Genomic DNA, 143,294 nt, shown 5'->3' with positions numbered 1-143,294 from the left:
GCCCACTTACACCCTCTCAGAGGCTCAGACAGGCAACACCAAAGGGCTTGTTTACTCCTTTAATCATGCAGAAGCTAGAAAAAAATGTGGAACGTATAAAGAAGGCTCAACAAAAATGAACACCGACTTACCACATGTAGAGGAGAAATGATATGTGTAACAACTGTTCTGAGATCCCCAAGACGTCAAACAGCTCAAGCAGGCTGTGGATAAAGCATATGATATGACATGGAAGAGATGGCCTAATGATTAAATTATACCAAGTGGAAATTGGAGGTAAAATGTTTAACTGGGTCATGGAGGAAATATTGAGGTGAAAGTACTCACCGAACCATCAAGCAGTGATTCTGTAGAGGAGGGAAGACCGCAGGGGAGGGTTATCAGTCCCACATAAACTACAGGAAAGGTTTGGCAGACTGAGGAGCAGGGGATGAAATGGGGTTTTAAATTTTGTTGATGATATTTACCAAAGGGAGAGTCATGGAAGGAAACGAGGTGTGGGAACAACATTGAGCATTGAGGGAAGGGATGATTTTAGATTCTGGGGCTTGCTTCGATGCAAGACGTATAAAAACAAGAACTAAAATGTTATGAGATATCACACGTGGGTCAAATGTATCACTGAAACACACACACACACACACACACACACACACACACACACACACACACACACACACACACACATATACATAGCTCTAATCCGGTCAAGGCTGATGATGGGAGTGTGTCGTAAGGGTCAGTGACGAAGTCTGTGTTGACAAGGTTGGATGGTGTCCTGGCTCATGCCCTCAAGGGTGTGCTTGGGAGCAGTGAGAGCATTAGTATGCTCTCCTGCAGTAGATAAGATCTACTTTATGAGGGAATATATTGATATATGAAAGTTAAACAACATGGTAGGGAGTTGGTTTTATGTGACTTCATGCGTATGTAGGTGATCTGAGAAATCAGAGGGCTGATAAGTTTGTCGAGAAAGCTACGCCTGAAGCAAATATTGATACCGTCATCAGGGCAAAGCTGTAGTGTGGTGGGACATGCATAAAAAGTGTGACGCTTAAAGCTGGTGTCCGGACTTTTGAAAGAATGAGAGTTTTTTTTTAATCCAGCGTCTGGAGGTTCCGCCCTCCCTCCGCTTTCATGAGCGACCAAGCCACGCCCCTCTAATTGTGCACGTCATTATCTGTCAGGTGAAAATGAGAGCCTCTGAGTCCTACAGCATCCTCCATGTTTAGCTGTTTACGGTGGATGTTCAGCAGACCATGGATATATCCGAGGTAAGTGGGGCGGCTGCTGCGTAGCTAACTCACCTCTGCCTGGGCGAGCGGCCGTGCTCTCTGGCTGCGTGCACACGTTGATTGACAGCATGACAAAGCGGAAGCTCGCAATCTATTGGCTGAAGCTGACCGGCGCTTTTTCGGATAACATGGGGGTCTATGAGACAAAGGTGGAGCTCATGAATAAATTTTTATATTGCTTTATGCTAATATTATATTATGGTATCGAACCAGACTGACACATTTAAGGTCTGTTAAAAAATGATACATACGTTGGAAACGAACGGAAACTCCGGACACGAGCTTTAAGGACTGGAGGAGACAGAGGAGACGGTATTCACTAGAACTGGGCACACCTACAAAAAACAGTTTGAAACTCATCGTGGGAAGACACCCACCAGGCTTCCATCATCTGTTCAAAAAAATCAGACCCAGAACAACATGTGAAATATTTCACAAAGCAATAACTGTAGTTTCTATGAGTGAAAGAAAGAATTTGATGGAAGGATTATGATTATACACTATATTCAACCAGGTAAAACTCTCATTTACCAACAAAGTCTCTATTTCAAGAGGAACTTTGCAGGGCAGCAGAAGGCAGTTACAATATTAAAAAAAATACAGGATATTCATGCATTAGATTAGAAGCAAAGAAACAAGCGGTTCTGGAGACAATGACTTGGGGAGCAAAACCGGCATAGCGACCAAAGCTATCCCTTTTACAGTGACTGATTCTGTTCTCACATCCACGGAGAGTTGAACTCCTATCGCTGGATTCAGAGTGCTCACCATTACACCATCGGACCACTGACAAAACAACAGTATCTTGCATTCACACACATCTATGAAATATTATCAAGTCATTTGAAAGTAAGTCACATCCCAAGGTGGGCTTGGTCCAGCAGCCACATTCACTCACCAATTTGCGCCACAGAGATAGCAACTCTGACAAGTGGGCGCCGCTTCAAAGATCAGTCAATCTGTGCTACCAGGACATTACTGCAGTTTGTCATGTCAGAAGCCTGTTGTTTCCATGTGGACCAATATTAAAACTACAGGACCATTGAGTTCTAAAGCTGAGGCAATCTCCCCACTCTCTATTGAGCTCAGTGCTGTGAATGCCAAGCAAGGTTCCACCGAGAGTTGAACTCATATCGCTGGATTCAGAGTCCAGAGTGCTCACCATTACACCACGGAACCACTGGTAATCCGACAGTATCTTGCATTCACACACATCTATGAAATAGTATCGCTTCAACTGGAAACATTGCATCATTTCATGCATTTGTATATATACACTCATTAAAAAGCTTCATATAGAGCTGAGTGGTGAAGCGGCAGTGTGCTGGATAGAGATGCGCGGATGGTTCATTTTTCCATCTGCAACCGCTTCTTAAAATCTCCATCCGCCCGCAGGAAAATTTTTTGATCAATTTTCAAAACCGAACCTGCCCGCCATCCGCAGAACAGTGTTTAGGTGTACTGAAGAAGCCTCGGCTATTGAAATGTTGCTTTTTTTTTTAATTGAGTGCTTCAACCGCAACCTGCCCGAATGGAATTAAAATCTTAATTTTTCAGCATGTCATCTGCCCGATCCGCGGTTCCACGGGCTCTGCGGGTGAAATCGCAATCCGCACAACTCTAGTGCTGGGCCCTAAACCCAGTAGCCTCGTAAACCAGACCCGCCCACTCCTCATCCACATTTGCATTTGGAGTTAAGCTTAGTCTGGATAGGAGCCCATTGAAACTTCTTGCAGGGGGTGTTGGTTACTCCTTTGACTGACAGCGCACTTCAGCCAATAAGCGCTTCAACACAAATATGTTATCAAAATGCATTCGCTTCTCTAAGGGTTAGCATTAGCTCATTAGCACGAGCTTCCTTACACGCAAAGACATGCAAAAATGTCTTTTCCTGTCAGAAACTCACCAAGCGCAGACTCTTGCTCTTGCTTGATTGTTGTAATACTTGGTATTTTGGCTGTAACTTTACTTATTGCAGCTTTCAGACAATGGTTAAAGTTAAAGTCCATCATCTCCGCTACGCACAGCAATAGCGTCATTTCCGGTTTAGCCACCGGAATTCCACAAGAAAATTTGAAAACAAAAAGCGGCAACGCTGACTGGCTCGGCCGTTTCAGACCGAGTGAAATCCACTTCTATGGGTTCCTACCCAGACTGAGCTCAACTCCAAAATCCAAACGCAGATGAGGAGTGGGCGGGGCTGGTTTACGAGGCAATAAACCCAGAGGGTGCTTGGCCAATACCATTCTCTGCGAAGGACACTGTCTGTTTTCTTATCCAACAAAGATGCAAAAGCCAAAAAATGTGATTCAATGATTCAACACATGACCAATTGAGAAGATGACTATGACATTTTAGAAACAAATTTGAACTCCCATTGGAACCCCCAGGTAGATGTCTCTGTGGCGCAATAGGTCAGCGCGTTCGGCTGTTAACCGAAAGGTTGGTGGTTCAAGCCCACCCAGGGACATTGGAGATTCTTCTTGGCAGGTTTGAAAGTCATGAATGGGAATGACTGATTAACACCTGCCTGCCTTGATGTGCCACTCTTCTCCGGTTGGAGCTTCTTCCATAATTTCAAAAGACACAATAGTCTGATCTTTCTTCAACTTCAAGTCGCTCTGACAACTACAGTCAACACCGTCCTTGGGTCACTGCCTTATTACAGTCATCATACCTGCGCTGATGATTCCAAAGTACATAAATTCCCTGCATTTAGTTCAGATCTGTCAATCTTGTCAAGCTACCACCAGAAACTAATCAATTCATTTGGAGAAAGCACAAAGTGTCTTCCAAGACAAACGACAATGACCACTTGACACAAAACAATGACATTCAACAGATTCAATGCACACCTTCAAATTTACAAGGAAATATACCAAGTGGGATTTAATTTTAACTCTTAGTTTTAACTCTCCATGAGCATGGCAGGGCCTTGCTTTCCTCAGGTCAGCTTCTATTGGAAGGACCAAGGTTCAACACAAACAGTGGGGTGACTGTTTGTTTAGCTTTTGCTTCTCCCAGACTATGTAGCAAAAAGCCCCCAACATTCGCACCACGACATATCTCTGACTTGACTCTGACAATGCAAAGCTGAAGACCCATGTGTTTAGACTGACTGATAATTCTGACCAGGGTGGTCATATTTTTCGAAGTTGCACTTGTTTTTATCAGTTGCTTTTGTTTTGTCTAGTTGTTTCAGGGAGGGTTTAATAGTCTACATAATGATGGCACTTTCCTCAGCACTACGCCACTTTCCAGAACAAAAACCTGTGTTATCTTTTTTTAAATACTGTCTTCCGGTTCTGTTTTACCACTCTTTGGTGAAGCACGTTATGTACCTTTTGGTTTTTGGAAAGGGCTGTGCAAATAAAATGTGATTGATTGATTGATTGATTGATTGATTGATTGGAGTGTGTCTTTCCCAGTGGAACTTTGAGCACCAATACTTCGTGCTCATCACGTTTATTATTTCTGAAAAAATAGGCCACACCTGCTACTGGTGGATGTCTCTGTGGCGCAATAGGTCAGTGCATTTGGCTGTTAAGTGAAAGGTTGGTGGTTCAAGCCCCCCCAGGGACGTTGGAGATTCTTCTTGGCAGGTTTGAAAGTCATGGGAATGACTGATCATCACCTGTCTGCATTGATGTGACACTTTTCTCCAGGTGGAGTTTCTTTCATCATTTCAAAAGACACAACAATCTGATCTCTCTTTAACTTCACGTCATTCGGACAACTACAGTCAACACGGTCCTTGGATCACTGCCTTATTACAGTCGTCATACCTGCGCTGATGATTCCAAAGTACATAAATTCCCCGGATATATTTAAGATCTATTAATCTTGTCAAGCTACCACCACGAACTAATCAATCCATATGGAGAAAGTACAACGTCTCTTCCAAGAGAAATAGTGATGACTACTTGACACAAAACAATGACATTCAACAGATTCAATGCACACCTTCAAATTTACAAGGAAATGTACCAAGTGGGATTTAATACACAACAAATGATTTTGACACTGACCTCAGAGTCACTGCTGACTTGTGGACCAAAGGAAATTCTTGAAGTGTCTTGTCATGTCATCATCTAAGATGGCAGATCAAAACATGGATCCTGATGACAGGCCAACTGTCAAGCGTCCACCATGGTCGACACATTGGGGTCGCTGGAACAAGAACAATGTTGGGCTTCAGTCTTCCAAATGAAGGCTTTTGACCAGTGGAGAGACTCAGGGTGCTTTCACACCTACACCATTTGGTCCGCTTGAAGCGGACTAGAGTCCCCAACTCCTGCAGGTTCGGTTCGTATGCGCTGGTGTGAAAGCAGACCAGTTAGTTTTGGTCCGGGACAAAGAACCGTACCGAGACCTCCTCGAGAAGGCGGTCTCGGTGTAGCCCGCTGCTGGTGTGAGCGTTGACCAGCCTCGGTCCTGTCCGCTCTGTTGTGGAGAAGGCTTTTTGGTCGGCGGAGGCTTCCATAGCAAGCTGCGCGGCGCATCACGTCACACATGCTGGCCAATCAGGGTTCACTTCCGTCACCCAAAACACACTATTGTGTGAACAGCGCTACCAAGGGGCAGGAGGGTCATAGTGGATAGTTCATCTGCAAAAACAAGTGGTGTGAGTGCGAACCGAACTAGTTGACAGCTGCGACGTTTATGAATAATTTATGTCCGAACCGAACCACTCTAGCGGACTAGTAGGTGTGAAAGCACCCTCACTGTCACAACACCATCATGGATGCTGCTGTGCAGAGGCTCTAAAAATCAATATGGTTGGGCTTTATTCTGCTGCTCTCTCTAGCAAAAAGACACTGGTTGGTGCGACAGGAAACTGAGTGAAACACCTCAGGAGCAGTGAAATGACCAAAGACAGGGCAATAAATGAACTCTCCAGAGTACAAGCTGATCCAGGACCTAAGCACCAGACCACCAATGCTGACTACATGGTAAAGAGACTCCTGGAAGAGTGCTATCCCATCTCCGCACTGTTAACAGATATTCAGGCAACTGAAAGTGGTCATGGCCAGTCAGATTTTAGGCCTGATTGGTTTCTTCTCCTGGAGGAGGTGTAGCAATATGAGAGAGTTCTCAGTTATCCAGCTTACAGTAGACATGGTTACTTTTCACAAGTGCATTCAGGCCAACTTTGTAAGCTGACAACAAATGTATCTGTATTACCTACAGGTAGTGAGGAGAGCTTTAACTGCTTTCTGTCTTTTGGAAGAGGGATTTGAATTGACTAAGGCCTTTTTGACCTAGACCACCTGCTCTGTTAGAAGTGAGGTCAAGTCATTTGAAAATAAGTCACATTCCAAGGTGGGCTTGGTCCAGGAGCCACATTTGCTCACCAATTTGCACCACAGAGATAGCAACTCTGACAAGTGGGCGCCGCTTCAAAGTTCAATCAATCTGTGCTAACAGGACATTACTGCAGGTTGTCATGTCAGAAGCCTGTTTTTTCCCATCTGGATTACTATGAAAACTGCAGGACCATTGGGTTCCAGAGCTGAGGTAATTTCACCACTCTCCCTTTCAGTGACTGATTCTGTTCAGTCTTTTGCTAGTAACTCACATCCACTGAGAGTTGAACTCCTATCGTTGGATTCAGAGTACAGAGCGCTCACCATTACACCATGGGACCACTGACAAAGTAACAGTATCTTGCATTCACACACATCTATGAAATATTATCAAGTCATTTCAAAGTAAGTCACATCCCAAGGTGGGTGGCTCACCAATTTGCACCACAGAGTTAGCAACTCTGACAAGTGGGCGTGGCTTCAGAGATCAGTCAATCTGTGCTACCAGGACATTACTGCAGTTTGGCATGTCAGAAGCCTGTTTTTTCCCATGTGGACTATGTGCACCAGTATGAAAGCTACAGGACCGTTGAGTTCCAGAGCAGAGGTAATCTCACCACTCTCTATTGAGCTCAGCATTGTGAATGCCAAGCCAGGTTCCACCGAGAGTTGAACTCGGATCGCTGGATTCAGAGTCCAGAGTGCTCACCATTACACCATGGAACCACTGACAACATGGCAGCATCTTGTATTCACACACATCTATGAAATATCATTGCTTCAACTGGAAACATTGCATCATTTGATGCATTTGCATTCATACACTCATTAAAAAGCTTTAAATACAGCTGAGTGGTGACGCCTCAGTGCGCTGGGCCCTTAACCCAGAGGTTGCTTGGCCAATACCATCCTCTGCTAAGGACACTGTCTGTTTTCTCATCCAACAAAGATGCAAAAGACAAATAATGCGATTCAATGATTCAACACATGACTAATTGAGAAGACGACTACGACATTTTAGAATAAATTTTAAACTCCCGTTGTTTGTTTGCCACTCCTTCCTAACAGTCTGAGATTTTAACTCTCCATGAGCATGGCAGGGCCTTGCTTTCCTCAGGTCAGCTTCTGTTGAAAGGACCAAGGTTTGACACAAACAGTGGGGTGACTGTTTGTTTAGCTTTTGCTGCTCCCAGACTATGTAGCAAAAAGCCCCCGACATTCGCACCACAACAGATATCTGACTTTTCAGTGCAAAGACCCATGTGTTTAGAATGACTGATAATTCTGACCAGGGTGGTCATGTTTTTCGAAGTTGTGCTTCTTTTTATGTATTGCTCCTGTTTTGTTTAGTTTTTTCAAGGAGGGTTTAATTGTCTATAGAATAATGGCACTTTCCTCAGCACTACGCCACTTTCCAAAACAAAAACCTGTGTTTTGTTTCTGTACTGTCTTCCTGTTGTTTTATAACTCTTTGGTGAAGCACTTTATGTACCTTTTAGTTTTTGGAAAGGGCTGTGCAAATAAAATGTGACTGATTGATTGATTGACTGATTGATTGAAAAAAATATTGGTTCAAATTGTTGCTAACTGGAGCAAGTTAGAGGAAACACATAACTCCCATCCTGGATTCCCTGAGCTGGCTGCCTGTGAATTTAGAATTTGTTTCTTTTATTTGTTTATAAATCTCTGAATGGTCTTGCCCTGCCTTACCTCTCTGAGCTGCTTCACCTCTACACTACTGCTTGGTGCCTCAGGTCAGCTGATCAGCTGCTCCTGGAGAAATAGAAGCTCAGAGGGGACAGAGCTGTTTCTGTTGCTGCTCTCAAGTTTTGGAATGCATTATTCCCATCGTTCTCCATATTAAAAAGTAATCTTAAAACCCAATTTCATTGTTTGACTTTTAAAGGTGCTGTAGGCAGGATTCGGCATCTCCGCAATTTGACCCATCTAAGATGGCGATTTGAAACCCAGCACAGCCAATCCTGTCCTGTTTTCTCTGACATCACGCCCTTACGCAAGTTAAGCCCATCCCACAAGAACGTGCGACGAACGCCCCTTGACCAATCACGGTTAGAGCCTCGGGGCCTCTTCTGATTGGTCAAAAATACCTGGAGCTGTCGAGATTCCTTTTCAGCTAAGAACAGAGACAGATGGAAATGCTGCGCCCTCGCGGTAGTGCAATTATGCTGCACTCCTAAAGGATTATCAATGGATACTCTAACATTTAATCCAAAGAAAACACAAAATTAGCATTGACTGGCAAAATCCTGCCTACAGCACCTTTAACCCAGCCTGAGACTCTGCTCCTCGTATTGTTGTTGTATGAATAAAGTTGAGTTGAGGTGAGTAAACTCTTTCAGAAGAGGAAGGTGTTTTTGTTTGCTTGCCAGAGTGACATGCTGCTGGGGAGAGGAGCCAAACCCAACACGTTTACATGGGACTTTTCATTCCTCTTTAAATCCGAATAAAGGTTAATTCCACTGAAAGATGGCCATGTAAACAGCTGAAATCTTCATACGAAATCAACTTTAAATCTTGTAAAACCAGCCGGTTTATAGTCCTTCAGGAGCAGAATTACATGTAAATTAGGCGTGGCTTTATTGCTGTCATTCTGCTCGTCCGTCGCGATGATGCCATTTTCCAACATGGCGGACAAAGTTTGACTCGCACGGAGACAATTTTTTTATCAAGAGCTTTCGAAGAAATGGATATCATGAAGAGAGCAGATGGACAACAACAAGGACATTTTTAAAGCTGTAGCATCAAATTTAATCGAGAGAGAAAAAGAGAAAAATCGCCACCAAAATGCTTTGTTTACTTCTGGGAGAAGTACCTATGTTACATTCGCCCCCTGTCCAATCAGAAAGCTCCGCATCCTCCAGTGTCAAGGAAGACTGAATCCTTAGTTTTTCCCATGTAAACATGACGCTCATAAATGGAATTTGGAATTACTAATTTCTTAATTCTGAATTAAAAACCACATGTAACCATTGTAATTGGTGTCAATGTGTGGATATCTTTCGGCTACGTTCACACTGGAGGTCTTGATGCTCAATTCCCATTTTTTACTGTGATCTGATTTTCTGATTTGAACTTTGGGTTTGATTTTTGGGGCATGAGATGGCTTTCTTGATTTAACTGAAACAGAAATTTAAATGAGTGATTTGTTTTACCAGTGTGTTTATCTCGTTCAAGGTTTACATATTGTCCAGCTTGCTCCATTGCCATCCAGGTTGCTTGGAGTTCAAGCAGACAGTAAAGGAAAAACACAAGATGAGCTCAACAAGCACACTGACTGATGATATAAGAAATGGAAAAACAAAAAGCCCTGCCCAACAGAATGCCCTGCCCTGGAGGCATTTCCAATGTGGCAAAGTACAAGACTTGGGTCAAACTGTATGTTATGTAATACATGAGTTTAAGACTAAATACACACACATTTCAGGTCAGTTAACACCTGCACACCTTCAACGTGTGCAGCAAGATGTTGGAGATGTTCTACCTGTCTGTGGTGGCCAGTGTACTATTGTTTGCTGTGGTTTGCTGGGGGAGCAGCATTGGAGCCAGCAATTCCAATAGACTCAACAAACTGATCAGGAAAGCTGGCTCCGTGATTGGCTGCAAAGTGGACATTGTCAAGGCTGTGGTGGAAAAGAGGACACTGAACAAACTGTTATCCATCAAGGATAACCCCGACCACTCTCTCCACCACACACTAGACAGACAGCAGAGCTCCTTCTCCAACAGACTGATACAGCTCTGCTGTCACAAGGACAGATACAGGAAATCATTCCTGTCACAGGCCATAAACCTCTACAACAACCCTCACCTGGCCGACAGAGGAAACTCACAACTGTGTGCTGCATAGGTTCTATTTCTCCAAGCATTCTCACTTTTCTTTACTCTGCTCTGCACAAACCTCTTTCCTTTATTCAGCACATTTCAAAGTTCATGCTTATTATATAAGTATGTATGTCTGTATATATATATATATGTGAGTATATATACGTATGTATATAATGGGTATTTGTGTTTAGGTATTTCAACATATGTATATATTAAATTTTACTGTATATAAGTTTGTGTATAGGCATGTCAATAATGTATATAATAGCTTTCACTGTATATAATTTTTTTTTGCACTAATTACATATTTTTTACTTGTGTGCACTGCTACTGATTCTGCTATTACACTTGAATTTCCCAATCTGGGATAAATAAAGTACATCTCTATCTATCTCTATCTCTATCTAAATGTGGGATGTTGGAATCTGAGGAGTTGGGGAGAGACCAGGGTCAGTGTCACAGCGGGGAAAGAAAAGGTCGTCAGCATGTCCTGCTCTGTCTGCTCCAGGACTGTGCACACATGGATCTTCTGACAATGTAATAAAAGGAAAAGTCAGTTGGTCGGATCGCAGAGATATGGACTAAATCAAACAACATGCGGATCCTGACCGGACAGACTGTCAGATGGGTCAGAAGGAGGTGAGGTCAGGTTAGTAGAGCCAGCTGATAACAGATGGACATATGAAGAAGCCATAAAACTGACGTAAAGGAAGGCGGGCCCCCACGAGAGTTCCACGTTCAGGGCTCCGGCTCCTGATGGTCCTCCGGAGATGGCAGGAGACCCCGGACTTGGAGAAGACGTCATGTGTTGACGGTGCACGCTGCTGAAAAAACGTAAACTTGAATCTTGATCTGGCGTTTGTCCTCTCTCCAAACAATCAATTCATAGTAAGAATTTAGGCTTCAGCAGCCAAATCAAAGGTGAACTTGAGGGAAAAACCAAAACCTCCTCAATTACAGTAACATGAGTATTTCATTACTTTCAAATGTACGACACAGTCAAAGCTTTACCAATGCATCAAAGAGAGACAGATAGGATATTATATGTCAAACGAAAGATTTATGGCCCCCCAATAAACCCCTCCCCTTGCCATTTGTCCACCATTTGTCCAGCGTATGTCCACTGCGCATTTGTTCCCCCCCCCCCCCCCCCCCAAACTTCCTTCCGTCTGAGGTCTTTTGAAGTTTTTACGACGGGTTAGGTGTTGACACATCTGAAGGGATGAGAAGGAGTCAGACAGTCGGTTAGAGGGGGTGAATTTAAATTGAGATGGCGGAGAAACGTGTTATGAAGAGGTTATATTACAAGCCGAGTCATCATGGTAGTTTCGGCGGGGTAGAAAGAAAGAAAGTCAGGGTGGAAGATGTGAAAGACTTTTTATCATCTCAAGACTCCTATACTCTGCATAAACCGGCTAGGATACATTTTCCAAGGAACAGAGTTTTTGTTACAAGACCTCTCAAACAGTTTCAGGCAGACCTTTGCGATAGGAAGACGGGCTCACCTTTGAGCGTGGTTGAAAGATTTAACCGAACGCTAAAGACTAGAATTTCACTGCTAAGAACACTAGACGGTACGTGGAAGTCCTACCAGACTTAGTAAAAAGCTATAACAACACTCACCACAGCAGTATAAAAATGCGCCCGGCTGATGTGACTAAGGGCCTTCAAGTGTTTCACAATTTGTACGGTACGCCTACACCACGAGACAAGAGAAAAAAATAAATAAAGACAGGATTTAAGGTCGGCGATGTTGTCAGAATATCCAAGTTGCGAGGGGTCTTTGATAAAAAAAAAAAAATACGAACAGAGTTTCACGGATGAAGTATTTACGGTGTCAGAATGCATTCTGCGTACTCCGCGTGTATAAGATTATGACGGCGAAGTGATCAAAGGTTCATTCTGTGAGCCGGAGCTGCAGAAAGGGAAAAAAATAGACTCATTAACATTTAACTCATTAACATTTCTCAATCATACAATTTTCAAACAGTCTGTTAGATATTACATTTTACTACAAACAGATATGTCCGGGTGTCTGTAGCACTTTAGATGGTTATATGACCTTTTTAAAGCTCTCCAGAGGTGAACCTAAAAATTATGATCTAAACAAGAAACTCAGGTTTCATCTTAACATGTAAAGCAAATAATCAAAAGTGTTACTATTTGTGACCTGAAGATAACCAAATCTGCTCCTAACTTGAAATTTTAAGTTACTGCTCTCAAAACTCTGAAACATGTCGTGTCCTTTGTGATAAGCATCGTGAAATTCTCTGATATTTCCCAGTTAACGTGATCACTGGAAAACCTTCACATCCACCCAAGTTCTAATATATAGATCTGAAAATACAACTCAAAAGGAGGTAAGGTTTTTAAAAAAGTGTATAAAATACAAGAAAAGGTATAAATGAATAGTAAAATCATTCAAAGACAGAGTCTCATTCTAAATATTCAAAATAAAGCCACACAAACTTAATCAGGAAGCGTAGACACGCGCTTGAATAAAAACAGAATAACTGGTTGATAATTTTCACAAACTCAAATTCAATTTTCTGTATAAGAGACAATAATGATGTTGTCGATGTACGCCAAACAAAACCGAGTCAGCAGGTCATGTCAGCTTTGAAAGCTGCTGTCTCACAGCTGCAGCGTAGACGGTTGGACTGTCTGAAAAAAACAAACAACGTTAAACTTGTAAAGCGATATTGTTGGTCACAGAAGGTGAAACTAAACAAATCCTATGTATTCCTGTGTACAGCAGAATACAAATACACAACTGTGTACCATTTCGCTCTGGCTGCTACTGATACTAAGATAGCATTAACATCTGGTACAACCGGAGTTAAAGGAATGACGCTGAAATTTATTTATTTTTCCTGTGCAAATCTGTACGTCTTTGTTCCTGGTTTCAAAAATGGGGTTTATTGGTGTGTTGTTTGGAGACAGACATGACACTCTGCGGTTCAGCAATGATTGAACCACTGGTCTGATCCCCAGTTCTTTTTCCTTTGATAAGAGATACTGTTTAACTCAAACAGGATATTTCACATCGTTAATTGTTGCTTGATAAGGCTCCACAGCCAGCAATCCTACATGATTTGCAAATACAGATTTTCTTCTCCTTTCTAACAAATCCACAGAAACATTACCAAAGAACAAAATATGACAAGCCCATGTAAGGGCAGCATTTCTATCAGAACAAAGAAAGAACAAAATAAAGTGCTTAGTTTAAGAAACAAATATAAACATCAGCTTTACATACCTTTTCCTGCAGCAATTTCTTTTCTGATCAGTCTCAACCAGCTGCACAAGAAAACAGAATATCAGCTCAATTTACATTTTGTCACTCTTTTTCTACTCTGACAGACAGTAATGCGCGCAGCTTTACACACTCTGTGCTGCAGTTTGCGCCACTGTTTTACATGATTTGCGATGACAGATTTTCTTCCCCTTTCTAACAAATCCACAGAAACATTACAAAAGAACAAAATATGACAACCCCTTGTAAGAGCAGCATTTATATAAGAACAAAGAAAGAACAAAATAAAGTGCTTAGTTTAAGAAACAAATACAATCATCAGCTTTACATACCTTCTCCTGTAGCAATTTCTTTTCTGAACAGTCTCAACCAGTTGCACAAGAAACAGAATTTCAACTCAATATACATTTTCTCACTCTTTTTGCTACTCTGACAGACAGTAATCACTCCGTGCTGCAGTTTGCACCGCTGTTTTAGGTGGTGAAAAAGATTAGTTGTGCGTCAACTCTTGCCTGTATCTTGTTTATAGCACTCCCTACATATAACGTGACTCTGTTGCTCATCTGATACTTTAAAACTGAACCATCTCTGAATTACTGAGCCACTGTTTTTTTTTTTTTTTTTTCTTTTTCTTTTACTGAATGGGGTTTTTATTGGGGTGTTGTTTGGAGACACACAATGACTCCTCGTGTCAGCAGTGATTGAACCACTGGTCTGACCCCATTTCTTTTTCCTCTGATCAGGGATACTGTTTTAACAAACAGGATATTCTGCATAGTTAATTGTTGCTTGATAAGGTTCCATACCCAGCAGTCCTACATGATCTGCGTGCTGCGTCCATAATTTAGATGGAGCAGACGCTCAAACTGACGGAGGTTGTAACTACACATCCAACTGAACTTCTGCTTTCGTTGTATTTTGCAGGATTTTAATGAACAAAAATGCAAAGTGTCCTCATCATACGACCAAACAATAACATTTTAGTTGCTATCTTCATCATCTGGTTGTCTATGGAGAAACTGGTAACAAATGTCAAGCATTTTAGTCCCAGTGATCACTTGTAACTGCACTTTGAAGTTTTTACGATGGGTTAGGTGTTAAGGAGATGAGTAGGAGCAAGACATACGGATAGAGGGGATGAATTTATATTGTACTGAGAAAAGCGTGCCATGAAGAAAGTCAGGGTGGAAGATGTGAAAGATTTTTTATCATCTCAAGACACCTGTACTCTGCATAAACCGGCCAGGGTACATTTTCCAAAGAACAGAGTTTTTGTTACAAGACCTCTCAAACAGTTTCAGGCAGACCTTTGCGATAGGAAGACGGGCTCACCTTTCCTCCTCTCCTCTCTTTCATCCTCTGGTTGTCTATGAAGAAACTGGTAACAAATGTCAAGCATTTTAGCTACTGTCCCAATGATCATTTGTAACTGCACCGATGAATGGTTCAATGTTTCCGTGCACATCTTTTAATAATAACATCAGTCCCTCTGGAGAGAGACAAACAGTATTTGTGGACTTTGTCCGAGAATGGTTTATCTACTGGTCTGCTTGATAGGACGCTAATATTCCCTCTATTGGGAACAGTCAAGTCACCACATCAACATTTAGAAAAACAGAGGCTGCTTTATGCCAAACAGTGAAATACTGTCCTACCATCTGATGTATGTTTGGAATGTTTTACTGTTACTCACTCTGGAGCACAAACGCTATATAATCTTAATTTTGATAGCATATCTTTTCCTAATATTGAAAACATTTCTAAATCACAAACACATGTTGAAATTTCCAGCCATCTCTCTCGACCGATAACAGTTTAGACAGCGGTTCTCTTGGTGGGACACCAGAAATGCTGACAGTTTGAACAGTGTCATTACTTCATGGACAGTATATCTCCTGTTGACGAATACAAGAGAGAAATGCACCTACATTTATGAGAAACTTTTTTGGTTTCCCTTTAATGTTTAAACAAGTCTTTGGTATTTTTTACCGCTGTATTTGAAACTTGTGCCTGAATAACCATCATCATTATTATTATTTGATCACCGTCAGTGTACCAGTTCTGTCGGCCTCTTCATTGTGTAGAAGTTTTTCTCCACAGAAAGGAAACTGCTCTCTGTTCTGGTGTAATGTTTGTCTTTGGTACTTGTTGAGTTTTGGCCTTGATTCAACACTTGTGGCACTCTGGTGGGTCTAGCTACTTTAGCTTCATCTCTTTTTCTTTTCCCTCTGCTCACAGTCTCTGATCATTGAGGTTTCTTCCCCCTTGCCAGTGTTTGATCATTAGTATTATGTATTATAATAACCCCGGCCCCTAAATTGTCGTTGATTTGGTCTCATCCTGTCTCGTCCTCATCCTCTGAAGCCTGGTAGTGTTGATACAAACGGTCTATACTCTCCCAGAGTTGTGTATTGTACAGCACGAATCTTAGATTTTTTTTTTTTTTTTTTGCAAACAATCCAGTTGCATCTAATTCTCTAGTCCTTTTTTAGTAATTCCACAGGACTCAATGAAAACACGTCAGGGGCTGCTAATTCTTTAAAGTATCAGCATCCTGTGTTCCCAGTCCATTAATGATCATTGACACAAAGAAAGGTTCGGCTTTATGCGACACTTTTAATTTGACCATTTCTTTCCAACATTTAAGAAATCTTTCTGCATATTCAGACACCTGTTCATCAGTCCGTTTCATCTGCTAAAGTAAGAAGCTTTTCCATAACTTTGTCATGTATCGTTCACCATAAAGTCCACTCATTTGAGAACAGGAATTCCAGAGCAGTTTCTCAGCATGATCTATTTGCACAGGGGGGGTTACTGACTCCATCGTAAGAATAAAGATTTGCTTCACTAAGGAGCAGGAAATGGCTGTAGTACAGGCCTGCAAGAATGCCCCGGAATACAACTGGCCCCCAACAAACAGCAACACGGGTCGATACTCAGATGCTTTAAAGAACATTCTGTGAGAAGACACGGAACGAGGGAATCTAATCTAACTTATTTCTTTCATCCGTTTGTCAACTTCTCTGATTGACCTGACCAGACTAAATACACATTGGGAAAAAACTCTGTGGAAAACCACAAAAGCGTCAACTGACGCAAACAAATGGCTTTAGCACCTCTGCATGGTGAGGCTGTAAGGCCTTGTTTGTACTCACTTCCAGAATCAGCACTTGTAGCGAGCTTCAAACACTCACAGCCAGACTGAGCGTCTCTACAGGCCTGATGTGCTTCTCACCTCCAGAGAATCATCGTCAGCGTCCAAGTTCCTTCAACTTCCTTAAATCAGACACAAAATACGCGTCTCTCTGCTTTTCTTCACCTAGACAGGACGCCACACTGTCAAATGACTTCCTCAGATCAGAACACACACACACACACACACACACACACACACACACACACACACACACACACACACACACACCCACCCCCATGCTGACTCAGTGGAGGTGGGGGAAAGGAGAAACAAATAAAAACGCTGAAGTCCTGTGGGCCCTCCTCTCGCCCTCCCTATAGAAGGGTCTCTATTTATACGCGTCGTTAAATACATCAAGCCCGTGTTGGATCAGTCCAATTAACAAATACAGATTTTGGAAGAAAAAAAAAATGGCTCAGGAAAGAATTCACATACCGATCATCCGGGACACACCGATCATGGTGTACGAAGAGACGCCGATCATCCCGAATGCGCCCAAGAAGCATGTGATGCATCTGCTCCGGACCCAGCTCCGTCCATCTGAATCGTTGAAGGAAGAATGGCCGCTGAAACCTTACGGGCGGCGTGGTGCATGGGGCTACGTGTTCAAATATACGACGGGGGAGCTTTGCCTCTATCAGCGAGGCGAGGGTGAAAAGCAGGGAGCTGTACCTTCTATAGCGATGCTGAACTCCAACGACTGGGGCGTACTGTATCACATGATTGTTCGACATTTTCGGGCAAACCCTGATGAAGGTGGCGCGAAGCCCGTCGATCCAACGCTGACACCAGGTCGACCTCTGAAGCGTGAGTCCGTGGAGGGTGATGCACAAACAGGGTCTCCTTCTTGGAAAAAAAAAGTGCTTTACAGCATTGCGTGGCAGTCCAGAGCGGGTGTTTCAGGCACTATGTGCTTTCGCGCCTGCATTTGTTGCTACGAAGGGAAAAAAGGCTCGGAGGAGTTTTTTTTGGAGACCTTTAATACCAGCTGCGGCGTATTCCATACACTGCTAAATGTCCCGCTGGTCGCATGGAAGGAAAGGTTTGGAGGACCAGACGATAAAATCGGCTCACTTTTTCGCAGCTGCTGCTACTGGAAAGACCTTCTAGCGGTTAAAAAAAACCTGTTTCCTTCGGCCTCCATTCAATCCTCCAGCTTTTAGTTCACCACGTCCACGATCCTACCAGTTTTTCTGCTTAACCCCGCCCCACGGACCTTCCTGCCACCCGTACACATTATAAAGACTGCGATCGATCATTCCACATCAAGAAGATATGGAGAACGTCAGGAGTATCCGTAGAACCAGCTCTCGCGTCCTCATCGATCCGCTGTGGAGCAGAACTCCGTTGGTGGAGTACCCGATCAACATGTTTGCGGATGAATCGTCGAATTTGATCTCCCCGGACCTTGACTCTCAGCCGGGTCCCTCTCGATCGCTGTACACCATTCCCGAGACCTGCGACCCGGATCCAGGGTCCCTGGGAGATGATGAGGATCGAAGCAGGGAGGTGAGCGCTGACGGCGGAGACCTTCAAGTGGATGAATCCCAAATCCCTGAGGATTTTGTGGAGCCGGAACCAGCATCGTCGCCTCCTGACACTCCAGAGGTTGAGGAATCCGAGGATGAGCTGGACGGGTGGATGCCCTCGGCCATCATCAAAACCGTCAAAACAGCGGTCATCCATCTGCTGGACATTGTGACTCACAAGTACCGGGAAGAGCTTTGCTACGGATGTCAGATCAGACATCCGAATGAGAAACAGCATCCTTGTTTACAGCAGGTGGACGAATATTTCTATCAAACTCACTTTTGCCGTCTGATGGAAAAACTGTGTACCGACCGTTTCATTCCTGCTATTCAATGTTTGTTATTCATGCGCAACATTAAAATCGACGATATGCGAGTCAAAACTGTGGCAGAGACGTTGCTGAGAGAGATGAGATCCAAAGAAAAGTTTGTGGAAACTTTTGCAGATGTGTACGACAATCTGATCGGGCTGGATGTTGTGAAAATTGGTGAGCTTGGAATTGTGAAAGAATGCTGGAATGAGAACTGAGGCAGGCCTGGAGCTGTCCTGATGTGTTCAGTATTGTTTTTTCCATCTAATCTTATCTTTAGTTTTGCATGTCATCATTTCTTTGTAGCTGGGCATACTGTTCTTAATTTTAAAGAAACTTTAAGTTGTGTGTTCCTTTTCAGTTTCATGTCCGTCATGAGACAGGTTAGTTTTACCCTACTGATGATGTGTTGTTGCAATAGTAATCCTTCTTCCCTCCTACTTGGTAGAAAAAATTGCTTTGTGCGTGTTTTTTTAAATAAAACAACAAAAAAAAAATCTGGTTTTCTCAGTGTTTCTGTAAAAACATGACTGACAAAATGGTGGTTGAAAAAAGCATTCTACCCCCCTTCATCGGCCTGCCCTCATCTGACGAACCATTTACGACCCAACCGTAAGTGTGTGTGTGTGTGTGTGTGTGTGTGTGTGTGTGTGTGTGTGTGTGTGTGTGTGTGTGTTCTGATCTGAGGAAGTCATTTGACAGTGTGGCGTCCTGTCTAGGTGAAGAAAAGCAGAGAGACGCGTATTTTGTGTCTGATTTAAGGAAGTTGAAGGAACTTGGACGCTGACGATGATTCTCTGGAGGTGAGAAGCACATCAGGCCTGTAGAGACGCTCAGTCTGGCTGTGAGTGTTTGAAGCTCGCTACAGGTGCTGATTCTGGAAGTGAGTACAAATAAGGCCTTACAGCCTCACCATGCAGAGGTGCTAAAGCCATTTGTTTGCGTCAGTTGACGCTTTTGTGGTTTTCCACAGAGTTTTTTTCCAATGTGTATTTAGTCTGGTCAGGTCAATCAGAGAAGTTGACAAACGGATGAAAGAAATAAGTTAGATTAGATTCCCTCGTTCCGTGTCTTCTCACAGAATGTTCTTTAAAGCATCTGAGTATCGACCCGTTTTGCTGTTTTTTGGGGGCCAGTTGTATTCCGGGGCATTCTTGCAGGCCTGTACTACAACCACTCCCTGCTCCTTAGTGAACCCATCTTTATTCTTACGATGGAGTCAGTCACCCCCCTGTGCAAATAGATCATGCTGAAAAACTGCTCTGGAATTCCTGTTCTCAAATGAGTGGACTTTATGGTGAACGATACATGACAAAGTTATGGAAAAGCTTCTTACTTTAGCAGATGTGATAACACGGGTACTTCACTGTAAGAAACGGACTGATGAACAGGTGTCTGAATATGCAGAAAGATTTCTTCAATGTTGGAAAGAAAAGGCAGAATTAAAAGTGTCGCATAAAGCTGAACCTTTCTTTGTGTCAATGATCGTTAATGGACTGGGAACACAGGATGCTGATACTTTAAAGAATTAGCAACCCCAGACGTGTTTTCATTGAGTCCTGTGGGATTACGGAAAAGGACTAGAGAATTAGATGCTACTGGATTGTTTGCAAAAAAAAAAAGAAAAAGCTAAGATTCATGCTGTACAATACACAACTCTGGGAGAGTATAGACCGTCTGTATCAACACAACCAGGCTTCAGCGGATGAGGACGAGACAGGATGAGACCAAATCAACGACGATTTAGGGGCTGACGTTATTATAATACGTAATACTAATGACCAAACACTGGCAAGGGTGAAGAAACCTCAATGATCAGAGACTGTGAGCAAAGGAAAAGAAAAAAAAGAGATGAAGCTAAAGTAGCTAGACCCACCGGAGTGCCACATGTGTTGAATCAAGGCCAAAACTCAACAAGTACCAAAGACAAACATTACACCAGAACAGAGAGCAGTTTCCTTTCTGTGGAGAAAAACTTCTACACAATGAAGCGGCCGACAGTATTGGGACGCTGACGGTGATCAAATAATAATAATAATGATGGTTATTCAGGCACAAGTTTCAAATACACCGGTAGAAAATACCAAAGATTTGTTTAAACATTAAAGGGAAACCAAAAAAGTTTCTCGGAAATGTAGGTGCATTTCTCTCTTGTATTCGTCAACAGGAGATATAATGTCCATGAAGTAATGACACTGTTCAAACTGTCAGCATTTCTGGTGTCCCTCCAAGAGAACCGCTGTCAGAACTGTTACCGGTCGAGAGAGATGGCTGGAAATTTCAACATGTGTTTGTGATTTAGAAATGTTTTCATTTTTAGGAAAAAGATATGCTATCAAAATTAAGATTATATAGAATTTGTGCTCCAGAGTGAGTAACAGTAAAACATTCCAAACATACATCAGATGGTAGGACAGTATTTCACTGTTTGGCAGAAAGCAGCCTCTGTTTTGCTAAATGTTGATGTGGTGACTTGACTGTTCACAATAGAGGGAATCAGAACATTAGCATTCTATCAAGCAGACCAGTAGATAAACCATTCTCGGACAGAGTAGAAAGTCCACAAATACTGTTTGTCTCTCCAGAGGGACTGATGTTATTATTAAAAGATGTGCACGGAAACATTGAACCATTCATCTGTGCAGTTACAAATGATCATTGGGACAGTAGCTAAAATGCTTGACATTTGTTAGCAGTTTCTTCATAGACAACCAGAGGATGAAAGAGAGGAGAGGAGGAAAGGTGAGCCCGTCTTCCTATCGCAAAGGTCTGCCTGAAACTGTTTGAGAGGTCTTGTAACAAAAACTCTGTTCCTTGGAAAATGTACCCTGGTTGGTTTATGCAGAGTACAGGTGTCTTGAGATGATAAAAAAATCTTTCACATCTTCCACCCTAACTTTCTTCATGGCACGCTTTTCTCAGTACAATATAAATTCACCCCCTCTATCCGTCTGTCTTGCTCCTACTCATCTCCTCAACACCTAACCCATCGTAAAAACTTCAAAGTGCAGTTACAAGTGATCACTGGGACTAAAATGCTTGACATTTGTTACCAGTTTCTTCATAGACAACCAGATGATGAAGATAGCAACTAAAATATTATTGTTTGGTCGTATGATGAGGACACTTTGCATTTTTGTTCATTAAAATCCTGCAAAATACAATGAAAGCAGAGGTTCATTCAGCTGGATGTGTTGTTACAACCTCCGTCAGTTTGAGCGTCTGTTCCATCTAAATTATGGACGCAGCACACAGATCATGTAGGACTGCTGGATATGGAACCTTATCAAGCAACAATTAACTATGCAAAATATCCTGTTTGTTAAAACAGTATCCCTGATCAAATGGAAAAAGAAATGGGGTCAGACCAGTGGTTCAATCAATGCTGACACGAGGAGTCATTGTGTGTCTCCAAACAACACCCCAATAAAAACCCATTCAGTAAAAGAAAAAAAAAAAAAACAAAAAACAGTGGCTCAGTAATTCAGAGATGGTTCAGTTTTAAAGTATCAGACGAGCAACAGAGTCACGTTACATGTAGGGAGTGCTATAAACCAGATACAGGCAAGAGTTGACGCACAACTAATCTTTACGCCACCTAAAACAGCGGCGCAAACTGCAGCACGGAGTGATTACTGTCTGTCAGAGTAGAAAAAGAGTGAGAAAATGTATATTGAGTTGAAATTCTGTTTCTTGTGCAGCTGGTTGAGACTGTTCAGAAAAGAAATTGCTACAGGAGAAGGTATGTAAAGCTGATGATTGTATTTGTTTCTTAAACTAAGCACTTTATTTTGTTCTTTCTTTGTTCTGATATAAATGCTGCTCTTACAAGGGGTTGTCATATTTTGTTCTTTTGTAATGTTTCTGTGGATTTGTTAGAAAGGGGAAGAAAATCTGTCCTCGCAAATCATGTGGGATTGCTGGCTGTGGAGCCTTATCAAGCAACAATTAACTATGCGAAATATCCTGTTCGAGTTAAACAGTATCTCTTATCAAAGGAAAAAGAACTGGGGATCAGACCAGTGGTTCAATCATTGCTGAAACGAGGAGTGTCATGTCTGTCTCCAAACAACACCCCAATAAACCCCATTTTTGAAACCAGGAACAAAGAAGTACAGATTTGCACAGAAAAAATAAATAAATTTCAGCGTCATTCCTTTAACTCCGGTTGTACCAGATGTTAATGCTATCTTAGTATCAGTAGCAGCCAGAGTGAAATGGTACACAGTTGTGTATTTGTATTCTGCTGTACACAGGAATACATAGGATTTGTTTAGTTTCACCTTCTGTGACCAACAATATCGCTTTACAAGATTAATGTTGTTTGTTTTTTTTCAGACAGTCCAACCGTCTACGCTGCAGCTGTGAGACAGCAGCTTTCAAAGCTGACATGACCTGCTGACTCGGTTTTGTTTGGCGTACATCGACAACATCATTATTGTCTCTTATACAGAAAATTGAATTTGAGTTTGTGAAAATTATCAACCAGTTATTCTGTTTTTATTCAAGCGCGTGTCTACGCTTCCTGATTAAGTTTGTGTGGCTTTATTTTGAATATTTAGAATGAGACTCTGTCTTTGAATGATTTTACTATTCATTTATACCTTTTCTTGTATTTTATACACTTTTTTAAAAACCTTACCTCCTTTTGAGTTGTATTTTCAGATCTATATATTAGAACTTGGGTGGATGTAAAGGTTTTCCAGTGATCACGTTAACTGGGAAATATCAGAGAATTTCACGATGCTTATCACAAAGGACACGACATGTTTCAGAGTTTTGAGAGCAGTAACTTAAAATTTCAAGTTAGGAGCAGATTTGGTTATCTTCAGGTCACAAATAGTAACACTTTTGATTATTTGCTTTACATGTTAAGATGAAACCTGAGTTTCTTGTTTAGATCATAATTTTTAGGTTCACCTCTGGAGAGCTTTAAAAAGGTCATATAACCACCTAAAGTGCTACAGACACCCGGACATATCTGTTTGTAGTAAAATGTAATATCTAACAGACTGTTTGAAAATTGTATGATTGAGAAATGTTAATGAGTTAAATGTTAATGAGTCTATTTTTTTCCCTTTCTGCAGCTCTGGCTCACAGAATGAACCTTCGATCACTTCGCCGTCATAATCTTATACACGCGGAGTACGCAGAATGCATTCTGACACCGTAAATACTTCATCCGTGAAACTCTGTTCGTATTTTTTTTTATCGAAGACCCCTCGCAACTTGGATATTCTGACAACATCGCCAACCTTAAATCCTGTCTTTATTTATTTTTTTCTCTTGTCTCGTGGTGTAGGCGTACCGTACAAATTGTGAAACACTTGAAGGCCCTTAGTCACATCAGCCGGGCGCATTTTTATACTGCTGTGGTGAGTGTTGTTATAGCTTTTTACTAAGTCTGGTAGGACTTCCACGTACCGTCTAGTGTTCTTAGCAGTGAAATATCTCCACATTCTGGTCTTTAACGTTCGGTTAAATCTTTCAACCACGCAGGCTTTTAGATCACTGGCTGTGGCAAAATGTATGATGTTGTGTTTCCTCATCAGAATCTTGAAACTTTTGTTGAAAAATTCTCTTCCTGCATCAGTCTGTAGTTTTCCAGGCGTCTGGCTCTCACGAAAGACGGATTCAAAGGCAGACACCACCTCAGCCGCGGTCTTCTTTCTCAAAGCTCGCACGTACGCTAATTTGGAAAACACATCGATGACCATGAGTAAATAACTATACCCATCATTTTCATCGGCTAATGCTCGCATATCGCAAAGGTCTGCCTGAAATTGTTTGAGAGGTCTTGTAACAAAAACTCTGTTTCTTGGAAAATGTATCCTAGCCGGTTTATGCAGAGTATAGGAGTCTTGAGATGATAAAAAGTCTTTCACATTTTCCACCCTAACTTTCTTTCCCGTCTCATCTTGAACCGCTTTATGAAGCCGCTCTACCCCACCGAAACTACCAGGATGACTCGGCTTGTAATATAACCTCTTCATAACACGTTTCTCCGCCATCTCCGGGTACAATATAAATTCACCCCCTCTAACCGACTGTCTGACTCCTTCTCATCCCTTCAGATGTGTCAACACCTAACCCGTCGTAAAAACTTCAAAAGACCTCAGACGGAAGGAAGTTTGGGGGGGGGGGGGACAAATGCGCAGTGGACATACGCTGGACAAATGGTGGACAAATGGCAAGGGGAGGGGTTTATTGGGGGCCATAAATCTTTCGTTTGACATATAATATCCTATCTGTCTCTCTCATCAATGACGACTCTATGTGTTTACTAAAGAAACTGTGAAGACATAATAAATGCTTTTTGGCAGGAAAACGCCTGTTTAATGAGAAGTGGAATCTGGACTCCTCATTGTTATTAACCTTATCGTTCTTCACGTGGAGCGATAAAACCTGAAACCAGAATACTATCATTGTGTAATGTGCAGTCAGCTGGAGCAATAGCTTTTGCACCACGAGAGTTTATTTAAAGGGGAACGGTCGTTTTTACAATCTGGACCTTATTTCACATTCGTCACAACAACATTTACTCACCCGTTTGACTTTCGTGTGGTTTGCAGTTGGTTCGGAGATAATTAGATGCTCCCATATCCATATAACGGCAGCGGGCGGGGCACCGACATGCAGCCGTTACAGACGCTCTTTTCTCTTATGGTTGTTGTGAGGTGGTAGATACATGTAAATTTATTAAGTCAGCATCACTTAGCGCTATTGGGAAGTCTGTAAAGCGGCTAGATTGAGCAACTCTCCGGAAGCGCTGAAGCGATGGTGTCATCACACTGCGCCGTGGCGCACATTCATTCTGTTTGTTTACATGGAAGTAGCGTCTCTGCTCTGCAGTCAGACCACGGCATCTCGATCGGCTTTTTTAGTCAGTCAGAGTTTATTTTCAGCTGGTTGTAACTTTGGTACAATGGTTCGAGTGTGCATATATCCTGGCTGTGAAAGTGAAATGACCAGCTGGACGTCACTGAGCTCACAGGCTCCCACTTCGTGACCGGGATTTATTGAAGCTATGGCGAATAACGCTCAACACGGACCCCAGCATCAAAGTTCCAACTTTACCACATTTGGATTATCGGGTGTGTAGTGCCCACTTCACATCTGAGGACTTCTTCCCAGTTCAGGAATGAAATGAAGGCCAGAAGATCCAGAGAATGAACCTCAAAAAGAATGCCATACCAGCGGCTGCAGGAGGAGGACAGGTCGAGGTAACGTGATGCTAATAATATTCATTTTTTTCTTTACTAATGTCTAGAGTTGGCTAGAATGTTATAAACTTGTTCCTACTCCTTTTGAGCAACAGTGTACAGAATATTTTACTGTTTATGTACAACTCTTGTCATTGACAGATATACTTGTATCATCCTTTGTTGTTGCTCAATTGAACTAAACAGTAAACATCCCAGCCTCTAGACATTAGTAAAGAAAAAAATGAATAGCGTTAGCGTCTTGTTACCTCGACCTGCTCTCCTCCTGCAGCCGCTGGAATGGCATTCTTTTTGAGGTTCATTCTCTGGATCTTCTGGCCTTCATTTCTTTCCTGAACTGGGAAGAAGTCCTCAGATGTGAAGTGGGCACTACACACCCGATAATCCAAATGTGGTTAAGTTGGAACTTTGATGCTGGGGTCCGTGTTGAGCGCTATTAGCCATAGCTTCAATAAATCTCGGTCACGAAGTGGGAGCCTGTGAGCTCAATGACGTCCAGCTTGTCATTTAACTTTCACAGCCAGGATATATGCACACTCGAACCATTGTACCAAAGTTACAACCAGCTGAAAATAAACTCTGACTGACTAAAAAAGCCGATCGAGATGCCGTGGTCTGACTGCAGAGCAGAGACGCTACTTCCATGTAAACAAACAGAATGAATGTGCGCCACGGCGCAGTGTGATGACATCATCGCTTCAGAGTTCCCAGAAAGTTGCTCAATCTAGCCGCTTTACAGACTTCCCAATAGCGCTAAGTGATGCTGACTTAATAAATTTACATGTATCTACCACCTCACAACAAACATAAGAGAAAAGAGCGTCTGTAACGGCTGCATGTCGGTGCCCCGCTCACTGCCGTTATATGGATATGGGAGCATCTAATTATCTCCGAACCAACTGCAAACCACACGAAAGTCAAACGGGTGAGTAAATGTTGTTGTGTCGAATGTGAAATAAGGTCCAGATTGTAAAAACGACCGTTCCCCTTTAAGCTGAGACCGGGAAACGTTCAGGCCTCCGGCTCCTGATGGTCCTCCGGAGATGACAGGAGACCCCGGACTTGGAGAAGACGTCATGTGTTGACGGTGCACGCTGCTGAATAAACGTAAACTTGAATCTTGATCTGGCGTTTGTCCTCTCTCCCAACAATGAATTTACAGTAAGAATTTAGGCTTCAGCAGCCAAATCAAAGGTGAACTTGAGGAGAAGTGAAATCAAGTAGTTCAAAAATTACTGACAATATTAGAAAATACTAAAAAAACAAAACTTCCTCAGTTACAGTAAAAGAGTAAATGTATTTCATTACTTTCAAATGTACGACACAGTCAAAGTTTTACAATGCTTCTCACGTTCAATGACGGCTCTATGTGTTTACTAAAGAAACTGTCAAGACATAATAAATGCTTTTTGGCAGGAAACTGCCTTGAGAAGTGGAATCTGGACTCCTTATCGTTCTTCACGTGGAGCGATAACACCTGAAACCAGAATACTATCATTGTGTCATGTGTCGTCACCTGGGGCAATAGCTTTTGCTGCAGTATCTCCACTGGATATTTTCCTTGTTTTATTTTCAAAAAGTTCTTTGCAGAGCTCAGTTTTTGTCCTCGAAGCGTCAGAGAAAACTTTTTTTTCCGTCAGATGGACGTGCAACTTTTATAGAGGCAGCGTCACGTGATTGATTCATTGTTTGCTTCACCCAGGAGCCTTTTCTTCCGTCACTTAGTAAGTATGACAGGAAAGTATGTTTTACTGTTACACATTCTGTTCTTCTTTTTTAAAAAAAGACATGTTAATATTCATCAAACCTCTGAAGCTAAACCTAATTTCATTGAGGTTCACGCTTGGAAAGAATAAAGATCAGCGCTCGTCTTGACTTCTTGACGCTCAGGACAAGAAATCAAGCCAAAGATCTGAGTGTAATTATGGATTCATATCTGAAATCGAGCATTGATACTAGGACCATCACAAAAATCAACTTTAATCTGGAAAATACTGCAAGAATCGAAGTTTTCTGAGCAAACAGGATTCTCCTTTTATTCTCATTGTTTTGCCATTCTTATTCACTTTGTTTCAGTGAGCGAGCCTATGCTTTGTACAGCAGCAGCCGTTTAATTTAACATTATAGAGGCATTTTTCACAGCCCATGTCCTTTAAATTCAGAGGTTTATTTGACTTAGCAAAGGATGACCATGTATGTTTTGTTATTCTCCACTGATTGAGTTAGGATTCTTAGCTGAATAAGATAAACTATCTTCAGCTTGTTTGGGATATTTTATTCTTATTTTTCAGGAAAGCGTCATGGAGCAGGAAATGGTTAAAGACAGAATAGCATTTGCCAACAGCAGCTGATGTTGGAGCAATTTATACTGTAAAGTTACTGTAATTTGTACGGGAGATTACTCAGGCATTATGTTCAAACACTGAAGCTTCCAATGACGGCCATGGGTGTAGCTCCACAGTATCACTGATGTCACCATCTATAAAGATGAAGATGCTCCCAACTTTGACTTTTTTTGAGATGAGATCTTCCTGTTGACCCTACAGGTTGGAATCGTCCCAAACTGAGGCAGCCAAGAAGATGTACAGACTGGGAAGACGTAAAAAGGCCGCTTCTACCCTGCTGACCATGATGGTGGCCTCTGTGTTTCTTCTCCATTCCTGGGACGTCTCCTTGCCACACACAAAGCTCTCGGAGTCTCGTGACTGCGCCTGCCGCAAATGTTTAACAGAAGGAGATCCCTGGTTTCAGGAGATGATCAGTTCATCTCCACATCCCTTTCTGTCAAAAGATCATAACACTTCAGAGAATGATTTCAAGTGGTGGAGGGTAAATACTGATTCACATTTATACTATTGGCAGAAAACCTGGCCGATAAAGATTTAAACCTACACTAAGGAACTTTTCAACCTTAATAAAACATTTTAATATCTTTTGTGATGATACTTCGACTTACAACTAGCTGAATGACCCTCTGTCATGGGCTGAGGGCGTCAGTATTGCTTTCACTTGGACTGAGCAGCTGTGAGGAGGGTGGTAGGAACCCTGCTCACTGAAAAGCTCCAAATGTGCGGACTGCTTTACGGCATGCTTCACATCACGATATAACATTGTTTAGCCACCATTACATTCATTTAGATTCATTACCTTGTCGCTATCCATCCTTCACACAGCCACTGGAAACAAATGAAGGCGAGTTCAGTCCGACAGCACGCCACTGGGAGCAGCAATTTACGACGCCACGCGCTTGTCCTCATGGGAACTGTAGTATTCCTGCAGGCAAAACACTACCGCTTTTGTCCACTGGCGCCGCCAAAATCAACGAAAACTGAAAGTTCCTTAGTGTTGCTTTAATTGGTCTGATCACATCATGTCACCATAATATACCTTCTGTCAGACGGTCTTTCTTTCTTTTCAGCGTTTGCAGCCGGGGAGAGGCAACTTCAAACACTACAACTCGATTCTTGACAAACTGTTTGAAGTGATCCCTCCTACTCCGGGTGTGGTCAGACCGAGCCCACGCCGCTGCAGGACTTGTGCCGTGGTGGGGAACTCTGGGAATTTGATTGGATCACATTATGGATCTTTGATAGATGGACATGATATCGTTATCAGGTAAACCTCGGTTTACCAGATTATTTATTGGAATTCTTCCTTCCATTAATGCAATATTTTTTTTTTTTCATTGTCATAGCGTTACCGTCTTGAAAATGAAACATGTGTCCCTTTGTGCTTTTTTCAGAATGAATAAAGGCCCTACTGAAGGCTTTGAAGCAGACGTTGGAAACAAAACCACTCATCGTGTCATGTATCCACATAGTGCCGTCAAACTGGACAACTCTTCCAGACTGGTGTTTTTCGCCTACAAAATAAACGATTTAATGTGGCTCCAAAAACAGTTTGATCCAAAGTGAGTAAACACGGGTCCTGTCTGTGCTTTGGTTGAAGTGGTTAAGTCTGTAATCACATTGCAAGAAGAAGGAAAACTGTGTTGTGTGTGAACGTATTAAAGTCCTTTTTGAACACTGTTTCAAGAAATGAAAACTTGCATTGTTTCCATTTTGGAATTCGTGTTTCCCAAACACTGACTTTCGGACCGGTTGCTGAGTAGAGGACTTGATCCAGTCCAGAATGTTCTAATCTGCTAGAAAGAAGCAGGCTCATTATTTCACTTGCAGCATAGTTGATGTAATCTCACATAGTGTGGAAGGAAGAGCAAAACATTCAGCACCATCAGCTTGAACACAATCTCCAGATACAGATTGTGTAAATGTAATTGCATTTACATCTGGAGTTCAAGCAAACTACTTAATGCTTGCTAATCAATCAATTCCCTGTATTTTTTCCTCTATTTTGTCACATGGGAAACAGAGCTAAGAGCACCGACCGGATAGCCAACAAAGATCTGGTGGGTATTTTTCAGTGTTGTTATAAACATAAACAGACAGTATTGCATGAGTTGATTAGTGATGATTGAAATTAACAGTTGTGTTTGAAACCAGGTCATGATCCTCAACCCGGCCTTCATAAGGTACGTCCATGAAGCCTGGCTGCAGAAGAAAGGCCATTATCCGTCCACCGGCTTCATCACCATAGCGCTCAGCTTACAGATCTGTGATGAGGTAGGTTTGGGATTTGTTTCTCTTTGACAAGTAAAGGCAGGTAAATGCTGTGATCTGGGAGGAAATGCTGCAGCAATGTCTTTCATCATGTATTATAAACTGGTCTTAAGTTGTACAGTGAGCGGGGATCAAGGAGTGTTCAGTCAACAACTCCTTGGTTTATTGTTGAAACTGGCACTTTAAAAGTGTAATCTGTGTAGACGATACTAATTTGAATCAGGACAAATGCTAATAAATCATTTGTTTTTCCAGGTTAGCATTTTTGGATTTGGAGCTGACAAACGCGGATCCTGGAACCATTACTTTGAAAAAATCAAAAAGAAACGATTCAAAACGGGACAGCATGCTGGGAATCAAGAACACACCGTCATCGAGAAGTTACACAGCAAAGAGAAAATTCAGGTCTTTGTTCCACAGTAGTTCATTTTCCAACTGCTTTGTGTCAAACAGTGTATATTGCTTATTCGTTTTCGGTGCTCATTTTATTTCATTTTCAGTTTATTGCCTGCAAATATCTGATGAATAGGTTCTGATGTTTATTTAAGTTTGATATATAAATCAGCTTTGTGCATTATAGTGTTATTTTCTTTGTTCTCACTTGTAAATATGACTTTAAAGAAATCCAATTCCATACTGTGATGGAGTTTTCTGGTTCATTTTCCATTTTCTTCTGACAGTCTAATACATGATTATGCATCACAGAGTTTCAGTTTTATATTCACTTTTATACAAAAAGTCCAGATGCTCCTAAAACAGCAGAAAACTCAGAGGGTTAATTTTCCGTTTCCTTTCGCTATTTGTCAAATTCCATTGAAGTATCTTCAGATACTATGTCAAAAGGGACTTTTTCCCATAACTTCCATCCATCCATCCATCCATTTTCTACCGCTTATCCGGGGCCGGGTCGCCCATAACTTCTCTTTTAAAAAAACATTGGAACGTGTAAATATTTTCAGATTAGTTCAACATTAACTGTTATTTTCTGAGGTTTTTTCATGTACTCTTTTGTGACACAGTAATAAGGTATGAAAATAAATGAAATTAAATTCAATATTAATTGTTTTACTGTTCTTACTTTTTCTAATTTTTCATTTGCCTAAGAAAATGTAAACAAAAACTGATATCACATCACAACATGCCTTTTTTTTCTAAATAAATCCTTTCATAAACTTCCGATTGTGTCAAAGCGACTAAACGTGAAATGTTTCCAGGATTTCCACATGTTTCAATTCTTCAAATCACTCCTCTGAATATCCTGAGGTCCTGCAATGGTGGTGCACATTCTTGTGGAATGTCCCTGTGTGGCACATTGGCGTGCTTGCGCGCACACACACAGGCACGCACACACTTACTTCTGCTCATAACTCTCACCCAGCCTTGTGTCAGGTGTAGATTTCAGTGAGATGTGTCAGGCTCAACTGGCTCAAATGAAATTGGAACAATTTTGTTCAACATAGTGGGGAAATTCTTCAATGACAACTTTGTTTTGACTTACTGGAACCCTTGAGCGTCATCTTTGGCCTTTTAATCTACATCTGTATTAGGATTACTATTGCAATAATGAAGGCTTTTGACCAGTGGAGAGACTCACTGTCATAACACCATCATGGACGCTACTGTGTGGAGGCTTTAAAAATCAATATGGGCACACTTATTCGACTACTCTCTCTAGCAAAAAGAAACTGGTTGGGGTGACAGGAAACTGAGTGAAACACCTCAGGAGCAGTGAAATGACCAAAGACAGGGCAATAAATGAACTCTCCAGAGTACAAGCTGATCCAGGACCTAAGCACAAGACCACCAATATTGACTACATGGTAAAGAGACTCCTGGAAAAGTGCTATCAAATCTCCGCACTGTTAACAGATCCTCAGGCAACTGAAAGTGGTCATGGCCAGTCAGATTTTAGGCCTGATTGGTTTCTTCTGCCCGAGAAGGTGCAGCAATATGAGAGAGTTCTCAGTTATCCAGCTTACAGTAGATATGGTTACATTTCACAAGTGCATTCAGGCCAAGTTATTTGTTAGCTGACAACAAATGCTTCAGTTGTACCTTCTGGTGGTGAGGAGAGCTTCAACCGCTTTCTGTCTTTTGGAAGAGTGATTTGAATTGATTAAGGCCTTTTTGACCAAGACCACATGCTCTGTTAGAAGTGAGGTCAAGTCATTTGAAAATAAGTGACATTCCAAGGTGGGCTTGGTCCAGCAGCCACATTCGCTCACCAATTTGTGCCACAGAGATAGCAATTCTGACAAGTGGGCGTCGCTTCAAAGTTCAATCAATCTGCGCTAACAGGACATTACTGCAGTTTGTCATGTCAGAAGCCTGTTTTTTGCCATGTGGACTATGAGCACTGATATTAAAACTACAGGACCACTGAGTTCCAGAGCAGAGGTAATATCACCACCGTATGTTGAGCTCAGCATTGTGAATGGCAAGCCAGGCCAGGCCTCGCTGGATTCAGAGTCCAGAGTGCTCACCATTACACCATGGAACTACTGGCAGCACAACAGTGTCTTGCATTCACACACATTTATGAAATATTAGCGCTTCAACTGGAAACATTGCATCATTTGATGCATTTGTATTCATACACTCATTAAAAAGCTTTACTCTGACCTTTATAGGTCTGAAGTTGACTTAGACAAGGACAAATGCAATAAATTCATACAGAGGGCAAATCTTCCAACTTTAAACCAAGAGGATAATGACGATTTGCAGAAACCCATCTCACTTGAGGAATTAAAGGAGGCCATTCAGAAAATGAAAAAAGGGAAATCACCAGGGTGGGACGGTATACCTCCAGAATTTTATCTATTTTTCTGGGAAGAGTTGGGTCAGCACATGCTCGATATGATCCTCACAGCTGTGGATAGGGGCGTATTTTGACAGAGATGCCAATTCTGCTATCCTCACTATCCTTCCTAAACCAAATAAGGATCTCTCCCTTTGTGGAAGTTACAGACTCCTGTCACTTTTAAATTCTGAAATTAAAATATACGCTAAAGTTCTCGCCTCTCAGATGGAGACACATATGACTAAATTAGTACACCACGATCAAACAGGATTTATAAAAACACGTCAAGCAGCTGATAATAAACGTAGACTTCTACATGTATTACACTTTGCTAAAGATATGGATGTGTCATGTGCTGTTCTGTCTCTGGACACAGAGAAGGCCTTTGATAGGCTTGAATGGAATTATCTTTGGTCAGGCTTGGAAGCATTTGGTCTGGGTTAGAGGTCGACCGATATGGGTTTTTTGGGGGCCGATGCCGATGCCGATGCCGATGTTTTCCAAATTTGGGCAGCCGATGCCGATATGCATAGCCGATTTTTCCAATTTGATATTTAGGCTGATTTTTTAATAAAAATATATATATTTATCACATTTTTGTGAAATGCAGCAATTTCTGGGCAACTAAAAGAAATCTATTACAACAAGTCGTGTCCAGTCCTCTGAACATTTATTCAGCTTTCAAAACAATGAAATATGTTGTCTGAGTAAACACACAATGCAACAAGCAGTAGTAAAAATCCACACTCTTCTTAAGGTGTCAAAAAAGAAATTTAAACTTTAATGTAATTTGAACAAAAGCAGTCAGAAACAAGGCTGTAAAAAAAAAAAAAGCCATACATACAAATAAAAACATAACTCCGGTCATGCAATGTGTAGAGGAATTTGCGGGTGGCTAATACATGCTTCAGAAAAAGCCCCATGATTGATTATTTACTCTTTTATTTACTCTCGCCATTTCCTCCTATTTACTTTGTTCTGTTGTTAACTACAGTAGTGGTGTGTTTTCACCAACAGGGTTGAACAGGCACAAGTAAAGTCAGCTCAGACCACGCTAATCTCTACTGCTAAAACTGATCACAAAGTAGCATTTGAAGTTAACAATATGCAGGGTTTCCGCCAGACCTTTTCAGTCCGGGCGCCCTGCCCTCGCTAAATTGTGCAGCGACCGGACAACAGAGAAAAATAAGAAAAAAATAACTCTCCGACGGTCGAACACGGCAGCATTAGCAGCGTTAGCACCGCGGCACGACGCGCTCCCCGGCCAAACTTTTTTTTCTGCAGTAAACACTGATAAGCTGCAGACTGGAGAGCCATAGAGCCACAAAAACGTTGAAACGTTCAACAAATCCATTCTTCATTGCAGATGCAACAGATGCAGGTTTTTCCCACAGCTTGGATTCCACCGGGCACGCTCCGTTCTGACGTAACTGAATGCAGCAGCGTGCCACAGGGGTCCTTTCTTGAGCGGCAGCTTTAGCTGCCCGCACATGTGCCTGATCAAAAATTGCGTCATTTTGTACAACGGATCAAAAATCGGCTTTTTAAAAGAAAATACGGCCAATGGAGAAAAATGTCCAAATATCGGCCTAATATATCGGCCGGCCGATAAATCGGTCGACCTCTAGTCTGGGTATTAACTTTATTAACATGATTAAGGCACTCTATTCCAACCCATCAGCTATGGTCTTCTCAGGGAACATTATATCATCACCTTTTCCAATATCAAGAGGATCTCGCCAGGGGTGCCCTCTTTCTCCCCTTTTATTTGCTCTCTCTCTTGAGCCCCTCGCACAGACAATTAGGCAGCATCCATCTCTTTCACCTATATCTTTCTGCAACAGCTCACATCATATATCACTATTCGCGGACGACATTTTATTATATGTAAATAACATATCAAAATCTATTCCAATAATATTAGAAGTATTTCAGAACTTCAGTTCAATCTCAGGATACAAAATAAACTGGACTAAATCGTTGCTGATGCCCCTTAACTCCCTCTCTGCAGCTGCCTTGTTGCCGGCACATATACCAAAAGTTAAGACCTTTAAATATTTAGGTATAAATATATATCCCTCCCTCTTTTCCACTTCAAGTAAAAATTTCCTTGATATAATGCAACGGGTGGAAGCCGATTTGGAAAGGTGGACGCACCTCCCAAACTCCTTACAAACGCGCGTGTCTATTATTAAAATGGACATCCTCCCAAGAGTGAACTTTTACTCTAACATGATACCCCTTTCCCCACCATGAGGCTATTGGGATAAGATACACAAATTAATATCAAAATTTATCTGGGGAGGAGGGCGTCCACGTATCAAACTAACTACTCTTCAGCGTAATAAACGGAATGGAGGTCTAGCAGTCCCTAACTTTAAATATTACTTTTGGTCGTATGTGCTGCAGCCAATTTCTAATTGGCTCGATCCCCCGACGTTAACATCATGGAGGCCTATAGAAGAACACTTAGCCCCTCCTCACCGACTTCAAGACTTAATTCATTCTGGGCTTTCCAGTAAACAATACAAACATAAGTTGGGTCCTATTATGTCATTCCTTTTGACAGTATGGCACTCAGTGGGGAAGGAGACGGGCTCAGCGCTAAAGTGGCATAAAAAAAGTCCAATATTCCACAACTATTCTCTTCTAACTGGAGGGGTACCTTTTTCTTTTCGAGAATGGAGTGACAGGGGAATTAATGTTATAGCTGATATATACAATGACATGGGTCTGAGAGCATTTGATGATCTTCGAACTACTTACAATCTCCCAGGTGCGTCCTTTTTCTTTTATTTACGTCTTCGTTCAGCGATGTGAGCCTACGGTGTGCCCTGGGGTATTCCCCTTCCCACCCATGACTTACACAAGATGTTAGATGTGGGAGTGAAATCAAGAGGCCTTGTATCTACTCTTTACACTTTCATATTAGAACCTTCATGTGGCCCTCTGGCTGTTCACCAAGTGTGGACCAGAGACCTTGGTACTCCCAGTGATGAAATAAGTTGGTCTAATGTATGGGACAACTTAGACAAAACATCAAAAAACCTCAATCATAAACTCATACACTTTAAACTCATACACAGAATGTACCTTACACCAAGGAAACACTATTACATGAAAATTGTACAGTCTCCCAATTGTGATCTGTGTTCTCTAGCTCAAGTGGGATCATTCTTACACATGTTCTGGGAGTGTCCTGATGTGGTATCCTTTTGGAAAGAAGTATCGTCTATATTGTCAGATCTGTTGCTCATAAATATACCATGTTTGCCGAAGGTACTGCTTCTCAACGACACCTCATCACTGAACCTCTCCTCTACACAAAACCGTACGTTATTAGCAGGGTTAACTGCAGCCAAAAAAATGTTGGCTTTACGCTGGAAGCCTCCTTACACACTCACACGCACCCAATGGTTGCAAACATTCCTGAGCATAATTTATATGGAGTTGTCAGTGGCAAGGATGCACGGGGCTGGCCAGAAAACAATCTGTACATGGACCTCTGCGGCCGCAGCCGTAAAGGGTTTACTGGCTTGAGGATGGATGACAGCCAATTTCCTCAACCTCAACGAGGATAAGACTGAGGTTATTGGATTTGGCAAAACCACCCCAGCATTTCACTCCAACGCCCTGGGTACTCTTGCCTTGAAGTCCAAGCCAGTTGTGAGGAATCTGGGTGTGATCTTCGACAGTTCCTTCAAGTTTGAGCAGCTGATCAGCGCAGTCATCAGAAGAAGTTTTTTCAACCTGAGGACCTTGGCCAAAATTAAAACTTACCTTCCCCAGGCGGGGTTAGAGCAGGCCATGCACGCCTTTGTCACCTCTCACCTGGATCATTGCAATAGTCTTTACACTGGTATTGATAAAACCCAACTCCACCGCCTGCAGTTCGTCCAGAACTCCACTGCTCGACTCCTCACCTCCACCAAAAAACACACTCATATCACCCTGGTTCTCGCTTCCCTTCACTGGCTCCCCATCCGCTACCGTATTGATTTCAAAATCCTTTTAACAGTTTTTAAATCACTTCACCACCTTTCCCCTCCCTACCTGGCCGATCTTCTCCGCCCCCTCAACTCTTCCAGAGCGTTACGGTCGGCTGACTAACGCCTTCTTACCATTCCCAGGTTAAAATCCAGGGGGGACAGAGCCTTTTCTGTTACTGCCCCGAGCAGGGCCGGCCCGGGCTTCAGAGGCGCCCTAGGCGAGCCCGAGACGAGCGCCCCTTGGGAGCGTGCTTTTCGAGCGGTCCGACATTTGTTGAGCGGGGGGGGGGGGGGGGGGGTGCACTGAGGAGCAATGCCGAACAATACCGATCAGTGCCGGGCAGCGCCGAGGAGCGCGGTGTGTCGGACCGCTGCACAGCGGGGCACACGGAACACAGAGCATCGTGGCGCCCCTTGTACGACCGCGGCGCCCCCCTCGGGACGTGGCGCCCTAGGCGGCCGCCTACTTCGCCTATGCCTAGAGCCGGCCCTGGCCCCGAGGCTGTGGAACTCCCTTCCCCCCCACATCCCTGTTGCTGAGTCTGTGGCAATTTTTAAATCGCTGCTGAAGACCCACCTCTTTGCCTTGGCCTTCAGCTAGGTCTTTCCTTGGTGTTGGAGTTTGAGATGTGTTTTAATGTTTGTGTATTCTTGTCTTTTCACCATTTTTGATTGCTTTTATTCTCTGCACTTGTGTGAAGCACTTTGGCACGGCTATGCCGCTTGTAAATGTGCTATATAAATAAACTTTGACTTGACTTGACTTGACTTGACTTGAGGAATCCGTACGTTTATATATATGCAAACGCTGACCCTGTCTTTTATTATTTCCTAATTTAACAACTGTTTAAACACCTTTGTTTGGGTTTAGTAAGTAATTTATTATTATGGTGTTTGAATGTATACCAACATACTTATGTGAATGCATATGTGTGTCTATATATGTATAGTCTAAGTACGTGTGCAGCGGGTATGTATACATAGACGCATACCTCTGCCATTTTCTCTTTTTTTTTTTGTTTTTGTCCTCTTTTTCTCTACTTCAATCTACTTAGCACTAATGAGACCAAGATATGGTGTGCTGTACTAGTATATTTTCTTTGAGCATGCAATGAAGAAGATCATGGGGGGGAGGGAACATCGCCAATTGTGGGGTGGGGGGGGGGGGTCATCTTAAAAGAGTGTCGGAGAAGAAATGCCTCTAATTTGTTGTATTACTGCTTTGAACAGTATTATGCTTTTCTTTTTCTAAAAAAAAAAAAAAAAAAAAAAATTGATCACAAAAAAAAAAAAAGCTTTATATAGAGCTGAGTGGTGAAGCGGCAGTGTGCTGGGCCCTTAACCCACAGGTTGCTTGGCCAATACCATCCTCTGCTGAGGACACTGTCTGTTTTCTCATCCAACAAAGATGCAAAAGCCAAAAAATGTGATTCAATGATTCAACACATGACCAATTGAGAAGACAACTACGACATTTTAGAATAAATTTAAATTCCAGTTGTTTGTTTTCATTGCCACTCATTGCCTAGCTTCTTCTAACAGTCTCAGGTTTTAACTCTCCATGAGCATGGCAGGGCCTTGCTTTCCTCAGGTCAGCTTCTCTTGGAGGGACCAAAGTTCAACACAAACAGTGGAGTGACTGTTCAGCTTTTGCTGCTCCCAGACTATGTAGCAAAAAGCCCCCGATATTCACACCATGACATATCTCTGACTTTTCAATGCAAAGCTGAAGACCCATGTGTTTAGACTGACTGATAATTCTGACCAGGGTGGTCATATTTTTCGAAGTTGCACTTGTTTTTATCAGTTGCTTTTGTTTTGTCTAGTTGTTTCAGGGAGGGTTTAATAGTCTACATAATGATGGCACTTTCCTCAGCACTACGCCACTTTCCAGAACAAAAACCTGTGTTATCTTTTTTTAAATACTGTCTTCCGGTTCTGTTTTACCACTCTTTGGTGAAGCACGTTAAGTACCTTTTGGTTTTTGGAAAGGGCTGTGCAAATAAAATGTGATTGATTGATTGATTGATTGATTGGAGTGTGTCTTTCCCAGTGGAACTTTGAGCACCAATACTTCGTGCTCATCACGTTTATTATTTCTGAAAAAATAGGCCACACCTGCTACTGGTGGATGTCTCTGTGGCGCAATAGGTCACCGCATTCGGCTGTTAAGTGAAAGGTTGGTGGTTCAAGCCCCCCCAGGGACGTTGGAGATTCTTCTTGGCAGGTTTGAAAGTCATGGGAATGACTGATCATCACCTGTCTGCATTGATGTGACACTTTTCTCCAGGTGGAGTTTCTTCCATCATTTCAAAAGACACAATCTGATCTCTCTTTAACTTCACGTCATTCTGACAACTACAGTCAACACGGTCCTTGGATCACTGCCTTATTACAGTCGTCATACCTGCGCTGATGATTCCAAAGTACATAAATTCCCCGGATATAGTTAAGATCTATTAATCTTATCAAGCTACCACCACAAACTAATCAATCCATATGGAGAAAATACAACGTCTCTTCCAAGAGAAATAGCGATGACCACTTGACACAAAATAAAGCAAAGCTGAAGACCCATGTGTTTAGACTGACTGATGATTCTGACCAGGGTGGTCATGTTTTTCTAAGTTGCACTTATTTTTATCTGTTGCTTTTGTTTTGTTTTCTTTTGTTTTTTTCCGGGAGGGTTTAACATTTTACAGAATGATGGCACTTTCCTCAGCACTACGTCACTTTCCAGAACAAAAACATGTGCTTTGTTTTTTTAAGTCTTTCCTCAACGTCACGTCACTTTGACAACTACAGTCAACACTGTCCTTGGATCACTGGCTTATTGCAGTCGTCATACTTGCGCTGACAATTTCAAAGTGCACAAATTCACCGCATTTAGTTGAGATCTGTCAATCTTGTCAAGCTGACACCACAAAGTCATGAATTCATGTGGAGAAAGTACAACGTCTCTTCCAAGAGAAATAGCCATGACCACTTGACACTCATAGACGGATTACTGCATGGGCAAAGTGGGCATGTGTCCAGGGCCCAAGAGCCAATAAGGGCCTTCGGCCAGGCTTTTAATTTTTTTTTTGGTCCAAAACAAACAAACAAAAAAAAAGTATGTACAACTTTACAACAGTTTGTTTTCAAAATGGAGAAGCGGGCACTCAGCTGTTCGGAAAAACGAAAGCTAAGGGAAAGAAAAAGAGGACAAAAATGCTGCTTTGGTGTCACAAATACCAACCATTTCAACATTTTTCTCAAGAAAACAGTGGCAAGATGATAGTAGTTCTACTCATAACAGCAGTGGTAGTTGTACTGCACCTCACTGCTCAGACGAGCAGCGGGATGCTGGCCATAGAAGCTGAACTGGTCTGAGATTTGGATTTCAATGACATTAACCAGGACTTTTCCTGGAAGGCCAGGGAAAAGCCAGCAGTTTAGATAAGTTTAGGTATATTTTATTTGAGGTGTATTTTATTGTTAGGTGGCCTGGTAAGTGCATCAGTGCTGATATATGTATTTGGATCATTGGGTCGAGTGTCGTGGATAGCGCCAGAGCTTTTTTTTTGTGGTTGTGTATTGCCCAGTGTTGTGTGTGTGACGCACACTCTGTTTGTATGGTGGCCGTGGGCCCATGACAAGTTTGTGTCCAGGGCCCTTGGTGATGATAATCCGTCTATGTTGACACTAAACAATGACATTCAACAGATCCAATGCACACCTTCAAATTCACAAGGAAATGTAACAAGTGGGATTTAATACACAAAAAATGATTTTGACACTGACCTCAGAGTCACCGCTGACTTGTGGACCAAAGGAAATTTTTGGAGTGTCTTGTCATGTCATCATCTAAGCTGACAAGTCAAATCATGGACCATGAGGACAGGCCAACTGTCAGGTGTCCGCCGTGGTCAGCACATTGCAGTCGCTGGAACAAGAACAAGGTTGGGCTTCGGTCTTCCAAATGAAGGCTTTTGACCAGTGGAGAGACTCACTGTCACAACACCATCATGGACGCTACTGTGTGGAGGCTCTAAAAATCAGTATGGGTGGACTTTATTCTACTACTCTGCCTAGCAAAAAGAAACTGGTTGGTGTGACAGGAAACTGAGTGTACCACCTCAGGAGCAGTGAAATGACCAAAGACAGGGCAATAAATAAATCTCCAGAGTACAAGCTGATCCAGGACCTAAGCATAAGACCACCAATACTACATGGTACAGAGACTCCTGGAAGGCTGCACCCATGTGTTTAGATTGACTGATCATTCAAGTTGCACTTAGTTTTATCCATTGCTTTTGTTTTGTTTAGTTTTTTTCAGGGAGGGTTTAATGTGTTACAGAATGACGGCACTTTCCTCAGCACTACGCCACTTTCCAAAAAACTGTGTTTTGTTTTGTTAAGTACTGTCTTCCTGTTCTGTTGTATAACTCTTTGGTGAAGCACTTTATGTACCTTTCGGATTTTGGAAAGGGCTGTGCAAAAAAAATTTGACTGTATATTACAATGACTCCTGGAAGGGTGCTGTCTGTACACTACGTTTTAGAATTTGTTTCTTTTATTTGTTTTTAAATATATGCCTTATCTCTCTGAGCTGCCTGTTGCTGTTCTGAAGTTTTGGAATGGTTTATTCCCAGATCTGTCCATTTTAAAAAGTAATCTTGAAACCCAATTTTACTGTTTGGTTTTTAGAGTGACATGCTGCTGGAGAGAGCAGCCAAAGTCAGTACATTTACATGTGACTTTTCATTCCTCTTTAAATTCGAATAAAAGTTAATTCCACTCTAAGTTGACCATATAAACACCTGAAATCTTTCAACGAAATTAACTTAAAATGTGAACAAACCGGCCAGTTTATAGTCCTTCAGGAGCAGAATTATTTGTAAACTAGACGTGGCTTCATTACAGTCGTTCTGCTCAAGCTCATCTGTCATGATGATGCAATTTTCCAACATAGCGGCCTGCAGCCAATGGTTTGAAATTCCAATTTCTTGCTGAGATCTGATTTTCTGATTTGAACTTTGGATGCTGGGTTTCGATTTTTGGGGAATTGGATGGCTTTCTTGATTTAACTGAAACAGAAATTTAAAGGAGTGTTTGATTTGCTTTACCAAAGCTTTTATCTTTTTTAAGGTTTACATATTGTCCAGCTTGCTCCATCGCTATCCAGGTAGCTTGGAGTTAAGCACAAGAAGCACACACAACACAGAAGAACTCAACAAGCACACTGACTGATGATATAAGAAATGGAAAAACAAAAAGCCCTGCCCAACAGAATGCCCTGCCCTGGAGGCATTTCCAATGTGGCAAAGTACAAGACTTGGGTCAAACTGTATGTTACGAAATATATAAGGTTAAGACTTATATACATATAATACATATATATAATACATATATGTATTTCAGCTAATACTTTGTTAAAATATGGGATGTTGGAATCTGAGGAGTTGGGGCGAGACCAGGGTCAATGTCACAGTGGGGAAAGAAAAGGTCGTCAGCATGTCCTGCTCTGTCTGCTCCAGGACTGTGCACACATGGATCTTCTGAGAACGTAATAGAAGGAAAAGTCAGTTGGTCGGATCGCAGAGATATGGACTAAATCAAACAACATGCGGATCCTGACCGGACAGACTGTCAGATGGGTCAGAAGGAGGTGAGGTCAGGTTGGTAGAGCCAGCTGATAACAGATGGACATATGAAGAAGCCATAAAACTGACGTAAAGGAAGGCGGGCCCCCACGAGAGTTTCACGTTCAGGGCTCCGGCTCCTGATGGTCCTCCGGAGATGGCAGGAGACCCCGGACTTGGAGAAGACGTCATGTGTTGACGGTGCACACTGCTGAATAAACGTAAACTTGAATCTTGATCTGGCGTTTGTCCTCTCTCCCAACAATGAATTTACAATAAGAATTTAGAATTCAGCAGCCAAATCAAAGGTGAACTTGAGGGAAAAACCAAAACCTTACATTACAGTAACATGAGTATTTCATTACTTTCAAATGTACGACACAGTCAAAGCTTTACCAATGCATCAATGACGACTCTATGTGTTTACTAAAGAAACTGTGAAGACATAATAAATGCTTTTTGGCAGGAAAACGCCTGTTTAATGAGAAGTGGAATCTGGACTCTTTATCGTTCTTCACGTGGAGCATTAAAACCTGAAACCAGAATACTATCATTGTGTAATGTGCAGTCAGCTGGAGCAATAGCTTTTGCTGCAGTATCTCCATTGGAAATTTTCCTTGTTTTGTTTTCAAGAAGTTCTTTGCAGAGCTCCGTTTTTGTCCTCAAAGCGTCAGAGAAAACTTTTTTTCCGTCAGATGGACGTGCAACTTTTATAGAGGCAGCGTCACATGATTGATCCTTTGTTTGCTTCACCCAGGAGCCTTTTCTTCCGTCACTTAGTATGACAGGAAAGCATGTTTTACTGCCACAGTCTTCTTTTTTTTTTTAAAAAAAGACATGTTAATATTCATCAAACCTCTGAAGCTAAACCTAATTTCATTGAGGTTCACGTTTGGAAAGAATAAAGATCAGCGCTCGTCTTGACTTCTTGACGCTCAGGACAAGAAATCAAGCCAAAGATCTGTGTGTAATTATGAATTTATATCTGAAATCAAGCATTGATACTAGGACCATCACAAAAATCAACTTCAATCTGGAAAATACTGCAAGAATCAAAGGTTTCTGAGCAAACAGGATTCTCCTTTTATTCTCATTGTTTTGCCATCCTTATTCACTTTGTTTCAGTGAGCGAGCCTATGCTTTGTACAGCAGCAGCCGTTAAATTTAACATTACAGAGGCATTTTTCACAGCCCATGTCCTTTAAATTCAGAGGTTTATTTGACTTAGCAAAGGATGACCATGTATGTTTTGTTATTCTCCACTGATTGAGTTAGGATTCTTAGCTGAATAAGATAAACTATCTTCAGTTTGTTTGGGATATTTTATTCTTATTTTTCAGGAAAACGTCATGGAGCAGCAAATGGTTAAAAACATGATTGCATTTGGCAACAGCAGCTGATCTTTGAGCACTTCATACCATAAAGTTACTGTAATTTGAACGGGTGATTACTCAGGCATTATGTTCAAACACTGAAGCTGCCAATGACGGCCATGGGTGGAGCTCCACAGTATCACTGATGTCACCATCTATACAGATAAAGATGCTCCTAATTTTGATTTTTTTGGAGATGAGATCTTCCTGTTGTCCCTACCGGTTGGAATCGTCCCAAACTGAGGCAGCCAAGAAGATGTACAGACTGGGAAGACGTCAAACGGCTCTTTCTACCCTGCTGACCATGATGGTGGCCTCTGTGTTTCTTCTCCGTTCCTGGGACGTCTCCTTGCCACACACAAAGCTCTCGAAGTCTCGTGTCTGCGCCTGCCGCAAATGTTTAACAGAAGGAGATCCCTGGTTTCGGGAGATGATCAGTTCATCTTCACATCCCTTTCTGTCAAAAGATCATAACACTTCAGAGAATGATTTCAAGTGGTGGAGGGTAAATACTGATTCACATTTATACTATTGGCAGAAAACCTGGCCGATAAAGATTTAGCTGGTCTGATCACATCATGTCACCATAATATACCTTCTGTCAGACGGTCTTTCTTTCTTTTTAGCGTTTGCAGCCGGGGAGAGGCGACTTCAAGCTCTACAACTTGACTCTCAACAAACTGTTTGAAGTGATCCCTCCTACTCCGGGTGTGGTCGGACCGAGCCCACGCCGCTGCAGGACTTGTGCCGTGGTGGGGAACTCTGGGAATTTGAATGGATCATATTATGGATCTTTGATAGATGGACATGATATCGTTATCAGGTAAACCTCCCAGGTCCTTCCCTCTTTACCATATACATGCTTCCCCTTGGTCGTGTCGTCAGCAAGCATGGAATTAACTTCCACTGCTATGCTGACGACACACAACTCTACATCAAAATTTCATCCAACAGCTCTCCTGCCCCCTCTGTCTCCCCCCTTAGCTCCTGCCTGGAGATATAGGGGCGTGGATGAGTCAAAACTTCCTGCAGCTTAATGGCTCAAAAACAGAAGCCATTCAAACCGGTACTCCTCATCAACTTCGCTCCTCTACTCTTACCTCAGTTTCATTCCTTGGTCACACCATTCCCCTCTCTCCCTCTGTTACAGACCTTGGGGTCAAGTTTGACCCCCACTTCTCTTTTGACAATCACGTTGCCTCCATTTGCAAAACCTCCTTCTTCCACCTCCGTAACATTTCCAGACTACGTTCCTCCCTCTCCCTCCCTGCTACAGAGAAGCTTGTCCACGCCTTTGTTTCCTCCAGGCTGGACTTCAGTAACGCACTCCTCGTCAGGATCTCTGGCAGGAGCCTCCAAAAGCTCCAGTATGTACTGAACAGCGCTGCCAGAGTCCTGATGAGGGTGCGGAAGCATGAGCACATCACTCCCATCCTTCACACTCTCCACTGGCTTCCCATTCAGGCCCGTATAGAGTACAAGATCCTCCTGCACACCCATCACTGTCTGCACGGTGCGGCCCCCACCTACCTCACTGAACTGCTCACACCACACACCTCTGCCTGGACCCGGTCAGGCCAACTGCACCGTCTGGTTCAGCCCAGGACACGGCTCAAAACCATGGGTGACCGGGCCTTTGAAGCCGCAGCTCCTCATCTGTGGAATGCTCTCCCAGACCACCTTCGGGCCCCACAGACGGTGGAAGCTTTCAAAAAAGGACTAAAGACTTTCCGTTTTAGAAAGGCATACCAGCGCTAATGTTGCTTTTAAAGTATGCTGTATTGTAATGTTTTTAACCCTGTGCTTGTTTTAACCTTGTGCCTATTGTAGCACTTTGAGATTTGTCTTCAAATGTAAAGTGTATTACAAATGAAACCTATTATTAGGGGGCCAAGCCACGGATGGCCAGGGAGCGCGTATGCATCGCATACGCGTTCCCAGGCCAGCCAGGCTGGGAACCCTATTGCCAGGCTGGGAACCCTATTGTATTTGATAGGATTTTTATTAGGGGGCCAAGCCACGGATGGGCCAAGCCACGGATGGCCAGGGAGCGCGTATGCATCGCATACGCGTTCCCAGGCCAGCCAGGCTGGGAACCCTATTGTAATTGAAAGGATTTTTATTTTTTTTTTTTTTTTTATTTTTCCGTATGTAAAAGTCCCGCTGCAGCCCAAACCGTACATGGGAGGGTGGTGCAATTTGGTGGCTTGGTCCCAAACCATGGTCCGACGGAATACGCAAAAAATAAAATGAGTCCGCCAGCAGGTGGCGCTATAGGCCACATAAACGCGTTTTGGTCTGTAACTCCCAGCCCGTGTGTCGCACATTCAAAAAACTTATATCCTCAGATTCTCTGAGTCAAACTAAATCACCTGGGATAGGCCACGCCCATTTCCGCCTAGAGTTTTTTTTCGGTAGATCGCAAAAACTGAAAAACATACTTTTGCGAACTCCGTATAGGGGCTTTGTCCGATCCGCGTGAAAAACAGCACATAAAGTCTTCAGAAGGGTCTGACCTTAAGTTATCAAAAGAATTTTGCTACGTTAAAATATGCGGAAACTGTTTTTGACTAAACTTTAGTAGCTAGCTAGCTAAACACAAAGTTTCACAGATCTTGGTCATAATAAATGCAAACGCCACCAAACTTGAGATCCTTGGTTGCCATGTGACTGTGAGTGGATTAACCCAATACCGCGAGCCCTGGCCACTAGGTGGCGCTGTAAAGATGGGAAATGTATATCTCCTAAACGGCATGACCGATGCTTACTAAACTTGGTAGGTATGATCCTAATTCACTCCTGAGGTAATATCTTGAAGTTAATCTTGATTGGTCAAAGTGGGCGTGGCCTATTAATGGTGTCCAACTGCAGCCCCAACCGTACATGGGAGGGCATTGCAATTGGGTGGGAAGGTTCAGAACCTTGACGCAACCCACTCCGCTAAAAATCAATTTAATCGTCCACTAGGTGGCGCTATAAGCCATGCAAACGCGAAATGCGAACACCACCAAACTTGAGATGCTTGGTTGCCATGTGACTGTGGGTCTATCAGCCCATTTTGGTGAACATTGGCCACTAGGTGGCGCTATAACCCATGAAAACGCATTTTGATCCATAATTTTTACATTTTATATCACATCTTCTTAAGCTTAACATCGACATGTGACCTTACCACAGTGGCATCATGGGACATGCTACTAAATCACTAAAAAAAGGGGAATAAACAGGCATAGTTCATGTTAGGGGGAGTAACCAAGAAAGGTGTAGTAACCAACAGTCGCCACATGGTGGAGTTTATTGTTTGTGAGCAGTGTCTGTGGTGAAAGCAGGCTTTGTCTGTGTGAATTGAGAGATTGCAAATGAACAACTTCATGAATCTTTTTGTGACAAAGAAGTATGTGATCCAATAGGCTCTATTCATAACTCAACCACTTCCTGAACTTCAGGAGGCTCCTGGTTTCCTGTCTTTCGTGACAGGATCAGTTGATTAATACAGGTGTGTCTGAAGTTGTTACAGAGGTCAGACACACCTGCATTAATCAGATTGTCCTATCATGACAGACAGGAAACAAGGAAAATCCTGAAGTTCAGGATTTGGTGAAGTTGTGTGTAAAGTTCATCACTCTGTCAGAGGAAAATCAGAGTTGCAGAAATGACTGGAAAGTCAAGAGAGGCATGACATTATATTCTTTACAAGTGCATGTAACACTCTGACCTCAACTGTATTGTGTTTACAATGTCATACTGTCTTTTTTCACTGACAGTATTAAAAACAGCCTGTGTGTCTACTCAGTGACCTGACATGACTAAAACCAAGCAGCAACTCATGGTAGGCACTTTGTGTCTGAAAGACGGACGGAAACGGCATGATCTCTGAGTAATTTACTCTTTTCAAAGCAGTTTCTGTGTGGTTAAAACATCAGAGTTCTCAACACTGAACTCGATTCACTTCTGTCTGATTCAGCCAGAGGCTGTGCGTTAACTCTGGTCAAAATTGGTGAAAAGGGAGGCGCAGCAAACAGAGACATCAAGTGACGTGAAAGTTGATCAGAGTTGCACTACGTATGGTGAGCGTGACGTGGGCCTTGCTGGTGGGGGTTAGACGTCGGCTCGTGTCCCGACGCCCGCCCCGAGCCCGGGGTCCCTCGTGGCGAGATTCTGAGGGCTCCGCTGAGTCCAGGGTCCGAGTTGCACGGGAGGCTTGGCCCCCTATGAGCACTGCTTGCAGTTCTAGTTTATTTTTTTTTTTTTTTTTTTTCCGTATGTAAAAGTCCCGCTGCAGCCCAAACCGTACATGGGAGGGTGGTGCAATTTGGTGGCTTGGTCCCAAACCATGGTCCGACGGAATACGCAAAAAATAAAATGAGTCCGCCAGCAGGTGGCGCTATAGGCCACATAAACGCGTTTTGGTCTGTAACTCCCAGCCCGTGTGTCGCACATTCAAAAAACTTATATCCTCAGATTCTCTGAGTCAAACTAAATCACCTGGGATAGGCCACGCCCATTTCCGCCTAGAGTTTTTTTTCGGTAGATCGCAAAAACTGAAAAACATACTTTTGCGAACTCCGTACAGGGGCTTTGTCCGATCCGCGTGAAAACCAGCACATAAAGTCTTCAGAAGGGTCTGACCTTAAGTTATCAAAAGAATTTTGCTACGTTAAAATATGCGGAAACTGTTTTTGACTAAACTTTAGTAGCTAGCTAGCTAAACACAAAGTTTCACAGATCTTGGTCATAATAAATGCAAACGCCACCAAACTTGAGATCCTTGGTTGCCATGTGACTGTGGGTGGATTAACCCAATACCGCGAGCACTGGCCACTAGGTGGCGCTGTAAAGATGGGAAATTTATATCTCCTAAACGGCATGACTGATGCTTACTAAACTTGGTAGGTATGATCCTAATTCACTCCTGAGGTAATGTCTTGAAGTTAATCTTGATTAGTCAAAGTGGGCGTGGCCTATTAATGGTGTCCAACTGCAGCTAGGGGCTGACATAAAGTTATCAAAAGAATTTTGCTACGTTAAAATTTGCGCAAACTGTTCTTGACTAATGTTTGCCAGCTAGCTAGCTAAAGACATGGCTTCACAGATCTTGGTCATAATAAATGCTAACACCACCAGACTTGAGATGCTTGGTTGTCATATGACTGTGGGTCTATCAGCCCATTTTGGTGAACATTGGCCACTAGGTGGCACTATAACTCATGAAAACGCATTTTGACCCGTAATTTTTACCTTTCAAATCACATCTTCTTAAACTTGATGTCGACATGTTCCATTAGCACAGTGGCATCATGAGACATAGGCCATGCCCACTTCTGCTACTAAATCACTAAAAAAAGGGGAATAAACAGGCATAGTTCATTTAGGGGTATAACCAGTAAAGGTGTAGTAACCAACAGTCGCCACATGGTGGAGTTCATTGTTTGTGAGCAGTGTCTGTGGTGAAAGCAGGCTTTCTCTGTGTGAACTGAGAGATTGCAAATGAACAACTTCATGAATCTTTTTGTGACAAAGAAGTATTTGGTCCAATAGGCTCTATTCACAACTCAACCACTTCCTGAACTTCAGGAGGCTCCTTGTTTCCTGTCTTTCGTGATAGGATGAGCTGATTAATACAGGTGTGTCTGAAGTTGTTACAGAGGTCAGACACACCTGCATTAATCAGCTTTTCCTATCATGAAAGACAGCAAACAAGGAAAATCCTGAAGTTCAGGAAGGGGTGAAGTTGTGTATAGAGTACATCACTCTATCAGAGCAAAATCAGAGTTGTAGAAATGACTGGAAAGTCAAGAGAGCCATGACATTATATTCTTTACAAGTGCATGTAACACTCTGACCTCAACTGTATTGTGTTTACAATGTCAGACTGAAAGACGAACGGAAACGGCATGATATCTGAGTAGTTTACTCTTTTCAAAGCATGTATGGTTAAAACATCAGAGTTCTCAACACTGAACTCAATTCACTTCTGTCTGAAATGTGTAAACTTTGGTCAAAATTGGTTAAAGAGGGCATAATAAACAGATATCAAGTGACATGAAAGTTCATGTCAAAGAGGGCATAATAAACAGATATCAAGTGACATGAAAGTTCATCAGAGTTGCACTACATATGGTGGGTGTGACTCGGGCCTTGTTGGTGAATGTTAAATGTCAGCTCATGTTCACCCCAAGCTTGTCGTCTTTGTGGTGAACTTCTGCTGTCCTGTTCTGTTGTGAATCTGGGGTCTGTCCACAAGCACAACCACTGATTACAAGCACGCACGTTGTTACAGAGTTGCCAATTTACTATTCTTTATTATGTTTTTGTGATGTGGACAAATCATTCAATAGTTGTAAACAAAATTTAATTATTCGCTCATGCATAACATACATACATACATAATTTGTAAGCTCTGACACATGAAATGCTTTCCTTGATTTCACCACCAGGGGTCCTTGTGGGGCTCTGAAAAGCTCAGAGTAATTAACCTATTTTCGAAACAATTTGTTGAAAGCTTTGTTGCTTCAGAAAGCTTCAGTTTGCCATCAGTATTTTATGGTGTATGTGTGTGTGTGTGTGTGTGTGTGTGTGTGTGTGTGTGTGTGTGTGTGTGTGTGTGCGCGGGCGCGCAGGCTGGACCAGGGGGTCTCATACCCCCTTAATGAGACATAAACCCCCCTGAAAACATGATTTGTGAAATTTTGGGAGGGGCCCTAAATATTGGCAAAATGCTGTTTCCCCCATGTATTTCCTTGATTGATTTTTTGTTGTTATTCTTGTATTATCATCATCATGGATCAAGTGCAGAATTTGGCCAATTTGCGCATGACTACTTCATTTAAATAAAGATGCCGTCCTGGCTGCAGTACTTGTCCTCACTATTGAAGCGTGGGGGTGCTATGACACCCTGACAGCCGCGGTATAGTTCGCACACTGTGTATGTGTGTGAGTGTGTTTTTTCCATAAAACCGCTGATATAGCTTCAGTGCGGTGTTTCAGATTAACTGATTTCCTTGTTACCTGGTGAAAGACTTCCTTTAGCACTTCCTGCTTCTGCTGCAACTGGCAATAGATGTAGAAAACAAAGTCATAAAAGGTTTGACCTGGCTTTTGGTTTGGTTTGTAACATCTACCATCAACATGGAACGTTTAAGAAACCCAGTCGCAAATTAGTAGGGAAACCAGTTATTCTAAAACACCGTCTCCTCTCCGGTTTCGAGACACTACTCTTCCGCTAGATAGCTGCTGCGTTCAGTGACTGGAGCGAGCTGCGGAAAACTGAAACCCAGTCGTTCACATGAAGGCAGCGGTGACAGCTGGACTCATAAAGCACACAGAAGACACGTGAAGGAACCGTGGATAATTTCTCATAGAAACGGCTGTCAGACAGCTGTGAACTGGCTCTTGTCATTGATTTTTAAAAAAAAAAAAAAGCCGTTCAAACGATCAACTCGTTCATTGAACGCAGCACTACTGTTTTGACTGACAGCGCATTTCAGCCAATCAGCGCTTCAAAACAAATACCTTATCGAAATGTGTTCTTTAAAGGAAAAACCATGCGAAAACGTCCTTTCCTGTTCGGAAGGCACCAAGCCAGAGCCTTGTTCTTGCTTAATTGTTCAATACTTGGTATTTTGCCAATAACTTTACTTATTTTAGCTTTCAGACGATGGTTAATGCTGACCTCCCCATGTCTGTTTTGGAAGAAGGTGCGCACAGTGAGGCGTCACTTCCGGCTTTGTCACCGGAATTGCCCCCAAAAATTTGAAAAAAACCCGCAACGCTGATCGGCTCGTCCGTTGCATTGCTCGTTCGTATTCTCTTTTTATTGCCTTATCCTCACACAAACGGATACCAGCTACCATCGGATAACGAATTTTCTGGACAAAATATTCGTTTATTCCCTTGCTTTTTGTGGCGATTTTTCCGTTTATCCTCTTCTTTTTTGACGGTTTGTTCCGGCTGGAAAGTCGTCATTCTCTGCCCCTCTCCTTTTGTCTCTCCGCCTCTTGCTATTCTTTGGGACCTTCCTTCGAGAAAGGGTGAGTAAATACCTTGATTTTTTTAAAATACGGACTCATTAAAGGAATACTCATACTCCTCAGTCCAGCTTTGATTCCTATTGACTTCCAGAAATCGAGCTAAGCTAACTAGTTGGTAACTGGTCACCTCGTGTCCAGGTGTTTCTGGAATTGTAGAAGGTCCGACATTCGTAAAGTAATGTAATGATTACGCCTTTGTGTGAGAATGTTTCTACATTTTGTGGTGCATTTCTGTGTGCTTCCGACCACGAATTTGATAAAATCAGTACTTTATTGTCAGTTATTATAATTTAAGTTGACATTATTTCAAGCATTCCGCTTTTCCCGTGTGGTTGTCATGCACAAACCAAGTAATGATTGTTTTTTTAGTAATTTTTCACTAAATGGAAAGTGTCCTGAAGGGGTGAAATAATTTATTGTTAAAGATGCAGTTAGTATTTTGAGATTGTTCCCGTTTTTAGAGATCGCTGTGAACACAACTGTTAGGTTTTTTTTTTTATTTAAACAGTCAGACCCTGCACATAACACAACCGGAAGTGACCAACGGTGTGCCAGTAATGTTACAAAATAAAATACCCTGCGCACTGCACAGCCAATAGTTGCATATTTAAATTTTTTTTCTGCGCAGCTGGGTAGCAAATGATCCATGCATTACTGGAGGGCTCAACATCTGTTTTAGTGTAATAACTAAGCGTTTGTGTTATTGGTGTTTGAGACTGGGACTGTTTTCTGGTCAGAGTAATAGTGTGTGTGTGTGTGTGTGTGTGTGTGTGAGAATGCTATCATTGTGAGCTCTCTGCTCTCTACTCTGTCACTCATAGTGTCTTCTGTTAGCACGATTTCACGTTTGCACCTTAAAAATACTACATGTCGTCTATAGTTCAATTGTCACAATAGTATATAGGTTGTAGCTGCACTGTTGGAAATATTTTTTACACGTTTTTTATTCATACTTAAAACTCTGAAAGTGCTGCTGAGGGTTAGGTGGGCCTGCTTCAGCGTTAATTGAGTGTGTAGTTGTGTCATTGTTGAGTGCTCCTAAAATGACATGAGCTTTGCATTAAAAATGTGTAGTTTGTTTTTCCCTAACACACTGTGAAGTTAAACCCCAATCATTTTGTGAATTTTGGTGAATACAGCACAAATGCAGCTGTGTAAGAGATCAGATTTTAATGCAGAAAACACAATGATTTTAGGGTGTTATAATAGCCATGTGCTGATGATATGGCGTGTTCATGTTTTATAGATTTGTACTTTATTACAACATTGTGTGTATGAGACAGTTGCACAGTAATGAATACTAGGATATTTTCTGTTTTCACAAGATTACCCTAATGTTGGATAAAGTAATAAATCATTTTCATCAGTTGTATTTGTGTGTTTTAATGTGTTTATGCTGACATTAAGTGTATTTCTGTTCTCTTCACTCTTAGATGCCCAGGGGCAAAGGTTACAGACGGTCTGAAGCTGCGAAGCTGAGGCTCACTGGGCGCCGCCAGGATCCGGAAGTGCGATTTGGCAGTACCACCTTTAAAGCACGTAAGTCATTACTTGTTAAGTTCATATTGTAAAGTGTCAGTTGCTTTGGTGTGAACTACTTTGCACTTAATTCACAATTGCTACTTTTAAAAGATAAAGCGAGTCTTATTTTAGCATTGTGTATGTTTCCTATACAGTCCGTGGTACAGGGTACCGCCATCCGGTTCTGAGCTGGCCAACTTCACCGTTCACAGACAAGAGCCATAAGTTGGTTGTACCAGCTCACTCCCCAGACAAAAAGGTAAATATCGTTGAAATATTTACTCAGTCATTATCTTTGTGATGAGTAATTGTAGATTGTTGTTCTAAAAAATGATTTCTCTGTTGTTCCAGTTCATTCTGGTTGTTGGGGACTCTCATCTACGTGCACTGGTAGATGGGTTCGTCCAGATGCCAGAGGGATGCTTGTCCTTTGGCTTCATGTCAACGCCGGGGGCCTCAGCAGCGCAGCTGAGGACTGAGGTTGAACACGCTGTTCTCCCTCAGATCCCAGAGGCAGTCTGTCTGTTGGCTCCTGGCAATGACTTGACTGCCAGCCAGACCATTGAGGAAGCTGCAAAGGAGTTCAGGAGGCTCCTGTACTCCATTTGCAAGCGCTGGCCAAATGTAAGTGTATTTTCCTGAGTTCAAAATGTGTTTTATGTCTGATAGTGACAGTGTTAATGCATCGGCTGCATGATCTGTAAAATGATAATGTACATTTGTCAGGTGTGTGTCCTGGATTTCCCCCGGCGCCTGACCATGACCATGGACCACCAGAAACTTCTGAGCCAGGAGTACCATCGTGTTGCAGCACGGATGGGTATGTATTGGCAAATATGTGTACTTTAATTGTATCAAGGAAAATGTGTAATTAAGCAGAGTAAAAAATGTTTGTAGAATTCATTGTGATTGTACACACTTCACAAAAAGTTGCAAGTTGAATCTAAACTAAATGTATAATTTTATTTATTCTCCAAGGAATCCGCTACTTGGACACTGATTCCCATTTCCCCACGTGCCACCGAGAACTGTGGTGCAGTGATGGTGTAAGTAAAATTTATTTAGTAGAAGTTTTGACATATTGACCTTTTTGTTGATATATTAAGTTAATAGCAGATCCATGTTTTCAATCAGAAAGTTGTCAACCAATCTTATCATTGTGTTCCTCAGGTTCACCTCAGTGACAGTGACGGAATGCCCATTCTGTCACAGCTGCTCTGGACGGCTGCCTACCTGCAGCTGAATGAGACAGTGCCAGAGCCAGAGGTCCCAGCAAGGTCGTCACTCCCTGTTCCTCAGCACCTCCCCCAGGTGGTTGAGACACCCTCAGAGTGGACAGTCGTTAGACCACGCAGGAAGGTAATGTGGCGTTTACTGTAATTGTGTGGTTGACAGTATTTTGAGTAATTCAAATGACTCACATAATTAATCCTTTATTTGTAATTACAGACGACGCGACCAGCTGACCTTGATGGGCCCAGTGCTGTTAAAAAGAGAGTGGTTGAGCAGGAGGTTTGTCATATTTACTACATACAGTGATTTATTGATAAAACTTTAACTGTACTTGTTTGGTAACATGTAGTCTAATCATCTCTTCTTGTCAGGGGAACGTGGTGCTGAAGGAATGTTCTGTCGTGCTAAATCCTGTGAGGTTCAGCAGAGAACTCCTGGATGTGTTGGGAGATGGAAATGTTCCTGCTCCTGTTTCCAAACCATTTCCGGCACAGCAGAAGGTAAATTGCATGTTTTGAATTTGAAACATCTGATGTTTTCTGCTTGATGATTTTACACATTTTATGATATAAATCACGAGCAATGTTATTTCATATAGTTTAAACTGAGTAATTCTCCAAAAATGTTTTCAGTATGTTTTTTTGTCTTTCTCTTATTTTAGAAAACTGTGAGACAACGTCGGCCAAGAACTGTTGCCTCCCAGAAGAGGGTGATCGAGTCAGAGGTACATCTTTGCATATCCAATATTACCTTCTTTTTTTTTTTTTTTTTTTTTTTTTTTTTGAGAAGTAGAGTAATACTTATCAGTGACTTCTTTTAATATTTCATCTGTTACTGTTGGCATATATGAGTTCTGAAAGGGGTCTACAGGTTTCATGGTGTTTTTTTTCATATATTTATTTTTCTTAGGAGGAAGGACCTGTGCTGGTGGCCAAGACTTCTCCCATCCCATCGCCTGTTCGTGTTGCTACAGTGATGGAGAAGGCCAGCAAACCTCCTTCTGATCAGTCACTGGAAAACACCAGGAAGGTAATGTGGTGTTTACTGTAATTGTGTGGTTGACAGTATTTTGAGTAATTCAAATGACTCACATAATTAATCCTTTCTTTGTAATTACAGACAACCCGACCAGCTGACCTTGATGGGCCTGGTTCTGACAATAAGAGAGTGGTTGACCACGAGGTTCATCATCTTTACTACATGCAGTAATTTATTAATAAAACTTTAACTGTTCTTGTTTAGTGACATGTTGTCTTATCAACCTGAGTTATTCTCCAAAAACGGTTTTGATATGTTGTTTTTATCTTTTTCTTGTTTTAGAAGACTGTGAGGGAATGTTGCCCAAGAGCTGTTGCCTCCCAGAAGAGGGTGATCAATCCAAAGGTATGCCTTTACATATTTGATGTTGCCTTTTTTTAATTTAGTGAGAAGTAGAGTAATACTAATCAGTGACCTCTTCTAATATTTCATCAGTTATTGTTGCCATACATGAGTTCTGAAAGGAGTCTACAGGTTTCATTTTTTTTTTTTTCTTCATGTATTTATTTCTGTTAGGAAGAGGGAACTGTGCTGGTGGCCAAGTCTTCTCCCATCCCATTGCCGATCTGTTTTGGTACAGTGACTGAGCTGGATTTACAGACGATCCGACCAGCTGACCTTGATGGGCCTGGTTCTGACAATAAGAGAGTGGTTGACCACGAGGTTCGTCATCTTTACTACATGCAGTGATTTATTAATAAAACTTTAACTGTACTTGTTTAGTGACATTTTGTCTTATCAGCCTGAGTAATTCTCCAAAAATGGTTTCAATATGTTGTTTTTGTCTTTTTCTTGTTTTAGAAGACTGTGAGGGAACGTTGCCCAAGAGCTGTTGCCTCCCAGAAGAGGGTGATCAATCCAAAGGTACGTCTTTACATATTTAATATTACCTTTTTATGTATTTATTTATTTATTTATTTATTTTTGTTTGAGAAAAAAGTAGTCGAGTAATGCTAATCAGTGACTTCTTTTAATATTTCATCAGTTACTGTTGGCATATATGAGTTCTGAAAGGTGTTTCATGGTGTGTGTTTTTTTTTTTTTTTTTTACATATATTTATTTTTCTTAGGAGGAAGGACCTGTGCTGGTGGCCAAGACTTCTCCCATCCCATCGCCTGTTCGTGTTGCTACAGTGATGGAGAAGGCCAGCAAACCTCCTTCTGATCAGTCACTGGAAAACACCAGGAAGGTAATGTGGTGTTTACTGTAATTGTGTGGTTGACAGTATTTTGAGTAATTCAAATGACTCACATAATTAATCCTTTCTTTGTAATTACAGACGACCAGACCAGCTGACCTTGATGGGCCCAGTGCTGCTAAAAAGAGGGTCGTTGAGCAGGAGGTTTGTCATCTTTACTACATGCAGTGATTTATTGATAAAACTTTAACTGGACTTGTTTGGTAACATGTTGTCTAATCATCGTCTCTTCTTGTCAGGGGAACGTGGTGCTGAAGGAATGTTCTATCATGCTAAATCCTGTGAGGTTCAGCAGAGAACTCCTGGATGTGTTGGACAATGGCGATGTTCCTGCTCCTGTTTCCAAACCAGTTCCAGCACACCAGAAGGTAAATTGCATGTTTTGAATTTGAAACATCTGATGTTTTCTGCTTGATGATTTTACACATTTTATGATATCAATCACGAGCAATGTTGTTTCATATAGTTTAAACTAGTAATTCTCCAAAAATGATTTCAATATGTTTTTTGTCTTTCTCTTATTTTAGAAGACTGTGAGGGAACGTCGCCCAAGAGCTGTTGCCTCCCAGAAGAGCCTGATTGAGCCAGAGGTACGCATTTGGAAGAATGAATTAGCATCATGATTTCACTCCAAAAAAAAATTAGTTTAAAGACAGGTGAACAGATTTCTTTGTTCCACTTGACTGATTGTGTGTGTAATATGTGATTGGGACACACCACAGGCCAGTGTTGGTCAGAACCATTCATAATTAATGCAATAAGCCGTACTGATGCAATTCCTGTCACTTTTGATTCGGGGGGGGGGGGGGGGGGGGGGGTGCTATATTGTTTAATTGTATTATTGGACTCGAAAATGTGTAAACGCCAAAAAAGTTGGCCTGAGGATTAGAAATGGATGTCGGGTTCATATAAAACAGGCGGATCTCAAAAATAAAATGACTCAAAAACGAAATGAAATAAAATTATTCCCGAAACTGAGTGTTGCGTTTCTTTTTTCCTTGCGTGTATTATCTTTAATTGAACACTGCCTTTAAATTTTTAAATTACCTACAGCATGTTAAGTGACTTGGCATAATTGTACTTTTAGGAGCGAACCATGGACCAGCAGGTCGAGGTTGTGCGGCAGGCAGAGGATGTGCAGCAGGTTTGTCTTGCTTTAGATTGAATGACATTTAAACTGTTTCTACTCAGTGGAAGCATATGTATAAATATAGCTAACCTATGTGTTGTCACACAAGCTACTTATTTTCTCCTACTGTTTGAACTTTGTAACAAACTCTTGGGTTTATATTATAATCAACATTTGACACATTTGTGTACATATTGTGATATAGTTTTTCAGCTCTTGTATAGCTACTTTAATTAATGCCTAAATGTTTGTGTGTTTTATTCATCAGGGCTGTGATGCAGACAGAACACCAGTGGACCACGTGGATGACAATGATACTCCCACTTCGTCTGATGCCGCCCATGATGTCCAGGATCACGTGAAATGTGACCATGTCAGGTCTTTTATTCGTGGGTCATTTAATCAGGGCAATCCACGTTTTGGTGAAAACAAAGGGAAGCAATGTGCCACAAATAGTATCACTGCAGTTATGACTAATGTGTTAAAGAGTGCTTGGACTTGGACAACGACTGACCTGGACAATGTTTTGGTGAATGGTAATGACTTGTACACTTACGTGAAGGACAAGCACAAGGTTAGTGTTTTAGAAGGTAAAGGTTACATTTTGGTGAAAGAGCTGCCTACAGAGTATGAGTTACTTGACAAAAAGTTTTGTTTGGAATACATGGAGTCATTAAGTGGACACATTGATGTAGAAGAGTATCACCCTGCTGTTCAGGATTATGTCATGCCTCTAGATGTTGCTTTCCAGAGGGCCATGCTTAATGCAGATGCTTGTTTGTTGAACATCAAGAAGAATATCTGTGCGGTTCTTAAGCAACGGGATCAGTTTGCCGTGTTTGATCCACACGCACGTGGTGCTGATGGTGGTTTGCAACATGATGGCACTAGCATTGTTGCATGCTATGATACACTGGATGCAGTCTACACACACATCACCAACCTTGTACACTCACTATATGTGAATGCTGCACCTGATAGTGTAAAGCCTTTTGAAGTCACTGGTGTTAAGGTTGTTGTTGTATCATCACAGACAGTGACAGAGGCAGCAGATCATGAGCAGCAGTCTGAAACAGGGACAGATGAGACTGAGCAGCAGTCTGAAGCAGGGATAGGATCAGATGAGACTGAGCAGCAGTCTGAAACACTGACAGAGGCTGATGACATTGATGAATCATCAGTTTGTTTAGTGTCTGAGACAAATGCCAGCAATGTAACATTTAAGTGTTTGACATTAGCCGACAAAAGGAGAATCTGCACCAAACTTGACATTGTGCCCAGTTTGAGTTGTGAGGATGTTGTTGCTGATTGTTTAGATATTGAACAGCCACAACCATGTACTACCATTGACATTCAGGGAGATGGTAATTGTTTCTTTCGATCTCTGTCATATGTCTTTAGTGGTCTCGAGTCACATCATAGAACTGTTCGCTTAGCTGTTGTGAAGCATGTTGAACAGAATCCTGATGTGTACCGTAATGTTGTTAGAGAACAGTTTACGTCTGTTCAGCAGTATGTTAATGATTCGCGCATGAAATATGTTGGTACTTGGGCTACGGAAGTTGAAATTCAGGCTGCTGCAAATTTGTTTAATGTTGACATTTATACATATAGTGAGCAGAAGTGGTTAAAGTACGGTTCAAGTGGTGCAGCAGCTAGAAACAAAGCGATTTATATCAAACACTGCAATGAATGTCATTATGAACCCATTGAATGTGTGAAAGATATCTCTGGTAAATGTTTTAGTTTAAGAACCTTGGGTGAAACTAACCATGGAAAGTCGAGATCTGATGTCATTTCCACTCCTAAAGCTTGTAATAAGAAGCAGAAGAGAGAAGAGAGGAAGAAATATGCTGATAACAGTGAATTTAGGCAATGTAAAATAATGAAAGTACAACAGAGATATTCAACTGACAGTACATATAGACAAAAACTACAGCAGGCTAGTGTTAATAAGTATGCTACAAATGAAGAACACAAAGTTAAGATTATAAAAGCTATTAAAGATCAATATTCTACCAATGAGCAGTTTAGAGCAAAGGTAATACAGAGGGGTGTACAGAAATACGCTTCAGATGAGCAGTTTAGAGCAAAAGTAATACAGAGGGGTGTACAGAAATACGCTTCAGATGAGCAGTTTAGAGCAAAAGTAATAAAGACAAGTGTACAAAAATACGCTTCAGATGAGCAGTTTAGAGCAAAAGTAATACAGAGGGGTGTACAAAAATATGCTTCAGATGATCATGTCAGAGCTAAATTTAAACATGGGAGCATTTCAAAATATGCCAGTTCTCCTGGGCATCGTGCTCAAGTTAAACAATATGGCGTTAAAAAGTATAAATCAAACGCAGTGTATGCCCAGTCTATAAAGAAGCGCAACCAGGAAAAAAGACTTAATGACATTCTGAAAAAACATGATATTGATTTTGTTATTGAACAATTTAGAGAAATGGTTAAACAGGGGCCAAAATATGTTTGCTGTGTCTGTCATAAATTATTGTTCCAACGTCAGGTACTTGAATGTAATAAAGAACGTTATGAAAAGAAGGGAGCTGCAGTAGCTGCAGTAGCAGATAAATGCATAACTTTAACATATCTTCATCAATGTGGTGATAAATGTACTGCAGACTGCACTGTAAAGTTGACACATGTTGGCAAACTGTGGATTTGTCATGGCTGCAACAGCAAAATAATTTGTGGAAAAGTACCTGATCAAAGTGTAATTAATAATCTGCAATTAGATCCTATTCCACAAGAACTCAATACACTAAACCCTTTAGAACAGCATTTAATAGCACCGCATATTCCCTTCATGAAGCTAGTAGCTCTACCCAAGGGAGGACAAAATGGCGTCCACGGTCCTGTGACCTGTGTTCCATCAAACACCAATGCTGTTAATGTGCTTCCTAGGTTAGAAAATCAGGATTTAATGATTCGAGTTAAATTAAAAAGGAAACTCTCCTACAAAGGACATTATGAATATCAATATGTCAACACAAGTAAAGTTCATAGTGCACTGGAAAACTTAAAACAGAATAACAAATGGTATAAAGATGTGGAAATTAATACTGATTGGACAAATCCGCTTGAAAAAGACACAAATGATGATGATAAAATGGACGACGCTGAAGATTTCGACACACAGGACGAGCACATTAATGACCAGCAGCAGCATGGCATGTACTTGGACACATGTATGCAGCCAGTAGATGTTGCACAGGAAGTACTGGATCACCATTTTGACAGTGTTCTATCAGTAGCCCCAGCAGAAGGTAACACTCCTGTACGTTTGCTTACAGATGTCAGCAATGAGGCTAAATGTTTTCCTGCTCTCTTCCCAAAGGGAACTGGTACTTTTCATGACACCAGACCGCACAAGTTGACACTGAGTCGCTATCTAAATGCTAGAATTCTTAATGCTGATGGTCGATTTGGCAGTAATGTAGAGTACATCTTTTATGCACAGTACTTATCAGAAATTAATCAAGTTGTGTCAAATGTTTCTATAGCATTAAGAAAAGGGCATCATGGAGGAGAGAGCAGTCAGATTACATCCTCAATGCTTGCTAGTACAGACTTTGTAAATAATGTGCTACGTTGTGACATGGGCTACAAATTTCTGAAACCTATACGTGGAACACCTGTCTTTTGGCAGCGAGTCCAGAAAGACTTGTTTGCTATGGTCAAGCAGCTCGGTATTCCTACCTGGTTCTGTTCCTTTTCATCAGCAGATTTACGTTGGACAGAATTGATGCAAACTTTTATGGAAGTGCAAAATGTTCAAGGCAATGTAGATGAGATGGACTGGTCCCAAAAATGTAATTTGCTCAACAATAATCCTGTCACAGCAGCAAGAATGTTTGACCATAGGTTTCGTTCTTTTCTACACGACGTGATCATGTCTCCTGCTCAGCCAATCGGTAAGATTATTGACTACTTTTATCGTGTTGAGTTTCAGCAGCGTGGATCTCCACACACACATTGCTTGTTTTGGGTGGAGAATGCACCGAAGATTGGCAGGAACACAGATCAGGAGGTCATAGACTTTATTGATAAATATGTAACATGTGACCTCCCACCTGAAAGTGATGATCTGCATGAGGTTGTGTCCAGTGTTCAAATGCACAGCAAGAAACACTCTAAAAGTTGTAAAAAGAAGGGCACACCATGCAGGTTTAATTTTCCGCGACCTCCAAGCAACAAAACATTTTTGTGTAAGGCAAAAACAGAGCAGCAGCAACAACAGCAGCAGCAAGAGCAACAGGATAACTCTAACGGAGCACAGCAGCAAACTGATGTTAAAACAACTGACCCAGCGACAGTAGCAAAAGAGATCATCAGGAAAGTTAAAGTCGCTCTTTCAAATGAAGAAGCAACCTTTGACAGTGTTGATGCTCTCTTTAGCTCCATGGGTATCGATCAGTCAGTGTTTGAAAAGGCTATGCAGTTAACTACCAAAAAAACTAGCGTCGTTCTTAAACGAAATGTCGATGACGTTTGGGTAAATCAATACAACAAAGATCTCTTGCGTTGTTGGAATGCAAATTTAGACATTCAGTTTGTATGTGATGCATATGCCTGTGTAGTATATATCATCTCCTATATATCAAAAGCAGAAAGGGAAATGGGTTTGCTACTTAAACATGCACAGAATGAGGTGAAAACAAAGGAAAATGTTGATGCAAAACAGGCCCTTAACAAGTTAGGAAGTGTTTTTTTGCATAATAGAGAAGTATCTGCCCAAGAAAGTGTATATCGTCTCACCAACATGCGATTAAAGGAGTGCTCCAGAAATGTCGTATTTGTTCCAACCGGAGACAATATAGTCAGGATGAGTCTTCCTCTCAATGTAATTCAGAAGAGAGCAGAACAAGAAGACCTTAACTCGGACAAAATCTGGATGACCAGCATTACTGATCGTTACAAAAGCAGACCTAAAACAGATGAGTTTAAAGACATGTGTCTCGCTAGTTTTGCTTCAGAATACAGAGTTGTGCCCAAAAGTGAAAAATGTCAAAAGAATGTGATTAAACTGGGTAATGACTGTGGTTTGGTAAAAAAGAGGACGAGGACAAATGCGGCTGTTGTGAGATATGCTCGCTTCTCTCAAACAGAATATCCTGAAAAGCACTATCAAAGCTTGCTTCAGCTGTTCTTGCCTCATTATACAGACCAACAGGTGAAACCCAAACAGTTTGTATCCTTTCAAGAGTTTTACAACACTGGTTCTGTCACCACCAGCAGGAATGAACTTAAATCTGTAAAAGAAGTGGTTGATTTGAACAGGTCCAAGTTTGAAAAAGAAGCTAAAGCACTGGAACTCTGTGAAGAAGCCTTAGAATGTGATGGCTTCCCAGAAGACGCTTGGGCTGATCTATGTCCTGAAGCAGAACTAGAACGATTAGAAAGTGTGGAGGAAATGACTGCTAACAAAGACTTGTTTCCTACGGAAAGAGACGTTATTCCAGATTTACAACCAGAAACAACACCTGTGTCCATAGAGTTCCCAAAACAGAAAATGAGTCATTCTGAAGCGCAAACTATCATGAGATCTCTGAATGAGCTACAGTCACAGGTGTTTTACACAATACAGAAGTGGTGCTTGGATACAGTAAACGGTCACAATCCTGCACCTTTTCATGTCTTCCTTTCGGGCGGGGCGGGCACAGGCAAATCCCACTTGATTAAAGCTTTGTACTACGAGGCCACAAGACTGTTAGCCAGACTGTCACATAATCCAGATGCCGTTCATGTTTTGCTTACTGCTCCTACAGGTGTAGCTGCTTATAACATTAATGCTACTACAATACACAACACCTTTGCTATCCCTACTAATGTGTCATTGCCGTATCAGCCACTAAAAGAGGAAAAAGTCAATACTTTAAGAGCTGCTTTGAGAGATCTCAAAATATTGATCATTGACGAAATTTCCATGGTTGATCACAAATTACTGGCATACATACATGGCAGAGTGAGGCAAATTAAACAATCTGGCGACTTTGCTCCCTTTGGTAATGTGTCTGTAATAGCTGTTGGAGATTTTTACCAGCTTCCGCCGGTAAAAGGAAAACCTCTTTACACAGACCAAGCAGGGATCGACCTATGGGGCAGTACGTTTAAACATGTAGAGCTGACAGAAATAGTGCGACAGAAAAATCAAGACTTTGCTGTGACACTAAATCGCATCAGAAAACATAAAAAAGGAGACAAACTCAACGCCCAAGATGAAAAACTGTTAAAACAATGTCAGACTGGCGTGGGTGATGACACAGAGGACCTTCACATTTTTGCAACAAACAGTGACGTAGATGCCCACAACTTTAAGATGTTACACAAGGTATGTTCAGATGTTGTCCAGATTAAAGCACAGGACTTTGAGAAAAATCCTCAAACAGGACGATTTGCCCAAAAGACAACTTCACATGCTTTCAACAAACACACACATTTAAGTGCATTGTTGAGTATCGCTCCAAACGCTCGTGTTATGCTCATTAAAAACATAGACACTTGTGATGGTCTTGTTAATGGAGTCCTTGGCACTGTTTCTCTTATCAAATGTGATGAGAAAACCAAAGTCCCAAAACTTATCTACGTGAAATTTGATGACGACAGGATTGGCAGTAAATTAAGAGCTAAATTTCCTTGTACAGTGCCTGGTCTTCAAAACGCCACACCGGTTGGGCTTGACGAAGACAAAGTCCCCTACAGAGGTGGAATTAGACGACAGTTTCCCTTGCGTCTAGCATGGGCTTGCACAATCCATAAAGTGCAAGGCTTAACGTTAGAGAAAGCAGTGGTGTCCTTTAAAAAGATTTTCTCTGCTGGCCAAGCTTACGTCGCTTTAAGCCGCGTTACATCTATAGAGAATCTTATTATTCAGGATTTTAAAGCCACTGCTATTTATGCAAAAACAGACATAGATGATTGTTTGCAGAAAATGGGAAACTACATTGAGACTCCATTAACAAGACCAGATGCCTCTCTGAAAGTCTGCTTACTTAATATCCAAGGCTTACAAGCACACATAGCAGACCTGAAACACGACCGCAGGATGTTAGATGCTGACTTGCTGTGTCTCACAGAAACATGGCTGCAACACAACACAGCACAGGGTAACATTGACATGGCAGGATGGACATTTCACTGTAAAGCGAGGTCCCAATCCTACAGTAACCAGGGAGCTTTTTCTGCTTTACAGAAGCAACAGCATGGCGGTGTTGGCTTTTATCATAAAAACCACATCATTTCCAACATTATCAATCTGCCATGCAGTGAGTTGGAAGCAATAATTTTTAACATTCAGCCTATGAACCATAATTACATAGTGCTGTACAGACCACCATCATACCAAATTAGCCTGTTTAAACAAAACCTCAGTGCTGTAGTCAGTCACTTTAATGCATTATCAGGAGGTAAAATAATAATGGGCGACTTTAATGATAATGCTGTTGTGTCAAAGTCTATGGAGAACTTCATGACACAACATGGCTACAGTCAAATCGTTACTTGTCCGACAACAGAGAACGGTACACTGATTGATCATGTTTACATTAAAGATATCGACGCTGCAACTGTCGAAATCCAACTGATGTCAACATACTACAGTTACCATGAATGCCTTTGTATTCATTTTAAGTAGGGCAAACAACATTCAGCTCTGAAGGTGGAAAGTCTGTAGTACCGCATGGGGTGGGGCTCTTTTATTGAGCTTATGAAATTTTTCATGTGTTAGCAACCCTCATCATGCACTTGAGATATCATTTCTGGGTTCAACTTCATGCAGATGCTTGTATGAATCAGTTTTATAGTGCAGGGGAACATTATAACCGGTATGTTATTTATATGTTATTATAAGTGACGACAGACGTGTCCCTAACTGTTTTACACTTCAGGACCTGTGTGAAAATGTGTGGGGTTTTTTGAGTTATATGTTTACAGGAGTGCAACAAGCAGTTGGAGCAGAATGATTGACCAACCAAGAGGCCACAGACCGACCCGATCCAGAAAAAGGCCAGAGAGTCCCAGACTGTCAATAAACCTAAAGACATGCAGAAGCAGACACGATTGATTCCCTGCTTTCAGAGGTGTGTAAAACAATGTGACTAATCACTTGTATAAAACAGATCCAATTAATGCTGATCAGCAACTGAAAACTGCTTTCTCACTCCAAAATACAGGTCCAGCGAAGAGAAACACATCATAGGGAGCTGGCAGAAAAGGAAGCTGAACTGAAAGATGACGCCCCAAGAGGAACAGCAAGCATATGGCCCACACAAGAACAAAAGGAAGAAAGACAACAGAAACAGGACAAACAGTGACTACAGACACTGAGCAGCCTCCTCTGCTCAAGGACAATGACTACAAATTGAACATTTAATAAAAAGGCACACATGTGATTTCTTGCTCTGTCCTATCTCCTTCTCTTTCTGTCCCCTCACCCCAACCGGAATAGCAGAAAGCCGCCACCTCTGAGCCTGGTTCTGCAAAGGTTTCTTCCTGTTAAAAGGGAGTTTTTCCTTTCCACAGTCGCTTATGCTTGCTCATGTGGATCTGTTGGGTCTGCTGCAATTGGCACTTTATAAATAAAGCTAAATTGAACTAAATACAATGTGTTTTTTTCTTTTTTCTTATCACTTGACAATTGTCCTATTACATTGAATTTTTTTCCCTTGTTTGGGTGTGTAATTACATGTATTTTTGCACAACTTTTAAAAACTGCTCATTTTCTAACATTTCAAGGTCTTGTGAATGTAAAATCCAAAAACAGATGTCTTATGTGTCCTATCTGTTCAGTTGTAGACTTGTTTTTATGTACATATTGCTTATGCTAGTTGAAAGAGGTCATGTGTCTCAAATCTCATGTTCTTTGATCTCAGGATACTTGATTTTATACATACATGGTTTTTACTATAGATCTTCTGCAATAGTTTTACAGAAATGTTACAAAATTAAGTTCTCTACATCTGACATGACTGAAGTTTCCATGTGTGAAGCCTTATCAAGATGAGACTCCAAGCCTGACATTATTGGATATCCATAGTTCTAATCCTTGTGTGCTTTTTGTATATTGAATATAATAGTTATAGGAAAAAAAATTATAAATATTGAGGAAAAGTGGAAACATTTAAGGTTTGGTTATCACCAGTGCATTTTTTGGAGTGCCAACATTCTTTTAATAACTTTTAGTGAAACCCATCTGGAAATAATAGGCGCAAAATTTCATACAGACAGCACTTTAACTATAGGATGACTTTATTGAAAAATACAAGCGTTTTGATTCAAATTCTTCCAAAACAATATGTCGCACATTTAAATGAGTCACTCAGTATGCTTTGGGAATTAGTTTTAATTCATGAGTTCTGTAAATAGACATAGTGATGCAGTTTGCAGCAGAGATAGTGCTCACAAATGGAAATCTCCATCTTGTGGTGAAACTTTGTTACTACACTCACCATGAATCATGCCTGTGTATTCCAGATGGAGTACAACAATTGCTTACAACTTGAACAAATGAAATCCAAAAATATTAAACTAAAAGACACAAAAATTTAAGATTACAATTAACAACGGTGTCTGTCTTATCACTGCTATTCCCTGTTGAAGAGTGATGAAGTGCACAAAATGCATTTATTCACAGCAGTTTCTCCAGTTATTGTTCCCTTTTTGTCTTAGAGTGACAAAAATGTATGCCTTGGAATACAACATGAACTCTAAATAATTTTACTCTTTTCATAGTAGTTTATGTATGGTTAAAAAGTCACAGTTATCAACATTGAACTCAAGTAACTTCTGTCTGAAGTCAATGAGGGGCTGTGTGTTAACTTTGGTCAAAATTCACCAAAGGGGGGCGCAGTAAACAGAGACATCAAGTGACAAGAAAAGTTGATCAGAGTTGCACAAGGTATGGTGAGTGTGATGTGGGCCTTGCTGGTGGGGGTTTGGCATCGGATCGTGTCCTGACGCCTGCGCTGAGCCCGGGGTCCATCGTGGCAAACTTCCGGTTAGGCATCAGGTCGTGCACCGAGCCCATAGTGCCTCATGACGAACTTCAGCTGGCTCCGCTGAATCCGGGGTCCGAGTTGCGCCGGAGGCTTGGCCCCCTATCAGCACTGCTTGCAGTTCTAGTTATTATTATTGTTATTATTATTATTATTATTATTATTATTATTATTATTATTTTTATTTTTATTATTATTATTATTACCTCAGATTACCAGATTATTTATTGGAATTCTTCCTTCCATTAATGCAATAGTTTTTTTTTTTTTTTCATTGTCATAGCGTTACCGTCTTGAAAATGAATCATGTGTCCCTTTGTGCTTTTTTCAGAATGAATAAGGGCCCTACTGAAGGCTTTGAAGCAGACGTTGGAAATAAAACCACTCATCGTGTCATGTATCCACATAGTGCCGTCAAACTGGACAACTCTTCCAGAATGGTGTTTTTCGCCTACAAAATAAACGATTTAATGTGGCTCCAAAAACAGTTTGATCCAAAGTGAGTAAACACGGGTCCTGTCTGTGCTTTTATTGAAGTGGTTCAGTCTCTAATCACACTGCAAGAAAAAGGAAATCTGCTTGAAAGAAGCAGGCTCATCATCTCACTTGCGGCACAGTTGATTTAGTCCTCACATAGTGTGGAAGGAAGAGGAAACATTCAGCACCATCAGCTTGAATACAAGCTCCAGATGCAGATTGTGTATATCTTTACATCTGGAATTCAAACAAACTACTTAATGCTTGTTAATCAATTCCCTGTATTTTTTCCTCTATTGTGTCACATGGGAAACAGAGCTAAGAGCCCCGACCGGATAGCCAACAAAGATCTGGTGGGTATTTTTCTGTGTTGATATAAACATAAACGTATGGTGCGTTCACACCGGACGCGTTGCAAGCGTCACGGGCGTCGCTTTTACATTCAAAGTCTATGGTGGACGAGCTTCAACGGACCTAACGCGTGTCAGGTGCTTTTTGAGCATCGCTTTTTGAGCTTTTCGAGCATTGGCGACGCGCGGCTCGCACATTGCAGGCGTCAACGCCTGAAGTTGGGAAAATTGAACTTTGGAAGCGTCAACGCCGAGCGTCATCCAATCACAGACAAGCACTCTGAGCGCTGTAGAGATGCGCGGATGGCTCATTTTTCCATCCACAACCGCTTCTTAAAATCTCCATCCGCCCGCTATCCCCCATATGAACGATTTTTTTTAATCAATTTTCAAAACCGAACCCGCCCGGCATCCGCAGAATAGTGTTTAGGTGTATTGAAGTTGCTATTTTTTTTAATTTGAGTGCTTCAACCGCAACCCGCCCGAATGTAATTAAAATCTTAATTTTTCGACATGTCATCCGCCCGATCCGCGGTTATCCGCGGGTGCAACCGCAATCCACGCATCTCTAGAGTGCTAATATAGGCCAGAAGGTCATCAAACTGGGCCCGGGAGAGGCGGAAGTACCACTGAAAGCTGGCCTCATCCTCATGCAGCTCCTGGAGCAAATGGTGAAATTTGCCAAATTGCGAACGCCACTGCAGGATGGGATGAACCCAAAAACATCACACAGGCGCCTGACGACGCTGTTTTCTGGCTTTCTTTATCAAATAAAGCCAGGCCAGTGTCTCGATGGGATCCGCTATTGTCAACATGAAGACAGGACACAGAAGCTCCTCCCACTCCCGCCAATGAGCTGCCGCGCGTTGCAAGTGTCGTGTGTAATTTGAACACGCGTCGAATTTCACACTTTACACGCGTCAACTTTGAGGCGTCAGTGACGCCCGTGACGCTTGCAACGCGTCCGGTGTGAACGCACCATTACAATATTGCATGAGTTGATTAGTGATGTTTGAAATTACCAGTTGTGTTTGAAACCAGGTCATGATCCTCAACCCGGCCTTCATGAGGTACGTCCATGAAGCCTGGCTGCAGAAGAAAGGCCATTATCTGTCCACCGGCTTCATCACCATAGCGCAACTGGTCTTAAGTTGTACAGTGAGAGGGGATCAAGGAGTGTTCAGTCAACAACTCCTTGGTTTATTGTTGAAACTGGCACTTTAAAAGTGTAATCTGTGTGGACGATACTAATTTGAATCAGGACAAATGCTAATAAAACATTTGTTTTTCCAGGTTAGCATTTTTGGATTTGGAGCTGACAAACACGGATCCTGGAACCATTACTTTGAAATATTACAAAACAAGCGATTCAAAACGGGGAATCATGCCGGGAATCACGAACACACCGTCATCGAGGAGTTACACAGCACAGAGAAAATTCAGTTCTTTGTTCCTCAGTAGTTAACTTTCCAACTGCTTTGTGTCAAACAGTGTATATTGCTTTTTTATTTTCAGTGCTCATCTTATTTCATTTTCAGTTTATTGAATGCAAATATCTGATGAATGAGTTCTGATGTTTAAATGAGTTTGATATTTAAATCAGTTTTTGTGTGACAGCATTTGTTTCTTTGTTCTCACTTGTAAATATGACTTCAAAGAACTTTTTTCTTTTTTTTGTCAAAAATGTAATTCCATTTTGTGATAGATTTTTCTGGTTAAGTTTCCATTTTACGTTTTCTTCTAATGGTCTAATACATGATTATGCATCACAGAGTTTCGATTTTATATTCACTTTTATAGAATAATTCCAGATGCTCCAAAAACAGCAGAAACCTCAGAGGGTTAATTTTCTGTTTCCTTTCACTCTTTGTCAAATTCCATTGAAGTATCTTCAGATCCAATGTGAAAACGGACTTTTTCCCTTGACTTCTCTTTTAAAAAAATCATTGAAACATGAATATTTTAAGATTAGTTCGACATGAACTGTAATGTTCTGAGGGTATTTTTTTCATGTATTCGTTTGTGAGACAGTCATAAGGTGTGAAAATAAATGAAATTAAATTTAATATTAATTGTCTTGCTGTTCTTACTTTTTCTAATTTTTCAATTGCCTCAAAAATGTAAACAAAAACTGATATCACATCATGACATGCCTTTTTTTTTCTCTAAATAAATCCTTTCATAAACTTCCGATGGTGTCAAAGCTATTAAAAATGAAATGTTTCCACGATTTCCACATGTTTCATTTCTTCAAATCAGTCCTCTGAATATCCTGAGGTCCTGCAAAGGTGGTGCACATTCTTATGGAATGTCCCTGTATGGCACATTGGCATGCACACGCACGCACACGCACGCACACGCACGCACACGCAAGCACACACGTTTGTATTTATATCGTGAGGACACTCATTGACATAATGCATTTCCTAGCCCCTTACCCTAACCATAACCATCAAAAATAAATGCTTAACCCTAACCTACGCCCTAAACCTAAACTAAACGCAATTGTAACCTTAAATCAAAAACCAAGCCTTAACTCTCAAAAAGGTCAAAAAAGGCCTTTTGAAAAGCGAGGACCGGCAAAAATGTCCTCATTTGCAAAAACGTCCTCACTCTGTTGGTGACAAATGAATTCTGGTCCTTACTTTTGGGTATGTACAAGAACACATACACACACACACACACACACACACACACACACACACACCTGGCTTCTTTGGTCTTACTTGGATCCCTGATCGTCATTAAAGACTGGACATCAAAATATTATCTTTTGCCAGCACCTTCCAGTCACGGTTCACCCGTAAATCAACCGGGGTCTGGAGTCACGTGACGTGAACAAATTTACGCAGATTTTATTTTTTGCATTTTTTTCACATATTCCAGTCATTTACGTGTGGGTCCACCCCCCCCCCCCCCCCCCCCCCCCCCCCCCCCCCCCCCCCGACTTCCCGCCTTTAGAGGGCGCTCATTTGCTCATTTGTCACCCATAATATGGCCTAATGAGCGCTGAGCACAAATAAATGTTTTTTTTTCTTCATTCCCGTGGCGTCCCCTAGAGAATGCCACCCTGGGCAATTGCCCATGTCGCCCATATCGAAAACCTCCTCTGAGGATTACTATTGCAATAACACATCATCAGTAGGGTAAAACTATTGAGTCACACTGCAGTCAGACCCCTACACTCAGGTTCTCTATTAGTGGGTGAGCAGTCCAACACTGAGTTCTGCTGCACAATAATGGGAGGAGGTGTGAAAATGGGACTTAATATGTGTCTCTTTACTCACTATGGAACACATTTCAGCCGAGAATGTCGTCACGTAGATTGCCAATGTGTGTTTAGATCATGCAGAAAATGGACGGAATTTTCCTCTTTTAAATTCGAACCGATAGGATCATGATCAATATTCCTGTTCGGCAGTGTGGGTGCACATATCTGTAAAGTTGCCTTTAGTGTGGACAGGGCCATAACAGTAAAATTGGTTAATATCTGACCGTCTGAATAAAAGAAACAATAATATATTTATCGTTTAATCGGGAGGTTGGAGTGGTCAGATGAATCCCACTGAAATGTACTGGTTTAAAAATGTTAAGACTTGGGAAAAGTGTGAAAAATGTGCTCCTGGACACTATTCAACACTTTAATTTATGGTATCGGCTTTATTCTGGATACAGATTTGCAAATTAAATACATTTCTTCATCCCTGCATTTGGTTAGTAGGGTCATAGAAATGCTCAGCAAATATTTGACAGAATGAAAATTGACAAACAAACTAATGCAACCGATGTTCAACAATGACTCAGTCTATGAGCAGCTGTCTGACATGATGGACGCTGTAAATTATCTGCTTTATGTGGGATGGAATCTGGACTCTTTATCAAACTTCTGCGGGAGTCGTAAAGCTTGAGAACAGCGCTAACAGACGCGGACGCTGTCACTGTGTTATGTAGTCAGCTCTACTGATTGCTGCTGATCTCGAGTGGATATTTTATACTTTCTTTTTCTTTTTCAGCCCTTCTTTCAAGGGACCCATTTGCAGCATTACAAAAAGCTTTATTTGCGCCAGGTGGAACTTCAACTCATTACTTTCCTCCTTCCTCTTGCGTCACCCGGGCGCCTTTTCTTCGATCTCTGGTAGGTACAAGCAGGAAAAATGCTTCACTTTACAATCCCTTCAAAAAAAAAATCACACTTATCTTCGTTGGAGTTCTAAATCGAGCTGCGCTTAATTTCTTTGAAGTTAAAGTCTGAAAATTCACTGCATGTCGTAGGAGAGGAGATTCCTTAAACAACAAATTTAAACATTGAAGCTCTTTTTCAGAATGCTAATTTCATCATCTGGAAAGATCAGGATCCTCTTAACTTTAGGTTTTGTTCTCAAGGATTTTTGTCATATTTCTTATACAGTTACCATTTAACACCATTGTGTAGCTGATTTAAATGTAGATTTAAATAGTTTTCTTTCATTTGATTCATTTGAGTGAAGAAAGCCCTGAAGGCAGAAATGTCTCCATCAGCTCAGCAGGAACAACCAACATTGGTTCATAACTACTGTTTGATAAAACTGGCGTAATTCCTCAGGTTCAAGAATTATTTTTTTAAAGCTTTGAAAGGGTTACATTTGGGTTCGACTTGCTTAAAAAACGATCGGTCGTGTGCATAATAACGTGATAAGAGAATCACTCCATTGCATAATATCACTGAGCACATTTATCTAGAAATCATAAAGAATCTGATTGGTGGGGAGGATCAAGCACTGCATTCATAAAACAAGAATGATTTACCACTGTGAATTATAAAAGTCTGAGACAGCGGGGAAACTGGCCATGGGATTGCATCTACTTTCAAATTGCTGAACTCAGTAGAATTTGTTGAAGTTCTGCATTGATGTGAAACACTTTCAAAGTAAATATCTTCCTGTTGTGCCCACAGACCCGAGCGTCTCCACACTGAGGCAGCAATGATCATGAGCAGAGTGAGAAAATGTAAAATTGCATTTTTTCTCCTGTTGTACATGATGGCGGTTGCTCTGTACGTCCACCATTCCCAGTACAACACCGTGTCGTTCTCCAAGCCCGAGAAGTCCCGAGTCTGCTCCTGCCCCCAGTGTCTAACAGACGGGGACCCCTGGTTCTGGGAGCTGATCAACTCAGCTCCACAACCCTTCTTATCGGAGGATTATGAGACTTCAGAGGATGACTTTAAATGGTGGAAGGTAAGTGCTGAAAAGACTCAGTACTGCTCGATGAACTGCTGAATGACTTGTTTTGCCTTTAAATTGCTTTTAGCAGATTTTAAATAAATGTTCTCATGTTGGGCTTTCCATGTGATTGAGCTGGAAACTGACTTTCTTTCTTTCTAGGGTGTGCAGTGGGAAAAACGCAACTTCACTCTGTACAACGCGACTCTCAGCAAACTGTTTCAAGTGATCCCACGTGTTCCGGGCGTGGTGGGATCGAGCCCGGACCGCTGCAGGACCTGTGCCGTGGTGGGGAACTCTGGGAATCTGAATGGATCAAGTTATGGATCTCTGATAGACGGACATGATATCGTTATAAGGTAAACCTCTTTCTGAAGCATCCTGCGCCCCGCACTGTCTCCATTATCCAAGGATGTACTTTTACCATTGAAACATTAAACATGTGTCCCTCTCTGTTTTTTTTTTTTTTTTGTTTTTTTTAGAATGAATCGAGGACTGACCAAAGGCTACGAAGAAGACGTTGGGAAGAAAACCACTCATCATGTCATGTATCCGCAGAGCGCCATGAGACTGGACAACTCCTCCAGACTGGTGTTCGTCCCATTCAACATCTACGACTTGCAGTGGCTCGAAAATAAGTTTAATCCAAAGTACGTTGAACATGTCTCCACCGAGCTTAACAGCAACGGCGACGGTGGTCGTCTCTTACCATGCCATGACCATCTTGTCTTTTGTCTATCTATCACGTTGACTCGTGCACATCGTACACTGAGATCCAACTTGTCTGAACACAGAAAACAAAGTTTTTTAAGATTCACGTCGTACACTGAAGCTAGCGGTGAAGGAACCTCAACAGGAGCTCAAGAACTTACAGTTGATAAAACTAAAGAAACAATGATTTTTTTTTATTTTTTTATTTTTTTTTTTGCCTTTGTTTAGCCTTTTTCTAACCACTCATGGTTAATTGCAACTTGTTGTTATTGGTCAGAAAAAGAAACAAAGAAAATTGCGATTCGCCATGTGGGTCTTCAGAAAACAGCAGTTTAACTTTCTATTCCAAACTTTTCCACATATGGTTATATTGCAATTCAAATTTACTTTGTGAAGCTCTGCTTTGAACGATTTGGACTTCAGCTCAGATTGAGGGGATATACTTTAAAGAAAATAGAAGAAAGAAAGGAATTCTTACCACCTGCTGCTTCAGAAAGCCTGATGCCTAATGCTTGATAATCAATTTATTCTCTTCTCTCTTTCACTTGGAAAACAGAGCTAAGAGCAGCAACAGGATCGCCAACAAGGACTTGGTGAGTGATTTTACCGATATGACCGATATGAAATAATCCTTAATTGCATTGAGTCTAAGGGCTTTTTCCCGGTTGAAAACAGGTGATGATCCTCAACCCGGCCTTCATGAGGTACGTCCATGAGGCCTGGCTGGACAAGAAGGGCCGCTATCCGTCCACCGGCTTCATCGCCGTCGCTCTCAGCATGCAGATGTGTGATGAGGTGCGTTCCGGATCTGACGTCTTTCACAGTGAAAAGCAAATAGTGAGGATCAATCTGCCATTTTGGTGATCTCAGACAAAAGAGTGGGGCAATATGTTAAAGAATGTACAAGTTGCAAACACTGCACATAAGTAATTTTGTTGTGTTTGCCTTGGAGTTATTGATCCGTTACAACACAAACCAATAAAATATACTTTATTGTCCCACTCAGGAAAGCTTGTCTTGGATTTAGCAACTGTGCCACAAATGCCCTGACAACCACAATGGCAACAAAGACGTCTCCACAACAATGACATAACAGTGTTGCACATATCCCACAACATTACATACATACACCCTTTAATAAAAGAAAATAGGAAAAGCATGATAAAAACTATTGCCCAATCTTCAGCCTCAAGTAGCATGATGGAGGTTGGAAGGAATTAGTTCTTAAAATGGTTGAGTTTGTGGTTGTAATAATACAGATGTCTTTATGTTTGTTTCTCCAGATCAATGTTTTTGGATTCGGAGCTGACAGAGATGGAAACTGGAACCATTACTTTGAACAAATCAAGAACAAGAAGCTGAGGACAGGACCGCACGCTGGGAATCACGAGTACACCATCATCGAGGAGTTACACAACAAGGAGAAAATTCAATTCTTTGTACCTCAGTAGTTAATCTTCCAATTCCTGCATGCGGAACAGTATAGCTTGGTTATTTATTCACGGTGGACTCCAGTTTCATTTGAACAGAGCTTCTTTTTTCTTTTTAATTTCTGCAGGTATCAGATTGAATGGATTTGGACATATAAATAAGTGGATGAAGTGCAAAAATCCTGTTAAATTACTGAAAGTTCTGTATATGTGAAGATTAGTTCCACATTAATGACAGTGTTCCAAGACTCTCGTGCAATATATATATATTTTTTACCACATAGTTGATAAGTATCTGCTGACTGACGCATGAAGTGAGCTGTGTGACGATAAGATGGCCTGTTTGTCTGTGTGTGTGTGTGTGTGTGTGTGTGTGTGTGTGTGTGTGTGTGTGTGTTTGTGTGTGTGTGTGTGTGTGTTCTTGTATTTCTATCCTTGTCGGGGCCAAATGTCCCCACAAGGATAGCAAAACGTGGAACGACGTGCCTTGTGGGGACCTTTTTCCGGTCCTAAGTAGGAGAAACAGTGTTTTCTTGACCATGTTGTTGTTACTGAAAAAAGTAAAAGTGCAAAAACATCTCTGTAGGGTTAGGCTTTGTTGTGGTGTGGGTCAGGGTTAGGGTAAGGGTCAGGGTTAGGGGCTAGACATGAATGGGAGTCAATGGACGGTCCCCACAAGGATAGAAATACAAGACTGTGTGTGGGTGTGTGTGTGTGTGTGTGTGTGTGTGCACTTTAAAAACCAACCGCCACAGCGACTATGAACTGTAACTAAATAGTCGCAAAAGCAAAAATGAATCAGCAATCTTTTGGTTCTGATCGGTTGCTCCCAGCTGAAGATAAAATTGAACATATAAGAATAGAAGCATAAGGTCTGAGCAATAAAATACTAAAAACACAGTACATACAATAGAGTGACAACACCGTGAAACAATAGACAGCAGTCAGAACAAGTGTCTTTCAACTATGTCTCGTCAGTCGCTGAGCCTTGTGTAACCTGTACCGACCTTAATAAGGCTATTCATGCTGTTATCATCTGAAGATTAGATTAAAGCAATATGTTTTATATTGGACTTCAATCAGCCACCTGCAAGTCATATAAAATGCTCCAGCGTGTCTTTTAACCGGCCTTTCCATTCCTGGCCTCCAGTCCATAATTTTTTCAAACTTCTCATGTTATTTTTTGAAGCTCTTAGCCGGCTTGAGCCACCTTATTTATTGGAGCTTCGAAACTTGCGGGATCCAAAAATAGTTAAATGTATATTTTAGTGTTGTTTTGCTGCTGTTTATATTTATTGATTGATTGTACATTTTAAGTGATTGTGTCGCTTTTAAGTTATGCTCTTGTTTCTTACGGTAAAGTATGTTGGTCAGCCTGTGGGCTGCATAAATAAAGTAACTGATTAATTTACTGATTGATGAGTCATCATTATGAAAGCAGACGGACACCACCCGTCGGGTCCTCGGCTATTGAAGCACCTCTGCATCCTGCTGCCTTGTATTGCCATTTGTTCTTTGTTTTGCCGCCAGACACACATCTAGTCAGGGTCTGGAACAAATGCTGCAGGTCCTCTTCTGCTCCTGGCTTCCCCAGCGATCGAAGGAGACGAACAATCACTTTCATGCTCTTTCTGTTTCAAGTTCTTTCAGTTTTTTTATGCAGGAAGTCCAGAAAACACGCAACAAACATATTTTCATTGTGCTGTCTCACAGGGGGGGCTGAGTGGTTTTCATCTTGTGTTCTACATCACACCATTGGAGCTAATGATTCTGACTGAGTGATTTTCATACCGTTTCACAACATACAAACTGGTTTCCACATGAACACAGGTCTTCTCTGTGACTGATCCTCGTCTGTTTTTCTTCAGCTCAGCATGAGACACCAGCTTGACCCCGGTAATGTCTTCCTAACAGTACCAGTCAAGTGGAACGAGTGCCAGGATGAGAGAGAAGCTTGTAAACCAGTTGTCAAGGACACAAATTGACAAGTGAGGCTGAGTATGTTCCCAAGGAAACAGTGGCAAGAACAAGGAGCTGAATAACAGCCGAGTATTAGAACAAGGAGCTGAGCTGAAGAGTCAGGTCTCCTCTGCTCTTTCCACTCCCCGTCTGTCCTGTGTGTTTTCAGCTCCTCCTGTTGTCTGTATCTGTCCCTGCAGTCTAGCCGACTGTCTGCTTGTCTTCACATGATCAGGTTATGTTTGCATGTTGACATCCCGTGTTTCCTCATGTTCGCTCCTTGTGTGTTTTGTCTCGTTGTTTTTGGGCTCTCTCAAAAGGATGGCGCTGAAGAAAAGGAATTAGCTGAAGAGAATGAGCCAATGAAGAGAAAGTCCAAGTTATCTAAATGGCAAGAAATCATCAGCAGATTGTTTGTCTCATTTTGTGATTGCTGATACCCACTCAACAGGTAACTCTTGAAAATGAGACCCGCCTGTATAAATAAAGGTTGCATCAAAAAACAAAAAATACCATTGACTGTAGATAAATAGTGATACCAGGACAAATAAAAAACTGCAAAAAACATTAAAAAAAAAAGAAACTTAAAATCTTAAGTACTTTCTTTAGTCAAAATGTTTCATCCCATTTACAGTACATTCAAAACAAATCCCACGTGGCACATTTCCCTGTACTATTTGAGGGTGTGCGTTGAATCTGTTGACTGTCATTGTTTTGTGTCAAGTGGTCATCGTCACTGATCTTGGATGAGGCTTTGTACATTCTCAAAATGTATTGATTAGTTTGTGGCGTTAGCTTGACAAGATCGACAGATCTTAATGAAAAGGAGGGAATTTATGTACTTTGGAAGCGTCAGCACAGGTATGATGACAGAAAGTGATCCAAGAATAGGTTAGACTATAGTTAACAGTGTGACACGAAGTTGAACAGAGATCTGATTGTAGCGTATTTTGAAATGATGGAAGAAGCTCAACGAGAGAAAAGTGTAGCATGTGTAGAATAATTTTATAATATTCTTTACATCATGCTTATTATATTATGTTATTTACTATTGTTCATGTAATGCATGTCTCTGTTAGTTATAGTATGCTAGTAAGACACAGGCGTAGAAAAGACATGTATCCTTTTTCTGTTCGCCAGCCTGCCATGTTTCATTTTTACGGCAGCCTCTTGGCAGCTGGACAGTTTGTTTTTTCTAAAGTCAAGACTACAGGTCAGTTGTCTCTCTGTCTCCCTCTGGTGTAAATGAGGCTCATTGGACAAGAAATGTGACACTATGATCTGTTGCACAACACCTGGCATTTGGAAAGACTTGATGGAGACTTGATGGAGACTTGATGGAGACTTGATGGAGGCTGAGAGGGCCTCCCAAGGGGTCACGGACCTTGACCTTTGTAGGGAGGGGGGAACAATTGTGTCTTGACGAAGAGTCCATGGAGAGTTGACGAACTCCCAAGAAATAGTATAAATAGATGGAGCGGAGAGCGATCGACGCGTCAGTTCTTTTGGTCAACCTGGCTGCCGGAGGGTTTTTTGGGAATAAAGTCCTCCTTTTGCATTCTGACTCTGACTCTGCCTGATTTTTCTGAGGAGAACTACGATGGAAGACTTCAAGAACCAAGAACGGATATACTTGAGGATTTTACGTTTTTTCTGGAATATATGTTTGTGGGGTTTTTTGCACCGTGACTGGCCTAGGATACTTTTTAAAATAAAATTCCACGACACATGAGCAGGTGATATTAAGTCACACTCATGAACTTCAAACCTACCAAGAAGGTATCACCAACGTCCCTGGGTGGGCTTGAACCACCAACCTTTCAGTTAACAGCCGAACGCGCTGACCTATTGCGCCACAGAGACGCCCACTGGACATAGGCGTGGCCTCTTTTTTCAGATATAACAAACATGATGGGCCAGAAGCAATCAATCAATCAATCAATCAATCAATCAATCAATCAATCAATCAACCAATCAATCAATCTCATCTTATTTGCAGAGCTCTTTATAAAACCCAAAAGGTAGCCAAAGTGCTTCACCAAAGAGTTATAAAACAGAGCAGGAAAACAGTACTTAAAAAAAAATTAAACAGGTTTTAGGTTATGGAAAGCAGTGAAGTGCTGAGTAAAGTACCATCATTCTGTAGATTATAAAGCCTCCGTTCAAAAATAGAAAAAGTAACAGATAAAAAAAATGTGCAACTTAGAACAATATGACCACCCTGGTCAGAATTATCAGTCAATCTAACCACATGGGTCTTCCGCTTTGCATTGAAAAGTCAGAGATCAGTCATTTTGAGAATGTCAGGGGCTTTTAATTCCACAGTCTGGGAGCAGCAAAAGCTAAACAAACAGTCACCCCACTGTTTGCGTCAAACCTTGGTCCTTCCAACAGAAGCTGACCTGAGGAAAGCAAGGTCCTGCCATGCTCACGGATAGTTCAAATCTCACAGTGTTAGGAAGGAGTCGGGCCATGAATGGCACTGTAAACAAATGACAGGAGTTTAAAATTGTTTGTAAAATGTCAACGTCGTCTTCTCAATTGGTCATGTGTTGAATCGCTGAATCTCATTATTTGACTTTTGCATCTCTGTTGGATGACAAAACACACTGTGTCTTTAGCAGAGGATGATAATGGCCAAGGAACCTCGGGGTTATGGGCCCAGCACACTGCCGCTTCACCAGTCAGCTCTTTATAAATCTTTTTAATGTATGTAGAAATACAAATGCATGAAATGATGCAACGTTTCCAGTTGAAGCCATAATTTTTCCTAGATGTCTGTGAAAGCAAGATATTGGCACCTTGTCAGTGGTTCCATGGTGTAATGGTGAGCACTCTGGACTCTGAATCCAGCAATCCGAGTTCAACTCTCGGTGGAACCTGAATTGCCGTTCACAACACTAAGCCCGTTACAGAGTGGCGGGTTTACCTCTGTTCCTACAATTATTGAGCCGTGTGCCTCAGTCCACTGGGAAGGACAGGCTTCTCACAAGACAAACTGTAGTACTGTCACAATTGATTTTCTATCTGATTGAAATTTTAAGCCACGCTCACGTGTAAGACACTTTTCACGTGTCTCTGTGGCGCAAATTGGTGAGAGCGTGTGGCCGTTAACTGAAAGGCTGGTGGACCAAGCCCACCTTGGGAAGTGACTTACTGGCAAATGACTTGGAATCACTTCTGCAGAGCATGTGGTCAAGGTCAAAAAGGCATTTCACAATTCACATTCCTCTTCCAAATGACAGAAACCAGTTGAGGCTCCCCTCACCACCTGTAGGTAGTACTGAAGCATAAGAAACAACTGAAGCAGCTAAAAAACAACTCGGCCTGAATGCACGTGTGAAATGTAACCAAGTGGGGCGACAGTAGCTCAGTTGGTAGAGTAGGTCGTCTTATAACCGGAAGGTTGATGGTTTGCTCCCTGCTCCCGCAGGCGTAAAACTGTCGTTCTGTCCTTGGGCAAGACACTTCACCCACCTTGCCTAGTATGAAAGTTGTGAGAGTTGGTGGTGGTCGGAGGGGTCGATGGCGCAGATTGGCAGCCTCGCTTCCATCAGTCTGCCCCAGGGCAGCTGTGGCTACAACAGTAGCTTACCACCACCCAGTATGGAGAGAATGAATAATGCAATGTAAAGCGTCTTTGAGTGTCCTGAAAACTGCTATATAAAACTAATGCATTATTATTAAGTTTCCTGTAAAGTGGGTCATTGAGAACTGTCTCACATTGCTACACCTCCTCCAGCACAAGAAACCAATCACACCTCAAATCTGACTGGTCATAACCGCTTTCAGCTGCCTGAGGATCTCACAACAGTGCAGGGATTGGATGGCACCCTTCCAGGAGTCTCTGTACCATGTCGTCAGTATTGCTGAACTTCTGCTTAGGTTCTGGATCAGCTTGTACTCTGGAGAGTTTATTTGTTGTCTTGTCTTTGGGCATTTCACTGCTTTTTAATGAGTGTATGAATGCAAATGCATGAAATTATGCAATGTTTCCGGCTGAAGCTATAATATTTCATAGATGTGTGTGAATGCAAGATTCTGCTACATTGTCCGTGGTTCCATGGTGTAATGGTGAGCACGCTGGACTCTGAATCCAGCGATCTGAGTTCAACTCTCGGTGGAACCTGACTTGCCATTCACAACACTGAGCTCAATAGAGTAGTGAGGTTACCTGAACTCTAGGAATCAATGGTCCTGTAGTTTTGGTCCACATGGGAAAAACAGGTTTCTCACAAGATGGACTGCAGTAACTTCCTATTTGTTGCACAGTTTGATTGAACTTTGAAGCCACGCCCACTGTCAGAGTCACTGTCTCTGTGGCGCATATTGGTGAGGGAGTCTGGCTGCTGGACCAAGCCCACCTTGGGATGTGACTTACTTTCAAATGACTTGACCTCACTTCTAACAGAGCATGTGGTCTTGGTCAAAAAGGCCTTAGTCAATTCAAATCCCTCTTTCAAAAGACAGAAAGCAGTTGAAGCTCCCCTCACCACCTGTAGGTAGTACTGACTCATTTGTTGTCAGCTAACAAACAACTTGGCCTGAATGCACGTGTGAAATGTAACCATATCTACTGTAAGCTGGATAATTGAGAACTCCTCTATTCCTCTAGCTCGAGAAACCTATCAGCCCCAAAATGACCCATGACCACTTTCAGTTGCTTGAGGATCTGTTAACAGTGCAGGGAGTGGACAGCGCCCTTCCAGGAGTCTCTTTACCATGTAGTCAGTATTGGTGGTCTTGTGCTTAGGTCCTGGATCAGCTTGTACTCTGCAGAGTTCTTTTATTGTCTTGTCTTTGGTCATTTCACTGCTCCTGAGGTGGTTCAGTCAGTCTCCAGAGCAGCAGAATAAAACCCAACCATAATGATTTTTAAAGCTTCCACACAGTAGCGTCCATGATGGTGTTGTGACAGTGAGTCTCTCCACCGGTCAAAAGCCTTCATTTGGTAGACTGAAGCCCAACCTTGTTCTTGTTCCAGCGACTGCAATGATTTGCCAGCTTGGATGATGACATGACAAGACAAGAAAAGATTTTCGTTTGGTCCACACATCGGCGGTGACTTTCAGGTTGCTGTCAAAATCATTCGTTATGCATTAAATCCCACCTGGTATATTTCCCTGTACTAGTTGAGGGTGCGCATTGAAGCTGAGAAAATTTTGTTGTGAGGCAACTTTTACTTGGTTATATTTTCAGTTTTTTTTTTTTTTTTTTTTTTTTATCACTTCATCTAAAGAACTTGTACCTTGAAAATCATGATTTATATCTTGTTTCAATATACTTTTCCAGTGAATTTTTCTTAAATCATTTGGGATGACACATCTTGACTAAAAGCATGGTTAGGGTTTCAGGAGGGTAGTCAAGTAAGAGTATCAAAAGTACTACTAAGTTTCCAAAACATATCAGTGAAACTACCAATAATTGTTAAAAAATAAGAAAGAAAGAAAGAAAGAATGAAAAGAAATGTGATCATTTTGTGGTCTTTATTGTCTTCACAAGTTGAAGAATATTTTTAAGGATTTTAATCAATTTGCATTCATTTAAATTTAATGAATATTTTAAAAAATCAAAATTTTGGTTGAGAAGTCATTGTTCACATGTCTATGACAAGCTAAATGTCTTGACACTTCATTGGTAATTGTTTAAATTCTTCCAGCATTTATACAGCTGCAGCAAAACTTTATGCTTAACCTGATTTGTCTTTTGAGACTTTGGCAAATATTTCTCTTCTGGGCGGCTGTGGATCAGCTGACAGAGCAGGTCATCTCTCAGTCTGAAAGTTGCAAGTTTAATTCGCCATCTGTGTCCTTGAGCAACCCCAAACTACACCCAGTGGTTGGAGGGAGTGCCTTGCATGGCAGCCGCCTCTCTTGCTGTGTGAATGTGAGGAACATTGTAAAGCGTTTTGACGGCTGTTAAATCAGCGGATAAAATGTTAAGTGGACTCCATTTGCTGTTTAGTTTGAAGTTTGCAGACATCTGTTTTTAATCGTTGTTGAGATGAGATATGGGCATTATCTCACCTGTTATGTTTACATTTCTGACCACTGGGGGGCAGCATTTGATGAAGAATGGAGCATTACCCTCTTCCAAGAGTCTGCACACTTTACAAACCTGAGCTACTTTTGCCCCATTCCTGCCATAGTTAACCTGTGACAACAACAGCTCAAAAACTTTTATGTAATAGACTGGTTTATGTTGAATTTGTGAAATTAAAGACTCATCAAGAACAAAAGCTGAGCAACTCTATTTAGCTTTTCCAGCACAGGCTTTGTTTTGCTTGTTTGCTCTCGGTTCAAAGTCCTGATTGACTTTGTTCAGCACAACAAAGCCAGGAGGGCGGAATCAAATTGTACATCAGACTTTCTTCAGTCGGTTCAGGAGGAGGAACCAGTGTGGCCTGGGAGAAATGCTTGCATTTGTTCAACATGAAGTAAAGATCAGTTTATAGACCCAGGATTCCATCTTGTTTTCTGTTCACTGTTGTCTTCTCTTATAATAAAAAAGCAGGATCAAAACTGCCTTAATGAAAATTAAATGAATGGATCGAAAGAATGAACCTGCTCTGGCATGCAACATTTTCTACATAATTATAGATATTTCATCATTAGAAAATGTAGATTTATCAATTTTCAACCATTTACTGACTTCCCTTTAAATGTAATTTGTTCTTGTATTTATTTAATCTTTTTAAATTTTATTCATGTATATTTTTTCCCCATTGTGATTTCCCTTGTTTGTTCACTGAAGTGTATTTATTTTCTGCATTTCTTGGTTACAATCTTCATACATTTCTGCTTCATGATGCAAATGAGTGGGTTGGGTTTGTTCCTCACTACTGGCATTTTCATCTCCCCGTATCCTCACTCTTTAATCTTCTGTTGGTGACCCCGAAATTAATCGTGTTGCGCCTTCTGTGAGGACGTCTGCACGTCCTAAAATCATTCCTCAATACAGTGTTAGAGAAAGACATACACAATGCTCTCTGCCCTCTGATCAAGGAAAAACCCATGAGTTCAGCACTCACATTGAAGCAGAAACGTGTGAAGAAATATGTCAATGAAACAGGAATAAATGAATCTGGAGAAGAAAAAAGCATGTGAAATACATGAATAGGGTTAAATGTTAACAAATGACTACAGACAATTAAAAAGGAAAATAAATAAATATGGGGAATTAACACAAAGGTAGATACATTTAGAAGCAAATTAAAACAGGAATGTCCAAAGCTGTCAACACATGGAATTCACTCAAAATCAGACAAAGATGAAGTGGCGACACAGCATCGGGTTGGAGAGTTTCGATGTGTTCGTTCCCAGAGCTGCAGGGTGCTGAGGATGAGACCTGAGCCTGTTTCCATGGAGGAGGTCGCTGTGTGCAGAAGAGTGAACTCCCAAAGGCCAGTTTCCATATGATGAAACTGTTTTTGAACCGTGCCGTCTCCTGATGGAGAATAGATGCGATGTTCCTGCACATCCACTATCTGTGGCTGGTCTGTCTGTCATGATAAGAGACAAACTGCTTAGAAATGGGAGATGGGTGATCTCTTTCCAGCAATCAGACATAAACATTGGCTTTTGGACATGCTCTTTGTGTGCTGTTTCCTCAACAATTACAGGAAGAGTATTAGCTGTGATTCTCCTCCTGCATCCGTAGCTGTCAAGAACATCAACAAGGTCATTGTACTCAACCGTGGAAAAATCACTTGTTGCTGGCACAAAGACACAAAGATGTCACGTCCTTCCCTGCTTATAAGCTGTATAAAATGCGCTTTCAGGTCAAAGTGCATAGTTGAAAAGCACTTGCTCGAGGAACAGGACTGCAGGTTTGGTCGATACTGACAGTCTTGGTAACTTTTTTAAAGGATCCCGCCGACTGCCTTTCATGTTTAAACAGAAAAATCAAGCATTTTACTGCTGTATCAAGTGTGCGTCATTTGTAGAATTCATGTCAGAAGCAGCTGAGAACATCTTTCATGATCCCAGATCCACTTCCTGCCTCTTCAGTGTTGTCTGGAAGTGGCTCATGCGACTACAGGTGTAGATCAAGTGCACTTCAAGTACAACCTGAAGTGGACTATAGCATGACTGAAGTCATGATACACTAATTTTATGCAATTTAGGAGAAAGCTATATTCACTGAAAGTAAAATACTGTAAATATTTTCCCTGTGGTCCCTTCTGGTGACATATAGCCCCACCTGCTCACCTTGGTTTACTGCAACAGCATTCTGGAATTTAGAGCTAATTATGCACAAACATATTAGTGCTGTCAGTTTTGATCACGATTAATCAATGAAGGGACTGTCAGGTATTAACTTTTCTAAATATTGATTAATCGTGAAATGAAGCTCAGGGTTAGCAATTGTCTCAAAGAAAAGAAATAGGAGAGAAAACTCATTTAACTGTCATAGCAACATTTTATTTTTTATTACTGTGCAGTACAGGTGAATTATGAGGGTCAGATGTTTCATTTGAAGCTTGAAAATGTCACAGTTATCCTACTGTGACCATCTGTATTTTGGACTATTCAACATTGAAGAGAAAATGGGACTGGCCTTCTCTTGAGCATCTCAATTTTAAAAATGGTGGATAGTTCAATTTCCACATTTAGGAGTGTTTTCTGATGTGAAATTGCTCCACTTAAGTTAAATGCTTCAGATAAAGTCATTATTGAACATTTAATTGGTGATTTTGTGTGGTGATTTGAAGTTCATAAATTATGCGATTTACCGTGACTCTTAAGGCTGCTGCAATAAATGGCCATCTGACAGAGAGTTTGTAATTTTTGTTGCCCAAATAATCATCAGAAATGACCTGCCCCTGCATAACAGTCATTGAAATCAACAAAAACTGTAAACAAAACATGTGCCTTTTCTACTGAATACTCTCTTAATTGTAAAACTTTGCCAGACACTGTGTTGTCAAACAGCTTCACCAAAGCTGGCCAGATCCAGCATGTCTCGACTGAAGAAGTGAAACTAAAACTGACTTCATTTGAAAATCAAATGTAAAAATGAAATAAAAAGTCAAACTAATGTGCAACCCCAAACTATTGTAATCCATCTTCGATGAGAGAGGAGAGTTAATTCTCTCAGTGAAAGTGTTTAGCGAATTTCGGGTCATTTGAGTGACTGTCATCATAATTTTAACTGATAAACACAACAATTCAAGGAAATATGGTCAAAAAAATTAGTTATTCTAACTTTTTTCATGTGAACTGCAGTCTAAATCTCTCACTGCTGAGTGACTTGTTCTTTTGAAAAATAATATAAAGGCTGCTTGCTTTTCATGAGATTGTTTAGTCCCATGGACGATAGAGGGAGATAAGAAGTCACTGAAATTTCCCGTGTTATCACTGTCTGAACCCAGAACTGTTTTGAGGATCAGTTTATAAGGCTGAGAATTTTAAGGATGAGTCAGACATTTTCTGGACAGCCTCAGTTTAGGTTGCATTTCATGATTTCTCTTATCTTGCAAGATTCTGTATTAAGTTCTTTTAGACATTTCAGCTGCTTTCAGTGAGATTACTGTCTATTTGTCTCTTAGAGGTTTTATTATGAATTGTTTTGTGAAAGGGCGGTGTTTGAAGGTGCGCAGCAACTTCCAATTGGCTGGACGGTTTGACTGACAACTATCTGAACCAATCAAAATAGGTTTGGGATGACGTCACAGAAGAGCGCTCACCAACGCCCAACAACAAACGCCACCGGAAGTCATAGTTATATTCAAAATAAACTTCAACAGCGGAGACAACTCTAATTTAAGATTATAATTGCACTAAAACAGCACCGAAACATCGATTTTAGATCAATAAAATTATTGTGTTTTAGATGTAAACGTTGTCAAACTGCAACGATATCACATGATTCAAGAGTTTTAGAGGGAAACATGGGTTGACATAGTTTATTCTGAAAATCTTTCCCGAGTGCGGAAACAATTCCCTTCAGACGATTGACGTCTGCATTTTTACTTTTCCGCTTCTTCCTGAAGTCTTAAAGTTTTGAGTTTTCAACGGAATAGCTGATTAAAACCGACATGGGAGCGTGTTTGGCTCTGGGCTCACTCGCCAGCTGCGTGAGTATTCGTCTCGAAGTTGTGTTTGTGTTTGTTTTCCAGAGACCTCGGTAATTTAGACCTTAGGAAAACGTTGCGTCGAACACACGACGCTGTGTACGAACCCTGCTAATATATTTTACATTTCCTCCCAAAACACTTCCACATGAGAGCGTTTTAAAGATTATTTATGACTATTTTTATTTTATCCATCTTCTAATATAAAGTTAAAGTGTCCTGATTTACTGTTCTATTAATTATTATTCAGTCAAGATGCGGAAAAGAATCGATTTTTCTTTTGTAAGTGAACTTTATCTGAGCACCCCCCATAAAAATAAAAGTAATCTAACATCTCAAACTAAAATTAGCTTTAAAATTTAACAAAACATCTTGTGTTTGTCAGGTGGATTTAAAAAGAAGAAGTGCAGTTTCCGGGTTGTGGAGAAAATTATAAAACTACATTTTATATCAAACGAGCTTGATATATGTATATGATGATGTATATACCCTATATATGTGTCAGTCAGGTTTTTACGGTGGGTTATTATACCGTGATGAAAGCCGCCAGTCAGGTGACCACAGTGAAGTGGGCCACTGCATGGTTTCGGTTTTGTCTGTAACATTTCGTAGGAATCAGTGATTTGGAAATCAAAGGCTGCCTCCCCTTACCTTACCTAACCCCACACACACACACACACACACACACACACACACACACACACACCATAATCGTGCCACAGCTGGCTGGGGCTGCAGAATGTGGTCAAACCAGCCACCACCACCTTATTTCTCTGTGCGCTCATATACTAAGCATTACCAGACTCAAACATATTTCATAATAAAAGTGACGTTCCAGGAGATGAGATCTCATTATCTTTATTTTGGTTATTATTGCCTATTATTGCATGTAGTGTTTCTGTTTGGCTTTATTATTTGTTTATTTTGCATGTTTGTTTTGGGGTAAATGACAAATTATTTTCCATTTGTGGATTTAATTACCACGGCCACCTTAAGTTTATTTAGGGAGGTTGCAGGCATTGGACCAGCATGCACCTGGGTGATCTGATAGTTTTTTACCAGAGCAAGAGAGGCAGCAGGAAATGAAGACTCCTACTTGCTAGCTTGCTTCAATAAATAAACTAAGATAAAACTCTTCCAAAAAGGTTCATATGGTCTTCCAAGTGTAATCCAAATCGAAGGTTCTTTTTCACAAGATACGTCACAACAACATCAGTGACAACACTCTGAGGAAGATGGCTGACAGCTGTCGAAACTGTCAGTAAGGTAAACAAAGAAACACACCGGTCTGTGAAAAAGAACCTTCGATTTGGATAAGATAAAACTGACCGGAATTTTGTGGGCAATGATTCTTTTATCTGCATAAACCACAACCCATGGTGCATCAGTGGCAAATAGAAGTTTAGTTTTGATTTAGCCACTTCGGATATTATAATGTAAATCATGATAACCATCGAAGCTAAGATAAGATGATATCTCATGAACTGGAATGTCACTTTTATTTTGAGACCTCTACAGTACGCTCGTCAGGTCAGTGTAGTGTATGCCCACACTGTGAAGCTGCGTGGCAGCTGTCTTCACTGTCTTTTACTCTGAAATGGAGGCTGGCTTGGCTCCAGTACCTCTGGCATGCACCAGTCGAAACACTGGTTCTCAAGCTGGGGTGTAGGACCCCTGGGTGGGTCACCAGAGAATGCAATGACTAGGTCTGTCAGCACTGAGGTCTTCAGAGTGACATTTGTACATGTCAAAGAAGAAAATATAAAAATCGAACATAGTTTGCCAGTAAAAAAGCGATTGGTTTGAAGTAGGGATGAATTCATTCACAGCAAGGAAACATTTAACAAACCGATATGGCCATAATAGTCACCACAATGTTCATGACAATACCACTTTTTTGCTGATGCTTTTCATTTGAACACTCTGAATTCAGCTGGCGTGTAACCCACACCGGTGTGTGTGTGGCGGTACGCGGTTTGTATAACACTGACAGCGATCACGTCGGTGTGTGTGATGCACAGCGTCTGGCGCTCAACGGGAGTGGGAAGCGAACCTGCTGACCTAGATCTGTGAGCGGTATGCACGGCGCCGCCGCTGCTCGGGGACGGAGCGGCACAGGGAGTGCTGACGGCGATGATTTACAGCTCATGCAGTGCAGCATGTCGTGTCTCTGTGGCGCAATCGGTTAGCGCGTTCGGCTGTTAACCGAAAGGTTGGTGGTTCGAGCCCACCCAGGGACGCTCACTTATTATTTATTTGACACGATTGGATTTCTCTATCCATTTCTTTGAATCGGTATGTTGAAGAATGCTTTAAAAGGCTATGATTGAAGGAACAGAATGAATGGAAGCTTATTGTCTGTGTGTTACTCTTGTTTTTCCTCATTCCCTCTTTGTTACTGCTCCCCTGTTTTTCTATTTTATAGCTATATTTTTGCAGAGTCTGTAATTGAGATGACTGTAATTTAAGGTTTGAGGATAGATCCTCGTGATGCGCTGGCAAACATATGAAAGATTTGCTGCTGCGCAGTTCGAGGTGGACGATATATCGGCTTATTGGTATCGGCCGATATCGATCATTTTTAACATATCTGTATCGGTTCGATAAGTGAAACTGGAGCGAATGATCAGCCGATAATTATGTTCATCCAGTTACAGTGATTTGTGTGGATTAGGGTTGGGTAGAGGAGGGTTCGTCGAGGACTGGATGTACAGTTTTGTCTGTCAGAGTGAAAAGTGGAAATGTGAAGGTGTTATAAACTGCTGGAAATGCCTCTTCTTATGTGTGCAGTTCATGTCAATCATTAAAAGGATCCCTCCAACTTCTGGTTTAAAGATTAAGAGCATTTTAAAGAGTGTACAGCTGGAACAGTCAAGCTGGAAGGATTAAATTAGGCCGACCAGCTAATGTTTTGTTATTTTAAAATGTTTTGACCAGAAGAGGAAAAACAAAAAAAATTGAGAGGATTGAATGGAATCACACTAAACGTCTTGAAAAGAGACAATATGATGGATCAGCTGCATTTTTTTGCCAAAATTCCCACTTTGGTAGCCAAAATCACAATGCTCCATTTCAGTCCATTTTAATTATCTTTGTCTGCAATTTAGTGGGTTTTTATTTTCTTAAATCTTTCATATAAGTTTTCTGTGTTCTTACATCCTGTTTATCTCCCGGAGGCTAAGCCCCCCCCCGGAAAAAAAAAAACCTAGGGATGCCCCTGTCTGTCGACATGAACACTTTGGACTCTCTGATCACTGAGCAGAAGCAGAAATCATTGGTGAATCATGTGATAGCAGCTTGATTCATGAGTCTTTCAGAGTGATTACACAGAATTTAATCAGTAACATTGCCTCAGATAACAAGATGTCATTGTGGTGGCTTTTCCTGATATGAACTTGGTTGAATGAAGCCGTGGCTGAGAAGGTTTGAGTTCTGTGTCACTGTTAGTCTTCTCTCTCAGTCAGGTGACTCGTCTCTGTCCTTTGCAGTCCGAAAATCAAACCTTGTGCCGCATCGATTCCTCATCTTTTGCTCTGTCTCACTAAATCCCTCAATAAAACAAGAGAAGAGCTTGTAGACAGACAACACGCCGTTTAGTTTCCCTCATTCCGAGCAGGAAGTGATTCTTTGTTCCAATCGCCGTCGTGTCTGCAGGCGTCCTGCCTGTGCGGCTCGGCCTCCTGCCTCCTGTCGTCATGCTGCCCCTCCACCTACAACTCCACCATCAGCCGGCTGGCCTTCTCCTTCCTGCTGCTGCTGGGCACGCTGGTGTCCATCATCATGATCCTCCCGGGCATGGAGGATCATCTGAAAAAGGTTCCTCTCATCTAAACTTCCCGTGGTTGTTCTGACCGCTGCTGTGAGTTCTCACCAAACGGCGTCTCCTCCGACCCGCTCAGATCCCCGGCTTCTGTAAAAGCGACTCCATCATCTCGGGGACGGTGAACTGCGACGTCATCGTGGGCTACAAGTCGGTGTACCGCATGTGCTTCGCCATGGCCTGCTTCTTCTTCCTCTTCTCCATCATCATGATCCGCGTGCGCAGCAGCAAGGACCCCCGGGCGGCCATCCAGAACGGGTCGGTGCCGCCGTGGCGAGGGGCGGGATGAGACGCTGCGGCATCGTGACCGACTTGAATTCTAAACCGGGTGAAATGTTCTGTCCAGATTCTGGTTCTTCAAGTTCCTGGCGCTGGTCGGCATCACCGTGGGAGCGTTCTTCATTCCCGACGGCACCTTCACCACAGGTATGGACGACCCGGACCCACGGCGGACAGAAACCGCCCACCGAGTGTCTTAAACCCCGACCTCTCCTCAGTGTGGTATTACTTCGGCGTGGTGGGCTCCTTCATCTTCATCATCATCCAGCTCATCCTGCTGGTGGACTTCGCCCATTCCTGGAACCAGTCCTGGCTGGAGAAGGCGGAGAACGGCAACAGCAAGTGCTGGTATGCAGGTAAAAGACAACGGCTCAACATACTCAACTATTTGTGCTCATTTAAAATGAGAAAAAAAAAAAGATCCAGTTCATTTTTATTGTTTTTGTGATGTTTTCTCCCTCCGTCAGCTCTGCTGTCCTTCACCGTCGTCCACTACGCCCTGGCCTTCACCGCCGTCGTGCTCTTCTACGTCTTCTACACCACCGCTGACGGCTGCGTGGCGCACAAGGTCTTCATCAGCCTCAACCTGCTGTTCTGCATCGCCGTGTCCATCGTGGCCATCCTGCCCAAAGTCCAGGTCAGGAGGACGAACCCTTCACAAAGAGACTGGTGTCAAATTGCACTGCTTCGTAGAACCTAAATGAGAATGAGTGTGACTGGTTCCCTCCGCAGGAGGCCCAGCCCAGCTCCGGCCTGCTCCAGGCCTCGCTCATCTCCCTCTACACCATGTACGTCACCTGGTCGGCCATGACCAACAACCCCGGTGAGTCTCGGCAGCAGAACGTTCACAAAGTGACCCTGGAAGTCTGACTCCTCCTCCTCCTCCTCCTCCTCCTCCTCTCCCGATCTCAGACAAGCAGTGTAACCCCAGCCTGTTGAGTCTGGTCCAGGCCAGCAGCCCCACTCCGGCCCCCGGACCCACCGCCGCCCCGGGCAACGTGCAGTGGTGGGACGCGCAGGGCATCGTGGGATTGATCATCTTCCTCTTCTGCACTCTTTATGCCAGGTAGAGGTCAAAATCTCTTGTGCCACTGACCAGGAAGTAGTTTGTCTTTCTTTTGTTCTGCTCACCTGAACAATCTTGTCTCCGCCGTCAGCATCCGCTCGTCCAACAACACCCAGGTGAACAAACTGATGCAGACGGAGGACGGCCAGGGCCTGACGGCCGACTACGAGGCGGCGGCGGGCGAGGACGGAGTGCGGCGCGCCGTGGACAACGAGGAGGAGGGCGTGACTTACAGCTACTCCTTCTTCCACTTCTCCCTCCTCCTGGCCTCGCTCTACATCATGATGACCCTCACCAACTGGTACAAGTGAGTATCGGCGACGCCACGGCGGCCAGGAGCGCCGCACACGCTTCACGACTCTCTCTCTCTCCTCTCTCCGCCTCCCTCCCCAGGCCCAACTCGGACTACGAGTCCATGCAGACGTCCATGCCGGCCGTCTGGGTGAAGATCTGCTCCAGCTGGCTGGGCCTGGCGCTGTACCTGTGGACGCTGGTGGCGCCGCTGGTGCTCCCCGACAGAGACTTCAGCTGAAGTCTCCAGGAAGAAGACGAGCTCGCCGCGCTCACTCACAACCACGCTGCCGCAGCATCGCCAGCTTCAGCTTGAGATAGAAGTCCCTCCTGAACCAGAGCGCTGTTTCCTTTAGCGGGGTCGGAGAGCTGACGGGTTTCTTTCACTACACCTTCAAGATTAACCTCCTCCTCCTCCTTCTTCTTCTTCTTGTGCCAGTTTTTGTAACAGGAGTGCCTTTATTGTTATATTGCAGTCAGTTTGTTCAGAGGGACCATTGTTATTGTTTTTTTTTTTTTTTATTCACAATCAAAACTTTCTTGTCATTTTTTTAAAGGAATAAAAGCCAATCTGATGGAGTTGTGTGTCAGAGTGTAGTTAGTGGCTCCGTCCTGCAGGTGGAGCTGTTGGTCCTCTCATCACAGGCTCTCTGAGCTGGATTTGATAATTATCTAGGATTTATTCAAACCACCGCTCTGTAGCGTTTGTAGAGTTGCTTGGTTGGGTGTTCTGTGTTTATTTTTACCGGCCGCTGGCTCATGCGTTGCACTCGGGGTTTCTTCACGGAGCCATCAGCTGCAGAGGCTCCCGGAGGCTCCGGCGCCGCCGTCATTCATCACATGACGCTGCTCAAATGTGATTTATAGTGTTCCCGCTGTGATGCAGCACACACACAGACACAACATGATGTGGAGGGAAAGAGTTTCCTGCTTTCACACCATCAGTCATGCATACAGTCAGTTCTGCAGCCCTCATGACCAAAAGAGGCGCTTTTGAGATTTTTTTCAGTTCTTTGAACATCAAAACAGAAGACAACTTAGATCTTTGAGTTTAACTCATGAAAAAATAGGACCAAAGAATTGAGCGTTGTGTTTGTATTCCAGAGGACGATGTTGCAGTTTGTCGTTCATCTGCAGAGTCTGGATGGGGTGAAGAGGTCAGATTGAAAACTGCACTTTCACAATCCTGAAACACAGCCTGTTTTGAACAATGATACCGAAGTATGACTGTAAACGGTCATCGAGGAAAGACGAAACTCACAAATAAGGAAGATAGTTTCAGTTAAGGTCAGAATCTCTATGGTTCATACAAATATTGTTGGATATTTCTTCTTTTGGGGGGGTGGGGGGGAGCCAGCGTCTGTTGAAGATAAAATTTTAATCATCTGTAAAATCTTCAGATTTACAGTTTTTGTCTATATGACAAATGAAAACACTTCATTTTGGCATTTTTGTTTCAGAAAGGTTTAATGTCTCGATATTCAATTTCATGTTGGGCCGTGAAGAGTCGCCGCTGTTGTCAGAGAACAAAACACGAAAACAACAACGGGAGAACAAGCAGACGACCAAGTTGATTTCCTTGTAATTGTTCTAACTTTTCTCTGTGCTTTATTTGCAATGAATTCCATTTCATCTTTTGATATACCTTTTTTCTTTCTTTAAATGTTATTTGTATGATTTTTATGTAATTGCATGTGTCTCTGTGGCTTAAACTTGCCTAATTGACCATCAGCTGGAGCACAACTCTTCAAGGCGGCCGGCGTGTTCATGAGCAGCAGCAGCGTTTCAGAAAAGATGTGTTTTAATGTTTTGGTGTTTTAGTGTTTTCAAAAAGTCGCATTTCCCCCCTTTTACATTCAAAAAGAGTTTGTTTTTTTTATAACTTCCACCTCTGGAGCATTTTCAAAAACTTGTTTTCAGGCACCATTAACATATAAACGCACAACCAAAGTTTTACATATTCACTTAAAGCTGTTGTCTTGTTAAAGCGGGTTTTAGTTTTTGCCAAAGTTGTTTTTTCCAGTAGAATTATTTTACATTCAGTTGAAATGACTCGTTAACTTAAAAGTAAAATATCAAATCCTCTGCGGAGACGGCGTCCCACTGCCCCTGCTCTCCGCTCTCGGCTGTATTCCCCTCATACAGAAGGCAAAGCAGCCTAATTTTACCAGATTATGCGAGTAATCTGCTGAATTAATGAACGGAGGCTTTCTGTACCGCGCTGTTAACAATACTTGTGGGATTATATCTGCGGCACCTCGGCGTGAATCCTCATGTTTCGTGCCTGAAGTCGTGGGCTGACCCACATTGTTGTGGGTGACAGAGGCAGTGCCCCCCCCCCTCCCCCTTGCCCCCCCTCTCGGCCCAGCTGTGGGCAGCAGGCCGCCCTAATGCTGTTACATAACGCCCGGATGAGGCTCTAATCAGTTGCATAAGCCAGTTATAGGTTCAAGCTCCCATCGGGGGGAACTCTCCCGCTGTCAACAAGGGCCTTGTGCGTCTCCTCCGAGGCCCGGGCTCACCTGGCAACACGGGTGGAAAAACAAAACGTGTTAAACGCCCCGGTGGGCTTCATTAGTTGAGCCGGCCGGCCCTCTCGGCACGGCGTGGGGACGCCCTGATGTTGCGTTTCTGACGTGACGGCGGAAGAAAATGGACATTTCAGTCGTCAGATCGATTCAGAACTGACGACATCTGCTATTTGTTGAATAATTGATGAGTAAAAATACCATCAAGACTGATGTCATTCAGTCGAAAACGCCTCTGTGGTTTAACTTCACACACATTTTACATAATTCAGTTTCAAAAAGGCAAAAAAAAAAAAAAAAAAGCTGAATGAATGATAATGAGATTTAAAAGAATTTCTAAAGTTTCATTGCAAATCCTATTGAAACGCTTAATGTATGACGTCACCGAGAAGGGGCGGGGTCTCTTGGTAGTATGGCGGGAAATTGTACCAGATCAACTGTTATCTCACTATTCACTTAATAATTCTTCTCTTTTATTTCTTGCAAAAACGGTTCAAAGTTGATTTTTATTTCTCTCTATTGTGTTTTAAAACAATATTGTTTTTACATTTGTAAAGAGAAGTCAGTGGAAGAGCTCAGGTCTTTTCCCCCTCCTCATTGTGCAAATTTGTCCTTATATCTGATTGATTGATTGATTGTTGCACTGATTATCAGCTGCATTAATTATTTTTTTGTGTTATTCGCACCATACCTCTTCTTTTTAACCTCTCATATGGTACGGCGGAGTCTGGCTGAACTTGTTCAGGAGAAGAAAAGGAATACAACAGCAGACTTTGCGTCTGTAAACCAGTAGTCCTGTTTAAAGAATTTTTAAGCCAGAAAAATGGAAGCAGAAGTGCAAATGTGCCAATAAAGGACTAAATACCAATCAGAGTTACCCATTAACCTGACATGCATGTTATTTGACCGTGGGAGGAAGCCTGAGTGCCCAGACTGAACCCATTCACACTCAGGGAGAACATGCAGTGTGATGCATGTGAGCACTAATCACTGCACCACCATGCGGCCCAAGCATTCTTATACAAAACATTAATAACATCAGGCAAAAACACACATTTAGAGCTAAATTGGAAACAATGTACTCATTTGGTTTGCACATTGACACACAAAGCTGCTGACTGTCACATCAGTGCCTCCTTGTGGGAGAAACCTTTATTTTTTTTATACATGATACATAAATGCTGCTAATTTAAATACACAATTTAATTAAAATAAGTGATTATTGTTCTTATTTTTGTCAATAAAAGTCTTAAAGACTTAATTCAACAGTGCCTATCACCCTTTATTGGCGAACTGGGACTGGATGATCGGTGCAGGAGATTTTTTTTTTTTGTATTTTTTTATTTCCATTTAAATAATTAATTCCGTATTGAAGTTACTTTTAAGATTCCCTTCCTGATCGCTTGGCTGGACTGCATGTCAGGAGGTGGAGGCGCTTCCTGCTCTTATTCTGGAGTCCCGCTGCTGTGACTTCCGGCGCGGTGCTCGTCGTCTCGCGCGCCAGCCTGACGCATCTCGTGGAGCCGCGGCCGCGCCGCAGAGAAGAAGTGAAGTTGAGCATCCTGCAGGTAATCTACAGCTCTCACGCGCTGACAGCGAGGCGGGCCTTCCTCCTGCCGGCACGCGGCCTGAAGGTTAGTTCAATTTAAAGCTCGCACGTGCGGATTCTGTCCTCGGGCTTGTTTTATTTTCGGTCGTTATTGAATGGATGAAGGGAGAGATGCAGCGGCAGAGAGATGTGTGGAGGAAACGCAGTGATGCGCGTGTGTGGATGGGTGTGGGGGGGGGGGGGGGGGGGGCGTCCTGGTCCTGGTCCTGGTCCTGGTCCTGGTCCGGCCCTGGGTTTTCCCAATCCCCCCCTCTGTAATAATAACCTGGATCCATTCATTGTCTGATTGAGGGAGGAGGCGGCGGCGGCGCGCAGCTGCGGCAAGTGGCACAGCGCGGAGCGCGAGGATGAGAGGAAATCTGCCCCGTTCGCGATTCAGAATAAACGTTACCGGCTGTGGGGTGGATACGGTGAGCACAGTGTTAATTTGAAGGCGCTTCCTCGGTCCACATTTCTGTGTTTCCGTTTAACTTGACGGAGGAGAGAACCGGAGGAGCGTCTTTTACGCACCGAGGGGCTTCAGCGTTACGCCGCCCTGCAGTGCACGCTGCCAGCCTTGGCATGGGCACGCACCAGTTTGTGCATCATTTTAGCAGGCCTTTTTATTTATTTTCATCCTCCCCATCTGCACTTTTAAATCCTGCGTTGAAGGAGGATCTTCCTCTCACCCAGGTGCGCACCGTTTGGTCTCCCTGTTGGCCACTGCGCGTAATCACGAATCCATTCAAGGAATCAACAAAAACAGGCATTTCATTGTTTATATAATGAATTATTCATCGATGAAATACCTGTAGACAACCTAAGTGGAGACATTTTTTTTTAATCATGATTCGTGATTTACTTGATAAATCTATCACTCACCTACACGAACGCTTTGGAAATGAAATGAAATCTATCAAAAACGATTATTTCAACAATGCCGAATATTCAAACGAACCCCATGTCATTAGAAAATCCACCAACTTGTCATTTTGAATGCACTTATCTCGTTCTTAGGCAGGTATTGTCTAAAATATTCGATTTTCTAAATGGAATAAGGCACATGTCCCAAAAAAAAAAAAAAAAACAACAACCAAAAAACACCATGACATCATGCTTGAGAAACGGAGCCGTCCAGGGCGTTTTTTCTTTTTCTTTTTTTCTGGTAAGCAGCAACGGATCAAATCGCCAATAATATTACATAATGGGAACTGGGCTTAAATTGCTGGCTTGATTTGGATGCCACTTATTTTATCTGGGCCAAATGGATAATCTGAGCCCTCCCCCAGTATTAGATATTTGGCTTTTTTAGCCACACTATTTGCTTTTTATCTTTTTCATTCTAATTGAAATCAAATAAACATGCAGCGAGGTTGTGTCCACACACACAAAAAAAAACAAGGAAAGTGGCTGAGTGTGTGGATGAGCCGTGCTGCCCTGAAATCCTCCTCTCATTCGCTGCCTGGATTAGGGGGCATCTGAGGACAGCCCAGGCTCGCTTTGCTGCGAAAAAACACTCCACAACAACAGAGCGTTTTCTTCCCTCTCTGCTCACCGTCTGCGTGATCGCTCCGTGGATGAGTCCAACACATTTCTGAGCACACCGAGGAGTCTGGGATCGATTGATCAGTGTGATTATATGTGATGTGGAGGGTGCTGCTTTGTGTGTCTCATGCGTTCTTTTCCAGAGAAACGTGTCAGACTGAGGCAGAGATCTGTGTGATTTTTTTGAACTGATTTCAGTGTAAAGCTCCCAGCTGAGACCTGAGGCGGCCTCTGTGGAAGTCACGTCTTACTACTGTCTCCCTCCGTCACAAAGGAGGAGCTCGGGGTTTGTTCTCTCTTTCTTCTGGCAGTCTGTTGTCAGACGCTGACCTCCGCGGGGGAGTTCCTTCCCTCGAAAGGCCCCCACGGAAAAGAGTGCAGTGGGGTATTGTCATATTGTATGTGTGTGTGTGTGTGTGTGTGTGTGTGTGTGTGTGTGTGTGTGTGTGTGTGTGTCAGAGTTGTCCTTCACCTCAGAAAGGATGCACATTACAAACCCTCAGCATCTCTCTGCAGTAAAGATGGCTGTTGTGGTTGAAAACATCCATCTTATGTGCTGATTTTCTATTCTACTATTAAGTTTATGAATTTTTGAATAGGTGCGTAAATTTGTTTTCAACAGATCGCAAAAAAAAAAAAAAAAAAAACTGTTACAGAACGTGAATATTTCCCTGAAGCCATTGTTTATTGGAGAAGCAGAGTGTTTCCCATGTAGACTGTGCTAATCACTGAGCCTGTTTAGTTGGAGTTATTCCAAAAATATATGGGTGGAGCTTTCTATTCGAAAAGCTTTGTTTGGCTAATTTCACTCAATTTTTTTGTTGAGAATCGCTTGTTTTACCGTTTCTTGTGGGACGTTTGACTCGACAGGCCAAAGGTTTGAGCAGAGTGGCGAGGACGGCTGTGTGGAGCAGTACCACTGACGACCTGTGGGAGCAGTGTTGTTCAGTATCGCTCCTGTGCAACCAGAGAAAGTAACAAAAGTAGCTGGAATGAGATAGGAAATTAGCAACATTAGCAACATTTTGCTAAAGGTGTTGAACATAAACAGAAGATGGGGAGTGTATGGACAGACGTAAACACAGCCCTAGATTCTAGAAAAGTGTCTTATTATGGTTCTTATAGTACATTTAAATGAGCAACTTCAGGCCACTTTGCAACCAATTTGTAAGTAAAACCAGGCCAGTGCAATATTAAACCGTCTTTATGTTTTTAGAATCACAACTTATTGGTCAGTTCAACATAAATACTAATGTTTTTTTTTTCCTGATATTTTAACTCTTTTAATTTCAAGTGAAATCCATGCAGTAAGCTGTTTGTCTGTGGATGAATAAACAGTGATCGAGAAATTAATCAATAATTGAGGCGGCCGTAAAAAGGCGTAAGTGGTGTTTGTGAATGGGCCGAGAAGCAGGTGCGTAAAGCGGCCTTCAGGGAGGCTGCTCCGCGCCTCGCGTCCGTCCAGCTGCTGCTGCTCCACATCAATAAGTGATGACAGGCAGTGAGAATCAAAACGTTCGCTCGGCCGCAGACACTGCATCTCCAGCGACTTCCAGACGAGCCCGTCTGAGAGCTCTCCACGAGGCTGGACGTCGGAGCACAACGGACCGACTGTGGCCACCAGCAGACCCCCTGCTGTGGCCTCTGGACTCGTCCGGCGGGGGCACGGTAAACACTTTCCCGGAGTCCCCCCGGCGTGCCCGAGCATTATGAAACGCCACACGGAGGTTTTTCGGACCCCCTCAAAGGTCTCTCTGTTCGGCCAAGGGCAGCGGCAGCCGCGGAGGACAACATTGATATTCATGCCGCTCACCGCTACAGAGTCGCCGGAGGGCGGCTCATCCCTCAAGTGTCAGGCCGTACAGTGTCCTTGGTAGCAGGTGAAATGTCTCCAGAGCCTCGCCGGCCGGCGGCGTCCTCGTCGCTCCTCCGAGCCCCGAGCTACAAGAAGAAAGGCGATACAGACCGTCTGCGTAAAGCAGAGAGTCTTCAGAACTACTGTCATAGACAGACTTTATGTGAAAAGACGACAGCGTTTCAAGCGATAACGCATCGTTTTCGGCATGTGCAATGCAACTTTTTAAAAACGACATCCGTTTACAACGCTTGCAATGATGCAGTTCTCACGTGGAGCCACTTGTGGGCGCAGTTGTTTATTTTTCAGAGTGAAACCAAACACACAAACCAAATTAACAAACGTTTCAGAAAAGTTACAATTTCTTCCATTTCCACCTAGACAGCTGGAGCGTTTTCAAAAAGTTTCAGCTTTGGAGCTGTCGAAAAGCAAAATACAAAGGATTTTTTTTGACATTTCACTGTATTTTACATCATTAAAATTGGGTTTATGTTGAGATTTTAGTCATTCTCAGTTGTAATTGTTTGGTTTTTGACGTTGCGCCACAAGAAAGAAAAACTTTTTAACTTTAAACTCAATGTTATAATAGCAACTATTCGCCCCACTCAAGGTGAAACTGGACTGTTTGTGGCCCTTGAACTTGGCGATAACCTCCTTATGGCTGGATATCAGCTTGTAGCCAACCCTTCATCCTGAGCAGCTCCATGAACTGTTACGCATTGTTTTCCTGGAACCTTGTTTTTTTTTTTGGGGGGGCAGGGGGGGGAAACCCCAAGCGGACGCCGCCTTTACCGGCGCCAAGCGAGTATGAAGTCAGCGCGCTCTTTCTGCTCCAGTTGGTGTGATTTCATTAAAATGGGTCATTCCCGGCCTTCTGCGGAATCCGTCGCTGACTGTTTAATTCGAGTCAGGTGTGTTGCAGCTTCTGAAGCACGCCGGACGACGAGCCCCCGAAGGCCGGGAGGGCCGGGGGAACGCCGCTCCGGCTCGGAAACGTGCAAATTACGGTCATCCCTCCGGGTTTGAGGAAGCAGCTCCAAATATATAACCAATTCATTGTGACCGTCCGCTTCAGTTTGAGCAGGAAGCAGGAAATAACCGCTCTCCGTTCCCCACAGTGGGAAGTGCTGAACCGGCATTACTGTTACTGGAGCAGATCTCATCCCAGAGCCATAGATCATCAAACTCCGCGTCCCTGAGAAAATCCACTTTCTTCCTTCTTTCTTTTCTTTCTTCTTCTTCTTCTTCTTTTTTTTTTTTCTTTTAAGTGGATGCCTCTGCGGCGGCAATAAGTCTCTGGTTCCTCGGCGCATGATTTAAGATGTGTCATGTCAGCGGCGCTCCTCTTGTGTGTGGAGGATGTGCGCCGCATACATACACACACACACACACACACCCCTCTTTCCCCCCCGTATGCAGGGATTGGGGTGACAACATTCCAGCGAGTCATGCAGCGTTGGGTGGGGGGGACCCTCGGGTGCCCCCCTCCCCCCCACCATCAATCAGGGGGACTTCCCTCCACAGAGACACCGGCTTAAATGTCAAAAGAGCCACGAGCGGCGAGCAGCTTTCCTCTCCGCCGGCAGCCGGCCCGAGACGACGGGAGCGGAAATTGACTCTGTTAATGAAAGGAAACACTCTCCTCAGTGTGTGTGTGTGTGTGTGTGTGTGTGTGTGTGTTTACATCTCTGTCTACGCCTTCGCCTGCCCACGTGCTTGTGCACAGGAAAACGTGTTGGCAGAGACGGCGGCACGTGAACGCCGTGCGCCCGGGTGTCAGGCGTGGCAGTCGTGAGCGGCGAGGACCTCCGCCCGGGGGCGGGGGAGGGTGTGTGTGTGTGTGTGTGTGTGTGGGAGTGGGGGGGGGAGTGGGATGCCGCCAGTGACCCCGGCGGCGAGCGTATGGACGCGGCGTGGGTCGGCCCCGGAGGTGGAAGGGTCTCTGGTTTGTGTGACCCCCGCGGAGAGAGCAGCCTGTCGGGCAGACGGCCTGTCAGCAGCAGCTCTCATTCACAAATCACCTCACACACACACACACACACACACACACACACACACACACACACACACATAGACACACACTCACAGCCTGGAAACATTCAATTCAAGACGTCCACGTTTAATATCCATGAGACCATTAAAAGTGGCACATTTGGTTATTTGTCCTTAAAAAAGAAGAAAAAAGAAACACTAATAACGTAAATATCCGCCCCGAGGCGTCGCTGTTGAGGAGACTCGAGCTGTGTAACGCTGTTCGTTCCACTTCTGCCTTTCTTCTCATGAAGTCCCAGTATACAGTACGTCTTCAAGCCGGTGGTGGAAAGAAGAAAAAAAATATTGCATGTTTGCTGCTCTTGCATGTGGTTTTACTTCAGTTGTGTTTTGGGTGTTTCAGCTGTTTGAATGGAGTTCACCTGCAGCTGCAAAAAAACACTTTTAACCTTTAAAATGAGGCTTCTGAAGTGTCATCAATACAGTGGAGGGTTGTGAGTCTTCAGTTCAGGACTTACATCTTAACACAGAAGTGAACAGGTAGTTCATGTTTTGGAGGTTTTGCCTCAATTTAGTCTGTTAAAACGAGACCAGCAAGTTAAAGTATAAGCCATCAGAAGACTGAGGAATCTCAAGTCGACCCGGGAATCTTGGGAAGTGGTTGACTAGACACAAGTCATGAACCGAGGGTGCCCCTCCCCCACGTCTAAATTTAAAACTAATTACCATAAATCCCATGGCACCGACCGTGAAACAATCACAGAAATGCAGAACAAACAGGGATGACTACACTGATCATGAAATGATATCCCATAATCCTTTGCATGAGTCTAGTTTGGCCTCTTCTTCACTTTTATGATTTGTTTTAATAATTTACATCAGGCTAGTTAGTGTTTTTCCTGTTTTTAATCAAAATCCTCTTCCCTTTTCACTCTTTCATACATCCCATTTTTAGTCCCACTTGTTCACAGTGTCATACTTAAAGCATGTTAAATGTTGGGAACATTATCATTAATATCCCTTTATTCATCATAACTTTACTGCTTTTTTGCATCTACAAATCAATAATTCACAGTAATGACAGTCAAGTTTATATTGATTTTTTTCTGTGTTATTTGAACCGTGTAAATCAGGTGATATGTTGCCTTGTAAATAAAAGACAATGGTTAAAAATAACGCTGTTCTGTAGGCGTATGGAAATCGCAGGTGGACGCAGGGCGCCATATAGGATCCCGCCTGGGGCGCCACATGGGGTCGGGCTGTGTTGACATTGTCACCGTGGATAAAGGTCGTGTTTTCCTGGGGACCGTATGGAAGCGGACTGCAGGCTTTTGTGTTGCGTAACGGGAGTGTTGTGGGTCTGCCTGGATCCGTCCCTCAGCAGGTCTTTTTTTTTTTTTTTTTTTTTGTCCTCCTGATGGAGACTGTGGCGGCGGTGGCGGCGGCGGCAGCTCGGCCTGCCCACTCAGCCGCCGTACCTGCAGGTAGACCTCGGTATCATCGGCGGCCGCGTCCCAATTATTGCTTTGCATCACCAAAATGTTTCCGCTGCCTTTAGTCACAGCAGCCTGCGTGTGTGTGTGTTTGTTTGTGTGTGTGTGTGTGTGTGTGTGTGAGGGATATGGATTCCTGAACAGGCGGGCCGTTTGGCAGGCCGCCTCGTCCCCCTGTCTGTTGATTCACTGTTGGTGAAACAGGAGAACATATGGCCGCTCTCTCTCTGCATTACATCACCTGGAGATCCAAGCACATTGCTTTGCATCCACGGCCCAGAGAATAAATTAAAAAAACAATCAGACTGTTTTTGGTTTCGATCCGAGCGGCGCACTTCCCAAACAAAACTGGCTGCATAAAAGGTCAGAAACTTTACTTTTTTTTTGTTGTTGTTGTTTCCCTTCCCGCCAACTTATTTCTTTATTTATTTATTTGCCGGCTGGACTAAAAGCGGGCTGGGATTTACTTCAGTCGGCCGTATCCTGCTTAACCCAGCGCGCACACACACACACACACACACACGCACTCAGGCCCTGGCCAGATGCATCAGGCTCAACCGTGTTAGTATTGATCCATCCCAGTTATATCACATCATGCGGAGTTACTGCCCGGCCGCACGCGTCCCAAGTTCTTCGCACGGGGCTGTTATCAGCTACTCGCTGGTTTCCGTCAGCTTCCCGGTGCGGCTCTGATGCACTGTGCGCTCGCCCCGCCGCGCCGACTGTGGTTTGCTGGGTAGTTTTGTTTGGTTTTGCACAATTTAAAGCACCTCAAGAAGAAGCACTTAACAAAATGTATTTACATGTGATTAAGGCAGTGTCATTGATTTAAGTCTCATTTACACGTTTTCATAGTTTCCTTGTGTTTTCGATGTCCCTGAACACATCGTTTCTGTCACACATAGACAGTCTGAAGTTACATGTTAGAGTAGTTTTTATGATTCATATTTTGGGGGAAAGAACTGAGTGTTTTTTTCATGCCGATTTCTTATAAATCCCCTCAGTTCATCTTCTGTCTAAAACAATCTGTTTTCACTTTGTGTTTAAATCTGACCTCATTTCCTTCAGATTTGCCAGTTTAAACTGAGCATCTCTTTTAACAGTGATGAAACTATTACATACTGTTGAGCAGGTGTAATCCTAAACGTTCAGTAACTTCCTGCTGACATGTAAACACATGATTATCATGTATATATACAGATATTGCTAAGGCCCCATTGACACAAATAAACTTTTGGGTGAAAATGCAAAACGTCCGTTGTGTTTTGTGTGTCTGTTTACATGACAGTGCTGCTCGGAGGAACTGAATAATGCAAATTTTCTGAAAATGCTGGTGCTTTGTCTCTGTGTAGACGGCGAAAAACGCGGCTACAGCAGGTGTGCTTCATGATCGTGGTGAACAGTTGTTCTACACATGACAAACCATAAGAGTTTCTTGACTCCCGGTGTGTTGTTCTCTGCGTGTTGCTTCATTACAAAAACAACTAACAGCCCGAGCTCGTGGCTCAACATGCGAACTGGATCGTTTTCAAAACGTTTCTGTGTAAACCGGCCGCCAACCTCCAGTTGTGCAAAATGAATCCAATGCGTAAGTGCAGAAAAGCTGTAATTCTGGGGAAAATCCACCAGGGGGCGATGATGTTGGTTTCAAAAAGAGTCCGGGTCTCATTGGAATCCATTAAAAAATGCTGAGTTTCACGGTGCAAATAAACATATTAAAAGCCCGGTTTCAGAACATGTTCTGGTCTCTATTTAGTTTCTACAACCGTGTCGTCTTGAGCATACTCTGATTTTCATTTACATCATCTGTTGATTTTATTTTATGAGATAACGTTTTGCATAAATCACCCAATCTCAGTTCCTCCTCTCTCCATGTGATGCGGTCATGTAACAGGCCGGACCAATCACATCTACGCAAGGTTTCAGATGTTCAATATGGAGACGTCCTGCTCAAACCTTCAAAACGGGATTTCAAAACGCTATCGGTGACGTCATGTAAGCCTTGTCTGTCTTTAATATACAGTCAATGGGGTAAATATTAAAAAAAAAAAAAAAAAAAGCGAAAATGTTGCGTTTTCACTTGAAGCGTCACCTAAATGGGTTGTCAAAGAAGCATTATGTTTCCTTCATGGTAGTTGCATCAAAATCTTTTTGGTAACAAACTGAAGAATTAATCATATTCAAGTCAATTGAAATGCAAGCGGTATCACTGATGCAGTGAAGGAGGCATTTTTTCTCATGTTGAAAAGGTTTCTTCTTCACCTGCAAAAAATACATTCATCTCTCGACCTCTGTTCTTCGTGACATCTAATCCAAAAATGAAATTCTGTCAGCGTTTGGACGTGAGAAATCTTTCATCAGCGCGCCCTTCGGGTCAACATCCCTCAGCAGCCTCAGCGGCGGGTTTTTCCCGCCTCAAAATAGGACGGCGGCGGCAGCGGCGGCGGACCACCCGCGCAGAACATCATTCACCGACACAGTTCAGGGGGACGGTTAACACTGCGGTGGTCCCTGTAGCGCGGCCCGTTAGCACTCCTGCTTCTTAAACAGGCGTAAAGGAGGTTTCGAGATCAAGTGCAGAAAAATAACAGATAAATGAAAAAGAATCAGACTGCCGTTGACACTGGTGATTTAGATGAGAGAGGAGGAAACTTCAACACCAGCTGCACCCGGCAATGACCTCCTGTTCTGGCAGAGCGCCGTTTAACTGTGACTGAAAAATTTTAAGACGGAGACGTTCGTCACGTCTGACAGTTGCGACTGAATTCATCAGAGAGGTTAAAACTGCTCTAAGCAGTAATTAATCATTTAGAGCTCAGTGTTAACTGTCATTTCCCCGCTGAAGTTTGACGTCTCTTCTGGTGTTTAACACACTGAAAAAAATGACAGAATTTGTGTGTCCTGAAAGCCTGCATTGCCTGTTACAATACAGATATGTATTGGGGACATAAAGTTAATACAGTTAGCAAAACAAATGACTGTTAAAAACACCGGAAACAAACACAAAGCTGAAAATTAGCATGTGGCTAACGTTAGCTGGCCGGCTAATGTCACAACATCATCTACTTACCCTCATACTGGTGCAAGTAACCGGATATGTGGAGACGATAACCTGTTTCTAATTTGCCTTTGGAGCAGGGAGAGGCGTCCTCTATTTGATTTATTGATATTTCTGGCAGATTTTGGGGAAATTGTGAAGTTCATTGTGACGCTGATCAAACAGGAAGTGAACTGGAAACGGATTTGTAGATTAGTGGTGAAAATCAGGAGTTGGTTTTGCACAGAGTTTATTGTTTATCTTGATTTCAAACCCCAGTAAGTGTCAACTATAAAACAACCAGGTGGACGGGGTGTCGTGACACTCTGGAGGCCACCATCGCTGTTGTTGTCCATCAACTAGTGCATGTGCTGAAGAACTATTTACATTCACAAAGAAGCTGCTAAATGCTGTAATAAATGAAAATATACTGTCACGTACCATTTGGGACCACTAGATGTCACTGTATGACAAGATAATGCTGCTACGTCTGGACATAGAACAATAAATGCACCTTAAAGGTGCATTAAGGAGTTTTACAACCTTAAAAATACTTATTTTCCACCATAAATATGTTACACATTTTTAATGATGTGTACAATGTGCCCTGACATATTCATTACAAGTACCTCTAACAGCGCTAAATTGTCACTTGAAAGTCACAGTGCCGGTCCGGCACCAGCATTTTTTTTGGGAGAATTTGAAAGGAATGACGTAATGCGCGCTCCGACTTGTTAGGTTTCATTTTGTCCGCCATTACTCCGCCAGATGCTTAGTGAGCAACAACTGAGCAGGAGCTTCCAGAAAGTAAGAAAAGACTGGCTTCTGGCACTGCCACAGCTCCAGCACAGACTCCACCAGGTAAAAGAAACTTAAATCTTACTTGAGCGCTTCTAAACGAGCGAGGAAGGAGTTCCTCTCTTCCGTGCACGCGAGCCACAGGGACGAGTTTTTCACTAAGCTGCATTACGCCCAAGGCCTGCAGGGGGCGCTGTTTCACATAAAACGTGCAAACTCCTTAAGGCACCTTTAAGCACCAGTGAGACTTACGAAAAATACGTTTTTAGATTTCCTTCCTGATTTAAGTCAGGGAGTTTATACGTTATTACTTTAAGGTTGTTGTTGACCAACAATTTTGCCGCCTTATGTTTCCATTCTTATGAATTTCTAATTTCAAAAAGTAAAGTGATTGATGTATATCTTTGGTGGTTGAGCTCTATCCTAGGTTTGTTTTTTTTTTTTTTTTAAAGTCTGTTTTGGCTTATTGTCATAGATCAGTGGCCAAACCCTCCACTTTTATTGTCACCATATAAATTGTAAATCTGTGTTGTGAATCATTTCTTGTTTGATTTCGCTTGGGTTTCATCTCTAAATTGGGACTATTTATAGAGAGTTCAGTGATTGAACATGTTTATTGTAATTTAAATGCTATGACATTAAATAGCAGTACCAGCTTGAAATGACAAAACTCATTGAAAGAGCTAAGAACCCAACACAACTGACCATAAATGACCAACAGTGATATAAAAAAGCACCTGGAGAGCCGAACTGTAGCAGTTCACATCGTCCATGAAGACTTTGTAGAATATGTACATTACGGCGGCAGTGCTCTGCTGCACAGTAAAATAGTAATTATGACGCCTTGAGCATACAGACGGGCTTCTCGGGGTTCATAAAGGTACATTTGTACACACGTGGAATTAGTATGTTATTGGAACAGTTGGTAGCGGAGTCCACGGCGGCACCGCCCACCACAGCTGAGCTCTGCACAACATCTGTCAACGTGGTAGACCTGTCGGGACATCGGGAGGCGAGCCGTCAGCCGGCCCTGCTGGGGCTACAGGGATTCTTGTCGGTCGCTCTGCTGCTTCCTGCGGCTGTCGGGGCCTGGGGGTTGAGGTTGAGAAGGGGGCATCTGTCCGGTTCTGGTCGGTGGTCGTGTCTGGAGGGGGGCGAAGCGACTCTGTGGTTCTGGGTGTACTCTGGGATTTATTGGCTAGGCTTACACATGTATGCACACACAACACGAGTGTAAAATAAAATAGCCTTCGAGACATCGGCTATATTTGTTTCCAGGGAGCTAAAAAAGAGCCTCTTCAGTTTTGTTTTCATACAGTCTGCTCTCCCGTCGACGTGTTTTGCATCCAACACACAATACCACATGCGAAGCCGTCAGTGAGGAGGTATTTCAGAGGTCATTAAATACTGCGGGCTGACTCGCTGCGGACCACCCGCTGCTCCAGCAGGCAGCGGCAGATTCTGCTGCCTCAGTGGTGTGCAGGAGCCATATGTGAAGCTGTGGACCTCTGGGATGCCGAGGAGGACACTGCCTGTGTTTTCTCTTCTCCTGAACGGTGGCATGGTGCCCAGAAATTGCTCAATTTACTTGAATCTACAAAGGAAAAAGAGGTTAAAAATTGGGGGGGAAGTTAATTTCATCCTTTATGTGCTTATATTGGTAAACCTTGGACATATTGTTGTTTAAAATTACTTATTTAATTTTTGTTCTGTCGTATTCGATGTTCAACTTTCTTCCTATTTATTCGGTGTGGAGCAAGGCTTCAAAAAATTCCCCACTGTGCTCAATGTAGCATTTCTATTCTATTAATAATTATTATTAATTAATTAAAAAAAAAAAAAAAAAGTCTGGAAAATGCTGGAAAAGGAAGCTGGAACCAGTAAAACTGTGTACAAAAACAATTATCTTCAATTGCGGAAACTTCATTAATGCGACATAAGATAAGAGTTTTTACACGTGTTCATATTTACTGTAGATGTGAAACATTTGAAGCTCTGCCACTAGTGGGTGCTGTTGTTTCTGTATTGAAAAACACTGCTAGCTGTCAATACCTTGCCTAGCTTAAACTGCGATATGATCCGTTGTCCGATTCCTCCGTCGCTGGAAATCACACGCCAGCAGGTGATCGCCTTGAGGCTCTGTTAATCACTGCAGCACCGTAACATTAGTGTTTCTTCATCCAGCCAGAGGCATTAACATCCTGATCTGCCCCCGGGCCGCAGCCTGGATCCTCCGTTCGGCTGAAGGCTTTCTGGAGATGAAGACCAAAGTGATGAAACTCGGGGAATTGTCTGGCCTGTTTTAAAGTGTTGCCTTCCATTAACTGATTTTTTTTTTTTTTTTTTTTTTTTTTTAATTAACAATGGAAAATGTAATTTTTGTGGCAGCCCAGCACAAAAGCTGGCAAAGTTTATGGTGAGTAAAAGATGAATTAGGTGCGAATCGCCTGCTGGTGGTTATTACTTGGTGGCAACAATGCAAACAAAACCTTCTGTGCTTTTTCGAAAATAGTCTTTATTCTCCGCCGCAGGCTTACATCAGCCTACCAGGCGATGTAACTCCATTTTACAAATGAAACGGCGGTTAGAGTGAAATTAGGGGACTGCATCTTCAATGGCCTTTTTTCACCCCCACGTCTATTCAGCCGCCGCTAAATGTTGACGTATTGTATGGCTGCAGATCACAAGTTCACAGGGAAAGCAGGACGCCATTGTGAAGCTTTTCATTTCCAGGGCCTTCTCGCCCTACATTCCTGTCGTCTGGCAGCAAGCTGTCCAGACTGCGACGGGGCCGTCCGGACGAGCCCCGGCTGCACGGGTGGCGCCCAACACTGGTCACTCTGTCACCTCCGGAAAGGCCGACCATGTGGAGCGAGAGCCAATATTAGTCTTCATCCAGCAATATGACAACATCCCGGGACGCGCCGTCGGCAGTAATCACCTTTATTTTCAGCAGATTTCAGGCCTCGGTAAACATTTGTCATAAATGGTCAAAGTGTTTGAGATGTTATTTGTAAAAACTGGAAGTAACCAAACATATCCTCAATCTTGCTGGAGTGAAGGTTTAATGTTGGGCTTCTTCATGCGGCGTGTCATTTGCTGGCAGCGACACCTGAAAGCGTTCACTCTGGGCTCGTGTTTAGGAAAGCGGCGTTTTGAAGCACCGGGGGTTTTGAAAGCGTCGAAATGGGGCGGCTCTCATTTCAATCAGCCTCACTGAAATAGCATTTCGTACAAGTGCCGTTTGATTAGTGCATAACATTTTTTGGTACAACCTGTGCAAATTCGTGAAATAGAACATCCTTCCAGCAATGTCTGATTTTTAAATTCAGTGTTTGTGATGTTTTACAATAAGTGTAAATTACTGATAGTATTGGTATTGGTATATGACAATTTATTGCCATATATTTGCCATTTGTTAAATGGAAATAGAAAACAGAAAATATATCCCGATCAAACACCCCAATTAGATCCTTAGTGAAGCTGCAGTGAAGCATTCCTCCTGGGTCTTTTCTTAGCTAATCATGCGATAAGACATCAAGACACTGACTTGACCATACATCTTTGAGAAAATTTCATTTTCCAAATGACTCTGGTTGTCACAGGATGTCCACATTACGGTCTAAATGCATTTTCTGAACTCACTCTGCTCCTCACTGAACACCGTAATGAAGTTAAGCGCCTTTTGCAGCCATTCATTCTCTGACCATTGAGATCTAACTTGGTGTTTCGGTGGCAAATGAATGGAAATGGACGGGATTGAATTGTGGTGAGAAAATGAGTCGTCGTCCCGGTCCGGCTTGTCCCAGGCAGATGTTCTCAGGCCAAACAGGACTCCAGCAGGTCCTAGGTCTCAGCTCAACTCTGCATCTAAAAGTATCTATGAGACAGTTTGGACTAGAGTTACTGGATATTGAAGGACTTGTTGAAGCTCATCAGAAGACGACTGAACCACTTCTCCAGTTCGTCTTTGAGTTTGTGAGAACCGATCGGGACTTCAAGAACTTCTTGAGGGATATTCAAGACATCAGGGTTGGACGTTTTGCCGTTATTGATAAAGTCGCTGGCCTGCGGCTGTAGTTAGCACATTAATTAGCATTTTCACTGTCTTTACTGAAGTATTAGTCCAGCATTCATCTAAAACAGTGGTGAGGCCAATATTCAAGCCAGTGAGCTTCAGTTTCAGATGGTATCTGCTCTGGAATGACTGGATTTATTTACATTTGTTTAGATGAAGAATTATATATAAAAAATGTGCAGTTAAAGACAGTTTCTGCCACTTTTTCAATGAAGACTTCAGCTTTCAGAATCTGGTACCCGACGGTACTGTGAAGGTCATGTTTTAAATGTGTGACTCACTGTTGCAGCTCGTCAGGGATTGGAGAATTCCAGAAGTCTTGTAATAATGATTTCATGGGTGAACAGCTCTATATCCTTCTGCCTGTTTTTCAACTGTCTCAAGCTCAGAAACAGCTGTGGAGTTATGGTGGGGTTTTTTTAGCAATTACCAAAATCATCTCTGTCCCGGTCATATTGGGGTGTCATTTCCTGAGGGTGAAACACTTCAAATGGATTGTTTGGCGGATTGTTTGTCGAGAAGTGACCCTGGTGTGCAACAAACCAGCAGACCGACGTCTCACGTGAAGATGCATTGTTTTTGTTACACGGAAACGGCAGAAACGCTGAAAATGACGTGGTTAGCATGCTAGGCCACGAGCTGACAACCAAGGCAATGAAGATGAATTCCTTTTACAGATGACTCTCAACTCTAAAACTACCAAGTCCCAGGTAGCTATTGTAATACCTTCTCGTGCGTCTGCAGAATAACTCTTTCCTGCGGCCGTGGAGCTCATGCGCAGTAGCAGCGTTTCATAAAAGTTGCATTTCTCTGCCGTTTCCATGGAGACGCAGTCCGAATATTTTCAGAAAGTTGCGTTTTCAGTCACTCTGAGCACAGTGTGGATGTAACAATGCAATGGAAACATTTGATATTGTTTGCCTCGAGACGCTGTAACTCAGCCTGGCCTGAACCTTGGCGTCGAGTCAGTTCTGTCTCTTGCTTTGTTCGGGATGTGATTTCACTATCGACACGAGCGGACTCAAACTGAGGCACGGTGTTTGGTTTGGAGCCGTTCGGTGTGAACACAGCCTCGGCGTTGCCTTTTAGGGTCAGGTACTGCTGTTTAACACATTTGTTGGCAGCGCCGCATCCAGGAGCTGGCTCCCTCGCTTCGCTTCCACAGTCACAAGGACCCTCTGTGCTGCCGCAGGAGCTGCTCTCCTCCTCCGGCACTCCTTCTTTTTCGCGCGCCGGCCAGATGAGCGGCTCGCCGGCTGGTATTCCCTCAGTGCCCCACATGTCTGCACCAGCTGGGGTAAAAAAGCAGGAGGAGGAGGGGGGAGAATAAAGAGTGATGTCAGACATTTCAATCCCTCTCATTCCAGCATCACCTCCTAATTCTCCCAAAGCCAGTCTTGAATGGGGAAACAGTTCGTCCCTCCTCCTCCTCCTCCTCCTCCTCCTCCTCCTCCTTCTACCTCTCACCGCTTTGCCAGCTGTGCAGCCCGGCACTGCCTGCCAAATGAAAAGCTTACGTCAACTCCCAAATAAGGAGGTGCCGCTTCACTTTGACCCAAAAGAGAGGCAACCGAGAGGTGGGAGAAGAGGGGAGGGAGAGAGAGAGAGAGAGAGAGAGAGGGAGAGAGAGAGATGGACGGGCAGAGAGTGTCCCCTCCTCCTCCATTCATACGCATAATATACTCGGCTACCTGTTTGTCAGCCCAGTGCACGTAGAGCGGAGACTCGATTACCTCTCCCTCGCTCTCTCTCGCTCTCCCTCTCTCTCTCTCTCATTCATCCTTTCTCCCTCCCTCTCCTCTGCCTCTCCTTCCTCCCGTCACCTCTCTTCTTGTCGTCAGTCATTCACAATCGGAGGACAACACCACCTGCAACCAGGTAACGGGGGAAAGACGGGTGATGGAGGGGGAACCCGAACCCCATTGATGGCTTTTTTTTTTTTTTTTTTTTTTGTCTGCAGAGGTTTTGCTGTATGAGACGAGTGACGTGATGCGGGGGGACCGCGGGGGGATTTTCTCCATTCATGTCTTTGTTATTGCAGAAGGCAGCTACACCGGCGTGCGGAGTGGAAAAACACAAGTCGTGCATTTGTACACTCCAAGACCGTTACATTTTTTTTTTTTTTTTTGGTAAGAGACAGATCATCTTCTGCAGCCTATTTCTGTGTCTGCGTGTGTGTGCGTGTGTGTGTCTGCGTGTGAATGAAGCAGAGGCTGCACACACATGCACGAACGCACGCACTCACGCACGCACACAGACGGCGAGCGGGTCGTGGGCTGCGTTCACGCTCCGGCTGGGTTTGGCAGCGGTGAATGAGCTCCACTGTGCTGAGCATCCAGCCTCCCCTGCGCTTGGCGTGTCCTCCTCCTGGTGGACCTGTGGGAGCGCTCCCGGAGTGCACACACACACACACACACACACACACACACACACACAGAGGGATGCTGTGTGTGTGTGTGTGTGTGTGTGTGTGTACTGATTCCCAGAGGCTTCTCTCCTCCATCCCTGGAGAGCGCTGCCGTCAGCCTGATAACAGAAGCACAACAGAGGAGCCTTTTTTTGGTGCTGCTTGATGATTCTGCAAGATTAATGTCTTTTCACTGCGTTTCATCATGATGCTGACGCTCCTGAGTGGTTTTTTTTTTTTTTGAGTTTTTATAATCTTGCACCATTCTCTCCCCCCCCAGTTGTTTAGAAATTGTTTGCTTCGACCCATCCTGAGCTTTTGTTTCTTTTCTCGTTCTGTTTCGTGATTCCACCGGAAAGAACGGAGGAGTATCAGTGTAGTACGAATCCAAGACTTCTTTTGTGTTTTTTTTTTTTAAATGTGTTCTCTCTCCAAAAAAGCATAGCTTCTGGGAGGAAGGGGGCACCTTCGCCTCCCTCTCTCTCTCCCTCTCTCTCTCTCTCTCTCTCTCCCCTCCACCCTCGCTGTGTAGTCAGTGAGGATGCTGGAAGATAAATTTAGCCCTCCAGCTCTCCTTCCATCTGCTACCACATGGTTTAGGGCCGTTACCATAGGAACCACCGCTGGGTGCCCATTAGTGTGAGAAGAGGAAATTGACAAGATTTTTTAAAAAGCCCTTTATACAATATTCTCCTTCTTGTGCGTGAATGGATGTGAGTTTTTCTGAACTGTCCCCGTGTGCTTGTTGCGTTTCGGTCGCGCTCTGAGGATCGAAAACACGAGACACAGACGTTTTCGCATGTCTTTGTCACTTTTCAGGTGTGTTCTGAAGAGAGCTTATTCTCGCGGCGCACATTGCTGCCAGTGGAGAAGGGAAGGCATTGATGAGGAAACACGAGTGTGACGATCAGCCCGAATAATGGATGCATTAATATTTGTCAGCTATGTGCACTTTTTAATATGAAGCCTGATTCACTGGGACTTCATTCCCACAATGCATTTTTTTTTTTTTTAGGTAGCAGTCCATCCTCTATATCTGTCTTTGGCCGTACTTTCAGCGTAGAGAGGCAGCAGAAACCCAATTCTTTTCACAAAACGAGTTGATTGAGGCTTGAATGGTAACAACTGCCTTTGCGGAAGATTCCATGTTTTCAGCATTAGCATGTGTGGCTAGGTTAGCTGGGCAGTTGGATGTGATGTTTCTCAACGACCCGCTCAGTCTTTGGTCTTTGGGAGGCTTTTGTGACATTTTCGAGACAGTCACTGATCATTTAGAGTCACCACACTGGTCCATCCTGTTCTCATTAATATCACATCTCTGAAACATCTGAAGGATATTTGTCACAATCTGAGGATCCTTTTTTTATAATTTTGGTGGCCGAAAGGTAAAAAAAATCAAGGTGACTGTGCAGGGTCACTGACAGACACGCACTGATGGAAATGTGCAATAATCTGCAAATACTGCAAGTTCTTTTCTATATATGATTATTTTCTATTTATATTTTCCTTTTAAATTTGCACCATTGTTAGCTTGTTCTTTTAAACTATATATACGCGGATGCTGCTTGAAATTTCGTTGCACATTGTGCAATGACAATAAACTGATTCTGATTCTGATTCTGATTCAGTCACAGAAAAACCAGGTCTAATTAGCTGCACAATTTTGGAAAAAAAACTGACATTGTGATATTTTTCTAGCCCTGCAATACATATTTTAATATTAAAAAACATACAGTAATTTTCAACAAATGAGTTGAATAGCACTTTAAGTTCTGCTGCACTCCTGCCATCTTGTTGACAGTTAACCTGTTCACTGCTCATTTTTCAGTGTGAGCAGAAAGTCACTGCATATGCAGGGGTGTGGTCTGCTTCTGCAAATTGGTTAAGAACGATTGTGATTGGTGGATCGCTGTGTGCAGTGTGTGTGTGTGTGTGTGTGTGTGTGTGTGCGCGCGTGTGTGTGTCAAGGTACCATTGTCAATATGTCGGGCAGCTCCAGCATGAATAGATGCTCCATGAACTTGGGTGACAGTGGTCAAAGGATCTTAGCTCCAACTTGATCTGCACGATATTTTGCAAATTTGTCACAATCACAATATCGTTCATGATATATCGGCTTCATATAAAACTGACTGAACTTTGATAAACTTTGTTTCGCACGCTGAAACAAGATGCACAAGAAAAAAATGTTTTCAAGGTGAAATCTGTTCATTATTGATAACAGCTGACAATATTTTTGCATGTTTACCTGATATTGTGCAGCCATAGTTCTCATTGTTAAATCACCAGACTGTTTAGACTGAGCAAGACTAAAGATATGCTTTTTTTAAACATATAACCCTGCATCTGGATCCTGCACCATTCATTTCACCTGTAAATAGTTGGTTAAGTGACTGGATTTACTCGCCTGCACATCAGATTCCTCTCATTGCTGACTTCAAACCAGCAGAATTCAGATTTTCATTCTTTCCTTTCCTCATTCGTGGGGCATCTCTGGAATGACGTAAGGGGTTTTCTTGAATTTGATTAATTGGCTTAATTTTGATGGACAGAGGTCAGATATCAAGGTCATTATGCCCTCACATATTATAACATATATGATTTCTCTGTGAAGTCTTGGAAAGATTCCCTCACGTTCGCCACAAATGCTCCTGTATGATGATTTAGTAAGATGTGGCAGCCGGTGTTCAAGGTCAAGGTCACTGCGGCTTCACACATTTTTGTTACACCTCACGGTAAATAAAGCCTCGAACTGATGACATTTCGTGGCTGAAGATCACAGCCTTCTCTCATGTTTTTTTTTTTTTTTTGTTCTCTGTCTTTCTCTTCTGTCTTTCAACATTCTTTCCACAACATATATAGCCTGACAGGAATTAATTGACTTTTTCCCAAAAGACACACAGCCGCTTGGTTTCCATGAAACCTGCTGTAATCAAACAGATGCTGTGTTCATTCGTTCAGGGATCGCTTCTATAGAGGTTCACATTGAAGCAGTGCTCTGCTCTGTCACCTCACAGGAGACTCAAACCTGTCGGCAGTTTGCATGTTCTCCTTGTGTCTGTCCAACAATTCCAAGGCACGCTTGTGGAATTAACTGGCTGTTCTCAGGGGTGTGTGTGCATGCGCTGTTGTGTGATTGGTGGTTGGGGAGAGGCGGTGGAGGTGGAAAGAGTTCAGAACCTAACTTAAGGTTTGCAAGATAGATGTTTCTCTAGAACATGGTTCTGCAACCTATGGCTCTATCGGCACGTGTGGCTCTTCAGCTCCTTTGTAGCGGTTCCCTCAAGCTGTCAGAGTCTGTAATGTAGATAAATATTTTGTTTAATTTTGATTGAGTTCCATACTGACTTTCAGAAGTGGTCTAGTCTCCAGGCTAACAGCAGCTAAATAAGGTAAAACAGTGACGACATCCTTTGCTTTGAGGAAAATAAAGAAAGAAATAAAAGAAAAATTGAGGGGAAATGAAGAGAGGGCAAAAGAAAAGAAAACAGAAAATAAATTAAAAAAAACAAGGATAATGGAAAAAAAACTAAAATAAAGAGCAATATTTTTAAATGTTTTTTTTCTCTCTATTTTAGATAATTTGCATGTTTTGTGGCTCCAGACAAATTTTATTTGGTGTAAAATCATGAAAACAGTTCTTTTGTCCATAAAGCTTCCAGAGCCCTGGATTCTAGAAAGACTCTTGTATTTGGTACCAAATCAAATGCAATTACAGATGATCGTAAAGGGCTGCCAGGTGTTAGCGCCTCTCATTTCACACCTAGAGGTGAGGTTTTCCAACTCAGCCCGGAGACGCTGAGAGTCAAGAATGAGCTGGATTGGGATTGAAGGAAATTGGTTGGGCTCTTTTGTTTTGGCTGATTTTGTGAGGTGTTGAGGAATGACCTCAGGTTATCTTCAGACGTTTCAATGTGAATAGGTACCATTTCAAAACTGTTTTCTATGTGAACTGTGGACTTTTCGAAGTGTGAAAAATTTGAATGTTTGAATGTTGCCTGACTTGCTGGAAACTGGTGCACAATCAGCATCATTTTGTTTAATGTCACGCGTGTCCCAAGACTGCCGCACAAATTCACTACTTTGCACAACGTGAGTTGTAAACTAATTATATTTCAACCCAGTCAGCGGCTGCCTCCACAATCAGTACCTCAAAGTCTTCTCATTGGTCCATCTTGGACGGATGTAAATGAGTGTCACCAAATTCATGTCATGTTTCTAGAATGTGTAACTTATACATGTCCAATGTTCATGTTTATATGCATGAGTGTGGTTTCATTACAATAACCAACTAACAGCTCCCACTAGTGGCCAGACGTAGAAACTAAATTGTTTTCAGCATTTCTGCTGTTTCTGTATAAACAGACATGTTTCCTTCTAAACCCAAAACTCGATCCTAAACAAAAATGCAACAATAACACGTTTTCACTTGAAACGTCACTTTGAACTCAGACATTGACAGTTTGCTGCCATAATGAGAGTATCAGGATTCTTAAAAATATCCCATCAGCCTCCTTCTAAAGAAGATCGTCTCCTCCTAACCTTTGGTGTATATTTTCATCGTTTTTATTACGAAGATATATAAATACTATGGATTGTTCCTTATGCCACATATTTTAAAGGTTTAAATCGCAAAGACGACAGTATTAGTCTGACAGTCTTGGTTGATTGGAATTTCAGATTTGAAGTCTTGGTTTTGATCGAATACTGGCAAGCAGCATGACTGTTCCCACAAGCTGAACTAAAGATGGCTGTTAACCTGCTATCAGTAATTTGGATATTATCCAACAGCTTCGTCGTCTTCCACCAGAATGTGGGTGTAGAAACCAGCTGGTGGGTGCGTGGGATGGCTTGTTTACTGTTTCAGTATGCTGGCACAAAACAACACCAGGAATTTTCTTCAGCATCTCCACTGAGTCACCTTGTGTACGAGCTCTCAGCTTATTCAGCCGTCCCTCCACTTTGTTTAGATCGACCCCTTTAAAATATCCTAAATTGCCTTTTGGAATTACAGGCAGTGAAGGAGAGCGAGCTGTGGCAGTGCAATACCGACGGATGGGTCATACGATGTACGAAACATATTATCAAATAAGCTTTAAGTAGAACTCAGTTCATGTAACCACTGTTCTTTTGCTCATCTCAAATGAATCATCCATAAAAAAAGAAAAAAGCAAAACAGGACAATCCAATTTTTCCATCAGAGAACAACAGCATCTTTCGCGTTTCATTCATTTTTTTTCCACTCTGTTACACAACAGAAGCATCTGACTGTCTTGTCTATTGGAGTGGGTGGAACTTGCGTAACTGGATGTGGTTGAAAAAGACAAAAATTGCTGACCGTGGTTTTGAAATAACCGGCGACTGCCTGATTAAAGAGAATAAAAATCACAGGAGACCACCAAGATCGCATAGAACTCTGTTATTGGGAAGTTGGAGTCACAGTCGGTGCACACCGAAGTTCAGCAAAATCATCACTTTCACTCACTGCATGCTGATATCTTTTTCTCCACAAAATATTACATAAACACTTCTAATTTAAAATAGTCAGCAGCTGAAGGAAAGTAGAAAAAAATGACTGTTATGACACATAGAGGGATTATGTAACAGATACAACATAAATATCAATATTTGGCAGGAGTGGCGGTTCAGAAGGTCGTCTGTTTGCTAACACTGAATTGTATGTGCTATTGTATATCATAATTTATTTCTTTATTCTTTTCACAGATTCTTCGCTGACAAGAAAGAGGAATCAGACATTCATCCGAACCAGCTGAGTGTGAAGCTGAAAAACTGGCCGACTGCTACATGATGGGATACCTCAGGTCAACATGGCAGAAGACTCCTTCAAATCCACCTGACACATCACAGCTGCGCTCTTCAGTGCCACTGTTTCACATTTGATGGCGTCGATTTCAAGCAGTGAAGTTTGAGAAAACCAAGAAACTAATTATGAGGCCTGATTGTCGAAGGAAGTGGATCATTTGATAGTTTCTTTCAAGATAATCCATTTTCTCAGTGAATGATTTGGCCTTAAATCTAGCCTGGCTCAGGCAGACGCATCCCACGTGTCCACCTGAGGCTGTCCTTCCATTTTATGGAGGCCTTGCATAGTCGCCTGACGACTGGGGAGCCGTCCGGAGGTCAAGAACACTGTCAACCAGAGTCTCCTCAGCGAGGCCCGCAGCTCAAGTCTCCCTCCCAGCCCCGTCAGGAACAGCAGACCGGTTCCACAAAGCCTCATGGCACCTCCCAGCAGCCCAAACAGTCCAGAAGGCAAAACCCCGAACGCAAACGTCTTCGGCACCAGCGACAAAGCGTTGACTCAGATACACCACCAGAACAAAAGCAAGAGGTGGCCGATGCGACAACGGCGCCCTCAGTTTCCGGTTCGTCGCCAGGAGTGCCATCAACCTCGGCAGGTGGTTCTGCACCGTCAAAGTCAGAAACTCAGGAGGGCACCCCAAAACAGAAACGCGAGCGTAAGCCCCAGCGACCTGGCAAATATGTGTGTAGTTACTGTGGCCGTGCATGTGCAAAGCCAAGTGTCCTCCAGAAACACATTCGCTCGCACACAGGGGAAAGGCCTTATCCCTGTGCCCCATGTGGTTTTTCCTTTAAGACCAAGAGTAACCTGTATAAGCATCGCAAATCACATACCCACAGGGTGAAGGCGGGACTTGCACTCGGAGAGCCTAAATCATTAGAGGAGCAAGTAACCGAGTCAGAGGATGAAACAAGACAGCTATCATCAGCTTCTTCTCTGACAGAGAGACAAGGCAGTGTACCCTCAATCAAGAGTAACGAAACAGACAGGGCCAAAGATTGCACTGAAGGAAGCAGTGACTCCTACGCAGTGAAGAAGAGACTAGCCCTGCGTCTCAGTCGAGGAAAACATGCTCTTCAGGATTCTGATGATAAGACATCATCTCTGATTTTAGGTAGTAGAGGCAGCACAGAATCAGGCTATTTCTCCCTCTCTGAAAGTACAGAGCAATCACAAGACAGCCCCCCAAACACAAGTGCCAAAAGTTATGCAGAGATCATCCTGGGAAAATATGGACGTCTTGGACACCTCCAGAGGATGCCTCGGCAACAGAACCAGCATCCCACTGGTCAGGAGGACAAAAACCTCTCATTCACAGTGCCCAAGAAACAGGTAATTGAGCACATCACCAAACTTATCACGATCAATGAGGCAGTGGTGGACACTAGTAAAATCGACAGCGTGAAACCAAGGAGATTTTCTCTTTCCAGAAAGAACAGTTCAGAGTCTCAAAAGACTGCAAGCATCAAAGAGCCTTTAATTCAAAGCCCTAAAGCTGGAGATTTGGGCTATAAAAACAGCGGTTCCATCACCATGGGTGTACCGTGTGAAAAATTTCATCATGCATCCATGAATGTGGAGCATCCAGCTAGCCAAACATCTTCTGCCCCTCTGTTGAGAAGTCAGTCAGTGCCATCAGCAGCTAGTTCATTTGACTCCTCCAACAAATTTCGACAAAGTCAGTCTTTCGATGAGCGACCGCCCTCTGAAACACAGCCGCCTCGACGTTACGGGATGCTCAGAAGGCAGCCGGCCATTGAAATTCCACTCGGATCTGAATTTACAAAAGAAGAACACGAGAGTTCTCACTCGTTTTACCCTGATAGCACAACGACTGTGCCTGACCACAAACAAAACCAACCACAGCCGTATGAGTGTGAGGCTTGTGGCATTGGATGCAAGGATTGGGAAGGCTATAAGAAACACAAGCAGAGCTCGTGCCCCGCTCATCATCCCAGAAACGAAGAGGTAATTAGTCAAATGGAGTGCCCACAGCTAGCTAGCAATGCTGTCAGAGCTAGGGCTTTAACAATGCGAAAGAGAAGGAAGGAAGAAAGTTTTGAATTTGATGACCCCTCTTCTCCTTCACTACCATCCCCTGCCCTCTTGTCAGGGCAAAGTAAAGAGGATAGCAGTGCTGCTTACGAGAGCCCCAGGAGGCCTGCGCTGCAAACCTGTTCAGTAATTCAACATACAAGTTCATTTGAAAAACAGGAATCTTTGTGTAGTGAGAATCAAGGTGCAGAGGTAGTGAAATGTTCCTCACCTCCAGAAGATTTTCAGCAGGTGCCTCAGAATCGACCACAGCAAAAGTCAACAAAACCTACAGCTCGAAACCTCGTCCGTCAGTGTAGCGTGCAAGTGCCAGAAATCCTGGTGACTGAGGACCCCAACATGGGTGCAGAGACCTCAGTGGAGCCAGCCGTCACAGCGAAACCATCAGAGAAGCCTGATGAATTTCAGTGGCCCCAGAGAAGCCCCTCACTGGCTCAGCTCCCGATTGAAAAGCTTCCTCCAAAGAAGAAGCGCTTGCGTCTAGCAGAAGCTGCACAATCCTCAGGGGATTCGAGTTTTGACTCCATTTCCTTGCCACGAAGCCCTAGTCAGGACAGCAGTACCTCATTTGCATCCAGTCGCTCTACATCCTTTGAAGAGCCAAACAGACCAGACATGGACACATCAGCATCAACTCCACTGAGGAGATCAAGAGCTCCTCACATGCTGACAGTGCCTGGAGTGCATCAGCACAGAGAAATGAGACGCTCGGCATCAGAGCAAGCCCCTCACGAACCACAGCCGAGTGTTCTTATGTCTGAGACCCGCAGCAAGTCTTTTGACTACAGCTGTCTGTCCCCTGAACGTTCTGCAGTTGGTTGGAGGGAAAGACGAAAATGTCTCCTTTTTAAACATTCTGCTGTTGTAGATCCAGACGAAGAGGAGGAGCAGCAGCAGTGCACCACCTCAAGACGTAGCCCTGAACATCTCAGTCCGTCCCAAACATCTCAAGAAACTCCACCTTCTGGGTACTACAGTGGTTCCTCCTCATCTCCGCAAACAAGTGATACAGTCTTGCGTAATCCAGGGGGATCCCAATGCAAAGAGATCTTCTCCCAGTGGAAACTCAGTCAAAATATTCAGTTGACGGGCAGTAAAGAGCTGCCAGGTACTCATGACCCATCTGTAGCTGCAAAAGTTGAGGCCTCTCAGCAGACCACTCCTCAGGCACCACAGCCCTACCTGTCACATGGACCATCAGGAGCGGCCAGAGCCCGCTATCTTCCCATGTCCACAGGACTGAAACTAGAAATCCCCCCGAGGCACGACGATTATTTAGAGCTTCGAGTAAGTCAGTCTCACATTCAGCATGCAGGCCCACACATCACCTCCAGTCTGGAAATAGTAAGGCCAGCCACATCTCCAGCAGTAGCGGTGCGCCTCCAGACGGACACCCTCACCCCAGCATGCGCAATATACACAACGCTGTCTCAGGCCACATCCCCCATCCCCCAGGAGGCAGTTGATGCTGTCTCTCATAGCATGGGTGTTTCCACAACTGATTACAGGAACCGCAGCAATGTAAGCCCAGATTTTCAACCGGTGTGGTCTGACGAAGATCTGAGGACATCAGGCTCAGGGGGCAACAAGCGCATGCTTTCCCCTTCCAACAGTATCGAGTTCTCACCTGAGTCCCAGCAGCAGCAGAAAAGAGTGAAAGAAGAGGAGGAAAAGGAGGTGGAATTTGCTGACAAGGCGGCGATAGACACGTGCAATCAAGAGCTCAAACGGGAGATTCAGTCATGCCTACCAGCTGTTTGCTCTCCTGTCTCGCATGCCGGCCCTTCCTTCCCCAGTCTGCTTTCCAGCACCTGTAATAGCTGGTGCTATTTGAACTACATCAAACCAAACCCCTCCGCTCTGGACGAACAGAAGCCCTCAGTGTATTCATCGTGGTCCACCAGCGGGTATGACCCCAATCCACCTGGCCTCTCCAGCAAAACAGCTCTCTCCCTGCTGCACTGTAAGCAGAGGCTCAGCCCCTCCATATACACTATATCAGCCATGTCCGTCAGAACAGCGGAGGAAATGGAGCAAGAGGACAACAAAAGACCCCGCTCCACTGAGGTAATTATTACACTTAACACACGTAATTACTGCTCATGACAAGAAAAAAAATAACCAATTAATTCCAATATTGAATGAGTGAGAAAGGTGAGATATCAAATGACATTTGCAAATTCATTACAATAGTTTCTGAGTTTTGGCAAAAACTCAATCAGTGCAACCATGCAAATCATTAAAGAGAGAGAATTATTTTACCAATTGCTATGATGCACATCTTTCAATGAGAATTCCCAATTTTTGTCTCCCTGGGCATGCTGGAGCAGAGTTGGTGAATTTGCCCATGTCTCTTTCGAGTGTAGGTCTACGACAGCCGGTCACCCTTCAGAGATCATGAGGGAATGGAGGAGAAGGGGCGACCGACAGCACACGACAACACCTCAAGCCAAAAAGAGAAGAAGAAGGAGGAGGAGGAGGAGGAGGAGGATGAGAATCATGAGGAGGACATGGCCCATTCATGCCGTAGAAATAAACAACCCCCCGAAGTTTGGGTCCCTGATCGAGGGTGAGTAATGCCTCCTCCAATCTCAAAAAATAGCTCGTGACACGAGATTCACTGGTGACATATTGGCTTCCGATCAACACCGGCCGCGTGGAGAAGGTTGCGTCACAAAGCACGGTTTGATCAGAGGCCTGTTGTCTGTCCGCCATGTTGGATTGGGCCTTGGTGTGCGCTGTCTGCACCAACAGAGTCCGTCTGTTGAAGGGCCGAAGCCAAGAAACTACCTAGCTTCCTCTACTCCTGCAGAGATTCATTTACACCAGCCATAGCAGCCATTCATGTCCGTGTGTGTGTGTGTGTGTGTGTGTGTGTGCTTGTCGGTGCCACGCTGATGAACATTTGTGCACATGCAGCATGAGTCAAGGACAAAGAAAGATTATGTAATGGAAGATTAGAACGTGCATCAGTTTGTGTCTTTGGAAGTTGTGTGATTTTCTATTTTATAACTATTTAAAGTTCCTGTAGTAGTGTGTCTTTCTGCTTAGTTCTTTTCTATCGGTGTTCTCGTGTTTCTTTAAGATCAGTTGTTTTATCTTTGTGGCATTTTTATGTCTGTGGTTGTCTGTTTGTGGTCTCTAACTATCTTTTTTTATATATCCATATTTAACTCAAGAACTTACTTTTCAGACAGTTTCACTTTTTAACATAAATATCTGGGCTTATCTTTCCTTACACTGTCTGAACTGACTTACATAATGGCTTATTAAAAGATGTAAATTTCTAGAAATTCTAATGAGTGTAAATTGCGTTTATTTTTCCTCAGTCGAAAGTCTCAGATCTGTAACAGCTGACTTTTGTACTTCAGGTTAAATTTAACTCATTTATTTGTGCTCAAGTAAATGAGATGAAATCAGCTCATTCACAAGTGTTTTTTACATTTGTTTGTACTTCTAGTCCACACAGTTAGTGGTCAGTCGCTGTGGCTGACTTATATCTGTCCGTCATCTTTTAAACAGTGTGATTTTGTATTTATTTTAAGAGGTGAGGGTTTTTTCGTGTTTCTTTTAGATCATATACTGACTTTTTTGTTGTTTTTTTATTTCTTGTTGTGGTTCGTACATCTATATAAAGGGTCATTTTAATAATTTTCTTATCATATCCTGTATTTGTTGGACATCCATCTAGTTTTTCTACACTCTTTTATGATTATATTACACTTCTTCTGTGGTTTTGGATTATTTCAGTTATGTTTCTTTTTGTAGTTTCTGTTTTGGGGACCTGGTTTTAGACCTGTTCTGTAATCCTTTAATTCCTGGAACCATGATCTTTTTTTCCTTGAAGCTGGCAGGTTAATGCTTCCATCTCATGTCGGTTCTTGTGGTTTTGTTTTCAGTGTGACAGTCTGAGGTGGGACGAGGTGTGATGCCGGGAAGTTTGCGTCTGGCGAATGGAGCCCGTCGGGCATAGTGAAGTACAGCAGGCGCTTCTTGGATGCGCCTCCGTCCCGACTGACGCGTCTCTATAAATTGCGCGACCGGACTTCTGTCGGGTTCAATTTGTTTAATGGAGCATCTCGGCCTTCACTTTCAAAACGCTGCACTGTTTTAAATCAATGTGCGATACTGCATGTGAGTGGCAAATTAAAATGTGAGTAACCATGGCAACAATATGGGAGATAAACGCCGTATCGCCGGGTGGTAGCTGTCAGGTGAGGGATCTGAAGCCGAGAGACGGTCTGCGGTTTGGGCTCGGCCTCGCCTTGCTGCTGCAGATGATAACAGGATCAATGGAGCAAAATCTGGCAGAATCGATGTTAAAAACAGGAGAGTCGTACTGGAACTGTGAGACAACAGTTCTAGTTATTTTTATTCAGTCCGCACACACAAGAAGAGGGTTAAACCAGAGCGGCTAGCCGGTCGTGCTACCTATCGGAGGTAAACGCACGACGGCGGGAGTGCAGGGACGATGCCATCTGTGAGCGCGTCTCTTCTTTTGGGTTGGTGAGCGCGCCTTGCAAACAGATCCGTGTTGTGGCTCTGGCTCATGTTGACGCTCATCGCAGCCTTCCTGGAGGAGTGACTCATCCTTTCGCTCACTCGCTCGCTCCTCTCTCTGTCTGTTCAGCCTGTCTGAGGCACAAAAAGACAAAAACGGAGGCAGCGAGGTAGCAGAGCATTGCTTTTTTTTTTTTCTTTTCTTTCTTTTTTTTCCCATTTCTGGCACCGACACTTGAATCTTGGGTGTGATTTTGTGTTGCATAAAAAAAACCCTGTGTGTGTGTGTGTGTGTGTGTATGTATGTGCCTGTTATGGTGTGGGAGTGAAAATGTACAGGCGTCAAGTGTTTCTCTTTCATTAAATTGAAAGTTTTTTGGCCGGCGTTTATGATTACCTGCCGTGTTTCTCCACCCGTGGTGGAAATGGAGGGAAAAAGCAGCCGATTATAACCAGAACCATTGTTTGTCGTGGAGACGTGTTTTCGTTCCGCCGGGTTTTTTCATGTTTATTTGGAGCAGCAGCTGGTCTGGGCTCAGGGTTTCCCTCCCTCTCCCGCCTGTTTTTATTGGCCGGCAGCGCCCGGACCTTGAGCCTCGTCGCCGGCCCTCGGCAGTGGGTTGCGAGCCGTGGAGCGGCGGCCGTGTGGGCGGGGGTCTGGTTTTCGGCTTATGAAAGCTGCTCTGTTGAAGTTGAAGTGGATGCCTCGCTGAGGGACCCCTCAATGCACACAGAGGGGTGGACCCCGGGCACCAGCTGCCTCGGTGTGAGCTCCCTGTGTAGCAGAAAAGAAAACAGAGAGAAAAAAAGAAAAAAAACCTGCTCACAGGTGGTGAAGGGCAGCACAGTCTGTCCGTCCAGCTCCCCGTATTGATCATCGCCGCCGTCCTGAGAGCGGCGGCATCAATAGGTGACTGAAATGGAAACGCTCTGAGGACCGAAGTGAAAGCTCTTCCTCTCCTCACGCCCACAGATCGAGTAGAAAGTGTAGTTTGGCGCATGGCGGAGGTGGAGGTGGAGGTGGAGTGAAGAGCCCGTGTGAGGACTCTGGATTCGGCGCGCTCTCCACAGACTCGACGCCTTGTGACTGTAATCGCTGCAGCAGCACTTTCAAAGCCACCGGTAAGAACATCCCGTAACGATTTGTTTCTTTTTAAACCTACTTCACTCTCGAAAGCTTTTCTCCTTCTTGATTTTTTTTTCCCAGCGAGTCTTCCTGCTGAACACCCAGGACCGGAGACTCACGGACCAGAGGCCTGCCGACTCCCCCAGGACAGACATGAAGGTACACGATGTGTGCCCGGGGTTCTCAAAGGGTCAAATCCCAGCAGTCTAAACCTAAAGCAGCCTAACTAGAAAATGGTCCACGATGACCGGAGCCGGTCTAAAATGAAGTTTTAATTAAAGACTGTTTTGGCCTCTCTGTTAATGTGATTCCTTTCTCTTCCTGTGTTGCAGGGGTTCCAGGAGACGAATCAGTTGGTCCCGATCGGGCAGAGCATCAGTTCTCTGGTCCGCAGAGAGCCGGACGTCCCGAGCAGGACGCCGCCAAGGAGCCGGTGGGCCGACGTGACGAGGACAGCAGAGGCCCAGCAGCTGTGAAAGGCCAGGAACCCAGCCCCCAGCCACCCAAAGAATCCGCCCCCAAGATGTCCGCCAGCGCCAGGAGGGCCATGTTCGCCCGCAGGCGCCTCGACGCCTCGGCGTCCCCCGCCGGGTCCCGATCCCCCAGCGGCCGGCCGCCGACTCCCCGGAGGGAGCCGCCGTCCCCGCCTCGCAGCCCCTCCCCTCGCCGCTCCCCCGCCCTGCCCTCGCCCACCTGTCAGACCCATCCCGCCTCGCCGGTCCGGGGCGTCTCTCCCGTGGCGGTCCGGCCCCCGGCGGCCGACCCCTCCAGGCCTTCCAGCTCGGCGGCGGAGACGTGTTTTCGGCGCAGTTCCAGACCGGTGAGCGACTCCAGAACCTCGCTGACGTAACGTCCGCCATTGTTTCCTCTTCGTTCAGGTTCCTGCCGCTCTCCTGTCCCATAATCACCCCCGGCTGTTCAAACCGCGGCTCCCGCTCACCTGCCGCACCGTCCCGCTCCGTTAGCTTAGCCTACGGTTTTAAATAAATCAGCTCGGGGCTCACAGAGTCAGTCCTGTGTGGCTCAGTTAAATCCCAGTCAGTCAACACGGAGAACAAATATAGATAGTCCGGCGCAGGCCAGGTTATTTAAAAGTCGCGCGTTTATTGGGAAAGGAAGGGAGAAGAAAAAAAAAGGCAACTCTCTTGTTTTCTAGCAGACGAATCGAGTCTGCAGCTCCCGGGTCTTAAAATAATGCCGAAGCGATCCCAAATAGGCGCAGCATGTTTTCCCTGGGCAGCCGCTGATAAAAGGAGACGCTGGCCGCTCCTAAATATCCGGCATCGGAACCACACGTTGAAGAGGAGGAGCTTCACTTTTACTGAGAAAATAAGAAGGAAAAAAAACACACACACACACACACACACACACACACCTGCTATAAAGTAGTGGTGGTGTTATGGTGAAACCCCCACCACACACATTCACACACACCCTGCATGCTAGCTACATGTGTTGAGGAAAGTCGAATAAATATTTGACGCATGTAAAGAAAACATGCGACTGGAAGGGAAGGGCCGGAGGAAAAGTACATTTAGAAACTCCTTAAAGTTGAAAATACAGCATTCGAGATCATAAATATTATTTACAGCTCCCTCATTGGGCCTTTTCTTCAACTATATGAGGGGTCTGCACACTTTAAAGAATATTTTTAACCCTCAAAATGTGTCTGCGCATGTAAATTTAACCTCAAAACCTTTTTTTAACAAAAAAATAAGACAAAATAAAATCTGACTGTGAAGGAGAGGAGGGCTTATATGAAATCCTCTCCACCCAAAAACATCACAGTAAATATGCCTAGATCCAGCACTCACTCTTTTCCCAGATTAGTTCTGCATTTGATTCTCTGATAAAGTCTAAAATCTCTTCTGTTCTTCGACTAGAACTAAGTTTCTTTGTTCTTCTTGTCACCTTGAGAAAAAGAACAGATTTCTCTCTTCTCGTAACTTTACATTGAGGCTGCTTGAACCGTCTAAAAGGACAAAACCAACTCGGAAAGTTTGACTCACAACTTTGTGAAAATGCTCCAGCGGCTTTTCGGGACGGACGTGTCCCTCGTCCGACTGTTATGAAGACAAGAAGTTGAAGGAACGCAGCGTATTGTGAAATGGTTTCTTGTCTCTGAGGATAAACTCGTTGGGTTTCCTCTCCGTCTCGGGGTTTTTGGTGATCTGGAGCTTGCAGTTTATAACATTCGTTTGTTGATTTTTTTTTTTTTGTCAGCTTTAATTTATCCATCAATTCTCTATGAAGCCATATTTGATATGACTCTGTTGGTGCACTCCTAACTTCTTTTTCAAACTTTATGTATATTGCTAGATTTTTTTTAAATATATGTAAATAAATGAGACACTTCTAAATCCTTACATTTATTAGTTTTCTAACATAAGTGAATTCAGTGCTGGCTCACCTATTATTAAAGGATAAACCGCCGTGGTCGGACGCCTGATCTGAAAAATCAACTTTAAATCCCTACAAGCAGATTTTGGATTTAAAGTTTGTAAGTTCGATGCGTAAATGCAGAAGGGAATGAGTGAAGTGTGATCGTTTGACTGACTGAGCTGTTGTCCTTCTGTTCCAGTCCGTGGAGGACGTGGTCGTGACCCACGTGGCTCCGCCTCCCGCCCGCCCTCGAGGGACCCACAACCTCCTGAGCCACCTGCCGCTGCACTCCCAGCAGGCGGGCCGCGCCCCCAGCCTCCTGATCCCCATCGGGGGGATCCACATGATCCAGCCGCGCTCCCCCCTCCCCCTGTACAGCCTGGTGACCAGCCCGCCCCCCATGGCGGCGGCGGCGGCAGCGGTGGCGGCGGCGACCGCTAACCCCCCTGGCGCCCCGCCGCGGCGACGGGATACTCTCAAAGAGACGTCGCCGGCCGGCCCGGACGCCGACACGCCCCCCACCGAGAGACGCCTCGACCCCGCGACCTCTCAAGGCCAAAAAAAGTCTCCGCCCCCGCAGGCGCAGCTCTGATAGGAGGCGGAGCCTAAACACAAGGGACAGTGCAAAAACTTAAAAAAACAAACATAAAAAAAACAGACTTGGAGAGCGACGAGAGCACTTGAGCACCGCTTCTGAATGACGCTGTTATGTACCTACATGAATAATATATACGGACCGGATGTTAGATATGCAGTATGTTTTGTAAATCTTTTCTACCCTCTCGTTCGATGTCATCGGTGTTTTATTTATTATTTTACGTGCTATTATGCAAAAATTCTGTACTATATGCAAAAAGCAGCTGGAATGAAAATAGACAAGAAGTTTTAATCGGTTTCCTTATTAACCCCGTCAAGCAGCTCTATTATACTATTGCTGTGTCAATGTACTGTATTACCAAAATGGATATAGAAAGGTACCACAGATATTTATTCACCCCCCCCCCCCCCCAACAGTATTTTGAAGTGCAATTTTATGTCAAGATTGTGGTTTGACATGTCATTTTTAACGGCTGTGACTATTATGATCGTCGTTCCGATTCTTCTGGTTATTCCGATTCTGATTATCATTTGTCGGATTCCCGTCGTTTTTGTCGTCTTTGTGTTCGAAGAAGCAGGGTTACGATCGACTCGTTCAGACTGCACTGACCTCCGGACCCCAGCGGAGACCCGTCCCCCCCCCACCCCTCCCCCCCGGCCCGCAACGGCAGCTGCAGCGCCGACTCTCTTCACCTGGTTTTTTTTCATGAACAGATTACGTGTATTTTTTGTGTTGTTGCTTTTATAAAGGAATACAATCACTGTCATTTTCATGTTCGCCATTAAACTTCTCATTTTTACAGATTTATATGAAAACGGCAGGGTGTGTGCGTGGTTTTTCAGCAGTGTTTCATCAGTTATTGTCACTTTTATACATAAAAGATTAAAAGTTTAAAGTGATTTTGAAACATTTGTAAGAGATATGGGTTTTAGGTTTAAAAAAACTTTTTTAATTAATTTTTTAAGCTAAATTTAAGTCAAATTTTGAAGGAAGTTTTACTTTTTTCACAAATCTTTTTTTTTTAAATATGTAATTAAATGATATTTGTTGTGATAAATTAAAAATTTGACCCAAACTGGAGTCAAAAAGCTCATTAGTTGGTTTAAAATCTTCAAAATAAATCAAATTAATGGGATACATCACTCAGGAGTAATCGTTGTTTAACATTTGTGGAGAAAATGAACCTTTTGTCTGCAAAGTTGATATGTTGGGAGCAGAAAAATGAAGAAATTTGAGACTCAAAATTTAGCATGTTTTCAAATGTTCATCTGAGCAAAAATATCAAAAAGTAACAAAGGAAAAAATAGAATTAAATGAACATACAGCACACATACTGTATATTTAAAACTGGAACTACTCTATCATACATATAAGCACATGTAATTAGTATAATAATGTCATTAATGAGTTTACAAAGGCTACTCTAGATACGGTACAAGAGTACAATAAGAATTGACACATTTAATTAAAATGAGAGATAAAAAGCCAAGAATATTGGTAAATCATACACATGGAGTGTCGATGATTGAGAAAAATGAAACATGAGATGGATTTCATAATGTTGAGGAGGGAAATATCAGCTTCAGGTTCGAAACTACCTTAATACAGATCAATTCCATTCCATATTTGAGTACTAAAAGACTGTAGACTGAGTTAAAACATGTTTTTGTTAATTAATTGTTTGTAGGGTCAAACTGAAATTCAGTGAATTAGAGAAGTTGATCATTTTTCTTGATGTGGATTGGAGCGTCTGTGAACCTGCAGCTCTCTGGGGTCTATCCTGGTCCGCAGAGGTGAATATTTCTCAACGGTGATCCAAGAAAATAAACTCATTGAAGCAAAAACAGTTTCTCTGATGCACAAGGTCAGAATTTTGCCTTAAATGGTCCAAAAAAAAAACTGAATAAATGTTACATGAACGGCCTGTCGGTAATGACTGCTGTGACTTCTGTTCTGAGTTGGCTCAGAAATGTTTTTGGGTTAAAAAGAAAGAATTGTCAAACAGCAGATCACAGCAATCAGTATCAGGCTGAAGTTTATATTTTATGGAGACTAGCAGTTTGAATTTATGGGTTATAATATTGCCACTCTTCACAGTTTAAGATTATGCAATGATAGTGCTTTTGTTGTTAATGTTAAAAGGAAATTCTAACTTATAGTTGCCGGTACTTAGAACCAAGTTTTTCATACAATAAACACTTTTAAAACAGGATCATTGTTTTTAATATGTCTGTTTTTTTCAGATTCTCCAGAAACTTCGCATCATTTAAAATTGAAATCAGCTTTCAAAGAAACAAATAAAAAAAATCATCAGGATAAATTGTTTTAATTGTATTTTTTTTGTTGTTCTTTCATATATGCTGTCATTCAGAATTCTTCTGTCCCTCGGCTCCTCTCTGTTCCCAGGTCCTGCAGGTACCGGATGTGGCCACTTGATGTCAGTAGAGAGCAGCTGAACGTCTCTGAGCTGATCTCCTCATCTTTATACTGTGAAGGTTCTGCATGATGAATCTGTAGTGATTCAGACCTCAGTGTGTATAAAAGACTCCACAACAAAACAAACAACCACAAACAACAACCGTTTACCAGATAATGTCATGAAAACTAATGATTTCTGTTCTATTCTCATATCACTTTACATCTGAAATGGTTTTATGCACTAACAGGCAGAAAGCAGCACTAAAACAAAGGTGATAGTAAAAGTTAATAAGTTACATGTGATTGAAAAAATGCACAAGTCATAGAAATATTTCATAAACATAGCTAAGTTTATTTGTTGTTTAAGTAAAAGAAAAATGATAAATTATTGTTAAAAATGTTAAAGATGAATAAATAAACAAAAAAAAAGTTTAAAGCAACTTGCTAACAAATGTGGAATAATATTCTAAAACTCATAAATGAACTTCAATTCATAACTTGTCATAGTGTGCAGTGATAAAACACCAGCAATGAGTTGATGTATAAATTCCACAGTTATGTAGTAAAAAACTAAGAAATTCAGCCTCATTTTGACTTTTATGCATTTAAATTCTGGGACAGGGTTGATTCGCTCATCCATACTATTTACAGCTCAATATAGTCTAGATTTTATTTCCTCTTTACAGACGCATAGAAGTTAAAGCTTTCAGCTCAGTTCATCATGTGACAGACTCCTGAAACAAAGAGCCAGAATGAGGCAGGAGTCACCGCAGCACCTGAACAACAAAGAAACCTCCATGACGTCTGTGTGCTGGAGGGAGGGGGGGGGGGGGGGGGCAACGAGAGGAAAACAACAAAATGTCCAAACTGCTGTATTCTGGCCTTGTGGTTGTCGTGGAAACGTGCCGTGAGTCCACAGACAAAGCTGAGATTTAATTAAGTTAAAAAAAGATAAACATCATGAACACAATTTGTGTAACTTCACTGAGTTTCAGGTAAAAAAATCCTGGAAATTCTAATAAAAGCTCATTTCTGAGCCTGAAAGTTCTGAGAAATCTGACAACAGAGACGCTCTGGCGGAAAGACACAAGCTGTTCATGATATCTGTTCACTTAGAGATGGTTCAGCCAAATACTTTCACCATCATCATCATCATCATCATCGTCGTCATCACCATCATCCCTCCATACCTGAGGTGCTGTTTTATGATCCGCCGTTCTGGTTTCAGGCAGACGCAAGACACGTCAGGTCAAACATAATTTCAGATAGTTGAAATTTCTCCAAATTACTGACTTTATTTCAGTGTAAAAGATTTGAATACAGTCCTGTTTGAGACCGTTTTTGTTTTTCACTCCTTCCTCCACTGAAAACTTCCTGTTGAAATTTTAAATGTGTGTGTGACAGGGTCAGTGTTGGTTTCTATATATTAAAAAAAAAAAAAACTGAATGGTTTAGTTCATTTATTTATTTTTTTAAGTAACTGTGTTAATGAAGGGATTTTAATGTTTTGCATGGCGTGTTTTTATTTCCTATTGATTTTGAAGGCAACAGACACTCACCAAACCAATCAGTAATCGATCAGTGAGCAACAGGTGCTGCAAGCAGGAAGCTTAAGGGAGGAAGGTGGAGGCAGATTCAAGGGAACAGAAGAATCGGGATAGAAAAGAGACGAAGGGACCGAAACATAAAGGGGGTGATAGACGAATGGGAAGACAGACGACGGGGTCTCCAGACCAGCGAGCTGATGAAAATGGCAGCTCAGACTGAGCCTCCACAGACAGCAACACAGTCTGGACGACCACGGTGAGCGATCCTGAAGTGCACTGACAACAGCTTCCTCCAAACGGTGTGTTTTGTGCCACTTCACTGCAGCAAAGACAGACCGAACACCCCAGATCTAAAGACAATGCAGCTTGTTCTTCTGGAAGTCTGGTGGTGCCAGGCCTCTGGATGGACTGAAGTTTTAAACTCATTCCTATTGTGAATAGCGGTGAGTCATTGCTTTATTTCTTTTCACTGATTAGCCAAAGATTACTTTCTTCTGCCGTCTCCGAACTCTGTCCTTACTGGGTGAGTCGTCTATAAAGAGGCTCAGAATACCCGAGAAAACCTCAGACTTCCTCAGAATGTGCTGCTCACTGACGAAGGCCGCGAGACACTTGAGAAATCTCAGCAATAAAAGACAGTTAGCTGAACCTTGGACGGCCGTGTAATGCAAGCTAAGCCTCTTTTATCCCCCCGGCTGGACCGATACAGGCCCCGATGGCTCAGTAGCAGCACGCTGCTGCAGGCAGGTGTGGCTGCAGCCCTCATCGCTCCACTCGTAGTTTCGATGATGTGATGCTGCTATCAAAGCCTCCATCTGCCCGTGATGAGGTCCGGCTCGCACCGGGGGGGGGGGAGGGGGGGATGTCTGCAGGATGAGTCACCTATAAGCAGTTTTCTACCACCAGCTTGCCAAGTTATTTATTTACTTCAGAGGAAGCAGGGTGATGTGTTGTCAGGAACATTCCTGACTGTGAGGTGACGTTATCCCAAGCTGAGCTGAGTGATTCTGCCGAGATCAAAAGGAAACCTTTCGCTGACTGATCGTCCTTTAAGGCTGTCGGTAAGACGGTTCTGATTTACAGTTTCTCAGTGAAGATAAAAAATTACAAGAGAACAGTAAGGCAGGGAGCTATGAAGTTGATGTATTTATCGTCATCTCGTTATCAAAAGCCATCAGCCCAGAGAGCCAAACTCATGACATGACCAAAAGTACCTGTATTTATTTTTGGTTCCAACAAAGTTCCTCATTTAGATCGTTTGAACTCTGTGACCTGTTGTGTTTTCCATCAGACGACGCTACACTGTGGTCATGAGTGGCTGAACCAGGGGCAGTAAGTGGAAATCTGAATGTGGCATCAGAACTGGACACTCATCAGACCGTCAAGAGTTTTCCAATCCAGCATTGTCCATTTTTCGTGACCTTGCGTGAACTGTGGCCTCGGTTTCCTGCTGTCAGTTGACAGCAGAGACAGTCGATGTGGGTTTAAAGGGCTGGAAGACCACCGGAAAAGCTCAGAGATTCTCTTTTGCAGACCATGTCTGATTTGGTTCTTCTCCCGCCAGCCTGTCCGTTCTCTTTTGGTCTCTGGCAAGACATTTTCTTCCACTGAATAATTCCTCACTTGATATTTTCTCTCTTTTTTGGAACATTCTCTGTAAACGCCTGTGAGAATCCCATTAGGTCTATTTTCTGAGGAATGAAGAATCATGTCACATTCAAAGTCCCTGAATCACCTTGTCGGCCCCATTCTCCAGCTCTCCTCAGACTTCCACCACTCATCTTCACCACGTCAGTGTGCCTGCATACACTGAGCTGCTGCCAAATAGCAATTTGCAGTAACAGGTAGTCCAACAGGCATATCTACAACCTCATCAAGTAAAATCATTGTGTTTTGGGCTACGTTTCCACGACGACGGTGCTGGAAAACAATGAAAATGCAGCTTTTAGAAAACGCTCTGACTTGTTAGACTGTTGAGTTAACAGGGCTGTTGATGCTAGGAAATGCATTCACTTCGACTTGTGCGTTCCAGTCAACACAAAACAGTACTGATGTGTCCTGGAGACCTGTGCAGGTTTTTTTTCACATGAGTCGCTTCCAGTCCACACTACTGTAGACCAGTTCAGAGTCTGTGATCCTCATTACCTTTGGTGCCACATAACATTCCACGTCACATCATATGAACGGTGACTTGCATAACGGGAGGTGTTTTCTTGACTGAGTCAGTTTAAGTCACCTCGGAGGAATTTTAAAAGTCTCTACAATCACACCTCTGCTATTTGTTTATCATCACACCGCTGAACATTCCTGCGTCGCCTCCAGCAGCAGACGGAAGTGAGCAGCAGATAAGGGCTCTATTTTTTTTTTTTTTTTTTTTGCCTTTAATGCTCCATGTATGGACGGACAGGAGGCACCATCTCATTCCTCATGTCTGCAAATATTTAATCTCCATGACCGTTTTTGTTTTCCTTTTTTTTTTTTTTTCTTTTTTCCATCCCCTCCCTCTAACAAATAGCTGGTCAAATGCCAGTCTCGCTGCATTGTGACATCCTCTTGGCATTTCCCCTTCCCTTTAACCCCTCCGAACAGTGACGCTGCGCAGATACGTCTGTCTCACCGCTGTTTTTTTACCCCGGCTTCCTCTATCTTCTAGTTTTCCGCTGCAGCTCTGATGTAGAATTCCTCAACATCAGTCAGATGTTTCCATCCTCCGTGACTCTAACAATCGAACTCCATCCTGTTGTTTTTTTTTTGTTTTTTTTTTTTGGTTTTTTTTGTATTGGGGTCAGCGTTCTGCTGCTGCTGCACTTTAACACCATGTATGGTAAACGATGTGTGATGAGCTGCTATCGTGTTTTATCCCATGATTTGCATTGGTCTTGATGGCAGGACATTAAAGAGATGTGGTCAAATAGATAAAACCTCCTTAAAAAAAAAAAGTCCACAATTAATTTCATTTTAAAAGCTTGGTGTTCCTGTGGAACAGACTGTCGATCCATCAACACATCAGAAACAGCCATACGTGTCTCAATGCGTCCTGCAAAAACAACCCAGGCACTCACACACTTCACACAGTCTATAACAAATTCTAAATTATATGAAGAAAAAAACGAAAAGGATGGAGGAGAGCGAGGTAGATGGATGGATCAAACACCAAAACTCTGTCAGGAACATTTAAAATCCCGTCATTTCATTAAGTACACTGATGCTGCACACTTTTTAATCCACAGAAGAATCTCTGAATTAACCTGAAAAGGTCTTCCTGATGTCGAAAACACTCTTTAAAAAAGACTCCTGTAGCCAGTGTCGGCTCACACTTCGACAAATTCAACCTCTCATTCACACTATGAACTGACACACACACGTAATCTCTCACACACAGCACTGTTACCACTCATTCAGACGGATGTAGTGTTTTGCATGTGTGTGCATTGGCTTTTTAGAAGCATGTGTTTAATTTTCACCAGTATTTATGCAAGATGTTGATGGTGTGTGTATGTGAGACTTAAATCTGTGTGTATGCAGGTAGTATGTGCAATTACGCATGATTTCAGAGTTGTGTGTGTACAGCACCTCATACAGAGCTGTCACCTCACACATATCAAGACTGACAGGTTCTACTCTAAACTTCAATTACATTTTATTTGTCAGTTTACACACTCAGAGTCACTGAAAACACAACTTTTCCAAAACAGTCCAACTTGGTGGAAACATGGGAAAATGCAACTTTTTGTAAACTCCCCAGCTACCTCTACATGTAAATGCAAAAAAAAAAAAAAAAACAACTTTCCAAAAACTTGCCTTTGTTCATAATTGTAGCGTATTGTTCTGTGTGTGCAGGTGTGTGTTTGGTTTAGTCTGGAATGCTAACTGCAACGTTTTTCACATTTCTGCTGTCGCAGTGGAAACGGACATTTTCAAAACGTTGCTGTGTTCTAAAATTAAAAAATGATGCATTTTGGGAAGTTGTCGTGTAAACATTGACTCATGAGTAAATTTTGCTTGAAGACTTGCATTTCTTCTATTTTCACGTTAAAACGTGTTGATCGCAGCAGGTCTGTAAAGGTCGATGGATGAGAGTTAGGGTTTCTGCAGGTGTTTGGAGGTTGAGATTGAACTGTGAGTGTTTGAAACCAGGTCATTTCTTGTTTTGAAAGTGTTCATCTATGCCTCCTCTCCCTCATGGAGAAGCCCCTCCATTCCCCCCGGTGGCGTCCCGTCATCTGCATCAGACGAGCTGCTCCGAGCCGCCGGACGCGAATTATGTCAGTCATGATGCAGCTGATAGGAGGGACGAACACCTCAGGCCGTTTGCATTAACTTTTCGAGTGCAGTATGTGTGTGTGTTTCACTGTGCGTGTGTGTGGTTTGCAGGGAGCTGATGGTGCAGGCGGCTGGGTATCTCCTCACAGAGGTCAGAGCATGTTACACACACGGCTACACACACGGCGTGTTCACGCTGCCTGTGTGGGATGACAGAGCCTTGACCCCACCTTCCTGTGTGTGTGTGTGTGTGTGTGTGTGTGTGTGTGTGTGTGTAGCCCCACACTTCTCATCCTCTGTCAGACTGTGGCAGAAGCAAAGCCATCACTTCCTTTGCAGGGGGAAAAAAATGAATATGGACAAAGTGCAGGAAATGTGCATTCCTGTATAAAATGTAGTAAATATGAAAAGGATGCATGTTATGTTTCCTTATTTAAAACATGAATTAACAGAGCAGGCGCCCCCTGCAGGTGAAGATGATGAAGTGCAGCTGGAAAAAGTGCTTCCTTTTTTTGTTTTGAAGGAAAATAGATTACACGTGGTGTTAAACTGTGCAGAAAGTTCATTATTCACCAGAGCGACACACATTATGATGTTTTAAAAACGACAAGTGGAAAATGAATTGACATTTTATTTATTTTTGGATTTAGTTTTACATTCTTTAACAAGATGCAATAAATTTTGATCAAAAACTTGAAGTTCCATCTTTTAAACTGGATTGAATGACCAGAGATGGACAATTTATTTTGAAAGTTGAAAGACAACAACCTCATGATTAACAAGTGTAGAAAAACTACAAACATACAAAAAAGAGATGCACGAAAATGTTGCTTTAATCTCAATGATTTGAACTTATAAGTAAGTGATGTTTGATGGGGAAAACATTAACTCATGTTGGGATACTAAGTAGAAAAATGTATATTTGGTTTTATATATTCCCTATATGTTGATATTTTGCACTTAAATCTTGCGCTATTCATGAAACGCATAGCCAATCTCTCTGTGCAGGAAGTTAGATTGGCATTTTTTGTGAGCTCCATTGTGCAGACATCAAACTTTAGATGGAAATTGAATTAAATACTTTTAAACCTGATATTTCAAAGAGTAGTTTTCATTAGTTTATTTTTCTTTTATGAAGATACTCAGGATGTAATTTGGATATAATCTGACTGCTACTTAAGTTTTCACAGGTCAGCAGCAGAACGGAGTAATACTTTCCAAATGTATATTTAATACGATAATAAGTTTGCAGTAAACTTTTCTGGTGTAAGAAACAATGAGCAGAAAACTGAGGTGTGGGTTACAGTAAACGACTTTCTTTCTTTCTTTCCTGCAGAAACACTTGATACAAATCCATAAATCAAACTTCTAACTCAAAGGTTTAGTGCAGACAAGAAGCTTACAAAACATATTAAAAATGTTGTTTTCTGAGAAAATTTTGTACCTAAAACAGCTACTGTTTTTCCTGCATGTAATTTGACACCAGCCTCTTGATTACTCTGGCTGCATATTTTGCTTTTTGCCACTGACAGTATTGTTCAATACTATGTAATCTTATACCAACCTGAAGCGGATGCTTGTAATTCAACACCAGTGAGAACGATAATGAGGCTGGTGTCAAATTACAACATGGAAAAAAAAAGTGGTTGCTGTTAAATTGACACCAGCCTTATCATTTTGGGCACTGGTTGTTTACATATTTTGATTTTTAACTCTTAAATGACTTTTTTAAACAATATTTCAGCTTTATTTCCTCATTTCTTTTTCTTTTCATGCTTCTTTTTTTCAGTTTTGAAAGCAGGTTTGTCCTTTTCATATGTTTTAACTGAAAAACAAAAAATGAAGTAACACACAATGTGACAAAGTCTGGACTTTGAAAGTAAAAGCTCAACTTTACATTCACATTTGTAATGTTCAAAGTTAACATAACTTTATAAAACAGACCAATTTCAGCAGTTAAAATATTAAATCACACAAAATAGCAGCTAATAATTATTTTGCCATCTTATCAAAAAGTCGGATGTTCTGCATTTATTTGATTTTCAAGTTGTTTTTTTTTTTGTTTCTTCCTCCTCGATGTGACACATTTCCTCACTCGAACGAACCAACTGAATTCCTCATATTCATCTCGGGAGAACTCTCACATTCCTCCAACATAACTACTATTGTTACTGCGCCTAATTCCAGTGTGAATAATTGTCTTGGATTTCTCATTTGTTTGGTTCCTTGTCTGTTCAAATTGCAGCTTCCAGGATAATAACCACACACGGCTCGCTGGTTCAAAGTTTAGGTCCTGCACTGTCTTGCCTCGTGATGGCATAAATGCTATTTAGATACATCTCCACTCTGATTAGAAAACAAAAACACTCAATACTTGAATTAAATTCCAGCCCGGTTTAAGGATCCTAAACAGCAGCAGAACACAGAGGCTTCTGTCTGCTCGCTCCAAAAACAATGACAGCGGAAAATCTCTATTATTCAGACCTGCCATACGTCTTACAGGGGAGTTAAGGGGGGTTGAGTGGAGGGGGGGGGGGTTGTGCAACAACAGTCAAGTACACAGAGGGAGGAGGGGCCACGGTGAGGAGGAGGCGTATAAGTAGACGCTCCAGGCTGGGACGTGAACACAAATCACCTGTCGCTGCTCTCCAGCCTCAGCAACTCAACACACAGCGGCCCGCCACCTTTCCTTGGAAGTGTGTAAAAACCAACTGCTGCTGCTCCTCTTCACACATCGGATCTAGCATCAAGACAGGAATGGCTTCCCTCAAGACACCGACTTTCTTCATCATCACCATCATCGTCATTCTGCGTGAAGGTGAGCAGCTTCTCCTCTTCTTGTTTTCTATAAGATTTTTGAAAGTGGTGCAAAAACAGATTCAGCAGAACAATTCTAGATGGGGGCGTTACGTCAGGAGTAAATAAAATACCAGAGCCGGGTTCCAGAGAATTTCTCACTGTGATAAGTTCCTCACCTGTTACAAAACACTGTTCGTGTTATTTAAACAACTGGAACTGGGCCGCCCTGCAGAGCTGTTTGCACTTGGATCAAATCCCGAGATCTCTGACGGTTTCCCTGCCAAGTG

At 42.7% G+C, this 143,294-nt stretch overlaps 6 protein-coding genes and 6 non-coding genes across 18 annotated transcripts in view; 10 read left to right on the top strand and 2 right to left on the bottom strand.

Annotated features, from left to right (window-relative positions):
• Positions 1-3,691: 3,691 nt before the first annotated feature.
• On the top strand, positions 3,692-3,765 carry trnan-guu (transfer RNA asparagine (anticodon GUU)). Its single transcript has one exon. It is a non-coding gene; the product is annotated as a tRNA-Asn (tRNA).
• A 3,490-nt stretch (positions 3,766-7,255) lies between these two features.
• On the bottom strand, positions 7,256-7,327 carry trnaq-cug (transfer RNA glutamine (anticodon CUG)). Its single transcript has one exon. It is a non-coding gene; the product is annotated as a tRNA-Gln (tRNA).
• A 21,078-nt stretch (positions 7,328-28,405) lies between these two features.
• LOC115409837 (CMP-N-acetylneuraminate-beta-galactosamide-alpha-2,3-sialyltransferase 2-like) lies at positions 28,406-31,004 on the top strand. The gene is made up of 7 exons (XM_030121114.1): positions 28,406-28,422; positions 28,509-28,596; positions 29,381-29,577; positions 29,705-29,872; positions 30,334-30,370; positions 30,465-30,584; positions 30,837-31,004. Exons 1-7 carry the CDS (start codon positions 28,406-28,408, stop codon positions 31,002-31,004), a joined length of 795 nt encoding a protein of 264 aa, XP_029976974.1.
• A 22,795-nt stretch (positions 31,005-53,799) lies between these two features.
• LOC115409845 (uncharacterized) lies at positions 53,800-67,515 on the top strand. 7 transcript variants are annotated; one of them, XM_030121121.1, is made up of 21 exons: positions 53,800-53,936; positions 54,074-54,177; positions 54,270-54,542; positions 54,645-54,738; positions 54,897-54,964; positions 55,089-55,277; positions 55,368-55,430; positions 55,523-55,651; positions 55,813-55,875; positions 56,061-56,180; positions 56,271-56,333; positions 56,472-56,534; positions 56,706-56,852; positions 56,991-57,053; positions 57,260-57,379; positions 57,470-57,532; positions 57,628-57,756; positions 57,916-57,978; positions 58,476-58,532; positions 58,786-66,601; positions 66,695-67,515. In XM_030121121.1, exons 1-20 carry the CDS (start codon positions 53,831-53,833, stop codon positions 66,154-66,156), a joined length of 9,348 nt encoding a protein of 3,115 aa, XP_029976981.1. In that variant the 5' UTR covers positions 53,800-53,830; the 3' UTR covers positions 66,157-66,601; positions 66,695-67,515. The 7 variants fall into 7 exon arrangements, with proteins under 7 accessions (XP_029976981.1, XP_029976982.1, XP_029976984.1 ...); XM_030121122.1 differs by lacking the exons at positions 56,706-56,852; positions 56,991-57,053 and having other exon boundaries at positions 66,695-67,514; XM_030121124.1 differs by lacking the exons at positions 55,813-55,875; positions 56,061-56,180; positions 56,271-56,333 and having other exon boundaries at positions 66,695-67,514.
• Positions 67,516-74,360: 6,845 nt separating this feature from the next.
• On the top strand, positions 74,361-76,705 carry LOC115409836 (CMP-N-acetylneuraminate-beta-galactosamide-alpha-2,3-sialyltransferase 1-like). Its single transcript, XM_030121113.1, has 6 exons — positions 74,361-74,558; positions 74,706-74,902; positions 75,026-75,169; positions 75,769-75,847; positions 75,930-76,049; positions 76,538-76,705. Exons 1-6 carry the CDS (start codon positions 74,361-74,363, stop codon positions 76,703-76,705), a joined length of 906 nt encoding a protein of 301 aa, XP_029976973.1.
• Positions 76,706-80,432: 3,727 nt separating this feature from the next.
• On the bottom strand, positions 80,433-80,506 carry trnan-guu (transfer RNA asparagine (anticodon GUU)). Its single transcript has one exon. It is a non-coding gene; the product is annotated as a tRNA-Asn (tRNA).
• Positions 80,507-81,453: 947 nt separating this feature from the next.
• Positions 81,454-81,525, top strand: trnaq-cug (transfer RNA glutamine (anticodon CUG)). The gene has a single exon. It is a non-coding gene; the product is annotated as a tRNA-Gln (tRNA).
• A 1,175-nt stretch (positions 81,526-82,700) lies between these two features.
• On the top strand, positions 82,701-82,772 carry trnaq-cug (transfer RNA glutamine (anticodon CUG)). The gene has a single exon. It is a non-coding gene; the product is annotated as a tRNA-Gln (tRNA).
• A 5,811-nt stretch (positions 82,773-88,583) lies between these two features.
• serinc2 (serine incorporator 2) lies at positions 88,584-94,753 on the top strand. Its single transcript, XM_030121161.1, has 10 exons — positions 88,584-88,721; positions 92,373-92,534; positions 92,618-92,796; positions 92,885-92,964; positions 93,036-93,173; positions 93,285-93,454; positions 93,550-93,640; positions 93,730-93,883; positions 93,975-94,190; positions 94,277-94,753. Exons 1-10 carry the CDS (start codon positions 88,683-88,685, stop codon positions 94,413-94,415), a joined length of 1,368 nt encoding a protein of 455 aa, XP_029977021.1. The 5' UTR covers positions 88,584-88,682; the 3' UTR covers positions 94,416-94,753.
• Positions 90,885-90,958, top strand: trnan-guu (transfer RNA asparagine (anticodon GUU)). The gene has a single exon. It is a non-coding gene; the product is annotated as a tRNA-Asn (tRNA).
• Positions 94,754-98,217: 3,464 nt separating the features above from the next.
• On the top strand, positions 98,218-132,030 carry hivep3a (HIVEP zinc finger 3a). The gene is made up of 7 exons (XM_030121112.1): positions 98,218-98,336; positions 121,220-125,441; positions 125,741-125,846; positions 128,946-128,996; positions 129,082-129,159; positions 129,333-129,820; positions 131,582-132,030. Exons 2-7 carry the CDS (start codon positions 121,590-121,592, stop codon positions 131,972-131,974), a joined length of 4,968 nt encoding a protein of 1,655 aa, XP_029976972.1. The 5' UTR covers positions 98,218-98,336; positions 121,220-121,589; the 3' UTR covers positions 131,975-132,030.
• Positions 132,031-142,848: 10,818 nt separating this feature from the next.
• Positions 142,849-143,294, top strand: part of edn2 (endothelin 2) — a 2,452-nt gene continuing 2,006 nt past the window's right edge. Inside the window, exon 1 of the mRNA XM_030120743.1 lies at positions 142,849-143,026. Within this exon, the coding sequence (XP_029976603.1) occupies positions 142,966-143,026 (61 nt within the window). The 5' untranslated portion in view covers positions 142,849-142,965. The remainder of the gene's footprint in view (positions 143,027-143,294) is intronic.

The sequence above is a fragment of the Salarias fasciatus genome, chromosome 22 (genome assembly GCF_902148845.1).
Source record: "Salarias fasciatus chromosome 22, fSalaFa1.1, whole genome shotgun sequence".
NCBI classification, from domain to species: Eukaryota; Metazoa; Chordata; class Actinopteri; order Blenniiformes; family Blenniidae; genus Salarias; species Salarias fasciatus.
Note: the sequence above shows the minus strand (reverse complement) of the source record. Positions and strands in the feature narration are given on the sequence as shown.

Bases quoted from the DNA above. Each gene is read 5' to 3' on its own strand.
- LOC115409845 (XM_030121121.1), top strand. From the start codon at position 53,831: ATGCCCAGGGGCAAAGGTTACAGACGGTCTGAAGCTGCGAAGCTGAGG. The intron at 57,054-57,259 runs GTACGTCTTTAC...TATTTTTCTTAG, and splicing joins AGAGGGTGATCAATCCAAAG to GAGGAAGGACCTGTGCTGGT. The intron at 57,979-58,475 runs GTACGCATTTGG...TTGTACTTTTAG, and splicing joins AGAGCCTGATTGAGCCAGAG to GAGCGAACCATGGACCAGCA.
- serinc2 (XM_030121161.1), top strand. From the start codon at position 88,683: ATGGGAGCGTGTTTGGCTCTGGGCTCACTCGCCAGCTGC. The intron at 93,641-93,729 runs GTGAGTCTCGGC...TCCCGATCTCAG, and splicing joins GGCCATGACCAACAACCCCG to ACAAGCAGTGTAACCCCAGC. The intron at 93,884-93,974 runs GTAGAGGTCAAA...CTCCGCCGTCAG, and splicing joins TTCTGCACTCTTTATGCCAG to CATCCGCTCGTCCAACAACA.
- LOC115409836 (XM_030121113.1), top strand. From the start codon at position 74,361: ATGGCGGTTGCTCTGTACGTCCACCATTCCCAGTACAACACCGTGTCG. The intron at 75,848-75,929 runs GTGAGTGATTTT...GGTTGAAAACAG, and splicing joins GGATCGCCAACAAGGACTTG to GTGATGATCCTCAACCCGGC. The intron at 76,050-76,537 runs GTGCGTTCCGGA...TTGTTTCTCCAG, and splicing joins GCATGCAGATGTGTGATGAG to ATCAATGTTTTTGGATTCGG.
- LOC115409837 (XM_030121114.1), top strand. The intron at 28,597-29,380 runs GTGGCCTCTGTG...CTTTCTTTTCAG, and splicing joins CTACCCTGCTGACCATGATG to CGTTTGCAGCCGGGGAGAGG. The intron at 29,873-30,333 runs GTGAGTAAACAC...CATGGGAAACAG, and splicing joins CAAAAACAGTTTGATCCAAA to AGCTAAGAGCACCGACCGGA.
- hivep3a (XM_030121112.1), top strand. From the start codon at position 121,590: ATGGAGGCCTTGCATAGTCGCCTGACGACTGGGGAGCCGTCCGGAGGT. The intron at 128,997-129,081 runs GTAAGAACATCC...TTTTTTTCCCAG, and splicing joins CAGCACTTTCAAAGCCACCG to CGAGTCTTCCTGCTGAACAC. The intron at 129,160-129,332 runs GTACACGATGTG...CCTGTGTTGCAG, and splicing joins CCCCCAGGACAGACATGAAG to GGGTTCCAGGAGACGAATCA.